General features: G+C 35.4%; 3 protein-coding genes and 1 long non-coding RNA gene across 4 annotated transcripts; 2 read left to right on the forward strand and 2 right to left on the reverse strand.

Annotated features, from left to right (window-relative positions):
* Window positions 1-6784: 6784 nt before the first annotated feature.
* LOC137396942 (uncharacterized) lies at window positions 6785-10275 on the reverse strand. The gene is made up of 4 exons (XR_010978670.1): window positions 10216-10275; window positions 8627-8743; window positions 7821-7913; window positions 6785-6960 (listed from the first exon to the last, which is right to left on the reverse strand). It is a non-coding gene; the product is annotated as an uncharacterized lncRNA (long non-coding RNA).
* A 158-nt stretch (window positions 10276-10433) lies between these two features.
* LOC137397620 (xylosyl- and glucuronyltransferase LARGE2s-like) lies at window positions 10434-84840 on the forward strand. The gene is made up of 16 exons (XM_068083913.1): window positions 10434-10567; window positions 29922-30070; window positions 38642-38741; window positions 48576-48639; window positions 51454-51625; window positions 52665-52795; window positions 56244-56399; window positions 57281-57412; window positions 66985-67107; window positions 74058-74417; window positions 77978-78133; window positions 78272-78427; window positions 80709-80815; window positions 81899-82099; window positions 82858-82956; window positions 83796-84840. Exons 2-16 carry the CDS (start codon window positions 29986-29988, stop codon window positions 83881-83883), a joined length of 2130 nt encoding a protein of 709 aa, XP_067940014.1. The 5' UTR covers window positions 10434-10567; window positions 29922-29985; the 3' UTR covers window positions 83884-84840.
* A 486-nt stretch (window positions 84841-85326) lies between these two features.
* Window positions 85327-86432, forward strand: LOC137397279 (RNA-binding protein 12B-like). The gene is made up of 2 exons (XM_068083568.1): window positions 85327-85336; window positions 85762-86432. Exons 1-2 carry the CDS (start codon window positions 85327-85329, stop codon window positions 86430-86432), a joined length of 681 nt encoding a protein of 226 aa, XP_067939669.1.
* Window positions 86433-89954: 3522 nt separating this feature from the next.
* On the reverse strand, window positions 89955-90866 carry LOC137397280 (uncharacterized). Its single transcript, XM_068083569.1, has one exon. The coding sequence runs from the start codon at window positions 90864-90866 to the stop codon at window positions 89955-89957; it is 912 nt and encodes a 303-aa protein (XP_067939670.1).
* Window positions 90867-132571: the final 41705 nt, after the last annotated feature.

A 132571-nucleotide genomic window follows, 5' to 3' on the forward strand; every position in this document is an offset into this window, starting at 1 on the left:
TGAGCCAGGCAATAACCCTTGAGCATACATTTGAGTGTGTAAGCCAGGCAATAACCCTTGAGCAAACATTTGAGTGTGTGAGCCAGGCAATAACCCTAGAGCAAACATTTGAGTGTGTAAGCCAGGCAATAACCCTAATGCAAACATTTGAGTGTGTAAGCCAGGCAATAACCCTAAAGCAAACATTTGTGTGTGTAAGCCAGGCAATAACCCTAGAGCAAACATTTGAGTGCGTAAGCCAGGCAATAACCCTAGAGCAAACATTTGAGTGCGTAAGCCAGGCAATAACCCTAGAGCAAACATTTGAGTGCGTAAGCCAGGCAATAACCCTAGAGCAAACATTTGAGTGCGTAAGCCAGGCAATAACCCTAGAGCAAACATTTACATTGATCTATTTAAAGTTTTTAAATCCAGCTTAACTAGAAGACAACAAATAAGCCCTTATAATTTTAATTTTTTTTCTACAATTGTAATACGTTTTTACTAGATGGCGTACACCAAATATAGGAAATAGGTTGTGTTTGACACTTCAATAAAAATAAGCAGAAGAAATTGGCTCTTGAGCATAAACGTAGAAGATGGAGCAGCAACTAAAATAGAGCACATGGTCTGAGTCTACTGAGGGATTTGTAGCTTGTAAGACCTTGTGAAAGCAATCAAAATTAAAAAAATTTGTCAAAAATTGCTCATTTAGGATTTTGCTCTGCCTCTACCCTTAATCAGTGTAGCAATGCAATCCTAATTGTCTGTATAATTGAGAATACAACTCTCAAAATGTCCTATCATAAGTCCATCTAGTAGACTAGCTTAAAGATGACAAGGCATGCATGCTATTCTATTTGCTAGAAAGAACTGTCTGACCAACCACAAAGTGGCGTTGAAATCTGTGTGAAAATACAGTAAGGAATTGTTCTGCAACACTGTGTTAGAAAGAATGTGTGTAACCCCGGAATACAAAAAGAGTTTTGATTGTGTTTATTTGTAAATAAAAGATACTATAATAGGTTTGCTAACCTTTTTAATTTATGTCCACCAGTAAGATTTGTTGTTACAATATTTGATGACTAATAAATGAATTCTACATTTGAATAGAAAATTATTAGTCATGAAACCTGTCTGAGTTGGCATGTGACATACAAAACTTTAAAGTTTGCCATACGAACATTCTTTATTGTTGTGAAAACGAACTCAGACTGCCAAGTATGTATGCCCTGTGCTCAAGTGCAGAGAAGAATGATGCTTTCAACAATTTAGTTAATTTTTCGTCAAATGATATGGGTGTACTGAGTGCACTACTTGCCATTTCATTAGATTTGCTGGGTAGTTATTTTAACAGACATAAATGTACATTTATAATATACTGCACGGCACAAATTTTGTTTAAGTAGTTGCAACTTTCATCTTAAGTGACAGGAGAACTGAAAGTATTCAGGAAGCTCTCGAAATAATTAAAAAGTGGAAAAGCTCATGAACACCACGGGCATGGATATTTGATTATGTAGATCAAAAATTTTCTGTTATAGACAAGTCTTCCGTACTGCCGTGTTTACTGCCTGATCAACCACAAATAACATTGTAACATTACTCAATTCACAGAACATATGAATCACTTGTGGCATGATTTTAATTTGATGCCTCTATTCAACAAGCCCACTCAGGCTGGTGAATTGGTTAAATTGTATTTTTTTTGCTGCTCCAACATGAAATATTTTCAAATGTATGAATCAATTGAATGAATACTATCTGCATTCTTACCAACTCTTCCACTAACTTAACGTCGTGTATATGTTAGTGATGTGTTAGTAATGTAATTAATTCAGATTGTGGCAGAGACAAATAAAGCCCTTAGTTAAGATTTAGATTAGATTTTATGAAAGACAACTGGAGAAGAAAAGGAATAATGATTTTGAAAGATCTTAATAGAATCTTAATAATTTTTAGAAAGTCTGTAATACTTTTTTACTGTAAGAGGCTAGATTTCTGTTAATTTGCTGTATTTCACAGATGTTATGCCTGGTTTGTACTACATGTGAGTTTTACTGAGTTTTCTGCTGGCCATACATCAAGCAGCAGCTTGAGAATGGTAGCGCATGTATCATATGGTTTAGTGCAGTACTTGCGAGAAGTGGTACCACCAGAGATGTATAACTCTCAGAACAACAAATATCAACCCCTTCCCTAGCATATTCATTGATTATTTCTGTAACTTCAGCACGTATTGGCAAAGACTGGGGCTTGCAGTAGATGTTTTTATTTCAGTTGACAGATTTATTGTTCCTTTTTCTAATCTATACTCCGATGCTAATCCTCTGGTCGCAACAAGCTACACATGCTCTGTTTTATATACCCAGTGTCAATAAGTATGTTGTATAGAAATATTAGCAAAGGCAGATAGCATAATGGAGAATGACTAAACACCGGAGATATATGCAATATTACAATGAATATGACACCTAATACATTAGAGGACCAGCAATAAAGACAGTCATCATATACTCATCTACAAGCAGCTTAGAAACCTTTTGTGGAAGTAGCCAATGAAGAATGGGACATCAATTGAAACCCAGAAACCCATTAAAGGATATCAGACCTGTACCAGACAAGACCAGACCAAGACAATTGGAGTTAGTCAACATTTCCAACCATTATAATCTCATGACGTACTTGAGACAAGTTCCCTCAATCGCTAACCCTCTGCAACATAAGGAACAGAACCTGACCGCCAAATCACCTTCTCACACGCTAACGAAGACATCTATAAAAGAGAACAACTCCAATGACTCAGCATCTGTCTATCTCTCTCTTTCTCAAGGACCTGCTGAGAACCATTCCTTCGCCTCTGGAGCCTCCCTCTCTCTTCCCTCTGGAGCCCCATTCACCATCATCAGCTGATTCTCTTCTACTCCACTATTTCAAGGACTCCCCTATATATCCAAGTACTGCCGTGATTATCGTTTGTCTGTCAAAACTCGCAGCCGGGACTGAACAAGCAAAAACGGCCGACCGTTCAAGTAAGGGTGTAACTTTTGTCTATATTAACCTTTTGTTAATGATATTATTGTTTAGAATTCTGCTAGTTGTGTATTTTAATTGTTAGGCTTATAAAGTAAAGAATACCTTTTACTGACAAACATCAGTATTGCTTACAATAGCTTAACACCTCACTAGTACCTGAACCAGTAATAATCAAATTAGTTCCTACAAGCTAAGCAAAAGTACCCAAACTGAACATAGCCAAAACAGAATAAAATGACAAAGCAAATTCAACACCGATGTGTATGGATTCGGATTAGTTATGCATAGCATAATTTCTCTATGTCCACCCATGACAAGTATATGTACTTGGTGTTTTATGTCTACTGTATATAGTTATCACATAATCTGTGTTGTACACCTACTGGTGTACAACACAGATTGATGTCCCACACTAACTACTGTAATAAAATGTTAACCTTTATTCGTTAACCGTTAAACCCTTGGTTGTAAAGCCCAGAACGCTATACGTGTATTTGGTTTAATTTCCAATCCATTTAAAGTTCAAAGTCATTGTAGCTCGATAGTCGGCTCAAAGTCGGCTATAAAAAGTACTCAACAGCATTAGATTATATGAATGATGTGTAAAGGAATTTGCTGGGCTTCACTTTGGCATGATCTAGACTAAATAGTCATAGATACTGTCACCGTACTCATTCTTTCTTGTTTATGTAATATTACATAAACAAAAAAGAATGAGTACGGTTTCGTTCGCTTTTATTAAAGAAGAAAGTTCCATTAGCCGAGGAGCGTACGGCTATTGCTCTGCTCAACTGAGTGAGCACGCTCCTTTATATACATTCATGCCACCTGTTCCGGATAATGTAACCGAGTAAAAACCGTATAACAATAAATATAAATGGAGTCGCTTGACATGGTTATAATACACTAACAATTACTAGCGATACAATATGGTGAACGAAGCTAAACAGAATAGCGATACAACTTGGTGACGATACGATATAATTTAAGAGCAAACAACATGCAAGATACATGTATAAATCGTATTGATAATAATAAGAAAGTCACGGCCCAGGGGCGAATTTTTTTCCCAAACATGTTTACCTATGGCAGTAAATTATTCGCTCCTAATTGGTTTAGTAATTGAGTTTTAGTAACCAAAACCTACATCATTAGATCAAAAATTAAGTTATAATTAGAAAGGAACACAAAATTCCAAAATTTTATTAAAAATGGTTTAAATCAATGCGTTTTAAGTGAGCACCCTTTTAAGTTTTAACAGCACTTTTAGAATGATAACATAAGTTTTACTAGGTCATTCGGATATTTGTGATCCTTTCTAATAACAACTATTAATTTTTAATGTAACGAGGTGGGTTCTGGTTACTGAAACTCAATTACTAAAACCAATCAGGAGCCAAGATTTTACTACCATATGTAAACCTATTTCGGAAAAAGAATTTTGCGGCTCGGAGGCGAATTTTTTTTCGCAAACATGAAAAAATTTCAAATAGTTTTTATAAATATTTTTTATTTAATATATTAATTTTATTGCAGTACGCCGACTAAAAGTTTCCTAATAAATATATTATACGGTTATTTATTAGGATGCTGATAACATCGATAAATTAGAGTCCACAAGGAGAGAAAGTGCCATTCCACAGAACCTAGCTATGAATATCTCATAAGTTGAGCGTCGAATTTCCATGTATCATTTGGAGGAATTGGGCTACTTTTGTACAAACTACAGTTCATACGCTAAGTACACATCCTTGTAGGTTTTTTCACTTGTTGAAGTCTTCCTATTTCATCAATTGAATCAATACATATATTACAAGTTTAGGATTTATTCTGAAAAAAATACAAACATTCTATTTTCTCATTCATCACATATAAGCACCACCATGTCAGTGATACATCTTGAAATGGTAGTATTTGTACTGGTATTTGTTCAATAACGTATGTATCATCATATCACTCTCATCTGACTGTTATCATTCTTTCCCCATCGACTGCTCTCTCAATGTTCTACAAAGTAGGGTAAAAGGACATAAAAAAGTAATATGTTTTTTAGAATATTGGAAAGTATGATTATGCAATTTACTTTCTCTAGCTCGATACATCAGGAACCCAACACTGAGCCCGGGATAATAGGATTTGCACAGAGTAATGAGGAGAAAAATGGCAGCAATTATAAACAAGTATTGTAAGTGTTTTGGCTCACCATAAATGAATAAATTAACTGTATATGTGATATAAACAATCTGTAAAATTGGTTTCTTTGGTAAATATAAATTTGGTAAAATTCACTCAACAGAACCTTAACCGTAGAGTACTAAGTACTAGAGTACGGGTTGTTCATCTAACTGGTTGTCTACAGATTGGTTGTGTAATATGTTTAAAGTGAAAGCACTCCAAAAACAAAAAGATTGGCAGAGAGATTTACTGCTTGTTTGATAGTGAGAGTGATAATACTTAATAATGATAATCATGAAATCATAGGCTAGATCATGGGGTGGGTAACTCCCAAGTCAACAAACCATCTACTGACTATCTAAACCTGCATGTATGTATGACTTGTAATTTATATGATCTTAAAATGAATATACATACATGTATGTACACGTATTTCCAGTGAAGCAATATACATCAGCAGTGCAAAACAATTAGTCAATAATCCTACCTACTTTTTGATTGATTATTCAAATACAGAGATTTATGGAATATAAATATTTCACAAATATTACATTTATAGAGGAGTTAGTAGTTGGATCACCAAAACTTTTTCTATAATTGGAAATGTCAAGTTATTTAAATGATGTTACATGTACCATCAAACATATTTTTTTATGACAGGAAGTTAGACAACCCAGTGACAGGGGTAAACACCTAGCATAAGCTGCATCAGAGTATATACCAAGTAAGCTAGATACACCAATAGATAGATAAGTAATTTGGAATACTAAAGATTAGATTTTTCAGACTGGCAGTGTGACTGTTTGTGAGTTAATTCTTTTGTAATTGTATAAAAAAAATGAAGCATAAACTGATAATAACATATACATAATAACTCAAATAAAAATCTGTTGTATTTTGTTGAAATTTGGTATTGACAATTCATCTACAGAAATCTACGAGAAATCATGCGATGAAGTTTATTATTTGCAACCGCAATCTAAGGATGTGTTGATGACGCAGTTTAGATGAAGATGACATGCAATGAAGATTGATGAGTAAACACAAGCAGATGACTTCTGTTGATTTCGCATAACAGAGAAAGGCAGGCCCACAGTTGTCACTATTTTTCTGCAAGTTGTGTAATGCTCTAATAATATTAATAGCTATAGACCGATGCTAAAGGAATAAAATTACCAGGCACTCATACACCAGCACTGTCATGGGTGATGCTTGATTAGAGTAGCCATTTTATGTTGTTGAGAATACATGGTTTAGATCATTAAAAATGTTTGAGTTTATAAACTTTTTATTTGAGTATAAATAAATTTTATTTATGTTTAATATTTACCAATGCAAAATGAAATATAGTTATACTTAACAAATATAAATATATTTATAATTTTTAAATATAAAATATTATATAAAACAAAATATTATGTCAAATAAATATAAAATGCTATTTATATATTTATAATAAATATAAATACACAAATATATTTATATTTGTTACAGATTCAAAAATTTATAACAAATTTAAATATTTGTTATAAATCGTTGAATTTATAACAAATATTTATGGCGCTGTAATTATAACGCCAAGCTTTTTGTTTCGTATGCCAATCACCCGCATTAACAATATAATTTTATACTGCAGAATGAAAGATTGTATACTCATACGTCTAGCAGAGTCACCTGTCATTGGAATGATTGCCACAGCTGCACCTCTCATTGACAACGTACTGTCACCGGTGGAGCAAAATAGAGCACATAGCAGCCATCACGATATCTCTGAGAGGTATAAAACAGAACGTAGCAGTTTAATCGGTAGATTTCAGATCAAATTTCTATAGTAGAATTATATAGAAAGTTTCACTAGCACCAGACTTGACAAAATAACTGCAAGTATCTACAAACTAGAAGTGTACTGATTTAGGTAATCAATGAGTTTTGACGATGAGAAAAAATCTGTCATAATGTACATAACATAGAATTAATGGTTATTTGCACATAATCTTTAGGTAAAACCAATGAAGAGAAAGAAATAATTTGCATCAGCAATAAATTGCAGATGCAAATTGTCAATTTACTAACACAACAAAATAGATGTAGTCATGGTCAATATAAAACATTTGATGTGGCTCAACTGCATACCATGGCTTCGACTCAATCAATTTCAAATGTATCAATTTTGTTTTATTAATCTCTATGGTACAACCACTTTTGGTTGGAGGCATTATTTCCTGGAACATTTAAGCAGTAATATCTATATGTACATGTACTTGACTAGTTTTCTATATGCCTGTACTTGGACTTGATACAGCAACTTTTAAAAGCATCGAGTAGCTGCAAGCTTGAATTTGCGCCCACACGGGTGAAACGACTCCAAATTACAAAGAATACCATATTTATGTCAAAATGATTAACCAATGATAATGCAGGGCGCATGTGGGAAAATCAGATGGCCTAGAAAGTTTAATAGACAGTTTTCTGGCAGAAAGAAGCTTCCAAAGACCACGTATTCATATTGAGAGGGTAGTGAGTGTCATCTTTTAGAATTTCACATATGCGTTCTTATACCTCACTTTTTGTTCAAAACAGCAGTTAATCAATTTAATGGAAATGCTTAATGTTTGCAGATCATTACTTACTGGGGCTACAACCACACCTGTGCCAGAAAATCAGGTCTACCTGGATCATATCAACTACAAGGCCACCCAGTTCATGGTCCCAGTTCATGAGGCCTACAAGAACGAACAATGATGTGAAAGGTTGGTACTGACAGTTTAATCACAGAGCATTCAGAAATGGTGCCCCAAATTTTTAGAGAATAATCGCCGAACTGTATAAAAAATAGAATATGACAGCGATTAATGTAAAGCTTATTTCTCCTAAAAAATTAAAAAAAGAGTGAGAAAATCGTCTGCAATGGTTCAGGGAAAGCATATGAAACTGTGGAGAGATTACGATGAAAGTGACTTAAGGACCTCGAGCCGAAAGTGTGTAGTCAGCTTGTTGGTAACAACTACATGTATTTTGTTTGATTTTTGTTTAAAAACTGTCTCCATAAAAACTGCAAGACTCTCATTAGGCTGGAAATGTGCCAAGGTTGTACCAGTATATAAAAAGGGTTCTAAGCATGATCTAGTTAACTATAGACCTGTGTCCTAGAGTAGCATTTGTTATAAGCTGTTGGAGCACATTGTTCATTCTGTTTATTCTTACATAAGCACACATCTTGGTAAATATAGCCTAATCACAGATATTCAACATAATTTTTGTGTTTTTATTTTTTATTAACTACTTTGTGGACACCATTAATTTTCATTTTTGTAGACATTTTACTGATGATGGTCTAGTTACACAAGACAAAGCCACCATGCTGCAACAAGATTTATGCTCTCTTGAATCTTGAGCCAAAATTTGGCACATGAAATTTAATCCACAAAAGTATTACCATCACTCTGGCAAGTCCTCTTTGCCGATGGATACAAATAATCTTTTCATCTTATGTGATCACCATCTTCAAAGTGTGACTTCTAATCCTTATTTTGTGGTAGAGTTGCAGAATGATCTGAAATTTAATCAAAATATTTTTAAAATTGAATCCAAGGAAGAGCAATTAATCGGCATGCTTGAAAAGCAATAGAAAGAAAGATAGCTGCTACTTCACTAGTTAGACCTGGGCCTGAGTATGGCTGCATGGTTTGGGACCCTTACCTTACAAAGGATATTAGTTTACTAAAGTGAACTCGAAACGCTGCACTGAGATTTTGTATAGACAAAAAGGCAGAGCTAGTTTTCTTCAACTATGAGAAATTAATTATTTTGAAACCTTGAAAGACAGATGAGTTAAACTTTGTCATAATGTTTTTAGTAAAATTCTGGGTGGTGATATTGACTTATTGATCAGAACAAAATATCAATATACCAATACTGACATTGGTCCCATTCGCTACCTGGGACTTGTAATTTAGATGTTGCGTACAATGCTACATACATGTAGGCCTACATTGTAAAATGGTAGCGTACAGCCTGCTACATGGTGTTGGCTTTTCATACTTTGCAGTTTTAGACTAATTGTCCTGCTCAAAAGAAAAAATTTTTAATGTAATGTTACCTATTTTTATTATGAATAGTCACCCCAAGCACAACAAAGTTTTAATTCATGACTCAACCTTTTGATCAATCAACCTTGCCTGCAACACAAAATAATAAAATTACTAAATAATATATATATATACCAAAGCTATGTATCTTTGATATACTATTAATACTACTATGTATATATTAGCAATGCATAAGACAGTAAAAACATTAAAAGTGACCAGAAGAATGAAATAATTTAGCTATAAAACAACAATGTATTTTTTTGTTATTTATTCGCAGATAATTATATTGTTTAGGTTCATTCATTTACCTACACTCGTTTTACTATTAAGTTACTATAGGCAAACACACCAAAGTAAAAATATCGATTTATTAATACTAGTTCACCGTGAGTTGCAGACTATTAATAATTATAAACTATCAATAAATAATAATTTTTAGTAGGCCTACCACAAATGGTACTCTCACCCTAAGGTAGTGATAATCTTATCAGACTCGAAGCATCTACCAAAGCTTTGAGATTTTAAGCACACATGTTAGCGTTTTGGTGGTTCCGAGTGTGGTATGTTTATCAAATATTCAGTAAGCAACAGATCACTTTTATTCAAATCCAAAACGCAACTGAATAGTTCATGTACATAGTCTAACACAAATTCATTGCATCAAGTATGACGTAATGTAAGCATTGCAATAAGCTGTTCACAAAAAAGAAACAAACAGCCAATCTCAAATCAATGTCATAGTTTACATATATCAAATACATTCTACACCGAAGAGCCACCAGTAGTAATAGTAGCAGTGGTAGGGATCGGAGATAATAAATTGTTTTTATAATTCCACGATTTTCGTTTTGATTGATAGATGACTTTTGTCGGTAGTATATTTAGTAATCAATGTTAAATGAAATGTTAAATGAACTTTTGCATTATTTTTTACCATTTTTTCCCGTTTTCTCCTCCACGATCAATAGTAGGCGCCAGCTCCATAACTGTAGACGTATTCTCCAGGAAGTGTAGACGTAACTTACCAGCCATGCAGACGAAACCTCTCGGTGCCGAACTTTCTTATAGGCGAAACATTTTGTAGCCAAATCCTCTTTTAGGCGTAATCTCTGGAACCCATATTATTTGCTAGTTGAACTAACATGTTGGTATTGACTACTTTTGAAGGATATTAATTATCTAGTCGCCAATACCATTTGGTCAGTGTCTTGTACTGAAATAGAAAGGCTGTCTTATCGACCAACCTTGTGTATTGAAGCCTCGCAAGCAAATATTTTCTGTTTCTGGTAAGTAAAGTATGGGCGGAATATTAACAATGCGTTAATTAATGCAACTTTTGGATTATTTTGGTTGTACCATGCTCAATTATAATCCAAATGTGAGCTCAATAGTTTTAAATATTTCTATCCTTTCCTTTAGAAATATGTTGTAAGTGATGACGTCTAGTGTGAACATGTTCAGTAATTTAATGAGTTTTTCACTTGATGAGGTATTGAGTTAACACCAAACCATTTGTATTTTGCAACTTCTACTTGTGGGTGAACATGTAATATAAAATACTAAAATGATCGTAACAGTAATTTTTAGAGATTTCGCTAAACATTTTACATTGTTTTCTCTGAATAGAAGCACTATAAAAAAGTTAACATATAATTAAGTTTTAAGTAGAACCTTCGAGGCAACCTTTAGAATAAGTCATAGGCCTACATATTGTGGCTTTTCAAGTAGTTCCTTTATACACTTGTTAAAACTTGAACTTTTAAACTATGCTTTTAAGTGCATGACAATAACAAACAAATTGTCTCTAAATAGACTAGTATGTGACAAATTCTGTTATTATCCGTTTAAACTTTTGTATGATTGTAAAACGTCTTCTTATACCTTTTTCATCTATTCTTGAATAGGACATTCAACCATTCTGGAACATTCTCTAGATTGGTTTAAACGGTGTTTGGTAGTTTAAGACTTATTACTGCCTTCTGGCCTATTGGTAATGCTTTATACAAGAATATACAGTATAAATTTTCTGCTAAGAAATCTTAGCCAATGAGTATTATTCTTACGGGAAACAGTTCCAACATTGACAAGTCTGAACCTAGACAAGTCCCAATCTCGACAGAGGTTGGTCCGAATCTAGACAAAGGTTAGTCTGAATATCGACAATTTATGCTGCACTGTACACCATCAATATCACGATGATAGAAAAAACTTTACTCCCACAAACTAGAAATAGCCTCCAGTGGTTATCTGATGAAGTATATAGGCCTAAGCTAAACGAGTTTTAAATTGATAGCATGCCTTTGCATAATCATCATCATAATGGTGATACCAAAATTGTAAATAAACTGCTCAAGAGAGGAAATAGAGAAAATAAATGAACACAAAGTAATAATAAGACTATAGACTGTAAGGCTATAAACATTCATAAATAATATAATAATGCAAAAATATAATAATTATAATATTAATAAAAGATTGGACCAACCGTTGTCGATATACAAACTCGTCGAGCTTCAAACCCGTTGAGGTTCGGACTATAATCTATTCGTATCAATATACTGGTGGAATAGTTATTATTTTGAAACGAAATACTACGAAACGATCTTTAATACTTTACTACATATAACTACAATAACAAATGGAAAATTGATGTCTTTTCAATTTTTTGTATTCGCAATTAAATCTATTGTTTCCGATTTCTCACCTAGCGTGATTTGAACTAAATTAAGCACCATGATTTGTGTCTTCTCAGGCGTTTATAGAACTCATAGATTCTGTAAGATTATAACCTTAGAACAGGATATTTTGAGGAAAGGTAATTGAATACGACTAAATAAGCTCAGGAGAGTAATCGTGGTCTGTGTTTGTGCAGTTGGCTATAATAGACTACAGAGAGCAACTGCTGTTTGATTACTCAGAGGCCTGCCATAGCAGCAGCTGCATTCTCAATCTTATTTCTTTAGCTACCATTAATACGCATTCCCATTATAATTATTAATAAAACATATTAGGTTTATGGCTGACATCAGCGAGTGGCTAATTCCCTTCATCCAAGCTGTAACTGTGAATTGCGTCATTTATAATAGATGCATTAGTCATGAGTTCTTACCTTACACACGTAGAATAGATGTATAACAAGTTGTCTCAAACCCTAAGGATTTACGTTACAACCAATAGAGAGGAAAAAGTGGGATTTGTACACACATTCATGTCAGTCTGGCCGGCATTAATAGAACTGCAACCTTATATTTCTGTCTGAAAATAATCAGACATACAGATCATATACAGTATATGTATTTATTTCATGAGATGACTTTTTTGATAGTCACGCGTTTTTCAATCTCCCGATCCAGTGTGGTGGTTTCTAAAGGAGTTCATGCTATGTGGCTTGTTGTTGCTCCTCACCTTTGTTATGAGATGATATCTCATCTCCTTGGTGCCTCTTATTGTCTCGTTCTGGGCCATTTATGGTAATCCTGTGACTCTTTAATGTTATTCTTGTCAAACAAAAGAAAGTCTCATCAGCATGCAATACTGTAAATGCGCGGACATATTTGCCTTTTCTCCGCTCAGTATTTGTAATATCATCAGCTAGTGTAACAATAGCACCTGGTCCTTCAAAGCTGGTTTAATTGCTAGTGTTTTCTGTGTACAGCAACACAACTACCCTAGGACACTTGTGTATTCGCCTCATCTAACTTTCACCTTTTCATCCTCTCGCGAAAACTTCATGAGCGAAACTAAACTACCATAACGAACGAGCGAAAACGCGAAATTAGATAGCTTTGTTCATTGATAGTCCAAGAAACAAATGACAGCAAGCGATCAAATTGCATCGTCGATATCGCCCACACAATTCTACCTGCGGTTCACAATTACAAACTGGTCCCAAATTGAAATTTTTTTTCTTACCAGTGAACTGGACCTGAGGAATCTAATTATGTTCGTTCCACTGCATTTATTTTCACATCACTATATTTTCGCACTTATCAGAGCTGCGAAATTAAGTTGCAGCGAAATTTTACTCTCTATGCTACTCACGAAACTAAATACTAGCGAAATATAAGTGTCCTAGGGTATGATAGTTCCTAATCTAAACAAATCCCATATTCCAACTATCTCTATAAACTAACTTCTGCTCAGTTTTTGTGCAGCTCGATTCGCTTGTAGCGATAACATCATGCAATGATTGTTGTGTTGCTCTGAAAGTATTTTACTAGAAACGAGCGTCCATCAGAACATACGACTGTCCAAAAAGCAAACAGCGGATGAAGTATCACATCCGCTGTTTGCTTTTTTATTGTTGCATGCCTTAATTGTACACATGAGACATACACTCATTTTATTATTGCCATCAGTGACTAACAACTAATCTCTTTTCAGGTCATCAGCACATTGTCTAGTACTAGATTCATTTTATTATTTCACCTGTACTGTATATATGTACACTGTGTATGCATACTGTATACATATACACTACTGTGTATGTATACTGTCTATGTATACTTTATACTGTGAATGTATTCTGTGTGTATGTATACTGCATACTGTGTATGCATACTGTATACATATACACTACTGTGTATGTATTCTGTGTATGTATACTGCATACTGTGTATGCATACAGTATGCATGTATGTAAACTGCATACTGTGTATGTATACTGCATACTGTGTATGTATACTGTGTATGTATACTGCATACTGTGTATGTATACTGCATACTGTGTATGTATACTGCATACTGTGTATGTATACTGCATACTGTGTATGTATATTGCATACTGTGTATGTATATTGCATACTGTGTATGTATATTGCATACTGTGTATGTATACTGCATACTGTGTATGTATACTGCATACTGTGTATGTAAACTGCATACTGTGTATGTATATTGCATACTGTGTATGTATATTGCATACTGTGTATGTATATTGCATATGTATACTGCATACTGAGTATGTATACTGTGTATTTATAAGTCTGTTATGAACTGTTTCTACGTGTGATGATTACGACTGTTTAATTCAAACAAAATTTTTCTTGATTTTCAAGATCAAAATCTATGTAAATTTCATCGTAAATCTAATTTTTCGTGAACAGAAATAGGAGGTGCAACAGGAAAGGGGGGAATATAATTCATATACACTAATGAATCAGGTACCTAATTGCTCTCCAAGCTAGACCAGAAATAATACCCACATAATCAGCTATATGGTTGCTCTTCGCCCTTCTCATTCATTTACTACAAATGAATAGGGCCTCTCTTTTAGCCCTATGCATGCATAATTTTCAAGGTCTTGCTGTCATGAATAATGTAGTAGTGAAATTTATGTATTCTTTTGTTTTCACATACCTAGCCTTAGAACCTTGGCATAGTCTTCTATTGAAACTATGGTTCTTTTTTATGCCCTACTTACTGTACTGTACCTAATTTCAATAGTTGGCTTCATTGTGGTTGCTCGGTACAAAGAGGAGGGGGTGGTGTAAGCCCCCCCCAACAGGGTTCTCTCATGTAGGGCCTCAGCCGGGCTTCTCATATGAAGTTTTAAAATTTTTTATTGGAAAGTATCAATATTTTTCTATTTTTTGAGATTTGTTTTGTTTTAGGTGATGTGACTGCAGGGACGTTTTTAGATTAAAATAGGCAAACCTTGACTGCAGTTAAAACGCTAAGAAAAAGACATCATTTTCTATTGAGCGTTTTAACCAGGATCAATTTTGCCGATTTTATTTTAAGTTCATCCGGAGATTTCCACGCTTTCGATGGGCCATGGCCAAGCGGATGTTTGGTAAAACTTGACATTTTGCAAACCTTTATAAAAGTTGTTAATAAGAATATTTTGTCGCTGATGATAATAATGACGCCTAAGAACTACTAGAAGTTGATGTTTGTCTCTATTGCTTGGAATAAAGTGATATTCTACAGTCATAAAAACTGTCTCCATAACCGTTGGGCAAATAACTGTTCGAGTAAATGATGTTGAGGTCGAGTTATCTGAAGCAATTTATCATTGCGTGGGAATGGACCAAACAAATCCGTTCGATTTAACCTCGTGTTCGAGATGAAATGTTACATTTTATCCGAGGGCGAGTTATCCGAGTTTGACTGTACTTAGCTGCGGAAAATTCCTAAATAGTTGGGGCGGCTCAGCCAGCCAGCCGCCCCAGAGAATAGGGCCTGCAAAGAGCATTGCATGCGGTAGTCTTTGTGTATATATGCAATGCATGCACAGTGCCTAAAATTGGTTTTCAAGTCAAGAGTCAATCCATTCTTTGGCAAAAGCTGACTTGATTCTTTTAAAAAGATTTGTTATGTTGAAAAGCGCCTCATTCGAATCCTTTGTACCTGTTCATGTTCCTAACTCAGAGTCAGTTATCGAGATGGTGCCAAACAATGGAGTTTATAGCCCCTGCTTTTTGTGATGAGAGATTCCTTCCTTTGTTTGTTTGTACTTGGATGCAGTTAACTTGTCACCATTGTACTTCACACAGAATTGTTAATTGCCAGCTTGCCTACTATCCATTGTTATTTCAGCTTTGCCTTCCAATCTCGACAAGCCGGCGTTTGTTTGCAAGAAATCTGTGCGTTTTCATACAATGTTTTGAATATCGTAGGTGGCGCATATCATAAGGCGTGTAGAGGTTACAGCCGTAATAACAGCTAAGGCAAGTACTTCTAGGTTATTCATTTTACGCTGCATTGAAATGTTTTTTGCCAAATGAATATCCAAAAACACAAGTTGTCATTTCTATATGTACTGACTTTGTCTGTTCTTTCGTATGCTTTTCTAAAAATAGCTCTATCAAGATTTTAAATCTTAGTCGCGATGCTTGTACAGTGGAGTCAGTACTTATTTGTTTCTTTGTTGAACCCAAGCAATAACTGCAATATACCGTAAAACCTCTGATTGAACGCCGCCTCTATTTGAACGCAGCCTCCAATTGACCGCCACCCTGAGAGAAGGGTTAAAAAATAGACCGCCACTCTCCAATTGAACACCACCTCCATTTGACCACCACTCTGACATTATTTGATCTTTATGAACCCGTAATATCAACTGATCTGTAGAAAAGTGTCCACAAAATAATATTAATAACAAATCATTTATAATTTATATCAATAACAATTAATTCTCTCGTTATTCAATTCTAAAGCTTTTAGTTGTTTTTTCATTAAAACTTGGAAAGCGACTCCATAGAAATAATCAATAATGATCTCAGGCTAGTATTAGTTCTCTGTTTAATGTTTAATGCAGTCTTTCTACTTCTAAGAAGGCTACATATAAAAACGGCTTAAATAATACGATGATAGATTAACCTTCAAAGCAACGCTATAGAAATAATTACTGTCTCAAGCTAATAGTGGTTCCTTGTTTAACGCGGTCGTGCTTCTTCGAAGTACGTGTACATATAACAAAAACGGTTTAAGTTTACGATGGTAGATGAACTTTGAAAGCAACGCCATAGAAATAACTACTGTCTCCTACTAATAGTTTCTTGTTTAACGCGGTCCTAATACTTTGAAGGACTTGCGGACAAAATCCGGTTCGCAAGTTTTGGACGAAAGGTTACGTTTACTTAGCAAACTTTTACGCTTTGCGTTCTTGCTAAATGCAGTGCGTGAAAGCTATTCTAAAAATATTTGGATGCTAATAGCGACTAGTTCAGCAGTGCAAAAGAAGAGTTGAAGTCAGAAGGTATTCTGGAAGGTATTGGAAAACTAGAAGATGTTTGTTCCATCGAAAGCAACAATCAGAAGGCAGCTATCCGAGCAAACGATGGAAATATTTTGGTGTTATAACCTTAATTTTTGTTTCTGCATGTAACATTTCTTGATTCGTTCATGTCACTTGTTCATATATATATAAATATTTGTATCATCTATCATTATTTATCATTATTATATCATAATCTCACGACCGAACGCGAGCGAAGCGATTGTTTGGGAGCTTTATGACAAATGCATATGTGCACACAGCTCACGAAAATTATTCATCAACACCGTCGTAAACCCTTGTACCGAAATCTCATCAACAAATTTAACCATTTTTCAATGGAGTCGTTTAAGTATAGTAATGATACAAAACACATATAAACCTATTTACATATGTTACCAAGTTTTTGCAATTTGTAGACAAAATCCTGAACCTTACCCATCTGATCGGATAATACATAACTAGACAGATTAATTTGGCCTAAAATTGCTATTAAAACCTGATAAGCCTATTTTATTCAAAATTAAGACCGGCCAACAAAACGCCGATAAAGCCGTGCGACCGAGAGTAGAACCATCAAGTCGCGCGCATTTCACGAGAAAAACGTGCACATTTCACCAGTCTATGGCATTGTCCAATTGCTGAAGGTTACTAATATCTTTCCGTTTTTAATATCTTCCAAAAGTATTTAATTATAAGAATAATTATTTGATTTTATAAAATTATTATAAGATTTAATTATAAGAATAATCATTCAAATTTATTTATCCGCAGGTTTCTGTAATAAACGTAGACTGTTTGAGGCGTAAACCGATTTACAGGTATGAAATTGTGGTAAACAGTTTATCAGCCTACGTTTTTTTGTCCAATTACCGAAGCTTTCATTAAATTATTTAGAACGTTAGCCAAAATTCTTTACATCTTATGTACAAGCTAAGGCTGAACTACAATGCCCCTTCATGACGAGAACATTTTTTTATTTTGCTCCAGTTTGCAGAAAAACTTCCAGACGCGTGAATGCTGATGCTCGCTTTCTGTTGCAGATCACTATCAAAACCATTCTACATTCAACACAACCAACTTTCAAACTGTTTATATTACACAGCAGCTTGCCATTTTATTTGTAATATTGTGTTTCTCCTATTGCAAGGAAGAGATATAAACATATAATCTTTTCCTTTCATAATTGCTGTTTGTTGTACATAATAACACCCAGTACATTACAGCTACCATTGCATCTACCATTGCAGTTATCCTATTGCACTGCAGTGCCATTTGACTGCTAATATTGCATTTCTCAACCAGCAGTACCGTTTCTTTTTTCCAATATCACTTTGGTCGTTTGCTGTATAACAGGGAAATTTCTAGTTTATTAATATACAGATTTGTAGCGTGTTATTTAATTAATAGCGTCCTTGCAGCTATACTAAATCGGCTTACGATGGATCGATGCTCATAACTCCACTTCTATTGCACATAGAAAGCTAGTTGTGGCTGCAAATTGTAGAAAACATATCAAAGCGTGCAATGAGCTTTTATTCAACAATGTCAAATACAGATATAAAATAAAAATATGTCTTCAATTTTAGGAGGAAATAAAAATTGAAAACTCAAATAAATTGCAAAGAAGAACACAGGCAATAATATCATCGCAAGTCAATTAAAAGCAATAGCTATCAACTATTAGAGATATTTCTCAGTTTATCGATGCACATAAATTTATTAAGATATCTTTGACAAGTAAAAGGCAAGTTAGCAGATTTATTGCATCCAAAAGGTTTAATATCGCTCCACCAAAAAAGAGCAAAATCTAGGCGACATTCGTTTCGCCCGTAGTAGTGCTAAATTTGCCTTCCGAAAATTCTGACGATCCATTTGAAAAACACACCGCCAGTCTCTATTTGAACGCCGCCTCCAATTGACCGTCACCATAAAAGAAAGGTTGAAAAATAAAGCGCCATGGCGTTCAATTTGAGGTTTTACGGTAACTGTATTTGCAATATAGGTATCTCTGGTAAAGGATAATAACATAAGAATACTGGTCTGGTCGACTATCAACCGGTCTGGTCGACAATCAACCGGTCTGGTCGACTTTCAACCGGTCTGGTTGACTATCAACCGGTCTGGTTGACTATCAACCGGTCTGGTCAACTATCAACCGGTCTGGTCGACTATCAACCAGTCTGGTCGACTGTCAACCAGTCTGGTCTACTGTCAACCGGTCTGGTCGACTATCAACCGGTCTGGTCGACTATCAACCGGTCTGGTCGACTATCAACCGGTCTGGTCGACTATCAACCGGTCTGGTCTACTATCAACCGGTCTAGTTGACTATCAACCGGACTGGTCAACTATCAACCGGTCTAGTCGACTATCAACCGGTCTGGTCGACTAGCAACCGGTCTGGTTGACTATCAACCGGTCTGGTCAACTATCAACCGGTCTGGTCGACTAGCAACCGGTCTGGTCGACTAGCAACCGGTCTGGTTGACTATCAACCGGTCTGGTCGACTATCAACCGGTCTGGTCAACTATCAACCGGTCTGGTCGACTATCAACCAGTCTGGTCGACTGTCAACCGGTCTGGTCGACTATCAACCGGTCTGGTCGACTATCAACCGGTCTGGTCGACTATCAACCGGTCTGGTCGACTATCAACCGGTCTGGTCGACTAGCAACCGGTCTGGTCGACTAGCAACCGATCTGGTCGACTATCAACCGGTCGGGTCGATTAGCAACTGGTCTGGTCAACTAGCAACCGGTCTGGTCGACTAGACATTTCTGGCTGAAACGAACCATTTCGGTCTTGCTCGAAATTTCGTGGCCAAACCCCTGCTCTTATTGGCTGGTTAAAATTCTAGCGAGCACACGTCACATTTTTCCTTACGTGTGTGAGCAAAGTTAAAAAAGAAATGGGACGATCTTTTTATTGCGTTAATTAAACAACATGAAGAAATTTACGACAAGGCTCACCCGGGCTACATAAAAAATATGGCGTCATTTACAATATTTGGTCCTTCATTTGGAATGAAATGAGAGCACAAAACTATATGGAATTCGTTGGTAAATATGATGATATATTGTAAAAGGATTTCGTCGGGCTTTACTCAGGCACAATGTAGCTTGTGATTGTGTTGCATAAATGTAAGATGTTGCATTTAGGTTTTACATAAATGTAAGAGAATGGGTGTGGTTTTCTTTTCGTGTAGAATAGAGGTAATGTGTCATACTCATCCCGATGAAGAATCGTTGACTGATTTATTTATGCATAAGCCACAGTACTATGATAAATACTGTTTTTGTTTATTATGTACTCAGCATAGAAAAACATTCATATGTTAACAAAAAATTTAGTTTTGTTGATGGGAAAGGTTGGAAAAATGTTTGTATCAAGTGATTTGTTTTGAGCAGCTGAATGATGTTCTGATGAAATTGCTACGTAATTATAATTAATAGTTGTTCCTCACAATTTTTTGTTTACAATAGAAACATTTAGCTCAAATACATAAAAACTACCAATGAAACGGTGTCCTGTCTCCATGCATATGGTATCTAGGAAGTGAAGTGACTTCGGATGCCGTGTGACATGTGGCTTAGCCGAACCGAAACAACCTCCGAACCAAACCCAAGTCGGTTTGGCCATCGTGTGACCACGGCTTTGGAGTGACAGGACTGCATAGCTATTTACAGAGTCATTAATTAGGCTAATACTTTACCTATTGGATCAAGGCTGGCTTTAAATCACTGTTTCCATGATGCCCAGTACTTCGGAGTTGCGCACTCTCCGAATCATGGAAACGGCGTCTTCGCACTGAAATCACTGCGCACTGATCCGTGCGAAGCCAGCGCAAATTCACAGCAAGGAAACAGCAATTGGGCAGTCGCTGCGCATAGCTCTCATGCCATGGAGACAGATTCTTCGAGCGTCATAAACTAGTACAAAAGTTATCCTGCTAATCTCGTTTTCTATTCTTCAGATCTTCTTTCACTTATATTTAATTATGGTCTGCTCCTACGAGGATGATGAAGTGATTACTATCCTGGACTTTGCTATCGATACCAACAATTTTCGAAAAATAGGTGGCAAGTCCTAAAGTAACATTTAAATAATTTATTACTTAAATAAATATTTATTAAAATATATTATTGCTAAAAACTGTGTTAAGGTTTGTAAAAAAATTGTGAATGTGTCTTGTAAATAAAAGTATAATGACGACAAAAGCATAAAAAGACCGTTTCTGACGTTCGAAATCCATGATCGATTCCATGTATCCATCCAGAGATTTGATTTATACAATTTCTCTTCTCTGGCTAATCTGCTGAAAACCACTGCGCAGCATGTAAACGTTCAATCCCCTCGACTTCGGAGGGGGCTGCATTGAAGCACTGCGCATCATGGAAACATAGTGAATGAGTAGTGTACAGGTGTTCATTGAAACGCTAGATTGCAAAGTAATGCACAACCCCACATGGGTATCAAAGTAATGCACAACACCACATGGGTATCAAATAAGTTATAGAAACACAGTGTAAATAAAAGGCTTCGAATGAGTTGGGTTTCCAGTTTATTTTCAACTAGTAATGTGAAGGACATGAGCTATTCTGATAATAAACATTAGGCTTTGCTGGTCGATGCTCTTTAGCTCATTTTCTATGGCAATAACCTTGTTTTGAGTTTTCCTTTCGACTATCAACGATTTGATAGTTTGTTTTTATTACAAATAAAAATTTCACTCGACCATCGAGCAGTGTCATGCAACACTATCCTTAGTTCAGGCCCGACTGAAGCTCTGGATTTAATTGCATAGCAGCTAACTGGCAGGGTTGGCAAAAATATCGATGTTTAAAAAAAATCATATCGCTGATATATATATATATCATTATATTTTTGATATTTATGATATTTTTTAAACAAATGACCATTTTGAAAAGAGTTTGAAGCTAGGTTGAACTTGTATGGTGTTTACATTGTGATCGATGTATTTTATAGGTTCAATTAAGTTGTATGGGGCTAGTCAGCAATGTTTAATACCAGACTTGATTTATTGTAGGCCTAGTATAATAATAATATTTGTAAATATAAAAATATTCATCAAACATTGAATTGGAAATCATGACAAGAATGTAATGTGCAAACAAAATAGTGCAAATAGTAAATACACACGATGATAGTCAAGCATGTTCTAATGTCCTACTCTTGTCTAGTTTAGGTATTTGTAAACGAACACCAGCTTGCCAGCTTTCATCACACCGAGATGATTTCTCAACTTGCTGCGAACCAGTCCACATGATGAAAACACACACTTTACACTAGCAGTCAAAGTTATGTCATCCCATTTATAGATTTTATACTGAGCCAGAATTCTTTGAAGCTATTGATTGAAACATTTTTACAGAAAATTATGAGATGAGTTATCTGTCATCTACTTTACTTACTCTGTCATCTCAGTGAGTCAGTGTAATGTGACACTTCTGTCTCAGGGTGTCAGATTGTTCAATTCAAAATCATGGATTATGAAGTTCAAAGGGTGTTCAGCAGGCTGGTCTTCCAATAAGGCAATAAAATATAACAGCTTAACATGAGATGAGATAATCAAGTTAGGGAGATAAGCATCACATTTCCGATGCTTCATCGATGCCATCCATTCACGGTTCACATACCCTAGGACACTTATGTATTCGCGGCATCTAACTTTCGCGTTTTCGTGGTGTCATCCTCTCGCGAAAGTTTCATGTGCGAAACTAAACTATCATAACAAACGAGCGAAAAAGCGAAACTAAATAGCTTTGTTCATTGATACTGTATAATTGAATTTTATAACGACATTTATTTTAACGTTTTAACGACCACTATAGCATCGTTAAAGTATAAACCGACAAAATAATTTGACTGTCGAAATTTATTACGTTATTATTTTGCAATTATTTAGGATTATTTTCCCATTAGGAATGGTTTATAATGATAGGAATTTGATGTCAATGCACATGCATTAGTTAGCGTTATCGTTTGCTGGGGACATCAATCAATGCAGTGAGCACCGTGTGTTGAAAGAAAATAAGACACATGCACTGACACTCGCAGTACTACACAAGCAGCATGGCTCTGAAAAGGTTTGGATTCACCACTGACACCTCTTCAATAACTTGTAATTTTTTTAGATTTGTTTTGTTTTAAGTGATGTGACTGACGAGACGTTTTTAAATTAAAATAGGCATAACATGACTGCAGTTAATACGCTCAGAAAAAAAAACATCTTTTCCTTTTGAGCGTTTTAACAAAGATCAATTTTGCGGATTTTATTTTAACTTCATTCGGAGGCTTTTACGCTTTCGATGGGACACGGCCAAGCAGGTGATTGATAAAACTGAATCTTTTGCAAACCTTTATAAAAGTCGTTAACAAAAATATTTTGCCTCTGATGATGATAATAATGATGCCTAAGAACTACTAGAAGTTGATGTTTGTCTCTATGGCTTGGAATGAAGTGACATTCTACAGCGATAAAAACCGCGTCCATGGCCGTTGGGCAAATAACTTTTCAAATGAAGGATGTTGAGGTCGAGTTATCTGAAGGAATTTATCATTGCGTTGGAACTGACCAAACAAATCCGTTTGAGTTGACCTTGTGTTTGAGATGAAATGTTACATTTTATCTGAGGGCGAGTTATCCGAGTTGGACTGTACTTACCGTAAAAAAATTCCCAAAAAGTTGGGGCGGCTCAGCCGGCCAGCTGCCCCAGTGAAAACTGGCCTGTTGATAGTCCAAGAAACAAATGGCAGCAAGCGATCAAATTGCATTATCGACCTTGCCCACACCATTCTACCTGCGGTTCACAATTACAAACTAGTCGCAAATTGAATTTTTTATCGGTGAACCGGACCTGAGGAATATAATTATGTTTGTTCCACTGCATTTATTTTCACATCACTATATTTTCGCACTCATCAGAGCTGCGAAATTAAGTTGCTTCGAAATTTTACTCTGTGAGCTACTCACGAAACTAAATACTAGCGAAATATAAGTGTCCTAGGGTAATCGATGTTGCATGCATAAAGGTATAAACACACTAGGCGATATTTAGAGCGATATCGCGCTGCGTAGCGCTAATCTGCGCTAGAATTCACCCAGCGTGCTCATCCAGAGCGATAACGTTAGACTTTCTCTGCACAACTTTATCGCTAGCGAGATGCATTTCGATTGGTTGGATTTTACCAGAATGCAATTTTATGGCGGGTAATTATTTCTTATCGATGTTCACCAACGTACATCAGCGACAATTTGCTATTTTGTTAATATTGAAACATCTTCAGAACGAGCACTGAATTGTTCATAAATTTAATAATAGCACTCCTAGTCATGTGCACCATAACAAACAAAAATTGCAAAAAATCCAAGTTGAAAACCAACCTTTGGAGTCAATCGTTGCGCAGGTTGACCATCTTGAGAACAGTAAATATTTAATACATTAGGCCTAAACATAAAAAACCACTACAAAATAAAATCTGCATAAAAATAGTGAAAAATATTACAGTTAAAAATGCAATAATTGTTTTTCTTATGTCTCCTTGTAGTGTAGGCAGTGTACAATCCGTGAAAGTGAGATAGGTTCAATAACAAATGCGTAAGTTGTTTATGTTGTCGCCTAGACGGCGCCATATTGACTGACCTAAATTTATTAACAACTCCGAAGAAACTAATGATACGAAATTTTATTGGCAGTTTGTGGGCGTGCCCATTATATCGCTTGCTAGTGAATCGCTCAAGTGTGTTTATGCACACGCTAGCGATATCTCCGCCCTCCTCATGACGCTCGCGATAAAATCGCCTAGTGTGTTTACACCTTAAGGGAAACGCTGACAAGCGGCGATATAGTATGAACTGGCCTTGAGTCTATTTTAATGAATTTTTTGTTTTTGTAGTTGTCGATAATAACTGAACGTTTTAAGCATGTCTCTCCCACACTCTGCGTAAAGTTTTTGTCGTAAATACTTGGACCATATGTTTACGATGATTTAAAGTAGATATAGCGAAACCTGACTTGGACCAATCAACTCATTTCATGTCTTGCAGCAGATGAATTCTTTTAGTAATTATATTTGCTGTTTAAAAACAATCAGATTCTTCAGACAATCAAAATTTTCACCCCAAGTGTGAGGCTATACTGATGACAGTGTCAGCTAGTGCTGACAACAGTCTATATGTATATGGTAGATAAGCAGCTATCGCTGAGCTATTCACTAGACACCTGTTATCATTAACAACGACTGACTAGGATGGCTGTGACAACTTGAAAACATGACAAAAACTCAGCAATAGACGTGAGTATATCGAAAGATTCAAATGGATGATTGTGGTCACTTTAGCTCACCTGCTACTGTTGGGAGACTGTAACTACATGTTATAAGGCTTATCAAGTATTTGATGTCTTCAGTGAATCTATTTTACGCCGTTTTAAACTCACATTCTGTCCCAGCTTCAATACAGTAAACAGTGTGTTTTCCTTCCCTATAGAATCGGAAAGGTTTTTTGCAGTCAGAATTACTTCAATGTCTATTGATGTGTCAGGGAAGCATCGTTTGAGATGTCGCCACTTGCGATGTCGTAGCAGATCTCAACTGGATTGAAAATTTAATATTGCCATGAGCCCAAGCTCTCTTCTGCACACCTATCTAATCATTTTACAGCATTCACTTAATGTTTACACTATTGAAAACAAACAATAATCATGTGATCACTCATTTCTGATAAGTCAAGGACACCTGGTACGACGGCTTGATGACAAACTGATGTCTTCAGACTAGATAGGTTGCCCTTGGCTTGTTCTCTTCTTTGCTCACGTATCTGCATTGGTTAAAGGTTGACTTGGAACAAAATTCACATTACAGTTATTTGGTATCATAAGATTCACCACGTCTTGCTCTGTTGTGTTGTAGGTGCAAAATATGTGGAAATGTGATTACAAGCTCTTAAAAACTCAAAAACGAACAGTTCATCGCAGCCACACGAGACTGCCGCAGTTTGGATTCTTTCCAATACGGCTCAAATGTGACGCAGCTGTGTTAGATGGTTTCTGTTTACACTTTCATGCAACTTTATTCGTCGAAATATTTCACAAATATACTTCACGCATTCAATAAAACCATGTCTATTGTTCTTACGCGTCTATTTTATCGTCATTTTAATGCTGTCACTTTTAGCTGTGATATCTTATAACTTACCGTAAAAATTCGCTCAATTTTTTAGCCTAAGCTTGAAGGAGTACATATCATTTTCTGATAATCATGATGAGCCTGTTGGTCATTTGTGATAATCGAAAAGTGCTGCAGAAATTATTTGCGAAGTATTGGGTCACATTATCAGATTACGACTTGCCGATTAGACCAAACCGAAACAAAACTGTAAAGTAGCGAGCATCTATATTTGATACGGGGTCTTCGGTAAAACCCGAAGTGTTTGTCATAAACTAGTGCTATGATAAGTTTTATATTGAGCTTTTTATTGCCCTTTTAATTCACGGGAGAACATCACGTGACAAGACGATAACCAAATTTCATGACTACGTCAGAGAAATAAAGAGATTCCAATTTACGGCGGCTTTTCGTTTTTGAGCTTCTAAGAGCTTGTAATCACATTCCCACATATTTTGCATCTACAATACAAGAGAGTAAGACATGGTGAATCTTTTGGTACCAAATAACTGTAATGTGTATTTTATTGCTAGTCAACCTTTAACAGCCGGTATGAATTTTATCATTCTCAAGTTTATAGAGTTCTGATTGGGGTGTGTTTAGGGACAGCCTCATGGGAAGTGTGAGTTTAGTCTAGTTAAGAAATTACCTTGACAAAAGGCCCTTACGGATATCTTCAATGGATAGATAAAAAAGCTTCCTTTGTCTGTTCAAGAGAAAGATGGTTATTTTGCTCGTGTCAAGGGATTCTGTGAGGAAGGAATTTGTTCAATTGTGTTCGCCATTGTCATAGCCCTAATCCTTCCTCACCGTTTAGATATAAGGCTATATGAGTTAATAGTTACCCCTCCCATTACCCGGTTGACCTGTTCTGGAAACCATTTTATTGATACGGTCAAACCCCTAAATTGACTCGTTTTGAGATCAGCTTCGCACATCATCACGGTTGGATATTATAGGGAATAATCTCATAGAGATACAATGATTTGTTAACTCCTTGATATATATATATATATTAACTAAAAGCAAATGCAAAAGCATATAAAAAGAGAACTCTACACTAAAAACCTAAAAGATTATTAGTGGAGTATGAAATATTTGAAAAATTATTGCGAAAAAAGTAAACTTTTAGTATTTGCGTTACAAATTTGTTTCGTGCGGAGCACTCATCAGACGCGATTGTACTAAAATTGTACTTTTAGTACAATCGCATCTGATGAGTGCTCCGCACGAAACAAATTTGTAACGCAAATACTAAAAGTTTACTTTTTTCGCAATAATTTTTCAAATATATATATGTATATGTATGTAATTACAACTATGCGTACATATATATGTATATATATATATATATATACATGTATATATGCATAGTTGTAATTATATTTAATATACAATGTATATGGCATTTGTGTCTCTTGCCTGCTTTGAGCTGCACTGATGAGGCTTCATTGGCCGAAACAGTACTGTCTGTAGCATGAGTACCATAAAACCTCTAATTGAACGCCACCTCCAATTGACTGCCACCTTGAAAGGGTTTGAAAAATAGACCGCCACTATCCAATTGAACATCACTTCCATTTGACCGCCACTTTGACATTATTTGATCTTTACGAGTCCATATTATCACCTGATCAGTAAAAAATGTATACAAAATCATATTAATAATGAATTATTTATATCAATAACAGTTAATTATCTCTTTGTTCAATTCCAAAGCTTTTCGTTTTTTTCATTAAAACTTTGAAAGCAAAACCGTAGCAATACTCAATAACGGTCTCAGGCTAGTAGTAGGTCTCTGTTTAATGTGGTCTTTCTACTTCTAAGTAGCCTACGTATATAAAAACGGCTTAAATTTACGATGGTAGATGAACTTTCAAAGCAACGCTATAGAAATCATCACTGTCTCATGCTAATAGTGGTTCCTTGTTTATCGCTGTCCTGATGCTTCGAAGTACACGTGCATATGTAAAAATACGGTTTAAATTTATGATGGTAGATGGAACTTGGAAAGCAACACCATAGAAATAACTACTATCTCAGGCTGATAGTCATTCCTTGTTAATACTTCGAAGGACATGCATATGAAAACCGGTTCGCAACCGGTTTAGCAAGCAAACTTTTAGCACTGCGTCAGTGCTAAATGCAGCGCGTGAAAGTTTTGCTCTGCCGCAAAATTTTTTGGATGTTAATATCGACTGGTTCAGCAGTACAGAAGAAGAATTGAAGCCAGAAGATAATTATTGTGGAAGGTATTGGACAACTAGAAGATGCTTTCATTCTATCGAAAGCAACAATCAGAAGGCAGTTATCCAAGCAAACGATGGAAATATGTTTTTTGTTTCAAATATGTTAATTTTTGTTTCTGCATGTAATATAAGTTTGGTTCGTTTATGTCACTTGTTCATGAATATATATTTGTATAATTTGATAGATTATTGTTGTATAACTTATGGATATGCAGATTTATAGCATGTTGTTTAATAGCATTTTACGGCTATCTTAACACTGCTTACAATGGATTGATGCTCATAACTCGACATCGATTGCTCATAAAAGCTAGTTTTGGCTGCAAACCGTAGCAAACATATCAGTGAGTGCAATGAGCTTTTATGCAAGGTTGTTAAATATAGATATAAAATAAAAATATGTCTTCAACTTTAGAATGTAATAGAAATTGAAAATGCTAACAAATTGCAAAGAAGGACTCGGGCTATAATATCATCGCAGGTCAAATGCAAGCAATAGATATCAACTGGTAGAGATATTTCTTGGTTTCTTGATGCGTATTTATTAAGATCTTTTTGACAAGTTAGAGGTAAGTTAGCATATTTACTGCATTCAAAATGTTTAATATCGGTCCACCGAAAAGAACAAGGGAAAATATAGGCAACATTCGCTTCGCCCGTAATACAGTTAGATTTACCTTCCGAAAATTCTGACGAGTTATTTGAAAAATAGACCACCAGCCTCTATTTGAACTCTGCCTCTGATTGACCGCCATCACAGAGGAAGGGTTGGAAAATAGAGTGCCATGGCGTTCAATTAGAGGTTTCACGGTATATTTATATATAGCTGCTAATTACACTTTTCATTATATATTAAACTGTGCATAATACTAATTGTAAAAAAGTAAATAATGGGTAAAAAGCGAAATTAATAATTATTATTGATTCCCTACATTAGGGACAGGCAAAGGTAAGTGTAGGCCTGAGGATGCATAGGTTTAGAGCTCGGATGTTAATAGAGATACAAGACACAACTTAGTTCAACTTAGACTAGGTGAAGTTTAAACGGATTAATTGTATATCCTTCATTATTTAATATTTTTGTTTTCACCAGCTTCTCCACATTCACTTATGAAACTACCATATTTCCGAAAGCCTCAAACATCTTCTGTTGGAAACAACTTCGGGTGTCAAGACAAATGCTAGCTGGAAGTTTAAATTTAATATTGCAAAATTTGAGTGTTATCGGTTTTTTAGTACAGGTTGAGGCGCGCTACATACTGTTTTGCGATTTTCTGGCACTAGTTCTCTCCAGTTATCTTTTTTGTTCATGGGAAGCAACTTCTTTACGCTTGAGACTCAGCGCTGATTGGATCGAATTCTTCCTTTAACTGCTAGTAAATATTGTATCTCTCGATTAAGTTGCTTTGAACAATAGAGAAGCTCCAATATGCTTTTGTTCTTTTAATTTTCATAACCTTAGATTTGCTTTTTTCTTGAAGGACTCATCAAAGCTGAACCAGGGATGACTTGTTAGATCAGAGCTGAGGCTATGATACCAGAGCAATGAGGCTGGTCAGCAGTAGGTTCTTCCTCATCTGCTTATTAACAGCCACTGCGCCAGTCCTACTACTATACTATATTGCTGCTAGTGAGTATCTTTGTACCTGTCCTACTACTATACTATATTGCTGTGAGTATCTTTGTACCAGTCCTACTACTATACTATATTGCTGTGAGTATCTTTGTTCCTGTCCTACTACTATACTATATTGTTGTGAATATCTTTGTACCTGTCCTACTACTATACTATATTGCTGTGAGTATCTTTGTACCTGTCCTACTACTATACTATATTGCTGTGAGTATCTTTGTTCCTGTCCTACTACTATACTATATTGTTGTGAGTATCTTTGTACCAGTCCTACTACTATACTATATTGTTGTGAATATCTTTGTACCTGTCCTACTGCTATACTATATTGTTGTGAATATCTTTGTACCTGTCCTACTGCTATACTATATTGTTGTGAGTATCTTTGTACCTGTCCTACTGCTATACTATATTGTTGTGAGTATCTTTGTACCCGTCCTACTACTATACTATATTGTTGTGAATATCTTTGTACCCGTCCTACTACTATACTACGTATATTGTTGTGAGTATCTTTGTACCTGTCCTACTACTATACTATATTGTTGTGAGTATCTTTGTACCTGTCCCACTACTATACTATATTGTTGTGAGTGTCTTTGTACCTGTCCTACTACTATACTATATTGCTGTGAGTATCTTTGTACCTGTCTTACTAATATACTATATTGTTGTGAGTATCTTTGTACCTGTCCCACTACTATACTATATTGTTGTGAGTGTCTTTGTACCTGTCCTACTACTATACTATATTGCTGTGAGTATCTTTGTACCTGTCCTACTACTATACTATATTGCTGTGAGTATCTTTGTTCCTGTCCTACTACTATACTATATTGTTGTGAGTATCTTTGTACCAGTCCTACTACTATACTATATTGTTGTGAATATCTTTGTACCTGTCCTACTGCTATACTATATTGTTGTGAATATCTTTGTACCTGTCCTACTACTATACTATATTGTTGTGAGTATCTTTGTACCTGTCCTACTGCTATACTATATTGTTGTGAGTATCTTTGTACCTGTCCTACTGCTATACTATATTGTTGTGAGTATCTTTGTACCCGTCCTACTACTATACTATATTGTTGTGAATATCTTTGTACCAGTCCTACTACTATACTATATTGTTGTGAGTATCTTTGTACCTGTCCCACTACTATACTATATTGTTGTGAATATCTTTGTACCTGTCCTACTACTATACTACGTATATTGTTGTGAGTATCTTTGTACCTGTCTTACTGCTATACTATATTGTTGTGAGTATCTTTGTACCTGTCCCACTACTATACTATATTGTTGTGAGTATCTTTGTACCTGTCCTACTACTATACTATATTGTTGTGAGTATCTTTGTACCTGTCCTACTACTATACTATATTGCTGTGAGTATCTTTGTACCTGTCCTACTACTATACTATATTGCTGTGAGTATCTTTGTACCTGTCCTACTACTATACTATATTGCTATGAGTATCTTTGTACCTGTCCTACTACTATACTATATTGCTGCGAGTATCTTTGTACCTGTCCTACTACTATACTACGTATATTGTTGTGAGTATCTTTGTACCTGTCTTACTGCTATACTATATTGTTGTGAGTATCTTTGTACCTGTCCCACTACTATACTATATTGTTGTGAATATCTTTGTACCTGTCCCACTACTATACTATATTGTTGTGAGTATCTTTGTACCTGTCCTACTACTATACTATATTGTTGTGAGTATCTTTGTACCTGTCCTACTACTATACTATATTGTTGTGAGTATCTTTGTACCCGTCCTACTACTATACTATATTGTTGTGAGTATCTTTGTACCTGTCCTACTACTATACTATATTGTTGTGAGTATCTTTGTACCTGTCCTACTACTATACTATATTGTTGTGAGTATCTTTGTACCTGTCCTACTACTATACTATATTGTTGTGAGTATCTTTGTACCCGTCCTACTACTATACTATATTGCTATGAGTATCTTTGTACCCGTCCTACTACTATACTATATTGCTGTGAATATCTTTGTACCCGTCCTACTACTATACTATATTGTTGTGAGTATCTTTGTACCTGTCCTACTACTATACTATATTGCTGTGAATATCTTTGTACCCGTCCTACTACTATACTATATTGTTGTGAGTATCTTTGTACCTGTCCCACTACTATACTATATTGTTGTGAGTATCTTTGTACCTGTCCTACTACTATACTATATTGTTGTGAGTATCTTTGTACCTGTCCTACTACTATACTATATTGTTGTGAATATCTTTGTACCTGTCCCACTACTATACTATATTGTTGTGAGTATCTTTGTACCTGTCCTACTACTATACTATATTGTTGTGAATATCTTTGTACCTGTCCCACTACTATACTATATTGTTGTGAGTATCTTTGTACCTGTCCTACTACTATACTATATTGCTATGAGTATCTTTGTACCTGTCCTACTACTATACTATATTGCTGTGAGTATCTTTGTACCTGTCCTACTACTATACTATATTGCTATGAGTATCTTTGTACCTGTCCTACTACTATACTATATTGTTGTGAGTATCTTTGTACCCGTCCTACTACTATACTATATTGCTATGAGTATCTTTGTACCTGTCCCACTACTATACTATATTGTTGTGAATATCTTTGTACCTGTCCCACTACTATACTATATTGTTGTGAGTATCTTTGTACCTGTCCTACTACTATACTATATTGTTGTGAGTATCTTTGTACCTGTCCTACTACTATACTATATTGTTGTGAATATCTTTGTACCTGTCCCACTACTATACTATATTGTTGTGAGTATCTTTGTACCTGTCCTACTACTATACTATATTGTTGTGAATATCTTTGTACCTGTCCTACTACTATACTATATTGTTGTGAGTATCTTTGTACCTGTCCTACTACTATACTATATTGTTGTGAGTGTCTTTGTACCTGTCCTACTACTATACTATATTGTTGTGAGTATCTTTGTACCTGTCTTACTAATATACTATATTGTTGTGAGTATCTTTGTACCCGTCCTACTACTATACTATATTGTTGTGAGTGTCTTTGTACCTGTCCTACTACTATACTATATTGCTGTGAGTATCTTTGTACCTGTCCCACTACTATACTATATTGTTGTGAGTATCTTTGTACCTGTCCTACTACTATACTATATTGCTATGAGTATCTTTGTACCAGTCCTACTACTATACTATATTGCTGTGAGTGTCTTTGTACCTGTCCTACTACTATACTATATTGCTGTGAATATCTTTGTACCCGTCCTACTACTATACTATATTGTTGTGAGTATCTTTGTACCTGTCCTACTACTATACTATATTGCTGTGAATATCTTTGTACCCGTCCTACTACTATACTATATTGTTGTGAGTATCTTTGTACCCGTCCTACTACTATACTATATTGTTGTGAGTATCTTTGTACCAGTCCTACTACTATACTATATTGCTGCGAGTATCTTTGTACCTGTCCTACTACCATACTATTTTGTTGCTAGTATCTTTGTACCTGTCCTCCTACTATGTTGTATACTACTGACCTATATACAGTCAACCATGGATAACTCGCCCACGGATAGCTCGAACACATGGTTAACTCGAATGGTTTCTTTGGTCCGTTCCCACGTAATGATAAATTGCTATAGATAACTCGACCTACACTTTGTTAACTCGAACAGTTTTCTGCCCAACGGCTACCGAGACGGTTGTTATTGCTTTAGAAAATCACTTTATTCCAAATCATAGAGGTAAACCTCAACTTTTCGTAAATCATAGGCGTCGTTATTACTACTGTTGGCAAAATATTTTTGTCAACGACTTTTTTAAAGGTTTGGTGAATTTTGATTTTTACCAAGCATCTGCTTAGCGATCGCCTTTCGGAAGCATGGAAAAGTGAGGTGACCTTCGCATAAACTTCAAGAAAAATCGGCAAAATTGATCTAGGTTAAAACGCTCAAAAGAAAAAGATGTCTTTTCTTCTGAGCATTTCAACAACGATCAAGTTTTGTCAATTTTAATCTAAAAAAACGTCCTGGCAATAACATCACCTCAAACAACAAAACAATCTCAAGTGATAGAAAAATCTCCTATACTTTTTGATAAAAAAGTTTTAAACTTTACATTAGAAGCATTTAATTTGAAACAAGCCATTTATGTTTTTGATTTCTATTGTAGTTTGTATATGTGCATGCATCTACTAATAAATAAGTAAATACATGGACTTGTAACAGTGCTTTGATAACTTGAACGCTCTGATAACTTTAACACTTTCGCTCGGTCCCGTGAAGTTCGAGTTATCCATGTTTGACTGTATATATATATATCACCTGTGATATATATATATATATATATTTATATAGTAGTGAAAGTTTTGGTGTAGCACAGGTATTAAAAGTCAGCTTACAAACGGTGATAGCAATGCCACACTAATAAGATCAACTCATAAACAATACCACCTGCCGTTAGCCTGGCACATTGCCAATGGCTAATTTTCATAAGCTAGTTATCTACAGTTTTTACTCTCATAATGACATATATCGCCCAATGAAATTATCACCCGCGCGTAGTCAAATTGGAAAGGCATTTGCTTGGTGAATGGGAGGTTCCGAGATCAAACCCTCTGCGATACGGATATCTTTAACCAAAATTTTATAGCTATTAATAACTGGACATTCCGAACTACACAATTACACACACACAGACAAACTTTGAGATATATACTGTAGGTATATCTATATACTGACAGAGTATATATATATACACTCTGTCGTCTCTTCATTTCTCATGACTGCTGGCCAATTCTATCGAGCTATCGGTAAACAGAAATTTTACAGAAATGTTCTAGATCATTGTGCTCGTGTTTTTTGCTGTACATGATGATTGAATTAAAAGCCAGGTATTTATTTAGCAGCCAATCGGCACAAAGTGTGAGTACAAGAAACTCAACAGCTTTGTATATCTGTATTAGCTGTAGTACCCGGTGTTGCTCGGGTAATAACAAAGTCTGGACAGAATATTTATTTGTATTTAACATATAAAACAACATTTGTCATTCTAACTTTCAAACTACGTATCATGAGAAAAGTGTTTTGTGTAGGCCTATAGTTGAAATAATTTAGGAGAAAATAAAAACAACTTAAGATTTTAAAACTTTGTCAAACAACTGTACCTTTCAAGCTTCACATCATGAGGAAAATATTTTGTGCAGATCAATAAATTAAAAAAAATGAAACAATTAAAGGTAAAATAGCAAGTAATAGCTAAATCATGTCTGTTTTGCTACGATTACAATAAAAGATAATTCGGTAATGATACAATTATTACGAACTGAGAAAGCAAAATAAATATTCTGAATATATGTTGGATTGATAATAACAATTCTTGCATAGAAGTGTGTGTATAAAAAAGATTGCTGTTCCACCAGAAGCTAAACTTATAGTACGATGATACTGGTACCTTTTGATATTGGTACAAATGTAAAAATGAGATATCGTACTGTCTTTGTCTGACCGAATGGAGAGAGAATGTCGAGGCTCTTCCCACGGAGATAATATAATTGTCTGCGTGAGAAGAATTGGCCTTGACCTCAGATATAGTAATTGAACCTTACAAAACCTGAAAAAAATCATCAAGTTTCCTAATAACTAGGCGAAGAATATTTCATAACTTTTTGGATTTTAAACATGCGGTTGCAATCTCTATGAGTTCAAATCCATCTAATTGCGGAATTTTAATTCCAAAATTTTAATAGTTTCAGATAGCCACATAGTTTCATACACAACGACAGATACACACACGACCAACATTGAGAAATATATATATACATGTATATATAGATAGATCGATCATATACAGCCCTCCAAGAGTAGCCGACGGCTATCATGTGGGCGGGGCTTAATGATCGAGCTCTGTTGGGATGAACCCGAATCCGGCACCCGAACAAACCCATATGCTAAATAAAGCCCCTTGTAAATTTAAAAGTATTATGAACTATAGTGGTTATTTTACTGATCTGTTGAATTCATTTTGTTGTCAAATAAATATAGTTGCCCAATATTGTCATCGTTACGATCAGTCAGTTGCCATTCACAAGCATTCGTGATATTAATAGTCGCAATCGTAAAATAGCCCAAATTCAGTTTTATATTTAGATTTAGAGTATGAAAACTACACTGCACAGCTTTGCCTGCTGTCCCATCTTATTGGCCAGGTAAAACAATGTGACAATGATGAAAGACTGTCATTTTATATTAGGGGTGGCAAAATATTAATCAAACACTAGGGAAAAAAGGCCGTTGTTTGGGTAATTTTGGGTAAATTATATTCAACTTTAAGCATATACTACGAACTTTACCAATTTAAAAATTAGTAAAAGTAGGTAATTTGAAATGTTTTGTTTTGCATGGATCCATTATTTTGGTTAGGTATTACCCCTACATTGTAGAAATTCAAGGTTTGCTATATTGTGAATTGCGGGGCCTACTGACTGAATGAGCTAATGACACGATAACAGCGAGTCGTGTTTTCTGAAACCTAACAAGGCAACGCGACCACCCGGCGAGAATTGTGTTAGCTTCGAAACCCAGGCTAGCACAATCCTAACTGAGCTCGATCATTAAACCCGCCCATATGATAGCCGTTGCCTATCCTTGGGGGGCTGTATATTATTGGATAGATTGACTTCTCACTGGCCTAAAGGTGTGTTTAGACTAAAGCAATACACGGACCTCGGTTTAACAATCAAGTGTTCTACAAAATTGTTATACAAGCAGATTTTTGATTCACTGATTTACTTGTGCGATTTACTTGTGGGATTTGTGGTGCGATGTACTTGTGCGATTTACTTGTGCGATTTGTGATGCGATTTACTTGTGCGATTTGTTTACGTTTGAATTACCAACAGCATTCACTATGAAACAGTCAATGTAGACAGTTGGTGCAACGTTACTGCATATTTTGAAATGAATTAGTAAGGCCAACATGGTTGACTTGATGTTGATATTATGATAGGATGTTTCATACCAAAGACATCGGTATGAAATATCCGACTATGTTGCTAGGATACAAGACTGTTGGCCGACTAGTAAGAGTCGAGGGAGGCAAGTTGTAATTTTCATTGAATGCCTAGTTTATGTGAGGACTAAGCATTAGTTTCTTCATGGCAGTCACATCTCGCTCAAATGTATCTGATCCTTTGACCCCCAATTCAGCCAATGATAACGCCAGCTATTATCTACACAAACCTGAACATCCTTGTGTAAAGGAACTGACGGAGTTCCTTTACTCCCTCCCTTAGAATAGGACCACTCGAGTACAAGGCAATAAGAGTATGTACTTTGCAGCAAATATATACATGTGTATATTTTGCAGCAAGTATATACATGTATATAAAGGTACAGTCAAGTATATACATGTATATAAATGTACAGTCAAATATATACATGTATGTAAAGGTACAGTCAAATATATACATGTATATAAAGGTACAATCAAATATATACATGTATATAAAGGTACAGTCAAATATATACATGTATATAGGCCTATAGGTACAGTCAAAATATACATGTATATAAAAGTACAGTCAAATATGCAATAAACATAAGTAATTGCACAGTGTGAGACTTGCAGGTGCTCTGCTCTTGGTCCCTTCTGCGGCATCTTATATAGCTCCTGGCTTTGACTTGGCTCTGCCCTCAATTGTAGAGCCGACTTGGCTCCGCCCTCAGTTGTAGAGCCGATTTCGCCGCCGACCGTAAACATTACCAGGAACCTTGTCGTCTACCGAGTTGGGTCTTGGCGTCGGCCGCATCGCCAGTCTTCTCGCTTTCCGTCCTGGTTCAGGCGATCGGTCACACGCTTGCATCCCCGCGAACAGTTGAACGATAACATGTATCTAACTTCATCCAATAGGGAGTCGACAAAAAGCTGTAACTACCCAATCATTTCAATCTTCTCCTCAAACAATTTAATGACACCTAACATCATTTGGCTAGCACGAGACCTTGACGACTCTATCGGCTTGTTCCAAATAGTTTTTATTACCAAGTTTTGCTGAAGAGTAGACTTGGTGCGAACTAGGCTAAGACCCGATTGTCTCTCATTTCCTCATGATTTGACTAAGCAATGCTAAGTACATCGCTGAGCTTGGTACTTTTACTTTGAGTATGTTCCGATATATTTGTTATGATCTATTACTCCTTCAGTTTGTTCACAGCATGTACATGTCAGCTCCGTTCAAATTTGTGGCGAATATAAACAAATGTCTTTGTTAGGTGGTAAATAATAATAAATGATAATAACTATCAGTTTAAAGATTTATAAATTAACTCTTTGTGCTTTATAACACGTATTATTGGAATTATAATAGCTGGCTTCTCAAGCTTGTAAAATTTAGTAATTGCTGCTTGTAGTCATTCATATCATTATCGATAATATTGCTATTGTAGTCATAATCCTTGGTAGTTGTCCTCTCTCTCTAAGTTTCACTGTTACAATAAGTTTTCCATTTTACGTGCTTGACAGATACTGTTCAATTGGCACCAGTTGGCCCTGTACCATCATCTGCTGGTATTGACGTGTCTTCAGTGGAAGAGGACAACATCAGGCTCCGGCAGCAACTCCAGTGAGTGATTTTTCTCTTTTGTGTGGCATATTACAGTCCATAATGCTTTTGCCTGCTTGAGGTTGGGTAGACAGGGCAGGTAAGGCGGTCCAGATGATGCCAGAGTCTCGTGTCAAAGTTCTAATAGTGGAGGCTTAGAGGGCTGTTCAGGTGTGGCTCACCAAAACTTATTAAATCACTAGCTGTACCACCCGGCATTGCCTGGGTAATAAAACAGTCTTTGGACAGAAAATTAATTTGTATTCAACATATAACAACATTTACCATTCTAAATTTCAAACTACATATCATGAGAGAAGTGTTTTCTGTAGTTGAAATAAATTAGGAGAGAAAATAAAAACAACTGTAAAAGTTTTCAAACTTTGTCAAACAACTGTAACTTTCAAACTTTATATCATGAGGGAATGATTTTGTGCAGAACAGGTTATTTTCTTTAGAGGTATTAGACAATGTGTAACTTCTGCGAATACATGTGTTTAACAGATTAATAAAAAAGATATGACAGAGTATGGTAGTATTTTGTGGTTGAAATTTTCCCACGAACAAACGAGCGAAAGCGAAGTATGAGAGTGGTTATGATAAATGCATGTGCACACAACTTACGAAAATTATTCATCAACAATGATACGAATCCGTGTCTTGAAATTTCATCAACAAATTTAACCATCGTGTTGTAGATTAGTTAAAGTATAATAACGATACAAAACACATATAAACCTATTTAAATATGTTACCAAGTCTTTGTAAATTATCGAAATTCTCTTAAAACTTACCCATCTGATCGACTTATACACAAATAGACAGATTAATTTGGCCGAAAATCGTCACAAAACGCTTGAAAAGCTTGGTTTAATAAAAGTTAAGACCGGAAATTGAAACGCCGAGCAACAGAGAATAGAACTATTAAGCCGTGCGCATTTCGCGAAAAAATAACGTGCACATTTCACCGGTCCATAGCATTGTCGAATTGCCGAAGGTTTCTGTCACTAACGTTGGAGTACTGAAATCGTTTCATCTTTGCCGATTTCAAAGTATCTGACTTTGTAGAAACATTCGAGTACTTTGGTATTCTAACTGATGTCCAACGCAGTGTAAGTAAAGGAAATGACGATGATATTTTTTCTAACGATTCTTATGAGATTACGATATTTAATTATAAGTTTGGATATTATTCTTTATACTTTTTGATATTGTTAGCTATGACGTTTTTAAATGTAAACAAAATTGTTCATTGATTTTCTATTATTACTGTATTACTATATTAATAATATTGGTTATTCTAATAATATCATTGCATTTTACTTCTAATATTGCATTTCTCCTATTGCAGCGGGAGAGATATAAACATATTATCTTTTCCTTTCATTATTGCTGTTTGTCATGACCTAACACTTTTTCAAATAGATTTTTTTAAAATCTATATAAATATCACTTCTTGATATTGTTAGCTATGACGTTTTGAAATGTAAACAAAATTGTGCATTGGTTTTATACTATTACTATATTAATAATATTGGTTATTCTAATAATATCAGTGTATTTTACTTCTAATATTGCATTTCTCCTATTGATGGGGGAGCGATATAAACATATAATCTTTTCCTTTCATTATTGCTGTTTGTTGTATATAATAACTCCCACACCCAGTACATTACAGCGACTATTGCAGTTATCCTATAGCACTGCAGTGCCATTTGACTGCTAATATTGCATTTCTCAACCATCAGTACCCTTTCCTTTTTCCAATATCACTTTGGTCGTGGGCTGTATGACAGTGGAATTTCTAGTATTAGAACAATGTCTGCCAAAAATGGTTGAATGAAAAATTAATATTAATAAGAAAGGTTGGAAACTAAGTAATAATAGGTAACAGTGATAAGACAACGAATAATGGTTAAACTTCAAACAGATATTAAACTCAAATTATGTTTAAAAAATGCAAGTTGCAATAAAAACGATAACGTAACAAACTGTAAAAACTTGTATTATAAACTACAAAAGTTATACAAAGTTTATAAATTATTTAATAAGAGAATGTAAACCTACCTATATATATATATATATTTCTCAAAGTATGTAAATGTATGTAAATATAAGAGAGTGAGAAATAACTGATACTAACGATAAATGTTACAGATAATCTTACATTAATCATACAAATGGTTGTTGTAAAATGTGAAAATAATTACGAATTACTAATTGGTTAGGTTTAGAAGGAAAGCTAGATACATGTGTAAGCTAATACACAAAGCGAGTACTGATAGAAAAATTTTTGAACCACGCATTTAACTAACGAAACATTCGGCTGTTGGGGAAAGGAAATGGCGCTTGTTACTATACTATATCGCTATTAAAATAAACGATAATTAACAAAATGAATAACATTTAGCAAAATGAAAACAACTGTAAAGGTTTTCAAAATTTTTCAAACGACTGTAACTTGCAAACTTCATATCATGAGGAAAAAGTTTTTAAACCACTGTATATTTAAAAGTTCATAACTTTCAGCAATGTGTAGGTTTTAATAACGTACAGTTCAACCTATTCTAACGGAATTGTTCTAGCGTTGCTAACCGAGTTTTTCGAGATCCGAAACAATTTTTCCCATTAAAATAAAATTATGTAGATTTTAATCCGTTTCAAGATGCGCAAAAACTTGGGTAAATTCGGAGATATACTTCGGTAAAGTATTTTTTGCAACATTTTACACCATAAGATGTACTGTATACTGCGTACTATAAATAGACACTGGTATATATAAATCGTGTTTAATTTTAATAAAATTTTTTATATTTATGATGATGGAAAAAGAAAGCAAAAGTAAACATTTTGTACGTTTGGCTTTTAAAACATCCAAAGCATTAAAGGTTAAAATACAATACTAAAAACTATGCAACAGATAGTTACATAAAAAATCGTAGGAAAAAGAAAATATAAACAGCAATGGCCTGTTTACTTTACATCTTTAAAGGTGACTCATCCTCCAAAACAATTTAGGGTAACTCGACTGGAAGGGTCAACTCCCTAGCAAATTTCTTTGGTAGAGGAGGCGCCGTCCCACATGGTTTCTCCCTTTTTGTAAAGAATTTACGATGCTTAAAATGCTTATACATTTCCAAGCGTTTCCGGAGCTTTGCTAAATGCAATGCGCATGCTCTAGTGTAGTCGGAAAACCGAATTTAGGTATGTTCAAGCTCCAAGACAAACAAATCTCAAAATCTTCGGTGAAAAACCTAAGGCTAAAATCATTAGCACGCGCAGGCTGTTTATTTTATAGGAAAACGTCTCTGAACTCTATGGCGTTATAGCTCAGTGGTAGAGCATCCAGGTGAAACCCTGTCGATGAAAAAGCCGTTGTGAGTTCAAATCCTTAAGATTGCGCAATACCAAGATTTTAAGTTCTATTGATAGAAAACCGACATATATACGACACACGACATACTTTGAGAAATATATATATATAGATAACTCTTACAACAGTTTTAATAGCTGAAATATATTTCAATTAAGAGAGAGAGTCAAGCAAGAGAACTCGGCTACATATTCGAGGCAGTGTCTCAGTGCATTTATCTTTTTGTGAGTTGGGCTCTTGACATACTTCATTCTAGCAATACAAAGATAGAACCACAAGTGGCAAGCAGCAGAGCTTCTCTCAGCATAGCTTCAATGTCATTGAGTACCCTCGCCGAGAGACCAGATTGCAACATTTGTTGACCTTATTTGCGATCTTTCCATGACACGCATGATGCGCCAATTTAAGCCAATCACGAGATCTGTATCATGGAAACGGTAGAAATGCGCAAGTTAAACATGTGGTTGCGTCAAAAAGGTCGATTTAATGAAATTAACATCAATAAAAGGCTAAAACAACTACAATTTGATGTCATTTTTGTCTTTGTATACTAACCCTGTTCAGAGATGTATGCGTTTTAATAAAGCCATCTTTTAAAAAGCTCACATTCCAGCGGGTGCTTCATTCATGACGTAACTAGTTATACATCTGAAAAGAGGCCACGAGCGATAAATATAAGATCGCTTCATTAGCCAATCATCAGCACAAAATTTTTATATATGTCGTAATAAATGTTATCACTCGTAAAACGCGTTGTCTGCGATTTCAAATTTAGGGATTTTACTCTATTATTAAATCGCATGGACATCAATATTTACTAAATTAATTAACATCATTACTTTAATGAATTACTCGATCGACCTCATCATCCTCGTGGGTGCAAAAAAGATCGGAAGAATAAAAAAACACAAAATAAGCCGGATAACGTTTGTACTAGTTTATGGCTCTCTATGAATCTGCCTCCACAGTAAGAGAGCTATGCGCAGCCACTTCGCAATTGCCGTTTCCTTGCTGCGAGTTTGCAATGGCTTTGCACTGATCAGTGCGCAGTGATTTCAGTGCGAAGACGCCATTTTCATGATTTGGAGAGAGCACAACTCCAAAGTACTGCGCGTAGTGAAAACATAGTGAATATGTGATGGCCAATCATGCTACAGCAATGGTTGAACTAAGTCATCTATTCCTTGAACACTTGCATCTAAATTATCATCTATTTTATAGCTAAACTTGAGGTGATGTCGTAGAGCAGTAATTCTTTTTATCATAGCCCTCTTCAGTAGCCTGTGATTTTTGCTCCGCGAGAAATGATCGTGATTAGTCATGTATATAAAAGTTAGCCTACATTTGCTGGTTCATAAGTTTCATAAATCTGGTTGGTAGATGGACAGATAAAGTTCTTGTTTTTAGGTAATTCAGATTTTTGTCATGGTTAAAAGGGTTTCTAATGCTGGAAGGAAAACTCCCGATATTGTATTATTGATAAGCTATCAATGATGATCAGCACATTGTCTGGCTCACTTTTTGGAAAACCTTTATGTGAACGCCACGGCGCTCTATTTTTTAACCCTTTCCTTAGAGTGGCGCTTTATTAGAGGTGACGTTTAAATAAAGGGTGATGATGTAATTTTCAAACACTTCATCAGAATGCTGAGAAGATAAATTTAACCCTTTTACAGACGAATCGAATGTCGCCTATATTTTATGCTCTCCTTCGGGCAATTTGATTGTTGCTTCTGTTTGAAGCCATTTTGTGTTCTCTGACTGTTTAATACTTTCCACAATGCCTTCCGACCTCAAACCATCCTCTGCACGGCGGAGCTAGTTAATATTAGCGTCCAAACAATTTTTAGCAGAGCAAAACTTTCACGCGATTCCATTTAGAATCGAAACTTTTAGCGCAAATAAAGAGAAACCGTGTGTAATTAAAATAACCTCCAAATATTAGCCTCAAAATACGTAGTAGCATGTTTTGCATCATAAATGCGAAAACTTTCCCACATACATCGAAGTATGAAGACCACATTAAAAAAGGAACTACTATTAGCCTGACTCAGTTAATTATTTTTGTTGCAAAGTTTTTAACGAAAACAACTAAAGAGATGGAGTTGGAAAACGGACTTTGATACAAATGGAAACAACAAACGATTTTATTGTGATCGAAGTAATTGAGTCATTATTGTACGGTTTTGTGGACACTTTTCTACTGATCACTTGCGATTTATGGGTTCGTAAAGATTAAAAATGTCAAATAGTATCGGTCAAATAGACGCAGCATTCAAATAGAGGTTTTACGGTAATTATACAAACATGCCACCTGTTGGCACTTATCAAGGCCTGTCAACTCCTCATGTCCTGGCTCCACGAATCCTCATTAATTAGCATTGAAAGAATGCTTATTAAGGAAAAGAGCCAACATTGCATCATATTACAGTATGCATGGATTAATACAATGAGCTTGATGTGCCAAGCACCAATGCTTCTTCTCTGTCTGGCCTAAAGCTGAGAGCTTGTAACATGAGATTCATTGTCGAAAACAATTTTATAACTATTAAGGACTACCTCAAGTTTCCAATGTTTCGAATGTGTTGCTTTTCAGAGAGGTTCTCATGTGGAACTATAACCGTTATTAGCTTATTTATCCATTGTTGGGGTCCTCCCATGTTTTGCGACGATTCTGACGACCCGACGACAGAGATATTTGAAAAGTGACAGACGAGACGACCATTTATCGATATAGGTGACGATGATTGTGTAAGTAGGATTACTAAAGGTACGGCCACACGTAACAAACTTTTTGTTGGTTCTGAGTTCTGGCCGAAATCACGAAAAACACAGAATTATTCGGTCAAAATTATTTGAGCTGTGCATGCCCACCGAATTCGTCGACGAAACGACTAAACAAATTATTAACAAGCACGATTCTAGCAGCTACAGCAATTAGTATAGTCCAAGACACGTATTGCGACACACAATAAAAGTACGAAGGCAAATCAACATAGTACACACGATGTAACTGTTAAGTTGCGCTATTGTTGGTTAGCGAGCACAAACCTTGCAAATTTTGAAATTTATGTAGTCCGAGAACAAAATGCGACACGCAAGAAAAATATCACGGCAATTCACCATAGTAAATACGATGCAGCCGACTTGATTGCCCTAAAGATGACAACATTTTCTACCACAAAACTTCTGCTGCTAAAAAGGAAATTTTTATTATTAAAAAATAAACTATTTGTAGCCATAATGTCCAAACAATAAAGACATACAATAGCGCAATCTAAGCAGTTGCATTGTGTGTACTATTTTGAATTGTGCTTATACTTTTATTGTGTGTCATTATACGTGTCTTGGACTGTACTAATTGCAAAAGCTGCTAGAGTCGTGCTCGCTAGCACGATTCTAGCAGCGCAGAATAATTCTGTCTGTTTCGTTCATTTCGTGATTTCGGTCAGAACCATCAAAAAATTTGTTACGTGTGGCCGTACCTTTACTAACTTATTTGTCCATAAATCAACACGATCAAACAAAACTTCACTAGTTTTAGTTTGAAGCATCTGGCCCAGCATTTATAGACTGCCAGGTAATTAAAGTAAACAGCAGTGAAATGCCGCGACACTGACAGCAAATCCGTTTCCAAGTCTGTGACTGACATTGATTATTAAAGACAATCTCGGTCTATTTTCAGTACAAGAAATGTAACCCTAAAAACCTAAGACGGCTGTCACTCTTCGCGGAGTAATCAGCAACGCTCCCAAACATCACTAGTAAGTTTGTGAAAGTCGCTGGTTGAGCCATGCTTTTGATTAACAGAAGTTCAAGCTGAGCAAGTTTCAGGTTTTTAACGCAACCCAGTGCCACCAGAATGGATATTTGTATTAAAATGACGAATGTGAAGAAAGAGGTTGTTTTGGTTACCGACTTAAAAAAGATGACGACAGTGATTTTGAAAGTGATGACGGTGATTTTAAAAGTGACTATTCTGACGACAACTTTGTGTGGTAAGACCCCCATTGTTCATTCTTCCATAGGGTCTTGAGGTTGCTCTCTCCCACCCTTTAGGGAATCATGTATTGTCTTAGCCTGAGGATTCCTCATCCTATTGCGGGAATTTCGAAAGCATGTAGCAGAGTTTATTGGCTACTATAAAGAGATTGTGGGGATATTTAGTAAACATTCAGCGCTTCTAAGAAATGTGACCTGAGCGAGGGGACAATTGTCCTAAAAAAATTTGGGCATTGCCTTAGTCAGTGCAGTGCGATACCTCAGTCAGTGCAGTGCGATACTTCAGTCAGTGCAGTATGATACTTCAGTCAGTACAGTATGATACCTCAGTCAGTACAGTGCGATACCTCAGTCAGTGCAGTGCGATACCTCAGTCAGTGCAGTATGATACCTCAGTCAGCACAGTGCAATACCTCAGTCAGTACAGTGCAATACCTCAGTCAGTACCGTGCGATTCCTCAGTCAGTGCAGTGCGATACCTCAGTCAGTGCAGTGCGATACCTCAGTCAGTACAGTGCGATACCTCAGTCAGTACAGTGCGATACCTCAGTCAGTACAGTGCGATACCTCAGTCAGTACAGTGCGATACCTCAGTCAGTACAGTGCGATACCTCAGTCAGTACAGTGCGATACCTCAGTCACTACAGTGCGATACCTCAGTTAGTACAGTGCGATACCTCAGTCAGTACAGTGCGATACCTCAGTCAGTGCAGTGCGATACCTCAGTACAGTGCGATACCTCAGTCAGTACAGTGCGATACCTCAGTCAGTACAGTGCGATACCTGAGTCAGTGCAGTGCGATACCTCAGTCACTACAGTGGGATACCTCAGTTAGTACAGTGCGATACCTCAGTCAGTACAGTGCGATACCTCAGTCAGTGCAGTGCGATACCTCAGTACAGTGCGATACCTCAGTCAGTACAGTGCGATACCTCAGTCATTGCAGTGCGATACCTCAGTCAGTACAGTGCGATACCTCAGTCAGTACAGTGCGATACCTCAGTCAGTACAGTGCGATACCTGAGTCAGTGCAGTGCGATACCTCAGTCAGTACAGTGCGATACATCAGTCAGTACAGTGCGATACCTCAGTCAGTACCACTGTTGGGTAATTGGCCAATTTGGCGGACCAATTAGAATACCAAATACTGAAAAATATAACCTGATACCAAATAAAATACCAGAGACTTGGAAATCTCAGAGCCAAATACCAAATAAAATATCAAATCATCACCATTTTGTAAATCAAATACCAAATCAAATAGTACCACTGGGAAATTTGATAACCAAATACCAAGTGAAATACCAAATACTGGCAATTTTTCAAACCAAATATCAAATCAAATAGTAATACGTGAAAATCCCAAGACAAAATACCAAATACTGGCAATTCTTGAAACCAAATTCCAAATCAAATAGTAATACTTGGAAATTTCAAAACAAAATACCAAATAAAATATCAAATACTTGGAAATATCAGTATCAAATAGGGATAAAGGGAAATTTTATATTAAAATACCAAATAAATTACCAAACACTGCAATTTTTGGATATCAAATCAAATAGTTATATTGTGAAATTTCCGAATCAAATGTCTTTTCCTCCAAATTTTCGCCAATTAATATACTGCGCACAGGGTGACAATGATTCAACTTAGCCAGCCAGGCTGCAAAACCATTAGATAAGTATTAGTGGATTCTTTGATGTTTTTTTTGCTATCATTGTTCATAAGTACTTACTGCTTTTCACTCGGGAGTCCGGGATTATAAATCATGAGTAACATGCGATTTGGGTGGGTGTTGTTTTACAACACCCACCCATGCGACTTGGGTGGGTTTCTGTACTGGGTTGCCGTTAAATGTGAGCTGTAAAGGAGAAGCTTTCTAAACATCTATCGAATATCCATATTATTTCTAGCTAGCGGTTATAAACTTACACCAACTGAAATCAAAATTGATGATCAGAATGCAAAATATTAACGAATATCAAGCACCAAATACTAGAAAATATTCATACCAAATAATTAACCAAAATACCAGAAAAAATATTGGCCAATTATAAACCAAGTCAGTACAGTGCGATACCTCAGTTACTACAGTGCGATACCTCAGTTAGTACAGTGCGATACCTCAGTCAGTACAGTGCGATACCTCAGTCAGTGCAGTGCGATACCTCAGTCAGTACTCTGGCTTGCTGAAGGTAGGTACACTTGGAGCACTTCTTGCGATGCTCCATTACTTAAAAAAATATGCAGTGCACGAGTTGCTCGCAATGCTTTGTAATTGTGTTCTCGATTTGCTGAGCTGACAACTCCATAATTGTTTTTTCAATTTGTTGTGCTTAATAGCCATTTCAGAGTAGCTCTATCGGGACATGCATGTTTCCGATAATTTCTTTATGCATTTTTCTAATTTCCTTTTTTTTGTCAGCGTTACGGTATTTTAAATTCCTTTACAAATTGTCTTTTGTTATTATTGTAGAAATTATCATTCCAAGCTAAATGATGAGAACTGTACAGGCCATAGCAGAGTCCCACAGTGTGAGGTAGGGACGTTACATCAGTCTTCTTGTTCTCTTCATTTCAAGCCTTCAATATTATAGGCATGTCCAAAAAGGGAGCAAAGTGTCATTTATTACTGTTTGTAACACCTCTGTCGTTAATCATCTGCTCCTATAGAATTCGAGTTTGTTAGTTCCTGTCTAAGCTCGTGTCTTTTGTAAGGTTTTTTATCAATTTTTTACGCAAAACAAAAAGGTTTTCACACTGTACACAAAATAATTTTTTTTGCAGGAGCTAATTATAGTTCAGGCATTGTCAGTGACCATAACTTGCAATGCACTCTCACAGTACTTTCAGCAAACCCTATCATTACGAGTAAACTTGTTAACCTCCCATAGTTTGTAGTCTTATTTCGGTAGCTATAAGAATAGCAGAACTATATTGATTACGTGTACCACTTGTAATCTAAGAATAGCGTGAATTCCGGCGTACAGGTTGACCCGGTGTACAGGTTGACCCGGCGTACAGGTTGACCCGGCGTACAGGTTGACCCGGCGTACAGGTTGACCCGGCGTACAGGTTGACCCGGCGTACAGATTGACCCGGCGTACAGGTTGACCCGGCGTACAGGTTGACCCGGCGTACAGGTTGACCCGGCGTACAGGTTGACCCGGCGTACAGGTTGACCCGGCGTACAGGTTTACCCGGCGTACAGGTTGACCCGCCGTACAGGTTGACCCGCCGTACAGGTTTACCCGCCGTACAGGTTGACCCGGTGTATAGGTCGAGGTCTATAGTTATGTCATGTACCTGCCGTATTAGTAGATGTCCTCAAATCGTTTGATCGCTCACTAATAGTTAAGTTGGCATCAGAGGTGTGCCATGCGTATCTCAGAAAAAGGCATTTAAAAACGCCATCAGGGAAAATGCCTGTTTTTTGTGCTGTCGGCAACGTGTACATTATACTCGTTAAGCAAGAGATTGCAGATGATGACTCTATACATGTCATAAGGTCACACTATACATGTCGTAAGGTCACACTATACATGTCGTAAGATCACACTATACATGTCGTAAGGTCACATTATACATGCCGTAAGGTCACACTATGCATGTTGTAAGGTCACACTATGCATGTCGTAAGGTCACATTATACATGTCGTAAGGTCACACCGTACATGTCGTAAGGTCACACCGTACACGTCGTAAGGTCACACTATACATGCCGAAAGGTCACACTATGCATGTTGTTAGGCCACACTATGCATGTCGTAAGATCACACAATGCATGTTGTAAGGTCACACTGCATGTCGTAAGATCACACCGTACACGTCGTAAGGTCACACCGTACACGTCGTAAGGTTATACACAAAGTTATACAGCCAAAACGCAAACCGTTGCTAAATTCTTAAACATAAATGTCCACACATGTAAAGAATTTCTTATATTTAACCATAATAGTGATAAACATCCACCTAATAATAAGTTAGCAATAGGTTGAAGGTTGACTTGCAACAAACAGTTACATTACAGTTATTTGGTATCAAAAGATTCACCATGTCTTACTCTGTGGCGTTGTAGGTGCCAAATATGTGGAAATGTGATTACAAGCTCTTAAAAGCTCAAAAGGGAAAAGCCGCTGTAGATTGGAATCTCTTTATTTCTCTGACGTATTCATGAAATTTATTTATTGTCTTGTCACGTGATGTTCTCACGTGAATTGAAAGGCCAATAGAAAGCTCAATATAAAACTTATCGTAGCACTAGTTTATGGCAAACACTTCGGGTTTTACCGAAGACCCCGTATCAAATATAGATGCTCCCTACTTTATAGTTTGGTTTCGGTTTGGTCTAATCGGCAAGTCGTAATCTGATCATGTGACCCATACTTTGCGAATAATTTCTGCAGCACTTTTCGATTATCACAAATGACCAACAGGCTCGTCATGATTATCAGACAATGATATGTACTCCTTCAAGCTAAGGCTAAAAAGTTAAACGAATTTTCACTGCAGATTATAAGATATCAGTGCTGAAAGTGACAGCATTACAATGATGATCAAATAGACGCGTAAGAACAATAGCATGGTTTTATTGAATGTGTGAAGTATATTTAAGAACATATTTCGACGAATGAGGTTGCATGAAAGTGTAAACGGAAGCCATCTTGTACAACTACGTCCCATTTGAGCCGTTTTGGAAAGAGATTCTAATCTACCGCGGTTTTGTGATGGCTGCCATTAATTGTTCGTTTTTGAGCTTTTAAGAGCTTGTAATCACATTTTCACATATTTGGCACCTACAACAGAACAGAGTAAGACATGGTGAATCTTTTAATACCTAATAACTGTAATGTGAATTTTGTTGCAAGTCAACCTTTAACAATAAGTTAACAATAAGTTAGCAATAGGCTAATAATAAGTTAATAAGTTAATAATAAGTTAGCATTATACAATCTTGTAAAATGTGCTCGGCAGTTTGTTAGGTCTAAAATTTCCTTTTCATTTTGGCGTGAAAATCGACCATAACTTTTTAAGCTGGTTTTCTTGCTGGAAAAACCAACTGCAACCATATTTTTAAGGTATGACAACCCCTATCTAGGATGGCTTTTTAGCATAAAAGCCCTATGAGTATCAGTGCGCAAAAGCTTGATGGTCTATTTGCCTGAGACTGTTCACAAGTAGGGGAAGGTGGGGCATGCCTGGCCAAACCTAACTGGAGTAAGGTGTCGATTTCATATTTTTGTATTCCATACACACCTTGCCTGTACATATAAAACATAAAATTTAGCTAGCGCATAAACAACCTTTGCAAGAGATGTTTTGTGGCTCATCTTAGCCAAGCGTGTTACTTGCAGGTTATTCATGTGTGCATCGTGTGCGCTGGTTACAACGCAGCCAGAGATGTCTCTACAGTCATAAAGTCTCTCCTTTTCTACAGAAGTAATATTCTACATTTGCACCTACTCGTCGACTCCGTTTCTCTTCCTATTCTCAATACGCTTCTCGGCACTTGGGATATTCCCTCAGGTCTGTTATACTTGTATCTCATTAATACATCGTAGCATACGTCTGCGAGATAAAGGATCAAGTCTCTTTCTTTTAGGATTGAGAAATCAATGTTGCACTTATACGGATAGTTGTAGCAGGTCTCTTGCGGGTGATAATAGTTTACTCTAAAAATCATGTATCGCTTTTATGTTTTTCGAGAGAAAAAATATCTGGAAATCTGGATAGATCAATGACTTTAGTGCTGTCGGCCAACTTGTGCGCAGCCATAACTTTGAGTGACTCACTCTATTTGAGAAAGTTTATTTATTGATTTAGGTCAGAAGGTAGTGTTGTTCAGTGCTTGTTTCTTAATTTTGTTAGAAAAACTTGATTGAAAAATGTAATTTTTTGTTTCTAAAATGTATTAAAATAAGTTAAATTAAGTTACTTTATTTCTATAGAAAACCAGCTCATTGGCCTGCTATATCCATCTTATCCAGTGGTAAGAACAGCTCCAGTGATATTCATGCATCATCTAAGATTTCTCAACTAATTGCTAGTGACTAGGGGGTCAAAGATCCGCATGTTGCTGCACCCTTGAGAGTTGTATTGAACAGTTATACATAATAGCCTTACTCTGGACATTGATGAATGTAAAGAACTTTGCAACAGTGTTTATACTGTAGTCCCTTATAGCATGGCATCCTATAAATATAGCCATTAGATTTCCCTGCCTACTATAGTGCGAGTGCGAGCTATCTAGCTTATTTATGTATGTGAGTTTTGAAAAGGGTGAGTTTCTGTAGCAGGTAAAGTAGCTGCGAGCTAGGTCAGCTGGTCTAGGAACATTACCGGATATTAGCCAAGTTTCACATTGAATTGAATACAATTGTTTAGCATTGGTTTGAGTTGCTGTAGTGATGCCATTATGTAAACATGGTATGACAAGAAGCTAAAACTCATCTGATATAACAACCTTCTTTACAAAGATATTCAGCTATTACTAAGAATACCGTTAGAAACTCGTACAATAGCGGCCATAAGTCCACTTTCAACTTTTGCATTAATCTCATTGTAGTTGTCTACTCTTTCTACTCAACAACTCTCATACAGAAAGATGTCTCATGGATTCCAAATGCTCACTATTCCGGTGTCTACGGACTTATGAAACTCCAGCTGCCTTATGTGCTACCAGCAAACATTGATAAGGTAGAGTTGTTCAAATTTTTGTTTGTTTACATTCCTCTGTGTAAGGTTTAGTTGAGAGGGCTGAATACCTGGTGTTGCACTGGGAATAAAAAAGGTTTTTGCGCAGAAAATTCATTTTTATTTAGCTTATTACAACATCTACCATTCTAACTTTTAAATGAAGTTGTTTGTTTATTTCTGTCTGTGTCCAGACAATGCTTAATTCAAATACAGTGGAACCTCAGTTCTCGAACACAATCCGTTCCAGAAGGTTGTTCGAAAACCGAGTTATTCGAGATCCGAAACAATTTTTCCATTAGAATAAATCTATGTAAATTTAATCCGTTCCAAGCCAAGATAACAGCTTTGGTAAATTATTTTTTTAACATTTTACACCATAAGCTCTACTGTATATCACATACTATAATTATATAAAAGCGGGTAGATATAGATCATTTATTTTTAATAAAATATTTTCTATCTATGATGATGGAAAAAGAAAACCAAAAGTAAAATTTCCTATTTTTTGCTCTTAAAACATCAAAAACATTCTAGGTTAAGATACAATAGCAAAAATTGCAGAAATTGATAATGAAATGGCAAAAAATGCGACAAATCAGTTAACTTTAACTCTTATCTTAGCAGCTAAATTTAATCAATTTTTATAAGATTCAACCTTTCCTACTTGGCTTTCTATGAAGGCTTGTGCACACTATTGCTCAGATAGACGTATAGCTTGAACTTTCACATGGAATAATGCAACTGTTAGCCTCTTGATTGGCTGTTTGTTAGTAGCATTGGATCCAATCTCTAAGTGGCTTTACCAGCCTTATTATGTGGAACGCGATGTTTTTTTGTACTCTCGTCATGGCATTGCTTTCACCATACAACAAAATTGTCTCTCTAAATTCAAATTTGGTGGTCGGTGTGCTGCATTTGTAGGAGTGCTGAATACGATGAAGGCTGTTCTGTAATGATTACCATGAAAAATGGTTTGATACTGATACAGTTAACATAAACTGAAAAAAAACAAGATAAAAATCATATGTTGAATTAATAATAGTGATGAGTACATAGAAGTGTGTGTATAAAAAGGTTACTGTTGCAGCAGAAGCTATCCATCAAAATTTTGAATACAGCAAAACTGGTACCAACTTTAAAATGACATCGGAATTAAATACATCACTTAAGTGCACCAGGGTAAACAATGTTCTTCGTCTAACCTAATGGAGAGAGAATGTATAGGCCACTTCTACTGCCTGCCATTTTGACTGCCTACTCGAGATAACCCAACATACAACTGTCCATTCGAAAAGCAAGGTGTTAGTAGGTGATTACCGACAGTTTTGAGTGATTGACTTTGGGATTTGTTGATGGTGAAATGGAATTGGCCCGGGGCAAACAACTCACACTTGAGTAACTGGGTCTTTTACTTAGTGATTAGATTAGATTGCCTTGCAAGTCTACTCTACAGATTCAATAGCAGTAACAAAGACGATATTCAACGACAAAGAAAGATCGCATCACAAAAATTTGGAAATTTTGAACCAAACAGAGATATATTACAGCATAATAATTACACGATATCGGTCCTAGCTTTTGGAAACTTTTCTTTAGAAAGCTAACCCTAGTGCAAAAGCAAACTACCGCAAAAACAGGGTAACCAACCCAGTGGTTTTGGGCTCACGGCTAGCTTGCCATAAAACTGAATCTCATTGACCTGCTACATCTGAAATCCATATCTATAGTCAACACTTGTAAGTGAAAGCATTTAGTAGTATATTTGAAAATGAAAAGTTGGAAAAAATAGATATTGAATGCAAGGCTCTTAAAAAAACTTTCAAAAGAAAAACAAACTCAAAAGGTAATTTTAATCAATAATGAAAAGTACACACTTAGCTTGTAACCTGCAATCGCGGTTACAATAATAATAGAATAAAGTTTCAAAAAGGAAATCATTTTTGCGTTACAAAAAGTGGTAAAACAACTCTAATATGCCGAACTAATGCAATGCAGAAAACAATGCTGAACCAATATTTTAATAATCAATAGTTTTTGTAGTTAACATATTATAACCAATCACTATTAACTGGGCATACACATGACAAAAAACAGACACTTCATTTTATACATACAGATGTGATTTTCATGCAAATAAGGATGATCAGTCTGACACGCCTAGTTTGCTGCTGCATGTAACCTCTCATGTTATCGAGACCCTTGTCTCTCTTCAACGCCCCTGTCTTACATACATGTAACCCCTCATGTTATCAAGACCCTTGTCTCTCTTCAACACCCCTGTCTTACATACATGTAACCTCTCGTGTTATCGAGACCCTTGTCTCTCTTCAACACCCCTATCTTACATACATGTAACCTCTCATGTTATCGAGAGCCTTGTCTCTCTTCAACGCCCCTGTCTTAAGCCTGGTTCCCATATACGTAGCAAAGCACCGGCGATAATATCGCGCAGCAAAACACTTGCGGTGCTCGGCGCAGTTTAATGTTCACATAAAAGCCACATCGTTAATAATATCGTAAACATAATTGCGTAATCAAATAAAATGTTCGCTCGCCATGTCGTTTCTATAATGGTGACCTTTACCGGTGCAGTGCATTTCGGGAAGGTTTTGCCTGCGGCCGTTTGCGAAATTTGAACATGCGCAAACTCTTGCGTTGACCGCCGGCATCCACCGGCGGTGCACTGCGATCCGCGGCGTGTAGGTTCCCATTTTACCGCAATAGCCTGCGGTGCTGTCGCCGGTGCTTTGCGGCGTATATGGGAACCAGGTTTTACGTACATGTCACCTCTCATGTTATCGAGACCCTTGTCTCTCTTCAACGCCCCTGTCTTACGAACATGTAACCTCTTGTGTTATCGAGACCCTTGTCTCTCTTCAACACCCTTGTCTCACGTACTTGTAACATCTCGTGTTATCGAGACTCTTTTCTCTCTTCAACACCCCTGTCTTACATACATGTAACCTCTCATGTTATCGAGAGCCTTGTCTTTCTTCAATGCCCCTGTCTTACATACATGTACATGTAACCTCTCATGCTATCAAGACCCTTGTCTTTCTTCAACACCCCTGTCTTACATACATGTCACCTCTCATGTTATCAAGGCCGTTGTCTCTCTTCAACACCCCTGTCTTACGTACATGTAACCTCTCACGTTATCAAGGCCCTTGTCTCTCTTCAACACCCCTGTCTTACGTACATGTAACCTCTCACGTTATCAAGGTCCTTGTCTCTTTTCAACACCCCTGTCTTGCATAGATGTAACCTCTCATGTTATGGAGGCCCTTGTCTCTCTTCAACGCCCCTGTCTTACATACATGTAACCTTTCATGTTATCAAGGCCCTTGTCTCTCTTTTTACTAATTATGTTTATGAGAAATCTTTCTAATCAATTTATTTGATTCAGTGCCTCACTTCATCACTTTTGCATTCTCACTGCTAATTACAGGTAATCCTTCTTGACACAGATATAGTCTTCTCGTCTGACATCGCGGAACTCTGGAAGATGTTCCAGCTTTTTAGCAGTCAGCAGTTTATCGGCTTGGTTGAAAACCTGAGCGACTGGTATCTGCCTAGCTCAGGCCTTGGTAACTGGCCTGCACTCGTGAGTGAATTTCTCCTCAAATCAAGGCTATGTGTTTATTACTAACAGGACTTTAATCTCTTCTTTCTATCAGTAATTGTAAAAAGTCATGAACAGTAAACAACATGGAAATGACGCTTGCTTTGCTTTCAAATGTCTGTTCTATGTCTTTTATGTAGATATTCGGAGTAGCTTGTCTTCTTTGAAGTGAAGAATGCTCTAAAATGATTTTAACATGTAAAACGATCTTGCTTGCCAATTTCCTTGCAGCCAGATGAAGGAATCAAGGGTATTTTGGACACCAAAGAAAGCTTGTGTAGGAAGCTGATGGTGCATATATCTGTTATACAGTCTAAACTTGTATATTGTTTATTAGTACTGCATAAGCAATGGGCCTTTTACAGTAATACCAAACATGCCAAGTATTGACTGATCATGTTTTGCGTTGGAAGCTCTTTTATGTTGTTTTTAAAGGAATTATTATAACTGTGGGTTTATGTTCATGTTAAAATTGAGAGTAAGTGTACTCAGCAATAAAGTACTTGGCTTTAGCCAATGAAAAAGCTGACAAAGCTCTCCGAACACCAAAATACTGACCTAATGTGGGGCCAGCAGTGTTGCACTAATGCTAAACACCAAGCTGTATATACAGTTTAACAACTAACATACCTGAAAGTAGCTGTAAATTAGCACTTCATACGCTATGAGATATCTCGCTATGAGATCTCTCGCTATGAGATCTCTCGGACAGCAGTAGCTAGCTTAGACTCCTGCTAATCACTGTCATCACCTATTGCATGGTGTCAAGATTAGCAGAGATGTTTGTTTCACAGTGGTGAGTTGGTGCTTTGTATGGCATATTGGAGTTGAATGGATGGGTCTATTACAAATTCACCTTTCAGGGACGGGGGTTTAACACAGGAGTGATGTTAATGAATCTTAGGCTAATGAAAGAAAGAAATTGGGCTAAACTCTGGAGACAAGTTGCCAACAAGTACTTGCCTGAGGCTGGCCCAACACGCCTGGCAGACCAAGTGAGTTCCTAGAATCAGAATTATTTTTGCTTTCTTTGACTACCCTATATCTTTTTGTATAAGCCGCCACTGTGTATAGGCTGCACCCCAAACTTTGAAGGTGGTTTTTCGAGTTACAGATAACCGCGTGCGAAGCCGCTTTGCTGTTTTTTTTCCATTCGTTTAACTCTTTCACTACTGCTCTAGATTGGCTTTTCTGACCAAATAAATTCAAACTGATTTTCGAAAATTCAATATACCACTAGTACTTACGCAATATCTCAAGAATCAATGCAGATATCGTTTTACTGTAAAATGCATCTTATTCAGAACCAAATTCGCTACAAGATAAGTACACAGTTCTTTTTAGTGAATCCCACTCTCACAAAATTTGTTGCGCTTTCTTTGCATTGAACGAATGCAGAGAATCTTTTTTGCTATGATAGTAGCGATCTTGTTTTCCCATTTTGAAAAGTAAGTAAAAATGGAATGGAATTGCATAGCAAAAAGACTTTCAATTGGTTGCACGTGATTGGCAACAAGGTTGTTTCGTTGGAGACAAAATTTGAATGGTCTAGCTAATGCGTAGGCTTCGTAATAAAAAGAATAGTGAAACCCTATCGATTATGCAATTCATCGGCTGATGGTCTATACTTCTATTACCGCATTTACTCTTTCGCTACCATTCGTTGATAGGTCGGCGCACTGTAGCGAAAGAGTTAACACATGTAATTTAATGTTCAGTCATTCGCCAAGTCTACCGGCTCTGTCTGTTGTCACACACTGCCTGACGATGTGACATTCGATCAATGAATGTTTACGCCTTTGCGGATAAAGTGTTCTGTCTTCAACAAACCACAGGAAGCAAGTACCAAATTGGTGAGCACCCTGTAACCCATGTCATCAAGAAGGCCCCCGTGTCATCAAGAAGGCCCCGTGTCATCAAGAAGGCCCCTTGTCATCAAGAAGGCCCCCGTGTCATCAAGAAGGCCCCCGTGTCATCAAGAAGGCCCCCGTGTCATCAAGAAGGCCCCCGTGTCATCAAGAAGGCCCCCGTGTCATCAAGAACGCCCCCGTGTCATCAAGAAGGACAATATACGATGAAGCTGTGTTTTAATTGAAAATTGTGGATGTAGCTTTGGAAACTACCAACCGAAATGCTGCTGTCTTTGGCATCCATGAAAAGCAACCCAACAAATGGAATCAAGTGCTGGTGATGTAACGTGCCAATGAGCACGATTATGACCTCATATTAGTACAAGTGCTGGATACTTCCTAGCGTCTTATTGTTGAATACACTATTTTTAGTATTTGCACATTTCCACAGTTAATGCAAATTGTAATAATAGTTATTCAAAAAAATCTTGTTTGAATTTATTAATACTTGATATAATTCTTTTATATAAAAATATTTATTCTATCGTTATATGTAACGTTAAGCTTCTTACGTGACATTACCTTAACCTTAAACGTAATGAAAAGTTACAGGTACACTGCACCTGTGGGTTACGACGTTCCTGTCTTATGGTTTTTTCGCCTTACTATGTGGAACGGGATGTTTTTTCGTCCCCTCGTCACGGCATTGCTATCACCATACGACAACACCAAAATATCTCTCAAAGTTCTCGAAGTTTAAATTTGGTGGTCGGTGTGCTGCATACATAGGAATCATGAAGATACTGATATGCTGTTTGCTGAACTCCTTCCCATAACGCCTGAAAGATATACGAAGCTCTCTCTCTCTCTCATTTCGCATTCAGTGTTTCGTAAAGGCTTGATATTGCGTGAGTGAAATGAAAGTTAGTGGAAAGTAAACCAAACTGAAAGTTTATTGTGCGTTTTAGTGTTTAATATAATATCTGCTGTAAATTTAGTTCATCACAGGTATATAGCTATATAACTACATATATAACTTTAATTTCCTAGCCATTGGTCCTAAGATTGATAGCGACGTTAAAGGAAGAAAAGTAAGCAAGTGATTTTATTGCAATAGAAATTTTATTGCAGACCATAACTGCTGAATACACAAAAATTACTGTAACAACTATAATTACTGTAAGTAACTACAGTTACTTACAGTAATTACTTACAGTAACTATAGTTACTTACAGTAACTATAGTTATTATAAGTAACTATAGTTACTTACAGTAACTATAGTTTCTGTAAGAAACTATAGTTACTTATAGTAACTATAGTTTCTGTAAGTAACTATAGTTACTTATAGTAACTATAGTTTCTGTAAGTAATTACTGTAAGTAACTATAGTTACTTATAGTAACTATAGTTACTGTAAGTAATTACTGTAAGAAACTATAGTAACTTACAGTAATTACTGTAAGAAACTATAGTTACTTATAGTAACTATAGTTACTGTAAGTAATTACTGTAAGAAACTATAGTTACTTATAGTAACTATAGTTACTGTAAGTAATTACTGTAAGTAACTATAGTTACTTATAGTAACTATAGTTACTGTAAGTAATTACTTATAGTAACTATAGTTACTTACAGTAATTACTTACAGTAACCATAGTTACTTACAGTAATTACTGTAAGAAACTATAGTTACTGAGGTTAAAATGCTATTTTGTTACTAGTTTCTAGTATGCACAGTATGTATATAAAATCTTGATGTTTTCACCAGGGCGTGTTTGCTTTAGATAATTACCACGGGTTTCTATTATACCCCTCTATACGATATTTTTGCCTAAAGATGCAGACACCAGAATGCATGAATAAATTAGCATATAACAGCAAATAATTTAAATAAATTTTAGGGAGCAAATCTGTGTTTCATATTTGCCTTTTTATTTTAATTTCAGCTATCTTAAGCATGTGTTTTGGTTTGTTTGAAACATGCATATCACAAAATTGCATTGACATAATTGAAATTTAATAATCACCAGACTTCACTTTTTAACACTAATTTTTTGTAACAGTTGAACAGAAGTAATTGTACTCTTGGGTACAAATTACATTTGAGACGTGAAACAATATCTCACTATAGCAGTTTAACTCATTCAGGACTGTTCCTGGTTACTACGGGAAGAGTTATGCTCTCCAGGGCCCGTTCCCGAAGTCTCCGGGTTAATCTTTGATTTGCTCTATTGCTTAGCTGTTTAGATACATCGGTTTCATTCATTCACCAAACGAAGTTTAAGAGTCTGGGCATCATTTTGATACCAAATATGTGATTGGACAAGAGAGTTTTAACTAACAAATTACGTGATAGATATCAACTGTTTTGAAAATTTGTTGATCGCCATTTTGGAAAAGGTTTATCCGAACGATGGCAGAATTTTTAGGTGAATTAGATGTGGTAATCAGCTCAGGAGAAGAAAATAGCAACGAAAGTAATGTTCAAGAAGAAAGTGAGAATTTTCTGATGGAAGAAGGTAAGTTTTATGTGGCTATTTACAGAATTTTACCGAAAAAAAAACGATAAAAAGCCGAAAGTTTTCTTGTGAATTTCTAACAAACTTTATTCTAACAGTGTAAGATATGGATTTTTCATGATACACATGATTATAACATTTTCAATCCAATGAAATTTAGATCTTTTGGCAGCATGAACTCATCACTCTATTACCCCATAATAAATAATAGTTTTATGATTTCCTTGTAGAACTACAAGATAATAAAAATTTCTTATTTCATTTATATCCAATTGTTCAACCCACAGTTAGTCAAGCATATAGTTCTCAACCTCAACATCTACTATAAACTAGCCCCAACCACTAGGCTCTAATATTGGTTGATAGGGGACATTTACCACAGTAATCATCTTCATGACTTTCCGTGTTTATATCTACAGTATCAAAAATATTTGCAATTTGTATTACCAATTGTTAGCTGCAGTAGACTACTTATTTTCAATTTTTTATCAGGTATTTACCCTGAAAAGCTACTAAAGCACAATTTTTTTCTAGGCTGTACGAGAAGTTTGAAAGCAAATAGGTTGCTTACTACCGATCATATTTGCTACATGTAGGTAAAGACAGTCAAGGGCTTGTGAGTGATGATGCTATTGATGATGAGCTGAGGGCTTCAACACCAATATCTGATGAATACTGCATCAACTAACTTATAATGGGAGCAAATATGCATATGTAGTTGGCATCAAATAACTCTCACTGTGTCATCATTTTTTTGTGAACACACCCATATTATACATGTATATATTGTTTCGTTTTCATGCATATTCATTTTTACTGTATTTTTTACAATATATTTTACTGTATTTTTACACCAATTTTCTTTGCTGGTGATTGATTGTCTGTTAGCTGGTAACTTGGTTATCTTTTTTTATGCATAATATATTCATAATAACCTCTGCAATGCATTTCAATATAAATTAACAAATTGTTTGATTATATAATTGATAAAACTGTCAGTGACGTAGTGTTGGTTAGAAGCTAGTAACACCTGTTCTATTGCTTGGAATTGAGAAATCTTTTTTTATTTGCTGCTGATAAAGTTTGCTATCAATCTAACATGCGTAGGTCCAACAATGTCAGTACCAGAAAACTGCTTGTGAGCTGCTATGAAACATAAAAAATAATTTTGATCAAAAAAAAGTTCACGAAAGTATTAAAAATTGTAGTTAGTAGAATTTGTAAAGGTGCACAAAAATTTATATCAAATTGTAGCCTGGAATGTCTTTGTTAAGCTGCAAAAAACAAATCAAGATTATTTTGAAAAGAACTCTAGTTATACTCAATTTTGTGTAGCTCTATTTTAATTATAAGGCTACTAAAAAATTAATTAGGCTGGGGGAGCAGTCAACCAATAACTAATTAGTCCTGAATGGTTTAATATTTATAGAATTTTTAAACACGATTAAGAAAAATGAACAATAGGCATATCAACAAGTGCAGGGCTCATTTAAAATATGACAGTAACTATAAATGTTGATTGGATTTTTAAATGTTTTACACGCAGGTAACAGCGCTTCTGCCCAATTTATTATCCCTTTGAACCTTGGTCGGTCTTTGTCAGTGGTGTCAGTAACCCTAAGCAATCTGTCCAACGATCTTAAGTTTTTAAACTTTTATTAAATATAACTAAAAATACTCATAATACAATGATATTTGGTAAAACATTAGTAAAAAGGTCGAGCAACCCACAGCAACTGTCATCAAACAGAAAAAACAGTGCGTCATCATTATTCCGACAAAACTATAAAAGTTTGTACGATTTTAAAAAACTCGTAAAAACATTTACAGTAGCATCGTATCCATTGAGCACACGTTTATCATCATTTCATGACTCAAAATATAGTGGAGAATTATATTTAGTATCATAAAATTTTTTATTTGCATCACAATCATATATGACCTACCAACAAGCGAGTCGTATCAATTTTTTCGCGATAAAATAATAGTTCTCATAAAGTCTGTTATTAAATCAAAGGAAGTGAAGATATTTAAAAACTGTTACAAATGGTTGAGACATTTCTGATCAAACATTCTGTTCAAGAAATAATCTGATTGGTTTACGCTGTTACTTAAAAGCTGCTTTTGTAAACAAAGCCATGTGAATGCCAGAATTTCAGCTGATAGGCATTTTGACACACCATACGCAATGCTGAAAAATCGGCTGTTAGTGTTCAAAGGGTAATTCTACAGGTGGGCCAGATATTATTGATTTGATGACAGAGGCTGCGGGCTGGATGAAAATTGACTTTGGGCCACATTTGGCCCGCAGGCCGGACTTTGGACATGTCTGCCTTAGACGTTGCCTTGATTTCAAGTTGGTAATCGTTTGCTTGGATTTTCCCATGCTTAGTGGGTGGCCGTCCGCTTTATATGACCAGTAGAATTAATCCTAATTAGGCCAGATTCAAGTTTTGATAAGTTGTCTGCTCATGGACGAGCAGGAATAATTGACAAAATATTGTAGTTTCAGTTGTAACCAGAGAATCTAGTTTATTACAAGCAATCAACTCTAAGGCTTTACCAGCAAACATGCTTAAAGGTTGACTTGCAACAAAATTCACATTACAGTTATTTGATATCAAAAGATTCACCATGTTTTACTCTGCTGTGTTGCAGGTGCAAAATATGTGGGAATGTGATTACAAGCTCTTAAAAGCTCAAAAACGAACAGTTCATCGCAGCCATCACAAAACCGCGGTAGATTAGAATCTCTTTCCAAAACGGCTCAAATGGGATGTAGTTGTACAATGTGGCTTCTGTTTACACTTTCATGCAACCTCATTCGTTGAAATATTTTTGCAAATACACTTCATGCACTCAATAAAACCATGTCTATTGTTTTTACGCGTCTGTTTTATTGTCATTGTAATGCTGTCACTTTTAGCACTGATATCTTATAACTTACCGTAAAAAATCGTTAAACTTTTTAACCTTAGCTCAAAGGAGTACATATCATTGTCAGATAAACATGACGAGCCTGTTGGTCACCTGTGATAATCGAAAAATGCTGCAGAAATTATTTGCGAAGTATGGGTCACATGATCAGATTACGACTAGACGATTAGACCAAGCCGAAATGAAACTGTAAAGTAGCGAGCATCCATATTTGATATGTGGTCTTCGGTAAAACCCAAAGTGTTTGCCATAAACTAGTGCTACGAGAAGTTTTATATTGAGCCTTTTTTATTGGCCTTTTAATTCAAGTGAGAACATCATGTGACAAAACAATAACCAGATGTAATGACTACGTCAGAGAAATAAACTAATTCCGATCTACGAGGGTTTTGTGATGGCTGCGATCAACTGTTCATTTTTGAGCTTTTAAGAGCTTGTAATCACATCTCCACATATTCTGCACCTACAACAAAACAGAGTAAGACATGATGAACCTTTTAATACCAAATAACTGTAAAATGAATTTTGTCGCAAGTCAACTTTTAAGTTTATCCCTGAAGCTGTTTGAAATTAGTGTTGTCTTACATGATTCACGGGTTACCATACAATATACAGTTAGCGTTCGATGCGCGATTAGCACACATTTGCGACTAAACTATGATGAGAATTATCTCTGTTTGGATTCATGTGAAGATTCATGACTATTGTGTCCCGTAGTTTCAAGCTTTTTTCTACAATTGTTCTTTGTTGCACATACAGTCAAACCTCGGCATATGAGTTTAATGCGTTCCATGGCAGAGCTTGTATGCCAATTCTCTCATTAGAATAACTAAATACAAATTTATCTATTTCCATACTATGAAAAAACCAACTAAAAACTGAATATTATAATGAAAAAACGTGAATTTAATTGTTGTAATTCACTACCTACACTCACAAAGTAGCAAATACCTATTTAGTGGTTATGATCTGCAACAAGATATAACATTATTATGTATATTGCTGTATACAGCTCTTACTTTCAAGACAGATGAAGCAGTTAACAGCAATGTGAAAGAAACTTGATAGCAACATATTTGGTATGCCACACTTTTATGACACTACGTGATGTAACATAAACTATTAACATAAATTTAACTTAAGTGAACTTGGCTTGTTATACACACACTTAAAATTAAGTTTTAAATTTTATAACTTTATTTTAATTTTGTTTTCGTTTTGGGTTTTTTACTTCTACACGTACATACTATATATTGTGCATATACATGTACAATATATAGTATGTACATATACACGTACATACTATATATTGTACATATACATGTACATATATTCATGCATATTTCTTCTTTGGCTCTTTTTGACTCGCTTTCTCCTTCACTTTTAGCCAGCATTTTGAAAACTTTTTCAAGATGAACCTATGATCAAAAGACTGAGCGATGCTGTTCTCATAAGCGGCCTCTCGCATACTCGGCCATCTTGCGGCTGCATCGAGAACTGTTTTGTATGCTCATATCTCAAATTTGTTGCATGCTCAAGACAAAAGTTTGGTCGGAAGTTTCCTTATCCCAATTTTTTTGTATGTTGGGCCACTTTTAAGTCAAGGTACGACTGCATACATGTAGGTGCAAGTAAATCATTTACATATAAATGAGTCAAAACATGTTACAAAATCATTTGTGCTTTCTTAATCCTCCAAACACTCACTGGGTTTCCAGGCTTCGAATCGATTTGCAGTTGACCTCTGCCGATTAATTCGCACCTGACCTTTTCAACGATTCGGAGTTACACTTGATAGATTTTTCCGAGATTAGTGGTGCACTTCCCAAAACAAAAATTGTTGAAATAGACTCGCTATGGGTCACGGTTGCTTTTCAATTCACATTTCGTCCACTTGTTGCGCTGACTCAGCGATGATGCCTGATGAGTATTTTTCTTGCGTTCTCTTTATTCCTGCCCTCTATATTACATATAGCAACAAAATTTACTACTTCCTATACAGTTATTACTTCAGAGGTCACATGAATTAGTCTGTTTTATGATGATGATGAATATAGGCTTTTTTCCTATATTGAGTTGAATTGAAAAAAGCCTCTTTTTGCCGACAAGATGGAAGTGTCGTATTAACAACAAAAAATGTGATCAAAACAAAAAATGATATTACAGGTGTAACCAAAATAATGTTAATAAAAAGGTAATTATCTCATCATTGTCATGTGAGCGTCCTATCGTTGGCAATAGTAGCTACGATATACCCGGTGGTAGTGCGATGAAATGTGCTGAATTATTACCTCTATTAGGTAGAGCTAATTGGGTATCAATTCGGACTCATTCGCAGTGAGAGTTTCTGTGACAGCAAGTAGTAGTCATACTCGGAATACCTTCGCACAAATTTTGCGAAGCGAAATGGCATCGATTCCGTTCGGACTTTGCTGTTTCTATGATTCGGAGTGGAAGAGACTCCAAATCTATTCCAAGCGTGGAAACCCAGTCATTGTTTGAGCTTTCAAAGTTATCAATGGTATCCCATAACTTTCACTAGTGGAATAATCAACCAGTTCACCGATAGCTATATATTGGAACCTTGACTTAGGAAATTAATTCGTAGTAGAGAGCATTTTATCATATAAATGCCTTAATTCATTCCAGCCCCTGTAAAACTCCGACATAATATTTTTTATAAATTATAAATACACAGCGTTTAAAACTTATTTGCATAATATGTTAGTAATGAATAGAAAAATTACACATGGAAAGAAGAACAGAGACATAATGATTTAAAAAATAAAATTACTGTTTACTTTTGATGTTGGCTGTATAGGCGTTGCTAAGCAAAAACGTGGGTAGTGGGAGGACAATGGTCAAAGGTGGGTATTGTATTGTTGTGTTGGTTTTGTTTTGCTCAGAATAAATGTTTCAAAAGGGTAAGTCAAAGAATTAATGACATTGCGACAAACTGAAAAAAACTGCGCCATTACACTCTGAATCCGTTTGAAGCATGGAACCCCCATAATTGTGTGATGCTAAGTTTTGGTTCTGACTCATCGTTCTGATTTATCCATTTAGATTGGCTCTAATTTTTTATTCAATTTTGCATTTTGATATTCTTTGTAGTTTCTGCCAGTATCTCTGAAGAGTTATTTTCTCGCTTCACCCTCACTAGCTGATTCCATGTGCTTTTACCCTCACGCACGTTACAGACTGTGATATAGTCACCAATGTATATTCAGTATGGTAAAAGCTGCCATATTTATATGCAGGATATAATCAACGCCATAATCAAAGAGGACTATAGGATTGTGCACACCCTTCCGTGTCTATGGAATGTACAGGTTACGTTACGGGCCACATTTGAACCATCTTGTTACTCTCCAAATGCTAAGGTATGTAAAGGTCATTCTTTGAGTCAAGTGGCATAGAACTCTTTGGGTTATGGACTCTTTGGTTCTACGGACTCTTTGGGTCTATGGACTGATGTGTTTTGGATAGTATACAACTCTTTGTGTCAAGTGGCATTGGACTCTTTAAGTCTATGAACGGATGTGTTGTGGATAGTCGACAATTCTTTGTGTATCATGGTGTCAATAGTGTAAAGGGATTGACCGTGTTCTTTTATTTGCTCCACAAGAATCAAATCACCTGAGTACAAGGCAATGAGTATACATGTTTTTCAATATATATAGGTTTAAGATACAATAAACAAACAATGAGCTGCACGATGTGAGACGTCCAGATGCTCTGCTTTTCTTGGCTCATCCAGGCTACCTATATAGTCTTTTTGCGTTGTTAAGCCACCCCCTCCCCCGAGTCGTAAAGACAACTCGGTGGCTGACCCTCGACTGACCAGAAGCTCTATCGAGGGCCATTTCTTTGGCCGAGCTTGAGCTTGGCTCAATCTTGATGTCGCTCTCTTTTCTTATTATCCACCACCCCCCCTCGCGCGATCAGCCACCACAATAGCAAACAGTTCTTTGTGTGTTTTGACTGGTATTTAATGTAATACATACGCCCTGTGTGTCTGTGGACTTCTGGCTTGTTAATAATGTTGCACTTCTGGTTTCTTTATAGTAAATTTTTTTAACTAGATTTTGATTTAATCGAGATGAAATCTAAGAGAAAGTTTCAACAATCTTTAATTTATAATCTAAGTATAACATATGATAAGTACAATCTCTGTTAAGAAAGAAATAAATAGGTCAATAATAAATATTTAGCTAGTCTTACGTATATGAAATAAACTAGCTATGCTATCCGGCGTTGCCCAGGTAATAAAACAGTCTGGACAGAAAATTGATTTGTATTTAACATATAGGTAACAACATTTGCCATTCTAACTTTCAAATTACATATCATGAGAAAAGTGTTTTGTGTGGTTGAAATAAATTAAGAATGAAAATGAAAGCAACTGTAAAGGTTTTCAAACTTGGTCAAACAACTTTTAAACTTCATATCTTGAGGAAAATGTTTCGTGCAGATCAAATAATTAAAAAAAAATAAAACAACCATAAAAAGGTTCAGATGAAATTGTGAAATAATTAGCAAGTAATAGTTAAATTAAGTCGGTTTTGCTACGATTACAATAAAAGATGATTTGGTAATGATACAATTATTTTGAACTGAGAAAATAAAATAAAAACTCTGAATATGTAGAATTAATAATAATAATTCTTGCATAGAAGTGTGTGGGTATAAAAAAAGGTTACTGTTCCGCTAGAAGCTATCCATCAAAACTTTGAATACGGCGATACTGGTACCTCTCGATACCAGTACAAATGTAAAAAAGAGATATCGTAATGTTTTTTTCTGACCGAATAGAGAAATAATGTCGATGCTCTTCCACGGAGACGATATAATTGTCCGCGTAAGAAGAATTGGCCTTGACCCCAGATATAGTAATTGAACCTTTCAAAAAATATTTCTTAACAGGGGCATCGTAACGCGTGGCTGCATTGGTAAAATAATCAGTGTGCGCTATAGCCGGAATGACAGACATACATGTACTTTGAGAAATATATATGTAGAAGAAGATATGTGTATGTATATACGTAGGTGTATATATATATATATATACAGTCAAACATGGATAACTCGAACTTCATGGGACCGAGTGAAAGTGCTCGAATTATCAGAGCGTTCAAGTTATCAAAGCACTGTCACAAGTCCATGTATTTATTTATTTATTAGTAGATACATGTACATATACAAACTATAATATATATCAAAAGCATAAATGGGTTGTTTCAAATTAAATGCTTCTAATGTAAAGTTTAAAACTTTGTTATTAAAATGTATAGAGATTTTTCTATCACTTGAGATTGGTTTGTTGTTTGAGGTGATGTTATTGCCAAGACGTTTTTTTCGAATAAAATTGGCAAAACTTGATCGCTGTTGAAATGCTCAAAAGAAAAGACATCTTTTTCTTTTGAGCGTTTTAACCAAGATCAATTTTGTTGATTTTTCTTGAAGTTTATGCGAAGATTACCTCACTTTTCCTCGCTTCCGAAGGGCCATCGCTAAGCGAATGTTTGTTAAAAATCAAATTTCACCAAACCTTTAGAAAAGTCGTTGACAAAAAATATTTTGCCGATAGTGGTAATAACAACGCCTATGAATTATGAAAAGTTGAGGTTTACCTCTATGCCTTGGAATAAAGTGATTTTCTAAAGCGATAACCGTTTTGCTAGCCGTTGGGCAAAAAACTGTTCGAGTTAACCAAGTTGAGGTCGACTTATCTAAAGCAATTTATCATTATGTGGGAACGGACCAAAGAAACCGTTCGAGTTAACCATGTGTTCGAGCTATCCGAGGGCGAGTTATCCATGTTTGACTGTATATATATATATATGTATATATATATACATATATAGATATACATAGATGTATATGTATATATATATATATCTATGTACATCTATATATTTACATCTATATATTTACATTTGTATATATATATGTGTGTATACTAGCTGTGGTACCCGGGTTGCCCAGGTAATAGAAAAGTCTGGACAGAAAATTGATTTTATTTAACATATAAGAACATTTGCCATTCTAACTTTCAAACTACATATCATAGAGAAGTGTTTTGTGTAGTTGAAATAAATTAAGAGAAAAATGAAAACAACTGTAAAGGTTTTTAAACTTTGTCAAATAACTTTAACTTTTAAACTTCATATCATGAGGAAAATGTTTTGTGCTGTTGAAATGGATTAAGATAAAAATGGCTATATAAAGTTTTAGATGTAAATGTGAAATAATTAGCAAGTAGAAACTAAATTAAAGCAGTTTTGATACGATTACAATAAAAGAAGACACAATGACACGGTAATGACACAAAAATACAAACTGAGAAAACAAAATAAAATCCTGAATATGTTGCATTATTAATAACATTTCATTGCATAGCTGTGTGTGTATAAAAAAGATTACTGTTCCAGCAAAACCTCTCCATCAAAACTGAATACGACGATACTGGTACCACTCGATACTGATACAAATGTAAAAATGAGACATCGAAATGTCTTTGTCTGACTGAACGGAGGAATAATGTCGAGGCTATTCCTTCTCGAGATAATATAATTGTCCGCGTGAGAAGAATTGGCCTTGACCCCAGATATAGTAATTGAACCTTCTGAAAAATATTTTTTAACAGAGGCGTCATAACGCTTGGTCGCATTGGTAAAATAATCAGCGTGCGCTATAGCCGGAATGACAGACAGACATACTTTGAGGAATATATATATAGGTAATAGATATATACATATGTGTATATATATAACTAACTAGCGTGTTAGAATAGGGTAAGGTTACCTATCTTAAAATTTAGGTTGTTCTTTCTCCTTGTGGTCACACCAGGTCTGTTTCGTGCTTCTGCACTCGTAAGGTGACTTTCGTTAAATGTATATATATATATACATTATATATATATATACATATATTTATGTGTATTCCACCAGCAAATATATGTCTAGATATCTATTTCTCAAAGTCTGTCGTCTGTTTTCTGTCGTCTATTTTCGGTATGTCCAGCTATAGCTATGAAAATTTGGAATTCCACATTTGGCTGGACTTGAGTTCACGAAGATTGCAGTTAGATAATCCAGCGCTTTAACCACGAGACCATGGAAAGCTCTTCCAATTGCTCGCTCTTACTACCTAACGTATACATTATTTTCCGTTTTCACACCCAAAATGAAGTATTAATTTTAACTCTATGAACTCTTTTAAGTCTATGAAACTCGATGCTTTTTCGTCCTCACCGTAGTAGGGCTAATTTGTTTTTCAGCAACACTATATCAACAATAGATTCTCTCAAAATTAAAAATTGGCAATTTTATTGATTAAAAAGAAAATAACGATTTTTATTGGGTTTTCTCAGTTTGTATCATTACAAAATCATCTGTTTCGTAGTTTACATACCGTACTTTGCGGACTATTAACCGCAGCCCTATATAAGCCGCATCTGCTTTATTTTCAAAAAAGCGATAATAAAACAATACATTGGCCAAACCTTTTGTATAGGCCGCAGAACTCATTGCGGTGCTTTTTAACACGGCAACAACTTTGTGGGTTAAAACGGAATAGTGTCGTTAGGAATTGTTCAGTATTAACCGATGCTTTTTAAACCAGTGCCTAATGGAACAGTACCGTTAAGCATCGTTTCGTTTTTTCTTTCACCGCTAGAAGCGCACTAACAGTAGACTCTGGTTAATGCGCCGTGAAGGGAAAAATCACAGAACAGCCGCAGCCTCTAAATAAGCCGCATGGCTCAAAACATCGGGAAAAAGTAGCGGTTAGTAGCCCGAAAAGTACGGTACTTGCTATTTATTTCATATCAACATTTATTTGCTCACCTAATTTATTTCCGCTGCTCCGAAGACTCCCCAGACTTTCCCAGCCACAATACGTTTTCTTAATTATGATAATAATAATATTTCTAGCGCATTAATTTATTGGTACTTCCACGCTAAATGCTTAATTGAAGTTCTATGAAGTCTATTAACTCTATGAAACACGATGCTTTTTCTGTCTTCGTAATACTAGAGCTAATTGGTTTTTTATTAACTCTATGAAACACGATGCTTTTTCTGTCTTCGCAATACTAGAGCTAATTGGTTTTTTATTAACTCTATGAAACACGATGCTTTTTCTGTCTTCGCAATACTAGAGCTAATTGGTTTTTTATTAACTCTATGAAACACGATGCTTTTTCTGTCTTCGCAATACTAGAGCTAATTTGTTTTTTATTAACTCTATGAAACACGATGCTTTTTCTGTCTTCGCAATACTAGAGCTAATTGGTTTTTTATTAACTCTATGAAACACGATGCTTTTTCTGTCTTCGCAATACTAGAGCTAATTGGTTTTTTATTAACTCTATGAAACACGATGCTTTTTCTGTCTTCGCAATACTAGAGCTAATTGGTTTTTTATTAACTCTATGAAACACGATGCTTTTTCTGTCTTCGTAATACTAGAGCTAATTTGTTTTTTATTAACTCTATGAAACACGATGCTTTTTCTGTCTTCGCAATACTAGAGCTAATTTGTTTTTTATTAACTCTATGAAACACGATGCTTTTTCTGTCTTCGCAATACTAGAGCTAATTTGTTTTTCGCAAAACGGTATCAAGATTAATTGTTCTCGAAATTAAGATTTATTGTTGTATCTCCGTTGTATCAGTCTCATCCGTTGTTGTAAACAGTCTCATCCGTTGTTGTAAACAGTCTCATCCGTTGTTGTAAACAGTCTCATCCGTTGTTGTAAACAGTCTCATCCGTTGTTGTAAACAGTCTCATCCGTTGTTGTAAACAGTCTCATCCGTTGTTGTAAACAGTCTCATCCGTTGTTGTAAACAGTCTCATCCGTTGTTGTAAACAGTCTCATCCGTTGTTGTAAACAGTCTCATCCGTTGTTGTAAACAGTCTCATCCGTTGTTGTAAACAGTCTCATCCGTTGTAAAATCAGTTGTACGCAAACAGATGGTAAACATAGATTAAATCTTAGTTAAAAGTTTACTAAATGCATGTGAAAACTTTCAAGTATGTTTTTAGTAAACTAAATACATATAAGTTGGATTCAGCGTTTATGTTACACGTCTGTATTGAAGGTAAGAACTCTGCATATAGAACATTGCAATATTGCATTTTTACAGATCAGACCCACAAAATGCACTAAAGTTATTGTAGATAATTATGGTTACTAAGGTTAACATATTGTTTCGTTACTATTTTTAATGATGATGATTTTTAACAGGCAGTGATTGCATTAGATTACTATTAGGGTTTCTATACCACTCTACGATATGTTCACCTTATGATGCTAACACTGAGGCAAACTAAAATCATATAATCATATACGAAATAATTTTTCATTATGATCATAGCTAAACAGATTATATTTAGCTATTATTTGCTAAGGATTTCACATTTACAGTTTTATTTTTTTTCTTAATTTATTTCAACAAAACACTTCTTTTGTGATATGAAATTTAAAAGTGGTAGTTGTTTGAAAGCCTTTACAGTTGTTTTCTTTTTTTCTTAATTCATTTGAACTGCTTAAAAATATTTTCTCATGATATGAAGATTAAAAGTTAGAATGGTAAATGGTGCATACGATATGTTAAATATCGTAGTACCCGGTAATACAGCTAGTATATACATGTATATATATACATATATATACTAGCTGTATTATCAGGCGTTGCCCGGGTAATAAAAAAGTCTTTGGACAGAAGATCTATTTTTATTTAACATATCTTATGCAATATATATATATACATATATATGTATATATACATATATATGTATGTGTTAATATATGTATGTGTTTATATATGTATGTGTATATATATATATGTATATGTATATATATGTGTGTATGTATGTTTATGTATATATAGGTATGTGTATATATATATATATGTATATATATACATATATATGTTTCTGTATATATATATGTGTGTACATGTGTATATATATGTGTGTGTATGTATGTATATATATGAATGTATGTGTGTGTATATATATATATATATATATATATATATATATATATATATATATATATATATATATATATATATATATATATATATATATATATGAATGTATGTGTATATGTATGAATGTATGTGTATATATATGAATGTATGTGTGTATATATATATGAATGTATGTGTATATATGTATATATATATATATAGATATATATATATATATATATATATATATATGAATGTATGTGTATATACGCATATAATCAGCATGTTGAAGCAAGTCAAATACACTTCTCACTGATATCATCTATAGTGTTAGGCTTCATTGATTACAGGCAATTCACTTCAACTCTCCTGAAAAATATCAGGTCTACTTTGGTTCAAGGAAAAAGGATGCCACATCAGACCATTTTAAGAATACCTATTTCATGTTCCTCCAATACGACGGTAACCTGCTCAAACATAAATCTCTGTCAGCTAACTGTCCCCAGTTCAAGTCTAACAGCTCCACTACGCACTCTGTCATTAGCGAGCTCCTCGATAGAAGTCCAGAGGTTTCTTTGGCCTGCTATCAGGTCGAGGGCCTGAGACAGAGCAGCAGAGGTCGTCTCCACCTTTACTACCTCAAGTATAACTACACTGTTCAACCCGGTGATGTGACTCTCGTTGCTCAGCTTAGCATTGATAGGTTGGGGGTGAGTCAACATCACTCAGTCTAGCATTGACAGGTTGGGGTGAGTCAGCATCACTCAGTCTAGAATTGATAGGTTGGAGGTGAGTCAACATCACTCAGTCTAGCATTGATATGTTGGGGGTGAGTCAACATCACTAAGTCAAGCATTGTTAGGTTGGGGATGAGTCGATGTCACTAAGTCTAGCATTGATAGTTTGGGGGTGAGTCAACATCGTTCTAGCTCCAACTACTTGTAGATAGCTCACTGTTTCCCTCACCCTATGCATAGTGGCTCGTAGCGCTAGTTCCAACTTATTTGCCCTCAATTTTATACTTAGAGACTTACTCCTTGTTTAAGGCACTAACCTTAGCTTTTCATCTTACAAGACAGTTTTGTCGATTTTTATAATCTACTAACTGCATTACCCGCCTACTGGAACAGATTCACGCGCAGCATAAGGTTTATTGAGAGTTGTCTTTCATACTGCATAACAACTCCAAATATGCAGTCTACTGAAATTGTTGCCCCAATGTATTATTATGTAAATTGTTTACTGAAATTGTTGCCCTGAATATGCACACACATATTACATGTCAATAATGTTGGGGAGAATAATGGAAATCTGCAATGTGTTTCACAGCTAGATGCGTGTAAAATCTAGTAAATATTCTAGCTTCATGTGTCTAGATTCATGCGTCCGTCCTCCATACCCGTCTATATTTGCAGTTGACGATCGCGTACTTCTGTCGCCGAGCCCCCGCCTTGGCTGACCAGTCTTTACCCGCCGAGCAGTTGACAATCGTGCTCTTGCACTCGCCTCGCAATCAATCGCTTCGCACTCGCAATTAGTCGCCTCGCAATCAAGTGCCTCGCACTCACCTTGCAATCGATCGCCTCGCAATAAATCACCTTGCAATCAATCGCCTAGCACTCAATCGCTTTGCAATCAATCGCCTCGCACTCGCCAACTCATTCATCCGGAAAGCTGCGCCTGGATACGCTTGCTGCACTCGGGGCAAAAAAGGTCTCCCGCGCCTCCCCGAGTGACGCCACGGCCCCAAACTGCTAGCTGCATTACCCATCCATGGGAACAGATTCATGTACAGCAAGAGGTTTATCGAAAGTTGTCTTTCATACTGTAAAACAACTCCAAATATACAGTCTACTGAAATTTTTTGACCCGATCACAAAATGCATACACATATGCAGTCATATATGTCAATAATGTTGGGAGAACATTGGAAATCTGCAATACGTTTTACAGCTAGTCTACAATGCATCAGTCTCAAACCACTCAAAGCGGCGTTGCCCTATTTGTGTACAGAGAACTGATAATGAAATTGACATTGCGAGGCAAACTGAAGTTCTTCAATCTGGCAGTATTGAAAAGTTTTGCATCTTCTAAAAAATTATACACAATATTTTGCTATCGCCAGCATTTATTGAATGGAGACTACATGCTTAAAACACTAATCATAGCTCACCAGTTTTTCGTCTGTAGCCTGTGTTTTGACATGGTATATACAAACAGTAATGAGGTTGTGTTGATAAAATTTATATGTATAACAGCACAGACAGTATGATGTCAAGGCAGATACAGCATTAGCACCTTACAATAATAAAACATGACGCTAACATGATAGCCTTTTTATGAGATACAATAAGGATAACGAATGCATGAAAATATATATATATACTGAAAAATATGTTAGAAAATGCTGCATGTGGTATAGCAGAACATGAAGAGCATAGCATGACATAACAATAACACAATGTTAGTTCAACGCAACACTTGCGGATAACAACATCTTTTGTTTTTCTGTCGGGTGTATGAACAAACAGTTTTCGGTTTGTGCCTACTTTTTAGCAGGCGACGTACAGCTGGTCATGGCTAAAGCAGGGTGACAGTAAGTCGATACTGGCTGCTCTCTTTCTTTTCACCATCACCTATCGCAACCCCCGGAGTACTCGTGCAAGTTTTGTAGTAGTAAGTTACAGTAGGCCTACTCGTAGCTGGAAAAAAAATTAGTAACTCAGTTGCTGAAGGAAATGAACTTGTCCAACTATCACAAACAGTGTTAAGTAAGTATTACTAGTAGTAAGTACCCGTGCAAGTTCTGTAGTTCTGTAGTACTCGTAGCTGGAAAAAAGCAAAAGTAACTAGGAAGGAAATGAACATGTTTACTATCACAAACAGTGGCAAATCCAACATTTTCAACCCTTTCACCGAAGTAAACTCATTTATGCGTTTTCTATGGTCGACCGCCGTAGACACATTTTTGCGACATTCCCAGCAATTTCTAGCAACTGAGTTTTATTATTCGTTGATAACATGACCAACGATCTTTAGGACTTTTATGGTAGTGACAGTGTTGTCCTAAGATTTCTCTATAAAATTAGCCTAAAGTTTAATATTTAAATCTTTATTTGGGGATTTCCAACTTGAAAACGAACATTTTTGTGTAAGTTCATCAAAGGCGTCCGAATTGGAAAACAAATAACTACTTATGTTGATGACATTATAGCCGATTCTTTTGTGATTACACAGATAATTAAAAAGCAATATCAACACTGACTCTGATGGCGATGAAAGTAATGGTTTTGTAAGAATAAGGAACATTGTAGAGGATCGTTTTGCTTTGTAGCTTCACATCGCTTTATCAATGCACAAAGGATAGATACAACGAATTTTTTGTATAGCACTGCTTGTTAACATGTTGGCAAAATGAATTATATAACCAAAACAAACTTTCTAGATGGAGTTTGAAATTGAAAAAATATTGTATACATATTAAGCAATATCGGCAAAATGGCTGGCAGTAGGCCGATGGCTAAATTTGTACATGGACGCAAGTGAAAGGGTTATGTAGTGGAGATGTGGTAATTCATAGACAATACAACATTGAATAAAAAGTACTTACCTTTTTTTATGTAGAAATTTAGTAGGTGAGAACTGCGTTTTTTCCAGTCGCATTAAACCAACGTTCGCGTGACCTTCTCGGTACATGTTGGCAGTAAATATTAATCACATGTAAATTACTATTCATTAATTTATTTTATTTAATGATTAGTACATTTGTATAGCTGTATAGGCACCTTTGTATAGGCCGCAGAACTCAGGACGGTGCTTTTTAACATGGCAGCAACTTTGCTGTTTCAAATGCACCAGTGTCGTTGGGCACCATAAAGAGGCGCCCGCTAACCAGAGATGACGTGATTTTTGTGTAAAAACGATGAATAGGTTATGCATAGAGGCATGTATTAACCGGAGATTCCCGTTAACCCGCCCTAGATACCTAGTAGCGGGTAATAGTCAGAAAAGTACGGTACTCTATAAGGCGGACACTCAATCAAACACGCAGACAGACAATGATTGCCGTTTATATAGTAGATTTCTATTTTTAAGCGTAATTTAAACTGTGGAGTTCTTGTCATCAAAAACAGCAGTAACATTAGTACATTAGCACCTTTTTACCCCCTAGAACTACTCTTATTACTGCTACTTATCCTGTCTTACTGGTCAGTGCTACCTCAGATTCTCAGCGCTGTCCTGTTCAGATGTACTCTTTGATTGGATGCAGGTTCTCGAGCTGCTTTGTGAGCATTGGACAGGGCCGATGAGTCTAGCCCTCTACCTCAGTGATAATGAGGCACAGCAGTTCTATGACTTTGTCAGCAACTCTGCCATCATCAGTGCAAGAGAGAACATAGGCTATCATGTCATATTCAAGACTGGGGTAGGTTGTTAATGGTGTGTAATTTGTTCATTCTAGTCTCTCACCCTCCTTCATGTTTATCTATGTGCATGATCAGATTAGTCCAGGACACACTGCATGTTACCACTGCAAGTAACTTAAGTTATCTTCTCCTTTCAGACTCACTATCCTGTAAACCAGTTGAGAAATGTTGCCTTAGACAACGCCCTCACTCAGTATGTCTTTCTTACCGACATCGACTTTTTACCCATGGCAAACATGTGTGAGTACGTCAAGGAGTCGGCTGCCCTCCATGATATTCAAAACAGAAAATTGGTGAGTCCATTTAATATTTGATTAAGGTTTGGATGTCTGTCTTCAGATGAATTTATTTAGGATTGGAACAGGTCTTATTTTACTCCAAGCGATTCTTGCATTTACATAATGTTTGCATCTAGGCTGGCTTTTTCTGATCAACCACACTGGAGTTGTCTTCTTATGGTTTATTCGGGTTCCGCAGTTGATTCAACTCCTATGGAAGTGGGAGAGTTTCAGCATTATAATCTGGAGCGGAAACACAGAGGGTGTGAGACTTGCACGATACTGTTTATGATAAATGGTTTGAGGTAAAGATCACTTTGGCTATCGTTGACGAGCACAGTGTCAGCAGTAATGGCAGCTACATGAGCTGCTCGTGGATACTTGTCGAACGTCCAAAGTCACCTGAGTCAACATTGAACTTAAGGAGTGTATAAAAGTCTTGTCACAACTGGCATGTCTACGGTTCATGTGCTGCAGTTCTATATTTTCCTTAAAACCCCCAATCTTTTCATTTCCAACAAACTTAATTTACCTTCTAACAAATTTTTCTAGGATTAGGATGAAATTACCGTCTCAAGTAAAATTCTCTGGCCTCTGTTATGCAAGGGTTGCATGGATTGTTCCGTATTAAACCTTTTTTCCAAGCAGCTGATAGCAAGGAACAGTTGTGAAGTCAAGGTTATTGATTGTACAGGGTTTAATAGCTAGAGCTAGTTTGCCTGGGCAAATTACTTCAAGCTGGTTTACCCTTTTAACTGTCCAATAGAGGTGATTTATTGCTTGAAATTGGAGCCGTAGAGACAACATAATTCTAGGAATGGAGTTATTGTTCATTGCTACGTTATAGTTCATAACGTCAAAAGATTGCATAGACCTGTTGGCCTCGTCTCCGTTAACATCATAACCTACAGTTGGTATGATTTTTAATATCATACAGTTGGTATGATTGGGTCTACGTTTAGCATTGTATGCTTATGTAATGTACTATTTGTCACTGTTTGGCTGTGGTGAAGCGTGATTCACACCAAGTGCACTACTGACGTTGAACCAACAAACCTTACGTGGAATTATAGATGGAATTATGGGTGGAATTTTAGGTGGAATTATGGGTGGAATTATAGGTGGAGTTATGGGTGGAATTATAGGTGGAATTATGGGTGGAATTTTAGGTGGAATTATTGGCACTATAGATGTGTCCCTGTTGTAGGATGTTAAGCACCTTCACCTTGTTTAACCAATGTTGCATCTTGAGCAGAATTGTCTTATGTCTTCTAAAACTCCCCCAGATATGCAAATAGTTGGAAGATAGAGAATGCTCTATGCAACTAGTTTGGCTACTATCACATAAATATTCCAGTATACTCTCTGCGCAATTAACACATCTAGCTGGGTGTATTAAATAACATATATATATGTATATATGTTATTGCAACTGCAATAACATGTATATATATATATGCAACTGCAGACAAAAGAACAACTGCCCTTTGGAAGGAAAATGCAGAGCCAAAAATGTGATATATCAAGCAACAGTAAGCAACAACACAAACAACCACGTAGCAACCTACATAGGACTTTGCTCAACCGAATTTAAAACTAGATACAGTAACCATAAAGCCTCGTTTAACCACAAAAACAAACAACACCACACAGAATTGAGCAAGCACATTTGGAAGTTGAAAGAAAGCAACTCAACATACAACATAACATGGAAAATACTAACTCAAGCACAACCATATACAAACAAAACAAAACGATGCAAATTATGTTTACTTGAAAAATACTTCATAATATGCAAACCACACTTAGGCACATTAAATAAAAGAAATGAATTGACTTCTAATTGCAGACATGCTAGGAGTTATCTTCTCGGTTACACTTAGCACTGAATTACATGATTACCACAGCGAGCCCATTTCTGATATTTTGGCACATTCGGTAAAGCTTTTCATTTTAGTACAATCGCGTCTGATGAGTGCTCCGCACGAAACAAATTTGTAACGCAAATACTAAAAGTTTACTTTTTCGCAATAATTTTTCAAATATATATATATATACCACAATATTAAATAATCTGTGAATATGTTGAGTATATGTCTGGCTAACTCAGTTGGCATGTGTGAATATGTATAGTATGTATCTGACTGACTCAGTTGACATGTGTGATTATGTATAGTATATATCTGACTGTATCAGTCGACATTAGCAAGTATATATAGTATATATCTGACTGGCTCAGTTGACATGAATATCTAGGGTATATATTGTATCCAATTTGTTGTTAATGTTTGTTTAGGCACTGGTAGTACCAGCATTTCAAACGCAGCAGTATCGACCTCAACTGCCTTTTACCAAAGAACAACTGAAAAAATATGTGGATACTGGCCAGGTGCAGATATTCAGGTAAGTGCGTCGATGCAAGACAAATACAGATATCTAGGTAAGTATGTCTATGGAATACAGGTGTAGATGTTCAGGTAAGTACGTCTATGCAATACAGGTGTAGATATTCAGGTAAATGCGTCTATGCAAGACAGGTGTAGATATTCAGGTAAATACGTCTATGCAAGACAGGTGTAGATATTCAGGCTAAGGCAAGCAGGACTGATAGATTTTTTAACAAGCACCTAGCAACATGGAAAGGTACTAAACAAATAGAGTAGCCGAAGGTGTTCACAATCTATAGATAGATAAAGGCATAGACCTATTAACTATGCTTAATATATAGTTAATATAGTATAGTCAATAGGTCTATAGATAAAGGTAACATGAATGTAAGTTTGTAGAGATAGATCCAAGCTAGCCACTGTTATTTATGTTGAAGCCTAGGTGTATGGTACAACCATTCCAAATAGTTCCATCAGGACACCACGATATTATTAGAATTGGCTTGCGCTGTGGGCAATATCAGGTTCAGACCCGTAGCTATTTGCGGTTTTCAACGAATCAAGTTGGAAGAAGGTGGATAGTATAACTGACAAGACACAGTTTTTCTCTCTGGGCATTTTTGGCTGTACCGAGGCATTTATACTCTCTGTACTCTCTATAGTGGTTGTCTGACTCATACTTGTTTATTTATTGATTTAAAAGGAGAGCTAGAACTTTAGAAGGTAACCACTAACTGCCTACAGCCGAACTGCTTCCACCATGTTTAGTTTGGCTAGGTTCAACTCGTTGTGGTTGAATGCGTCACACACCTTATTTCTCTATGAACGACTCATTCAATTCTCATACATGATACACTAATAGGAGTAGCTAGAGCATAACACAGGAAACCGCTAGAGTGCAGCAGCGTCAGCAAACTCTGACCGCTGTTCTTGAGATTCCTGCACCCCTGTTGTGTTTGCTGTATGGTGACTTGTTTATGTTGCCCTTTGTTTTTCAAGTCTTATCTGAGGAATATTATGTGTGAGATATTATTCTTGTTCTAATGTTGCTTGTCTAAGGCTGATTTGGTGCGTTTAATATTGTTATGTTACGATGCAGGCATGATGTGTGGCCAGAGGGACACGCTCCAACCAACTATAGTCGTTGGTTTAATTCTAGTCAACCATACCCTGTCAGCTGGCAGCCCAATTATGAACCATACATCGTGGTCAGCAGAGAGCGTGTGCCTAAGTATGATGAGAGGTTCTTCGGCTTTGGCTGGAACAAGGTTTCTCACATAATGGAAGTGGATGCACAGGGGTCAGTATCATGCTGTCCCCTATCATGCTGTCCCTTTCCTGTTCATGTATTTGCATGCTTCACCGCTATGGCATGATATTCGAAGTAGGCTTTTTCTGGTTAACACGTCGCGTAGATCTGTTTAAACAGAGTCTTGGCTTTCAAATGAGCCTATATTCAATACACAAAGAATAATAGAACTATGAAAAACAGGGTGTCAAAAGTATGTCCTGCAAAAAATACACTTGGTTCAGGTTCTCAAAATGTGATATCACAGTTGTTATTTAGCCTTAGGTAGTCGATCTCTTTCGCTGCCATTGAGGCTGCGCTTTTTTGTGACAATAGGTGCTGTTAAAACCAGAGAGCGCTAATAATAAACTAGGATTCTAGATAATCAACAATGCCCGGGATCGTGCTAACGCCCGACCAACACAAACACATGTTCAAACACAAACTCAAAATAGGCGGTAAGAGCACACAACACCGCATAAGAAAATTGTGACGTCACAATTTCTGAGCCTATGCCAGTAAACATTTCTGCGGTAGAGCTCTGGGGAAATCCTATAAACACCAACCAATGTCTGTCTCACCATGGCAAACAATAGCTCATTCGAAAGCCAAGACTCTGATGTATTGAAATATATAATAAAAAAATTATGTAATTTATGTGCTTTATAACTTCTTGGATATTCATTTTTTTAAATCAAATATTAAAGAACGTGAGGCTAGTTTATACTAATTATATATCGATTCATTGAAAGGCTTGAGTTCTGTTTTAGGTTCAAGATGGTAGTGTTACCACATGCCTTCATCATACACACCCCACACGCTCCTAGTCTAGACATCTCTCAGTACAGATCTAGTCCTGTATACAGAAAGTGAGTTAATCAACAATCTATTTAGTTTATCACCTCAGCAACCTTGTCTTTTGTTATTTATAGTTTTGGTATTGTCTGTATGCTCTACTATAAATGTTTACACACCTTCTTTCTGTTATTTATGCCCTTTTTCTAGTTTTCTTTTTATGTTCTTTCAATTATAATATTGCTTTTAGTTTGTCAGTTCTGTCTTTCTTGACATTCATAGCTTTTTCACCTCCAATCTGGTGAACTTCCCAACATCAGAAGCAATTCCTTTTTTCAAATATGACTAACGCTGTGTTAACTAAGTGTTAAATATAACTAAGGATGTTAACGCTGTGTTAAATATAACTAAGGGCGTTAACGCTGTGAGGCTTGTTCTTATACATACATTAATAATTGTCTCTCGACTGTGACAACACTTAGAATAGCACAATTCCTTTTGATTTGAAAAAGAAATCAAATAGAATAAATAGTATTTTTCACGCTTTCTCAACAAAGAGATGTTTTAAGTGAAGAAACAATGATTGTGGTAGACCGCGTATGTGTATATTTGTTATTAATGTGTAGAACTAGCAAGTGTGCCTGTTACACACCAAACTACCAGTACTAGCGAATGTGCCTGTTACACACCAAACTGCCGGTACTAGCGAGTGTGCCTGTTACACACCAAACTGCCGGTACTAGCGAGTGTGCCTGCTACACACCAAACTGCCAGTACTAGCAAGTGTGCCTGTCACACACCAAACTGCCGGTACTAGCGACTGTGCCTGTCACACACCAAACTGCCGGATGCCAAAAGTTCTACATGTAGATTATAGCCACAGTCCTTTAGCATCTCCACTTCTTATCTGCAGGTGCCTAAAGACTCTGAAGAAAGAGTTCCAGAAAGATCTCTCAAGGAGTTATGGCATTCGAGCCCTCAAGTATCTCTCCAACGATTAAGAAAGAAACGAAGATGTAATGGCCTTCTTTCCATTTCGTCACTCTATAAGACAACTAGGCTATAACCAATAACCTGTATTAACGAACTGTGTTGCATCAAGCCAAGCCTATTTGTGTATATGTATATTTATGCTCTCCGCAGTGCCTTCTCTCACATAATTAAACTTTCCAGCCAGATGGCTGCAATCAATGAATATTTTTCTACGCGGAACCACTTAAACAGATTTGAAGCATTTTTGGTTGGGCTGTTTGAAGTTCATAAAATGTGAAATTTTATAGTAAACTATAATATTGGTTGAATTTTTGTTTCTGTTCTCATGTTTAAGTATCAGTTTTTTTAAAACCACGTTTTGCTTCGGCAAATTTTGATTTTGTTCTGCCTGTTTAAGCTCACTCAACTTGTAAGAGTTGTGGTTCAAGACACGGCCAAGGAGCTTATTTTTTTCAATCATAACTCATATTGTTCATAAGCAATTGTAAGGAAGAGTCTGAAAGATTATTGTAAATATTGAATTTTTTTTAAGTAATTCTACCTAATACAGTGACAGCATTCAATGATTTTCATGTTTACACATTTCTCTGATCCAATTTTGGCCTTATAAGAAACTATAAGAGTTTTGCTGCTTTTTTAAATATCACATGTTTTGTAGTCATTTCTTTGTAATTATATGTCTAGATGCATATCACATTCTGTGATCACGCTTAGTTCATTTGGCAGCACCTAATCTCTGATTCTTAGTCATGATGTTATATGATTTCACTGGTGCTGTATTTTACACTTCCATGTCAATTCTCACAGCTCGATGTCTCGGCTGTTATCTACCTTATTGCTAAGTTTTGTCTGCTCTTAACTTTTACTCCTTTGTAGAATGCAAGCATGAAGCCATTCACACTGCCAGTATTCATGTACTCAAATGGAATGATAAGGAGTTAATTTTATAATAAAGCTATTTCCACCACGAATCAATAGACCTATTTTCTCTACCAATCATTAGAACTATTTTCACTACCAATCAAGAGAGTTATTTCCTCTACAAATCAATTTTACATATTTGCCTCGCTGTTGGACATCTGTGCCATTGATTTGTAGTTTAGCCTCACTGTGGATCCTTTGAGGCAGCATACCACAAACAAATGTGTCAAATAGAATGAGCAGTTGTCCTATCAGCAAGAGCATAAACAAATGGGTCCAATAGGATGAGCAGTTGTCTTATCAGCAAGGGCACAAACAGTGATCAGCCATGAAGTGATCAGAACTAGATTACTGAGCGATAGGCTATTCATAAAGTAATGAATTCATAGTGATGAGCAAGAGTGGTGACCAACCACTAGATCAATGTTTCTCATAATGCTGTAGACAAAAATACGGTTATTGATAAAACCAAGAACAATAGAGAGAGCAGTTAGACAGAAATGTGTGATAGAGTAATCAACACTACAGTGATGAGCAAGAGTTAGTAGCAATAGAGTGATAAACACTGGAGACATGAGCAGTACAGTCCTAAACAGTCAGCTAAAAAAGCTAGCGCAGTGATGAGCAATAGAGCCGCAGAGCAATAAAAGGTGGTAAATACACAGTAACGCTATCAGCTCCTTTCGTAACAAGCGAGGACAAAATATGCTCATACGCAATACTCATAGGCTTAATTCGAAAACCTCAAAACCATCAGACATCAAGACCACCATTCCTCAAGAGCACCAGACCTCAAGACCACCAGACCTCAAGACTACCCGACCTCAACATCACCAGACCTCAAGATAACTAGACCCCAAGACCACCAAACCTAAAGGCCGCCAGAACTCAAGACCACTAGACCTCAATACCACCAGACCTCAAGACCACCAGACCTCAAGACCACCAAACCTCAAAATAACCAGACCTCAAGACCACCGAATTTCAAGATCACCAGACCTCAACATCACCAGACCCCAAGACCACCAGACCTCAAGACCACCAGACCTCAAGAGCACTAGACCTCAAGACCACCCGACCACAAGATAACCAGATCTCAACATCACCAGACCTCAAGATAACCAGACCTCAAGACCACCAGACCTCAAAACCACCATACCGCAAGACCACCAGACCTCAAGACCACCAGACCTCAACATCACCAGACCTCAAGATAACCAGACCTCAAGACCATCGGACCTCAAAACCACCAGACCACAAGATTGCCAGTCCTCAAGATCACCAGACCTCAAGACCCATCAGACCTCAAAACCACCTGACCTCAAGACCACCAGACCTCAAGACCACCAGACCTCAAGATAACCAGACCTCAAGACCACCAGACCTCAAAACCACCAGACCTCAAGACCACCAGACCTCAGGACCACCAGACCTCAAGATCACCATACCTCAAGACCATCAGACCTCAAAACCACCAGACCTCAAGACCACTAGACCTCAAGACCACCAGACCTCAAGACCACCAGACTTCAAGACCACCAAACCTCAGAACCACCAGACCTCAAGATCACTAGACCTCAACATCACCAGACATAAAGATAACCAGACCACCAGACCTCAACATCACCAGACCTGAAGATAACCAGACCACCAGACCTCAAAACCACCATACCTCAAGACCACCAGACCTCAAGACCACCAGACCTCAACATCACCAGACCTCAAGATAACCAGACCTCAACATCTTCAGACCTCGAGACAACCAAACCTCAAAATCACCAGACCTTAAGACCAACAGCCAAAATAACTTCAGGTACGACAATAACCTGACAGTTTTGAAATGTCAACAATTTTTACCACGAGTTGAAATAGAATATATCCTGGTAGACAATGGTAAGCTGAGTGATCAGTTGAAATAGAATATATCCTGGTAGACAATGGTAAGCTGAGTGATCAGTTGAAATAGAATATATCCTGGTAGACAATGGTAAGCTGAGTGATCAGTTGAAAAAGTGAAGAAGTTCTTATAGAAACTTCCATTCAGCAAAATAGAATGGAAATCATGACAGAGTTGGTAGAGTTTCAAAAGTTGTAGGATATTTTAACTTTTGCTTTAAGAAATGCCGAAGAAAGTCTATATCGGTAGTCCTTCTGCCAATAGTCTCTGTCAAACCGGAAATACAAACTCTCTGCCTGTAAACTGTCAGACGATATTCTCTTTTTTCGTCTCACATAGTTAACTTTTATAATTTCTTAGTTCTAGTATAGAAATCTTGCCAGGTAATTCAGGCAGGAAAGAACAGTCTATGAACCATTAAAGAGCCAGTGCATTAACAACTGGAGGAAATGGTATGTAGGTAGGCAAGCTGTTTCTGTGCTCCCAGAGAGGGTGATGACTCTGCTATATACTGTTCTCATCGCGTGGCAGCATGCCTCATATATACGACTCATACAATAATTGTAGGTATGTTGCTAAATGTATGCAAGGTATATAGAGGTTGATATACGTATGTACAGTATGTAGGAGTTGATATATTTATGTATGGTATGTAGGAGTTGATATACATATAGCCATGTATATAGGCTATAATGTATATAATGTATATATACATGATAGCCTTATTTCTCCTAATGTTTTGCCAATTTGGAATTGTCTCCCACATTATCCAATATGACACTATGAACTGTCATTACAAATGTCACCAATCACCAATCAAAGTTCAGGGATAAAGGATGAAGCAACTTTCTCAAGTCGCAAATAAATATGATTAGGTTGGATTGATGAGCCCCTTACGACGTTGTTCTTCTTTCCAACTCCTGGATCAAGTGTACTATTTTGTTATCAGCCTATAAATAAGAAAAATCTAAAACTATTATATTACTATTACATGTAAACCAGAAAATATTTTTATAAGTTATCCATTGTCACCTTATTCAAGTTATTCTTTCTTACTACTGTTTGGTTTTTTAAACTATGCCTTTGTTTCTTGCTCATTTTTGTAGCTACATAAATGTCAAAACGGATTTTACAAGGAAGTTTAGTTATGCAGCCAAAAATTCAGAACAGATAAAAAGTTAATTTTAAAGACTACTAATAACTTATTATTTGTTTTTATTTAGTTATATAAAAAATTTGGTAAGTTAATCACTTCTTGGTGTCTTACGATGCTGAAAATAAATGGTATGCTGCAAGAACTATAGCAGAACTCATTTAATTGATAAAGTGTTTACCAAAATATCTACAAAGATGCTGTGTCATTATTGTATATAGATGTTAGTTTCTGACTTATACAGTTAAATCATATATATCATTCTGCGTCATTGTTTTTATGAGATTTCACCAGTTGAAACAGGTTGAATTCTTCACCTGATAGTACACCGCATCGCGCACAGACTTCAAACTTATAATACTATTTCAATGAACAATCGTAAGTTTTAGGATAGTTTATAGGATAAGGTTGTTTCCTCCGGTAAGAGACTGTCATAAAAAAAAATTGAGTTCAACTAAGTTTTATATTTTTTAGTTACAAAACATTGAGAGCCTGGCAAGGAGAATAGCTTTGCAATCAATTTATGCTCCTAACCAGCTAAGGCAGTAAATACCACAGACTGATACCTGCTGACACGCGTTAATGACTCTTTGGTAGCGTGTCAACCTTTGTAATATAGAGCTGGCTCATAAAAAGTGTTCTTCCTTTAGAATACACAACACCAGCCTCATTGATCTGCTGTTCTAAACATTGAAACATAAACATAATCTCTCTCTAGCTTGAGTATAATGGCTCAGGATTGGACTGGATTTGACATTTGAACTTACGCACTCTTCCGGATCATGATAGAGTCGATCATAATTTCATCCAACATAATTATAATCCTCAGCTGAACCCTCGGGATAATTAATATTTGTAATGGTTGCAATTTAGCTTTTTATAACGACAATGGATATTTACTTACCGCAAGGTGATCTAGCACAGCTCCAATAGATTGCGTAATAATCGTTGATTGAAATCATAACCGTGAAAGACTACTGGCGTCTTTAGACCGCTACTCTGCATACCATTTTGAGTTTTTAACGATTAGGATTAGCGAGAGATCCTGCTTGAAGAAAAGTTGAGCGTTTGCCAAGTTTATCTGGCCAAGAAAGATTACGGTATCAATTAATCAAGTGAGATGAGGAAGAAATACACACTATGGTATCATATAACCCATCGCCTTCGTATTTATGTCTACACAAACTCAGCTGAATTCTCTGAGTTTGTTTTAAGCTAAGACAGAAGTTTGAGATGAGCAGCTGTTAGCGGCGAGTCAATTCATTTCCATTCATCCCTTGTCTGGCATATCAAGGATTCGCTTTGAAGTCCCAAATCTTTTATAACATATGCGTTCTTTTGCATTAAATTGTCTGCTGCAGTTGCGTTTCTTACTGATGAAAACCTAGAGTTTAAAATTTATTCCAATTTATGCTAGTATGTAATCTATAAAATCTATTTAAGATATTTTACCATTACATTAGCCAATCAGACTAGGCTAAACTACAAACTTTTGCAATAGGAGGTAAAACTGGCTGATAGTTTGTGATAAACAAGTTTTTACCATTTCTTATCTCAGAATTCGTGTAACGTTTGAGACTGAAAACAGCTCAACATGACAACCAAAACAGGTACAGTTTTTGCCAGTCATTTAAGCACCTGCCAGATCACTCACTCTTAAATAGACGTATGTATCAACAACATTTTGGATTTCTTTTGAATAGATGATTGATCTCATTCACCAAAAATGTAATTTGAGTTCAGACCTTTAAATCAGCAGATTGGAAGGTCTGGTCTCAAATTATTTGAGTTCAGATCTAAAGATTTGAAAGTGATTTGATCAAATCTCCCTCTTCAAACAGATTTGATTTCAGATTTGATAAGAATCTTAGAACTTATAAGATCTAATCCTTCAAATTCTTTAAAAGTCAGATTTTCAAATCTGCTCTTTCCAAACAGATTTGAAGATCTGACTTTTAAACAATTGGAAGAATTAGATCTTAAATGATTTTAAAGATTCTTATAGGGCTTGAAACTATTCTTGTAAAAAAATTTTTAATAACCACCCCACAAGTTCTGAATTCAGGTTGTTCAAATAGTTATTTAAAAATTCCGACAAACTGCTTTAGTTAGTACAGGCAGCATTGACTCCAAAAGGCATAGAGGAGGTGTAGAGGAGGCAGAGAAGAGGTGTAGAGGGGGCAGAGAGGAGGTGTAGAGGGGGCAGGGAGGAGAGGCAGGGGGGCAAACAAGAGGTGTAGAGAGGGCAGGGAGGAGGGGCAGGGCGGCAGAGAGGAGGTGTAGAAGAGGCAGAGGAGGTGTTGAAGAGGCAGAAAGGAGGTGTAGAGGAGGCAGAAAAGAGGTATAGAGAAGGCAGAAAGGAGGTGTAGAGGAGGCAAAAAGGAGGTGTAGAGGAGGCAGAAAGGAGGTGTAGAGGAGGCAGAAAAAAGGTATAGAGGAGGCAGAAAGGAGGTATAGAGGAGGCAGAAAGGAGGTGTAGAGAAGGCAGAAAGGAGGTGCAGAGGAGGCAGAAAAAAGGTATAGAGGAGGCAGAAAGGAGGTATAGAGGAGGCAGAAAGGAGGTATAGAGAAGGCAGAAAGGAGGTGTAGAGGAGGCAGAAAGGAGGTGTAGAGGAGGCAGAAAAAAGGTATAGAGGAGGCAGAAAGGAGGTATAGAGGAGGCAGAAAGGAGGTGTAGAGAAGGCAGAGAGGGGAGAGAGAGGAGGTGTAGAGAAGGCAGAAAGGAGGTGTAGAGGGGAAAAAAGGAGGTATAGAGGAGGCAGAGAGGGGGTGTAGAGGAGGCAGAAACGACATGTAGAGGAGGCAGAAACAACGTGTAGAGGAGGCAGAGAGAGGGTGTAGAGGAGGCAGAAAGGAGGTGTAGAGGAGGCAGAAAGGAGGTAGAGAGGAGGTATAGAGCAAGCAGGGAGGAGGTGTAGAACAGGCAGGGAGGAGGTGTAGAAGAGGAAGGGAGGAGGTGTAGAGGAGGCAGAAAAGAGGTATAGAGGAGGCAGAAAGGAGGTGTAGAAGAGGTCTTTCATAAGAATAGATTTGTTCAGATGAAGCTGCTAGGTAGAATCTAATTTAATTCTAATTTGTTTATTCCTTAGCTTACAATATACCAGTATATATATACATTTATGTATAATATATATACATGTATATATATAATATATATATATATATATATTAACTAAAAGCAAGTGCAAAAGCATATAAATATACAAATATATATATATATATAAATAAATATATATATATATATATAAATATATATATATATATATAATAGTATATATATACATACATATATACCACACGTATATATATACCGGTATATTATATTATAGATATATATAGATATATATATATATATATATATCTATATATATATCTATAATATATATCAATGATTTTGTGAGAAAATGTAGAAGCCATTCCTACTCAAGATACTACAATTGTCCGTGTGAAAAGTATTGACCTTGACCGCGGATTTAGCAATTGAACCTTACGAAAAGCCGGAAATAGAAGTTCACAAAAATGGAAAAAGGCATCGTGTTTTATAGAGTTGATAGAATTCATAGTATCAAATAATACGTCATTTAGCGTGTGCGCACGCTATACCATATATGATAATGTTTTTGATCAATATGCCTTGCGTAGCTCAGTGGTAGAGCTCGTGATTAAAAAACTTGCGGACGCAGTCTCCGTGAGTTCAAAGTCTTCAAATCATGAAATTTTAAGTCTAAGACTTTAATAGCTATAGCTGGAACACCGAAGGACAGATGACAGAAAACAGATAATAAACATCAAGAAATATATAATTAGATATATGTTCAACTGGACAAACTATAGACATCTGTCTTTAAATATTGCATTATGAGATTGATATGTTCAACATTATGATAGAATACCTTGCAAATGCCAATCAGTAATAATTATTGTATTTGGTATTTGTTCATAATTAATGCAGCTATAAATATACTTTTATTCATTAGTCCATATTAATTATCATAAAAAAATGTTTTTTTGCCACTAAACTTACATGAACATGTAGCCAAAAAAAGTATTAACGTTTGGTGTAATAAAAGTATTAACGTTTGGTGTAATAAAAGTATTAACGTTTGGTGTAATAAAAGTATTAACGTTTGGTGTAATAAAAGTATTAACGTTTGGTGTAATAAAAGTATTAACGTTTGTTGTAATAAAAGTATTAACGTTTGGTGTAATAAAAGTATTAACGTTTGGTGTAATAAAAGTATTAACGTTTGGTGTAATAAAAGTATTAACGTTTGGTATAATAAAAGTATTAACGTTTGGTGTAATAAAAGTATTAACGTTTGGTGTAATAAAAGTATTAACGTTTGGTGTAATAAAAGTATTAACGTTTGGTATAATAAAAGTATTAACGTTTGGTGTAATAAAAGTATTAACGTTTGGTGTAATAAAAGTATTAACGTTTGGTGTAATAAAAGTATTAACGTTTGGTATAATAAAAGTATTAACGTTTGGTGTAATAAAAGTATTAACGTTGGGTGTAATAAAAGTATTAACGTTTGTTGTAATAAAAGTATTAACGTTTGGTGTAATAAAAGTATTAACGTTTGGTGTAATAAAACAAAATAAAACGAAACTACTAAGTTGAGGTATAAATATTATCTCTTTTGATAAAAGATTAAAAGAATCAGCAATATAATTGTTGAGTACATCTTTTGGTGAGTACAAAATGTAATCATCATACCGTGGATATCTGGTACTTGAGAATAGAGACATATCAGTGATATCTTAAAGAGTAAACCTTTCAGTATTTTGAATCCAACAGTATTAGTAAAATAAATTAATATATCAGAATAATAATAATAATTAACAGTCTTAATATCTGTTTAGAACAGTGGGAGAACATCCACTGTTTTAAACAAAGCCATAAATGGTACAAAACAAGGTGGTATCATTTGTAAATTACACACAAGTCATTATGCTGTCTTCTGTTGCTATTAAGTACATGTATCGTTTTAACTTTTATTCATTAGCTACATCAACGTCTCAGATGAAGTAAGTGCCTCAAGTCAAGTTAGATTTTATCTATTGAAGATTATTCACTTTCTATATTTATTGTCTTAAATCAATCATACTTCTAAAGGCATCTTCTTTTAATAGTTGTAATAAAACCAAAGTGTAGCAGTTTAATCTGTAATTATTTTATCAGCTCAACCGACTTAGCATTAATATCATGAGAAGTAAGTGATTGATTTTTATGACTTTTTATAGTCTGTAATATTTACTTCTACTTGATATCGCTGGCATCTAGCCGACTTAGAACATTAATATCTGTAAAATGAACAAAAGCTAGGAGATTTGAAATATGTGTTCTGTTATATGTTCTATATTTACTCAATAAAATAATCTTTCCTAACATCCCTGAGTATCATTAGGGATGCTATCATTTATTTTAGGAAATTGACTGACAGCCGAATGATCTCATTTCTCATTGGCCTTCATTTCTTACTAAGTTATTGTTACGACCTCTTCGAGAACTCTATCATAAGCTTCTAAATGTTTTAATAAAACTGTAATCATTACCAGCTCATCTAAGATAAGCGATGTGGCCTCAAAGCAGACACACGCACACACATACACATATACTGTGTGTTATTGAAATATAACTCGAGATTTTTAGCTATGAAGCTGAAAGGTGTGAGTTCAAATTCTGTACGATGCAGTCTTTTTTTTAACATCCAACTGTGAATTTAGACAGACGGTCAGACACGACTCTTATCATAGTAAAAACTAGATGAATGCTTGGTGTTGCTCGGGTAATAAACAAGTCTTCGCGCAGAAAACATAATTTATTTTTGTTTAGCATCACTTTTAAACTCCATGTCATGAGACAAGTGTTTTTCTGCAGTTCAAATAAATTAAGAGGAAAGGTACACAATGAGTACATAGAAGGGGGTATAAAAAAAGTTTACTGTTGCAGTAGAAGCTTTTGCAGTCAAAGTTTTGATGATACTGAAACATCTCGATACTGGTACAAACCTAAAAATGAGATAACGGACTTTATTTGTCTAATAATTGGTCTGACCAAACGGAAATTTGTCTGATCGAATGGAGAGTTGTCTGGTCGAACAGAGAGGCAATTTCTAATCTGAATAAAACAATTATTCACATAAAAAGCGTTAAGTTTTTACTGATTTGATTTACCGAAACCAGAAATATGAGTCAGTAAGGAGACATTTGAAGAAACATAAGTCTTCATAGACTTTGTAGAAACTCTCAAAGTCTATGAGTAGAGTTTAATTTCAGCCGACAGTTGCAACAATTCACAGAGCTTTTTGCTCCAATAAATATGATGGTTTTTGAGATTAAAAGCTAAATTTGTTAGTTAGTGCATTTTGGATTACATAGCGCATTGTGAAAAACTATACCCAATAACACGGCTAGCCCTCATCTAATACTTTAATACAACGCTTCAATAGGTTAGTTCAGAGGCCATTTTCAGAAAAGTTTTTTACGTTAAATGCCATACAATGAAGGACAACTGCACCTACATATTATGTCTTTTCTAGGTTCAAAGTCTTTCATAATTACTTAGAACATAAGAGAGAGCCTCACTATACATCTCTCTAGCCAAGTCTGTTCACAAACTGTGTGAACAGAGGCTAACACTGGGTGGCAACTACATTCAAGGTGGCTAACACTGGGTAGCAACTACATTCATATTGACTAATGGAGAACAGAGGCTAACATTGGGTGGCAACTACATTCACGGTGGCTAACGGAGAATGACCACTGATAATAATCATTATGGCTTTGAATGGAAGACAGAGAGTCTGCTCTTTAGGGCTGTCACTTTGGTTTTTTTGCCAAAACAAGTTTTATCAGCACTTCGATGTTGATGTCTTGCCATTCCGAGGTAGGATGGCGGATGCTTGCGCAACCTCATTGTACCCATTGTACGCGAGACGGAAGCATCTTGATAGGCATCTATGCAAGTTCAAACTTACTTGTACATGTATGTGGCCAGTTTACAACCATTGCTTTATAACCTAAACAATTATAAGGTTTACACGGTCTCTCTATGAAATAGAGATACGTGGAATATATTTTTACTGAGATTGAAAGTATTTGCCGCATGGTACAAGGTGCTTGGTACCTATTGCCTATTCCATAGTGCATAGTACACGGTACATAGTATGTGACACATGGTACATGGTACATAGTATATACGAAATTCTACATCTTGCCTAATGTATGCATACTATATAGAATATAGTACGCAGTACATAGGAAATACTGTGTGGTCCATATTCGACAATAATTAGTGCATTTAGCAATAGATTCAAATAAAAATCATCTAATATGAACTACATCATCTACACAACTGATAATAACTGTTAAAGATTAATAACGATTGACCAAAGAGCCAAAACAAACTAGAAGGGTAGGAGGTCATTGTAAAATCATGGTGTCTTTTTACTGTAAATCAATTTAGATGAAATTTTAAAACAAAGATGTGATCTTACTGAGAACTGCTTTCAACGAACGCTGCAGCCATCATTGCAAAACCATAGCAAAACACAATGTGATCTACAAACACAATGTGATCAATTTTATATAAAATTAACACCCATAACCTTAGACCTTAAGGCACCGAGTAAAGAGATCAAGCATATAAAATTGTTATTGTGTTATTGGCATGTTTGACTAAATTAAAACCTTCCTCCACAACGGACGAAAAAGTCATGCCAAGTTTGAGCCTGACAGTGACCTTGAATGATCAGCAGTATTTTTTGCTACAGGCTTTTATTAGTTACAGCATAAATCAGCGAACTTCTGCGGAAACGCTTTTACCAATAGATGATCTTTTTTTTGGCAAGCATTGAAAGTGTAAGTTTAATGAAACTCATTAGAGGAAGATCTGTCTGACCACCAGTAATGGACAATAAGATTTGAGGACCTGTAAATAAGCATTTGGAATGGAAGAGAATCAAAGCATCCTATTGAAGGCTAATAATATCTCTGCAGATTTAAACTATAAGCCTATAGTCATTAGGTGCTAGTAATATCTGTCGATCTAAACTATAAACCTATAGTCATTAGGTGCTAGTAATATCTCTGTCGATCTAAACTATATACCTAGAGTCATTAGGTGCTAGTAATATCTCTGTCGATCTAAACTATAAACCTGTAGTCATTAGGTGCTAGTAATATCTCTGCTGATCTAAACTATAAACCTATAGTCATTAGGTGCTAGTAATATCTCTGTCGATCTAAACTTTAAACCTATAGTCATTAGGTGCTAGTAATATATCTGTCGATCTACACTATAAACCTATGGTCATTAGGTGCTAGTAATATCTCTGTCGATCTAAACTATAAACCTATAGTCATTAGGTGCTAGTAATATCTCTGTCGATCTAAACTATAAACCTGTAGTCATTAGGTGCTAGTAATATCTCTGTTGATCTAAACTATAAACCTCTAGTCATTAGGTGCTAGTAATATCTCTGTTGATATAAACTATAAACCTATAGTCATTAGGTGCTAGTAATATCTCTGTCGATTTAAACTATAAACGTATAGTCATTAGGTGCTAGTAATATCTCTGCCAATTTAAACTATAAACCTGTAGTCATTATGTGCTAGTAATATCTCTGCTTATCTAAACTATAAACCTATAGTTATTAGGTGCTAGTAATATATCTGTCGATCTAAACTATAAACCTGTAGTCATTAGGTGCTAGTAATATCTCTGCTTATCTAAACTATAAACCTATAGTCATTAGGTGCTAGTAATATCTCTGTCGATCTAAACTATAAACCTCTAGTCATTAGGTGCTAGTAATATCTCTGTCGATCTAAACTATAAACCTGTAGTCATTAGGTGCTATTAATATCTCTGTCGATCTAAACTATAAACCTCTAGTCATTAGGTGCTAGTAATATCTCTGTCGATCTAAACTATAAACCTGTAGTCATTAGGTGCTATTAATATCTCTGTCGATCTAAACTATAAACCTGTAGTCATTAGGTGCTAGTAATATCTCTGTCGATCTAAACTATAAACCTGTAGTGATTAGGTGCTAGTAATATCTCTGCTGATCTAAACTATAAACCTCTAGTCATTAGGTGCTAGTAATATCTCTGTTGATATAAACTATAAACCTATAGTCATTAGGTGCTAGTAATATCTCTGTCGATCTAAACTATAAACCTATAATCATTAGGTGCTAGTAATATCTCTGTCGATTTAAACTATAAACCTGTAGTCATTAGGTGCTAGTAATATCTCTGCTGATCTAAACTATAAACTTATAGTCAATAGGTGCTAGTAATATATCTGTCGATCTAAACTTTAAAACTTTATTCTTTAGGTGCAAGTAACAAAGAAGGAAGAACGAAAAATAGATTTTTACAATAGATGGCGCTTGCGTTCAGCATATCTCACTCAGTTATAATAGCACTTGTGTTTAACATATCTCACTCAGTTATAATAGCACTTGTGTTTAGCATGACTCACTCAGTTATAATAGCGCTTGTGTTTAGCATGTCTCACTCAGTTATAATAGCACTTGTGTTTAGCATATCCTACTCAGTTATAATATCTCAAGTGTTTAGCATGTCTCGCTCAGTTATAACCGCACTTGTGTTTAGTATATCTCACTCAGTTATAACAGCACTTGTGTTTAGCATATCTCACTCAGTTATAACAGCACTTGTGTTTAGCATATCTCACTCAGTTATAACAGCACTTGTGTTTAGCATGTCTCACTCAGTTATAATAGCACTTGTGTTTAGCATATCCTACTCAGTTATAATATCTCAAGTGTTTAGCATGTCTCACTCAGTTATAACCGCACTTGTGTTTAGTATACCTCACTCAGTTATAACAGCACTTGTGTTTAGCATATCTCAATCAGTTATAATAGCACTTGTGTTTAGCATGTCTCCCTCAGTTATAATAGCACTTGTGTTTAGCATGACTCACTCAGTTATAATAGCGCTTGTGTTTAGCATGTCTCACTCAGTTATAATAGCACCTTTGTTTAGCATGTCTCACTCAGTTATAACAGCACTAGTGTTTAGCATATCTCACTCAGTTATAATAGCACTTGTGTTTAGCATATCTCACTCAGCTATAATAGCACTTGTGTTTAGCATATCTCACTCAGTTATAACAGCACTTGTGTTTAGCATATCTCAATCAGTTATAATAGCACTTGTGTTTAGCATGTCTCCCTCAGTTATAATAGCACTTGTGTTTAGCATATCCTACTCAGTTATAATAGCGCTTGTGTTTAGCATATCCACTCAGTTATAATAGCACTAGTGTTTAGCATATCTCCCTCAGTTATAATAGCACTTGTGTTTAGCATGTCTCACTCAGTTATAATAGCACTTGTGTTTAGCATATCTCACTCAGTTATAATAGCACTAGTGTTTAGCATGTCTCACTTAGTTATAACAGCACTTGTGTTTAGCATATCTCACTCAGTTATAACAGCACTTGTATTTAGCATATCTCACTCAGTTATAATAGCACTAGTGTTTAGCGTATCTCACTCAGTTATAACAGTACTTGTGTTTAGCATGTCTCACTCAGTTATAATAGCACTTGTGTTCAGCATATTTCACTCAGTTATAATAGCGCTTGTGTTTAGCATATCCACTCAGTTATAATAGCACTAGTGTTTAGCATATCCTACTAAGTTATAATAGCACTTGTGTTTAGCATATCTCACTCAGCTATAATAGCACTTGTGTTTAGCATATCTCACTCAGTTATAACAGCACTAGTGTTTAGCATGTCTCACTCAGTTATAATAGCACTTGTGTTCAGCATATTTCACTCAGTTATAATAGCGCTTGTGTTTAGCATATCCACTCAGTTATAATAGCACTAGTGTTTAGCATATCCTACTAAGTTATAATAGCACTTGTGTTTAGCATATCTCACTCAGCTATAATAGCACTTGTGTTTAGCATATCTCACTCAGTTTTAACAGCGCTTGTGTTTAGCATGTCTCACTCAATTATAATAGCACTTGTGTTTAGCATATCTCACTCAGTTATAATAGCACTTGTGTTTAGCATGTCTCACTCAGTTATAACAGCACTAGTGTTTAGCATATCTCACTCAGTTATAATAGCACTAGTGTTTAGCATATCTCACTCAGTTATAATAGCACTAGTGTTTAGCATGTCTCACTTAGTTATAACAGCACTTGTGTTTAGCATATCTCACTCAGTTATAACAGCACTTGTATTTAGCATATCTCACTCAGTTATAATAGCACTAGTGTTTAGCGTATCTCACTCAGTTATAACAGTACTTGTGTTTAGCATGTCTCACTCAGTTATAATAGCACTTGTGTTCAGCATATTTCACTCAGTTATAATAGCGCTTGTGTTTAGCATATCCACTCAGTTATAATAGCACTAGTGTTTAGCATATCCTACTAAGTTATAATAGCACTTGTGTTTAGCATATCTCACTCAGCTATAATAGCACTTGTGTTTAGCATATCTCACTCAGTTATAACAGCACTAGTGTTTAGCATGTCTCACTCAGTTATAATAGCACTTGTGTTCAGCATATTTCACTCAGTTATAATAGCGCTTGTGTTTAGCATATCCACTCAGTTATAATAGCACTAGTGTTTAGCATATCCTACTAAGTTATAATAGCACTTGTGTTTAGCATATCTCACTCAGCTATAATAGCACTTGTGTTTAGCATATCTCACTCAGTTATAACAGCACTAGTGTTTAGCATATCTCACTCAGTTATAATAGCACTTGTGTTTAGCATATCTCACTCAGTTATAATAGCACTTGTGTTTAGCATATCTCACTCAGTTATAATAACACATGTGTTTAGCATATCTCACTCAGTTATAACAGCACTTGTGTTTAGCATATCTCACTCAGTTATAATAGGGCTTGTGTTTAGCATATCTCACTCAGTTATAATAGGACTTGTGTTTAGCATATCTCACTCAGGTATAATAGCACTTGTGTTTAGCATATCCACTCAGTTATAATAGCACTAGTGTTTAGCATATCCTACTAAGTTATAATAGCACTTGTGTTTAGCATATCTCACTCAGCTATAATAGCACTTGTGTTTAGCATATCTCACTCAGTTATAACAGCACTAGTGTTTAGCATATCTCACTCAGTTATAATAGCACTTGTGTTTAGCATATCTCACTCAGTTATAATAGCACTTGTGTTTAGCATATCTCACTCAGTTATAATAACACATGTGTTTAGCATATCTCACTCAGTTATAACAGCACTTGTGTTTAGCATATCTCACTCAGTTATAATAGGGCTTGTGTTTAGCATATCTCACTCAGTTATAATAGGACTTGTGTTTAGCATATCTCACTCAGGTATAATAGCACTTGTGTTTAGCATATCTCACTCAGTTATAACAGTACTTGTGTTTAGTATACCTCACTCAGTTATAACAGCACTTGTGTTTAGCATGTCTCCCTCAGTTATAAGAGCACTTGTGTTTAGCATATCTCACTCAGTTATAATAACACTAGTGTTTAGCATATCTCACTCAGTTATAACAGCACTTGTGTTTTGCGTATCTCACTCAGTTATAACAGTACTTGTGTTCAGCATATCTCACTCAGTTATAATAGCGCTTGTGTTTAGCATATCCACTCAGTTATAATAGCACTAGTGTTTAGCATATCCTACTAAGTTATATTAGCACTTGTGTTTAGCATATCTCACTCAGTTATAATAGCACTAGTGTTTAGCATATCTCACTCAGTTATAATAGCACTTGTGTTTAGCATATCTCACTCAGTTATAATAGCACTTGTGTTTAGCATATCTCACTCAGTTATCATAGCACTTGTGTTTAGCATATCTCACTCAGTTATAATAGCACTTGTGTTTAGCATGTCTCACTCAGTTATAATAGCACTTGTGTTTAGCATATCTCACTCAGCTATAATAGCACTTGTGTTTAGCATATCTCACTCAGTTATAATAGCGCTTGTGTTTAGCATATCTTACTCAGTTATAATAGCAATTGTGTTTAGCATATCTCACTCAGTTATAATAGCACTTGTGTTTAGCATGTCTCACTCAGTTATAATAGCACTTGTGTTTAGCATATCTCACTCAGTTATAATAGCACTTGTGTTTAACATGTCTCACTCAGTTATAATAGCACTTGTGTTTAACATATCTCACTCAGTTATATTAGCACTTGTGTTTAGCATGTCTCACTCAGTTATAATAGCATTTGTGTTTAGCATGTCTCCCTCAGTTTTAACAGCGCTTGTCTTTAGCATGTCTCACTCAGTTTTAATAGCACTTGTGTTTAGCATATCTCACTCAGTTATAATAGCACTTGTGTTTAGCATATCTCACTCAGTTTTAATAGCACTTGTGTTTAGCATGTCTCACTCAGTTTTAACAGCACTTGTGTTTAGCATGTCTCCCTCAGTTTTAACAGCACTTGTGTTTAGCATATCTCACTCAGTTTTAATAGCACTTGTGTTTAGCATGTCTCACTCAGTTTTAACAGCACTTGTGTTTAGCATGTCTCCCTCAGTTTTAACAGCACTTGTGTTTAGCATGTCTCCTTCAGTTTTAACAGTGCTTGTGTTTAGCATGTCTCACTCAGTTATAATAGCACTAGTGTTTAGCAAATCTCACTCAGTTATAATAGCGCTTGTGTTCAGCATATCTCACTCAGTTATAATAGCACTTGTGTTTAGCATGTTTTCCTCAGTTTTAAGAGCACTTGTGTTTAGCATGTCTCACTCAGTTATAACAGTACTTGTGTTCAGCAAATCTTACTCAGTTATAATAGCACTTGTGTTTAGCATATCTCACTCAGTTATAACAGCACTAGTGTTTAGCATATCTCACTCAGTTATAATAGCACTTGTGTTTAGCATATCTCACTCAGTTATAATAGCACTTGTGTTTAGCATATCTCACTCAGTTATAATAGCACTTGTGTTTAGCATATCTCACTCAGTTATAATAACACATGTGTTTAGCATATCTCACTCAGTTATAACAGCACTTGTGTTTAGCATATCTCACTCAGTTATAATAGGGCTTGTGTTTAGCATATCTCACTCAGTTATAATAGGACTTGTGTTTAGCATATCTCACTCAGGTATAATAGCACTTGTGTTTAGCATATCTCACTCAGTTATAACAGTACTTGTGTTTAGTATACCTCACTCAGTTATAACAGCACTTGTGTTTAGCATGTCTCCCTCAGTTATAAGAGCACTTGTGTTTAGCATATCTCACTCAGTTATAATAACACTAGTGTTTAGCATATCTCACTCAGTTATAATAGCACTTGTGTTTAGCATATCTCACTCAGTTATAACAGCACTTGTGTTTTGCGTATCTCACTCAGTTATAACAGTACTTGTGTTCAGCATATCTCACTCAGTTATAATAGCACTTGTGTTTAGCATATCTCACTCAGTTATAATAGCACTTGTGTTTAGCATATCTCACTCAGTTATCATAGCACTTGTGTTTAGCATATCTCACTCAGTTATAATAGCACTTGTGTTTAGCATGTCTCACTCAGTTATAATAGCACTTGTGTTTAGCATATCTCACTCAGCTATAATAGCACTTGTGTTTAGCATATCTCACTCAGTTATAATAGCGCTTGTGTTTAGCATATCTTACTCAGTTATAATAGCACTTGTGTTTAGCATATCTCACTCAGTTATAATAGCACTTGTGTTTAGCATGTCTCACTCAGTTATAATAGCACTTGTGTTTAGCATATCTCACTCAGTTATAATAGCACTTGTGTTTAACATGTCTCACTCAGTTATAATAGCACTTGTGTTTAACATATCTCACTCAGTTATATTAGCACTTGTGTTTAGCATGTCTCACTCAGTTATAATAGCATTTGTGTTTAGCATGTCTCCCTCAGTTTTAACAGCGCTTGTCTTTAGCATGTCTCACTCAGTTTTAATAGCATTTGTGTTTAGCATATCTCACTCAGTTATAATAGCACTTGTGTTTAGCATATCTCACTCAGTTTTAATAGCACTTGTGTTTAGCATGTCTCACTCAGTTTTAACAGCACTTGTGTTTAGCATGTCTCCCTCAGTTTTAACAGCACTTGTGTTTAGCATATCTCACTCAGTTTTAATAGCACTTGTGTTTAGCATGTCTCACTCAGTTTTAACAGCACTTGTGTTTAGCATGTCTCCCTCAGTTTTAACAGCACTTGTGTTTAGCATGTCTCTTTCAGTTTTAACAGTGCTTGTGTTTAGCATGTCTCACTCAGTTATAATAGCACTAGTGTTTAGCAAATCTCACTCAGTTATAATAGCGCTTGTGTTCAGCATATCTCACTCAGTTATAATAGCACTTGTGTTTAGCATGTTTTCCTCAGTTTTAAGAGCACTTGTGTTTAGCATGTCTCACTCAGTTATAACAGTACTTGTGTTCAGCAAATCTTACTCAGTTATAATAGCACTTGTGTTTAGCATATCTCACTTAGTTATAACAAACTGCGCTTGTGTTTAACATATCTCACTCAGTTATATTAGCACTTGTGTTTAGCATGTCTCACTCAGTTATAATAGCACTTGTGTTTAGCATATCTCACTCAGTGATAACAAACAGTACTTGCGTATTTCTCCACTACTATCCAGTAGTAATTATCTTGCAGTGTCTCTACACTCCGTAGTACCCTATATATTTCACAAAGAATGGTCAGAGGTTTACCGATTTACTGGAGAAATAGAAGTTTTTAGAATGCTGTTGGTGAATGCCAATCACTCTGAGAGAGCCAAAGCAAGTTTTTTGCTGTTTAGGTTCAAGGATAGATTTGTTCATGTATGCATGGAATTTTCCTTTGAACTACAAATGTTCTACAAAGATTTTACTAATTGACAAAATAAAATTTCTTTGTTATTTCAAAAGAAAACAAGGTATCTCCTTCATCCCGCTTTTGTTAAAGATTAAACTAAGACTCACCCCATTTAGGATTTTTTTAGACAGAAGCACAGGAATCAGCTAGTTAGTACTAGTACTAACTAGTACTAGTTAGTACTAGTACTAATTATTACTCTCTTAAGCTCTCTATTTTTGGAGCACTCTAATTTTAAAGCTTTCAAGTAAGCATTTAAAAACTTGAAAATATGATAGTTGAAGTATTTTCACAATTTATGAAGTTTCAATTTTGACAAAGAGTTTATCATTACTAAAAATAATGTATCGTTTTATAACTAAAACTATTTAGTATGACCTTTAATAGTAAGATACAAATTCGTGTCCCTCACAAAACAGGTAGCGCATACATAGACCTATAAACAGTTTCATGAAAAGGACTTAGGGCTTCTCAGCTATTATGTCTCAGCCAGAGTGTTTGTCTAACTGGGCAATTTAGCTGTTTTTTATATTTGCTAATTTACATAAAATTTTTAATGTTTCAGTAAACCTTCTGACCTCCATCTTTTGTAATTGCTACCTTTTTCATAGATTTCCCTAATAAATGAAAATGCAGAAATTTCAATACGTTTTAAGCTAAACCTTGTCTGCGTAAAGTATATTGAGTTGAATGTGTGTGATTTACTCTGCTTACCTTAACCTTCTCTCATCGTACATTAACTATATAGAATATATTCGTCGATGATTGTGTTCCATTTTGTAATCTATAACATTTCCATAAAAACTTTGTTCTAACTAACTTTTGATTTTAGTTAAAGATGTTTTACTTATTTTAAAAAAATTGTTTCCCTACCCCGGATACCCCGTATGGGTGGTAAATTCTGCCCTAACTCGGGTCTCCTACCAGAGACCTGGGAGTTTGAGCACTCGCCTCAAGATCTTAGCTGTTCCCAATCGCGCACTTTTCTGCAACTCACCTGAGTTGATTGTTGTTGGTATTTGGGCAAGCCACATTTTATGCGCCGGTGTTATTGCGCCCAGTGCCCCAATGACCACTGGGATTACAGTTGTTCTTAAATTCCAGCATTTTTCAATCTCTTCTCCAAGAGGGAGATATTTCTCTACCTTTTCTTTTTTTTTTCTGGCTATATTGTAGTCATTGGGTACTGCTATATCTATTATAGTAGCCCTCTTGTTCTCCTTGTCCACCACCACTATATTTGGTTGGTTTGCTAGGACATGCTTGTCAGTTCGGAAGTAGAAGTCCCAGAGGATCTTAGCGCGGTCATTTTCATTGACCTTACCAGGAGCTTCCCACCAGTGTTGTGGTTTATTAAGGCCATACTCATCACATAGACTTAGATACACAACACCTGCGACATGATTATGCCGCTCAGTGTATGCGTTTCCTGCTAGCTGCTTGCATCCACTGATGATGTGTTGGATGGTCTCAGGTGCATCTTTGCACAGTCTGCATCTAGGATCGTCTCTAGTGTGATAGATTTTCATTTGGAGTTGCCTTGTTGGGAGCACTTGCTCCTGGGCTGCCATGATTAGCGACTCTGTATTGGCCGTTAGGTTTCCTTTGTTTAGCCACATATATGTCTGGTGAAGATCGCCAACCTTAGATATTTGTTGGTGGTAAGCACCATGAAGAGGTTTCGTGTGCCAGTCAATTTCCTCATCATCAGGGCGTAGGTCCGTTGTAAGAGCAGCCGATTGAAATTCAGCTAGCAACTTATCTGAAATGGCCATGGAGGCTGCATAGGCTTTGATGCTTTGCTCCTCTTCTTTTACTGTCTGCTGTACACTTTTGAGTCTTCTACCGCCATCTTTCCTATCAAGATAAATCTAGTACTATCAGATTTTGGGTGGAGTGCTCCATGCATGGTCAGCAGTTTACGAGTTGCTATATCTGTTTCTTTGATGGCTTCCTCAGTCCACTTTATTATGCCTGATGGATATCTTATTACTGGCAGTGCGTAGGTATTTATTGCCATGACTTGGTTCTTGGCATTGAGCTGGCTCCGTAAGACCTGCCGAAGGCGTTTCTTGTATTCGGTAATGGCTTTGTGACGTACCTCGGCTTCGTTGTTGATGTTGCTTTGCATAATCCCCAAGTACTTGTACCCTTCTTTTATATCTTTGATGGTACCATTTGGCATTCTTAGGCCATCTGTGAGCATAGAATGGCCTTTCTTAAGAATTAGCCTTCCACATTTCTCAATACCGAAGGTCATTCCGATGTCCTTGCTGTATACCTGAGTGAGGTGTATTAGCGAATCAATGTCCCTTTCTTTGTTAGCGTACAGCTTGATGTCATCTATGTAGAAGAGGTGATTTATCTTGGTGCCACTCTTAAACTGGTACCCATATTGAGTCTCCTCCAGCATATTGCTTAGAGGGTTTAGGCATATGCAGAAGAGCAGCGGTGATAAGGAGTCACCTTGATAGATGCCTCGCTTAATTTTTACACTCGCCAGCTTTTTGCCATTAGCCTCCAGTTCCGTCTTCCATTTGGTCATTGACATCTTGATGAATGCCACAAGAGCAGGGTGAACATTGTACATACTGAGGCACTCAAGTATCCAACTATGGGGAATTGAGTCATAGGCCTTTTTGTAGTCAATCCAAGCCATGGCAAGATTGGTTTGCCTTCTCCTGCTGTCTTGACAGACCGTCCGATCCACCAGTAACTAATGTTTTGCTACTCGGGTGTTACGCCCAATTTCTTTCTGAGCACTGATCATATAGTGACTCATGTGCTCTTCCAGTTTGTCTGCAACTATTCCTGAGAGCAGTTTCCAGGTGGTGGGCAAGCAAGTTATTGGTTGATAGTTTTTGGGAATCGGCCCCTGCTTTGGATCTTTTATCAGAAGTACAGTTCGTCCTTTGGTCAGCCATTCTGGATGGTCACCTTGTTCTATTAGGCATTCCATCTGCTTAGCCATTCTAGTGTGAAGGGATGTCAATTTCTTTAACCAGAAGGCTTGAATCATGTCATGGCCAGGTGCTGCCCAGTTCTTCATACGCTGCACTCTGCACTTGATGTCCTCTTTGCTGATGGTGAGTCCTTGCTGAGCCACACTGTGTTGATGGCTCTCTTTAAGCCTCTTCAGCCAATTCGCAGTGGTGTTATGAGTAGTCTCTTTCTCCCAGATGTCCTTCCAGAACTTTGAAGTGCTAGATCAGAGAGGCTCCGACATTGGCCTCTGCAGTTCACCTTTCAACTGGGAATACACTCTAGATGGATTATTGATGAACAGTTTGTTCATTCTCTTGTTATCCCGCTCTTTGGTGTACCGCTTCAGTCGTGCCGAGAGTGCTACTAGCTGCTGTTTGGCAGATTCTAGAGCTTTTATTGTGGCTTCCCTTTTTGGACGCTCCAAACTGTGGTTAGATCTCTCACTGAGCCTACTAACTTTCTTGCGCAAGTCCTTGATCTTATTTTGTAGCCTCAGCTGCCAGGGTGGAATGGCTTGAAGCCTTGTTGGCAGTGGCTTAATATCCATCTCCTTCAAGATGACGGTTGCTATATTAAGGCATTAGTCTCACTGATTGATCCAGTTGAGATCAACTCCAGTGCCAAGTTAATGTCTTCTAACAGCCTCTTAGGTATGGCCTTGCTAACTCTTCGTAGTGGTACCCTGCTTCCATAATCATTAGCAGCTGACATCTTGTTGATGATATTTTCCGCAAGCGCTCTCACCCTTGGGTCAAGGTCCAAGTGCATGTCTTCTTCAACCCGTGAGTCAACACATGATCGTGTATGCGTGACAGTGTGTGTTGATATGCACTCCTCGTTGGTTGAGGTTACTTGAGTGAACTGTTCCTTAATTTCATCTACCTCAAATTCCGATATGAGGTGCCGCTTGATTATGTTACTCCTCTGAGCTACAAGTTGCTTAGCGGTTAGTGGCAATTCAGGGCGCATGTTTATCCACAGTTGACGCATCCTTCCCGTGTAGCCCCACTTTTGAGGTTCACTCATAAAGTAGCACTGCATGAGGTCCGTGTTATCAGTCCGAGTCCATTTCATCCGTTTTGAACCAGTAGCCCATTTTTTACTGTCTTTTCCTGGTTCAGCTACAGGCAGCGCGGACCTTGTTTGACCGGGCGATGTCCGAGCCAGCATGGCTTTGGTTATTGCACTCATCATAGAGGTTGTAGACATTATACAAGCAACGGTCTTGTCTAAGGACCACCAGAAAAGTGCAGTTGTGGGGGTTTGAACCGAGGACCTAATGATCACGGTCCTGACACCTTACCAACTGCGCTATTTGTCCCATATCACCCATTATATGAATATATGTATATTTATATAAACAAATATATATACATGTATATATAAAAATTATATATAAATATATATATATTAGCGTTTATATATACATAATACCTTTATATATATATACGCACATATATTTATGTATTATGCACATATATACATAAATATACATTTTGCTGTATATACTGCATATATACATAAATATACATATTGCTGAATATATATATATGTGCCTGTGTCTATACATGTATGTGTGGTGTATATATACATACATATATATAGCTAGCTAGTATAGCTGGCTAGTATATATATATAGATGTATATATACATATATGTATATATATACATATATATATATATGCATATATATATATACATGTATATATATATATGCATATATATATGTATATATATATACATATATATATATACATGTATATATATACATTATATCTATGAAGGCTTCTGTTCAAATGTTAAACTCCTCGTCAATTGAACTTGTGTGACATTTTGTGGCTGAAAACATTTCAATAGAGTACGCGCTTCAGGATTGAATTTCTAAGTTAAGAGTCTACAAACGCTACTTGTAGACTTGCTAATAACTGACAGTTCAGTAACTTGTGGAAGTCAACTTATGATTTAAAGATGTTTTCTGTCTAGTCAATGTCCTTCTTTTCTTCTTTCTTTGCAAACTAAACATTGCGCTGTAGAACGAAGATAGTTTATATATATATATATATATATATATATATATATATATATATATATATATATATATATACATCAGTCAGTCCTGGTTGTCAGTCCTGGTTGGTTTGCCAGGACTGACAAGCATGTCCTGGCAAACCAACCAGATATAGTGGTGGTGGACAAGGAGAACAAGAGAGCTACTATAATAGATATAGCAGTACCCAATGACTACAATATAGCCAGCAAAGAAAAAGAGAAGGTAGAGAACTATCTCCCTCTTGGAGAAGAGATTGAAAAATGCTAGGATATAAGAACAACTATAATCTCAGTAGTCATTGAGGCACTGGGCGCAATAACACCGGCGCATAAAATGTGGCTTGCCCAGATACCAACAGCAATCAACTCAGGTGAGTTGCAGAAAAGTGCGCTATTGGGAACAGCTAAGATCTTGAGGCGAGTGCTCAAACTCCCAGGTCTCTGGTAGGAGACCCGAGTTAGAGCAGAAATTACCATCCATACGGGTTAACCAGTTTGAGGAAACAATTTTTTTTTACTATACGTATATATGTGGAAGAAATGTGGAAGGCTAATGCTTAAGAAAGACCATTCTATGCTCACAGATGGCCTAAAAATGCCAAATAGTACCATCAAAGATATAAAAGAAGGGTACAAGTACTTAAGGAATATGCAAAGCAACATCAACCACAAAGCCGAAGTACGTCACAAAGCCATTACCGAATCCAAAAAACGCCTTCGGCAGGTCCTACGGAGCCAGCTTAATGCCAGGAATCAAGTCATGGCAATAAATATCTACGCCCTGCCAGTAATAAGATTTCCAGCAGGCATAGTTAAGTGGACTGAGGAAGCCATCAAGGAAACAGATATAGCAACTCGTAAACTGCTGACCATGCATGGAGCACTCCACCCAAAATCTGACACTACTAGATTGTATCTCAATAGGAAAGATGGCGGTAGGGGACTCAAAAGTGTACAGCAGACAGTGAAAGAGGAAGAACAAAGCATCAAAGCCTATGCAGCCTCCATGGCCAGTTCTGATAAGTTGCTAGCTGAATTTCAATCGACTGCTCTGATAATGGAACTTCGCTCTGATGATGTGGAAATTGACTGGCACATGAAACCTCTTCATGGTGCTTACCACCGACAAATATCTAAGGTTGGCGATCTTCACCAGACATATATGTGGCTAAACAAAGGAAATCTAACGGCCAATACAGAGTCACTACTCATGGCAGCCCAGGAGCAAGTGCTCCCAACAAGGCAACTCCAAACAAAAGTCTATCACACTAGAGACGGTCCTAGATGCAGACTGTGCAAAGATGCTCCTGAGACCATCCAACACATCATCAGTGGATGCAAGCAGCTAGCAGGAAACGCATACACTTAGCGGCATAATCATGTTGCAGGTGTTGTGTATAGAAGTCTATGTGATGAATATGGCCTTAATAAACCACAACAATGGCGGGAAGCTCCTGGTAAGGTCAATGAAAGGGACCGCGCTAAGATTCTCTGGAACTTCTACATCCGGACTGACAAGCATGCCCTAGCAAACCAACCAGAAATAGTGGTGGTAGACAAGGAGAACAAGAGAGCTACTATAATAGATATAGCAGTACCCAATGACTACAATATAGCCAGCAAAGAAAAAGAGAAGGTAGAGAACTATCTTCCTCTTGGAGAAGAGATTGAAAAATGCTGGGATGTAAGAACAACTGTAATTCCAGTAGTCATTGAGGCACTGGGTGCAATCACACCGGCGCATAAAATGTGGCTTGCCCAGATACCAACAGCAATCAACTCAGGTGAGTTACAGAAAAGTGCGCTGTTGGGAACAGCTAAGATCTTGAGGCGAGTGCTCAAACTCCCAGGTCTCTGGTAGGAGACCCGAGTTAGAGCAGAAAGTACCACCCACACGGGATAACCGGGGTGAGGAAACAATTTATATATATATATATATATATATATATATATATATATATATATATATATATATATATATATATATATATATATATATATATATATATATATATAGTATGTGCATATGCTTTTGACTAGAGTAGTTTGAGCAACTCATTGAATATTTAATTTTTTTCTATGCAACTTTGAACGACCTTGAACCAATATCGATAGTGTGCTTTATTATCTCTTTTACACAAAGAGGTTTAGCCTTATTAACAAACATTCAGTTCACTGTAATTCAATAGACTTTTGGTTAGAATACAATAAACATGGCAAGTTGTCAAGTGATAAAAACAAACCACAATCGGTTTTTGATGTGAATGTGTTTTGACCAATTACTCTCAATGACAAGGTGCCAAAAGCTATCAGAAGAAGCAGGCCGCAAAACTCTGTTATTTTCAAGTTGAATGCATTTTATTTCGAAAAAAGTATCCTTACGTAACACTGATGAAACCGTTGCGCACAAGCTACTAAATTGTTGCATGCTATGGGAGCTATGCCAAAACTTAAGTTCAGCGCAGCACTGGAGGTTTGGAGCATTGATTCCAGCAAATACATGAAAACCAAGCCTACTACTTATAATGGCACGCATACTCTCCAACCTTTAAAGTTATACAGTGAATCACAGACTCGCTGTCCTCATTTAAAAACAAGCTGATTGTAAACTTAGCAACAGCATTTGCTAGCGGCAGCACAAGGTCTATAGCACAAGGTATACACCTTGTGCTATAGACCTTGTTGCTCTATACCTTATAAAGGACAAAAACTTCCATTGGTTTCTGGTGTTAGAAGATTTAGGCTTATTGTTTGTCTGTTCAATACGATCACAAGAATGGGAAATGACAGAACTAACACTGCGACATATTATATGAACTGATTCAGAGTTTTCTGCTCTTCATTAAAAACTTGGAAAAAAATTTAATAAAGTTATAATCAAATTTATTTCTTGTCTCATTTTTAGCAGCAAGGAAAATATTTTAAAGCGCAAATTTTTTTACTTTCAGACGGTTACTGTGTGTAGAACCTGACTTCACTCACTCCCATTTAGTTGTGTCCAATTTGATTACTGAGTTGCACCAGTGATAGTACTAATAATACTAATAGAGAAAACAACTACAATTATACTTATTTGTTGAATAACAAGACTGTTGTCTGTTGAAGCAGAAAAATAAAGAATTTATTACGCAAAATATTTCATTGTTTCAAATAAAATTACAATTACAATGAAAATACCAAAAGGCAATATCACAGTATTTTGCCTCATGAGACCTTTACGACATGATTCAAACGGTGTATAAGAAACTAACAAAAATATAATATATCTATCATAAAACAGGAAATCATATTTGGTTGAGTTCATTCATTACGATATTACAGGTTTCTTGCATACGTAGATGTTTGCACATTAAAAGCATACAAGATTTGGCACTTTTCGACATCCGTTTCCATCATCTGCACTTGCTGCGCTGGAACAAAGAGCCCTCTTTTTTCTGTCATCATCACAAGTGAGAACCCAAACAATGTGGCAGTTTACACTGTCGCTTGTGGCACTGGATGAGGCCAAGCGCTCTACGCAGAGGTTTTGCCTGCGCTTCTGTAAAATAAAGTACGGAATATTACTATTATTACTATTATTACTATCATTACTAATATTACTATCATTACTATTATTACTATCATTACTATTATTACTATCATCACTATTATTACTATTATTGCTATCATTACTGTTATTACTATTATTACTATTATTACTATTATTACTATTATTACTATTATTACTGTTATTACTATCATTACTATTATTACTGTTATTACTATTATTATTATTATAACTATCATCAGTATTATTACTATCATCACTATTATTACTATTATTGCTATCATCACTATTATTACTATTATTACTATCATTATTATTATTACTATCATTACTTTTATTACTATCATTACTGTTATTACTATTATTACTGTTATTACTATTATTACTATCATTACTATCATTAGTATTATTACTATCATCACTATTATTACTATCATCACTATTATTGCTATCATTACTGTTATTACTATTATTACAATTATTGCTATGATTACTATTATTACTGCTATTACTATTATTAATATTATTACTATTATTACTATCATTACTATTATTACTGTTATTACTATTATTACTATTATTACTATTAGTAAACTCAACCAGATTAAACTCAACTAGAGTAAACTCAACCAGAGTAAACTCAACCAGAGTAAACTCAACTAGAGTAAACTCAACCAGAGTAAACTGAACCAGAGTAAACTAAACCAGAGTAAACTCAATCAGAGTAAACTCAACCAGAGTAAACTCAACTAGAGTAAACTCAACCAGAGTAAACTCAACCAGAGTAAACTCAACCAGAGTAAACTAAACCAGAGTAAACTCAACTAGAGTAAACACAACCAGAGTAAACTAAACCAGAGTAAACTCAACCAGAGTAAACTAAACCAGAGTAAACTCAACCAGAGTAAACTCAACTAGAGTAAACTCAACCAGAGTAAACACAACCAGAGTAAACTCAACTAGAGTAAACACAACTAGAGTAAACACAACCAGAGTAAACTAAACCAGAGTAAACTCAACCAGAGTAAACTCAACTAGAGTAAACACAACTAGAGTAAACACAACCAGAGTAAACTAAACCAGAGTAAACTCAACCAGAGTAAACTCAACTAGAGTAAACACAACTAGAGTAAACACAACCAGAGTAAACTAAACCAGAGTAAACTCAACCAGAGTAAACTAAACCAGAGTAAACTCAACCAGAGTAAACTCAACTAGAGTAAACACAACCAGAGTAAACTCAACCAGAGTAAACTCAACTAGAGTAAACTCAACTAGAGTAAACTAAACCAGAGTAAACTCAACTAGAGTAAACACAACTAGAGTAAACACAACCAGAGTAAACTAAACCAGAGTAAACTCAACCAGAGTAAACTCAACTAGAGTAAACACAACTAGAGTAAACACAACCAGAGTAAACTAAACCAGAGTAAACTCAACCAGAGTAAACTAAACCAGAGTAAACTCAACCAGAGTAAACTCAACTAGAGTAAACACAACCAGAGTAAACTCAACCAGAGTAAACTCAACTAGAGTAAACTCAACTAGAGTAAACACAACCAGAGTAAACTCAACCAGAGTAAACTCAACTAGAGTAAACACAACTAGAGTAAACACAACCAGAGTAAACTAAACCAGAGTAAACTCAACCAGAGTAAACTCAACTAGAGTAAACACAACTAGAGTAAACACAACCAGAGTAAACTAAACCAGAGTAAACTCAACCAGAGTAAACTAAACCAGAGTAAACTCAACCAGAGTAAACTCAACTAGAGTAAACTCAACCAGAGTAAACTCAACCAGAGTAAACTCAACTAGAGTAAACTCAACTACTCAAAGCAGTCTCACCGCAGCTCTCCTTTTCCTCTCTTGCTCTAAGTATTCACCAGATGGCGCCATTGGCAGAGCATCTATTGAGAAGGTGCTATCTGTTGGCGCAGTCGGGGAAACTATGTGTTCAGTCAGAAGGAAAGAAAGAGAAGCAAGCACACCTTTAGAACTTGCATTTATGTCTATATCTGTCTGTAAAACAACAATAATATTCATTTATAAACTGACGGTTAGAGGTTGAGCTGCAGTAAAAAGGTGCTTTAATAAATTTTCTTGACTAAAATCTGTCGAGTTATTCAACTTTAGCAGTTAGCAGGGAGTTTAAAATGTTAGACGATAGATCATTGCACCATTCAAAAATCAAACCAGCAAAACTCTTTTGTATTTTCACTAGCAAAAGATTTCATTTTGCAAATACTAGTCCATCAAATTTTGAATGATTGTCGTAGAATGTGTTCTGTTCAGAATTTGAATCAGAAATTTTGCTCTGTATAATTTACCATTTTTTACATGTTGATTGTCAAAGTAATGAGTAACAAGCAATTAGGAATTAGCAATTAACTGCAAGTCATCAACATTATCTGTACAGTATGCAAATGTCTCACTGTTCTGGTTGATGTACAATGAAAGTTTGCATAAAACATATTTTCTACCCAAAGCTTAATAACATCAATATAGACAAATGTGTTTTAACTCTGATAAGAGTTATATATTCCAACTGAGATAAAAATTATATATTCTAACTGTGATAAGAATGATATATTCTAACTGTGAAAAGAATTATATATTCCAACTGTGATAAGAATTATATATTCTAACTGTGATATCTTGCCTGGCTCACTTGTCATAGAATTACTAATGCACCCTATAAATTTAGAGATTTAAAACACAAGGGAGCTGATTGGAATATAAACATAAACTTTTCTAGTTCTCCCTCAACAGACAAACTTTAAATTTGTTATCAAGTTTAAAGTTTGTCTGTTGTTTTAGTAATTTAGCTTAGATTTAAATGTAATATTTGAAAACTCTAGTAATTACCTTGTTTTTACAGTTATGCACACAAGTTATGCTTAAAAAGTCATAATCGCAATGCAATACATTCTTCCTTGGCCTTAACCATGCCAACTTATGCCATTTTTCTCATGAGATAAAACAGCATAGACATAGACATAGCATAGACATGACTCTGGAACATTTAGAGTTGAATGCGTAACTGCAATAACGATTCAAGCAATTTAAAACCTCAATTGAACTTTTTTCAATGTTACAGCTGAATATATCTGAGCATAACCATTGACACAGTTGAGTGTTTTAATAAGTGGAAAATGCAGGGAAAATATTTTGTCAGAAAATGCTGAAGGAAATAAAAAACTTCTCTACTTGAAACTCATAGTTTTATGATGACAGGCCACATTTACATGGGTTTCAATAGTATTACTGTGCTAGCATGGAGCCATTCATCATTAGACAGGACTATGCTTTCGATGAAGCTAGATAACGAGAAGAGAATAGAAAATTCTTTGCCAAATGATGAACAGGATGATATAGGAATGATGATAGGATCCTAGGGCAGGCATTTTTTTTTAAGTTTCAGCGATAATATTATAATCCCTTGGCTATAAAACAAGAAAAGTCCATCATAGATGTATTTAGATACACGCCTCATTAGACAATGTAGGTTGTACAAAGCCTTCCATTATCATTGATATCCAGCGTCACCTGATCTTTGGTCGAAATCTGCTGCATGACTCATGCATCATTCTACTAGCCTGATCCTGTCCAGCATATTACTTGAATTGTACTTGAATTTTACTCGAAGCAAAGTGATATCTTTCTTTTGTTTATTTCAAGCACTGATTATTTTGAGCTCTCCTACATGTATGGTCATTATTTTAATATTCAGATATCAACGCAGATAGTGACTGCTGTATCCACTAGTCTTGAGGAACCCCTTCCCCCGTACTCTTCTGATCAACCATACCAAATGTACAAATTTACTCTGAAACCAAATATATGAAACAATCGTGATAGGAATAAGGATATTTACATCTGTGAAGTGCTCAACTGTCCTCTGTGATTGGTCTTTTGCCATGGAGTATAGAAGCCCACCAGCTGTCAACAGCAGCAACATGGACATCATCACAAACCCAATATAGTATTTTCTCTGGTCCTTAGAAGATTCCTGTTTCATGTCTGCTGATTCTAGTTCTGGATACTTCATGCTGTTTGCTGTTTCTTTTCTGTTGAAATATAAATATCTAATAAGAAGTCACCTTATATACTAACGGGCACTCAGTTCAAAAGGTTAATGAAGCGGCTCGAAGCACTCTGCTACTCGCTGCAAATCAATAGACCTTTGATAACTGAACAGTTGCTGATTTACACCAATAGAATCATCTGTAATATTAGGCTCTATGATACAATATAATAATAAAATAAATTTTGAAAGAAACTAAAAAAAATCAATAATTCACTCTAAATGGCATGATAATAGTGATACATCTTACCGCACATGCATTGCGCAAGATAATTGCCACGCTAGTGCTTGGAGCCATGAATCGAGGGGTGCAAATGTTCATTATTGTCGACAGTTGCCATAGTGTTTCTGCTCATGTGATGTTGAGCTAGCAGTAGTCGTCATATCATAGTTTGTGTCTTCACATCAAATATGTCAGACATATCATATTTATTTAAGAATTCTCGGCAAGGTCTGCAGAAAATGAAGTTAACCAAATGATTTATTTTGTACAAAAACAACAACAAAAGGAATCAATAACCGTGTAAATGATATATATATATATATATATATATACATAGTGAAGTAAGAGTTGACTAAAAAAGCTTCATTACTATTAGTTTCATATACATAGTAAAATGTACAATCCTCAGATAAAACTCATTTACTAGTGACAATCAGGTAAGATGTACCTTGAACAACCCCACTATAGGATTAAAACATAATTATATGACAGCCATGTTGTTAAGTATATGGCTAGGTTATATTACTGGATAATAAGAATTTTCTACCAAATTATCCAGTAATATAACCTAGTCATATACTTGACAACATGGCTTTCATATAATTATGTTTTAATCCTATAGTGGGGTTGTTCAAGGTACATCTTACCTGATTGTCACTAGTAAATAAGTTTTATCTGAGGATTGTACATTTTACTATGTATATGAAACTAATAGTAATAAAGCTTTTTTAGTCAACTCTTACTTCGCTATATTTCAGTATTTCAGCTCTTGCCTTTAGTAATTGAGCACTATGTTAGAAAAGTTTTGAGCTGACATTCTATTCTATATATATATATATATATATATATATATATATATATATATATATATATATATATGCGATGTTGTTGATGCGTGAGGAATGTCTACTTAGCTGCTTGCCAAAGCACTTTAACACCAGTGACTCAACATTCATTAATGTTGTCATTTAAACTTTTTAAAAATTACTGCTAGATGCGTAAGAGTGGTGAGTGAGTCGTGGTAACCTACAATGATTAGTCAAAAATTAAACATTGCTTACAAGAACTTGTCAATAAATTCAGCGAGTGGTAGCACCTTTTTGTACAACCAGTAAGTACATGTATACAGATGTATACATGTCCATCAAGGGAAAAAATCTGTGAATTTTTTACAGCATCTTTTGGCAGATTCAATATAAATCAATAATGTTTTTATCAAAAGTTTTATTCATACTTATCAGAAATGTTGACATGAGAATTGTTGATACTCATTACACCACAGGATCAGCTAAAAAGCCACCGTGATACTCATGACACCACAGGATCAGCTAGACAGCCACCCTGAAATTCATGACACCACACGATTAGCTAGACAGTCACCCTGATACTCATGACACCACAGGATCAGCTAGACTGCCACGCTGATACTCATGACACCACGGGATCAGCTAGACAGCCACCCTGATACTCATGACACCACGGGATCAGCTAGACAGCCACCCTGATACTCATGACACCACGGGATCAGCTAGACAGCCACCCTGATACTCATGACACCACGGGATCATCTAGACAGCCACCCTGATACTCATGACACCACAGGATTAGCTAGACAGCCACCCTGATACTCATGACACCATGGGATCAGCTAGACAGCCACCCTGATACTTAGCCAACCCACATTATATATACATGTGTATTGCTGCCATAATATGTACAATAAAATTCTTGCTATATATTATTGTTAGTGCAAATGTTAAAAAAGTTTCAAAGGTTTGAACAGCTTTTATATTAATTAGTGTTTTAATCAGCAATAAAAGAAGCCTGTAAAAGTTCTATAACATATACTACATATATATGACATATATATGACGTATATATGTTTTATGTATAATATATATATGACATGTAATGCGTAGCTTCTCCGAACCTTTTCAGCCAGTCTAAATTGTGTGAAAGCTCCTTCTTGTATAACAACTTATCTATGTATATATTATAAGTCGAGTTATCTCTATTTTAATGCTATAGAGATATGAGTTATACTCATATCTCCATAACATTATATAGAGATATGAATATATATATATATAAAATTGGTAAGAAATATATTAAAACCTGAGTAAGCATATAACGTACTTAAAATTTTATATTACTCAAAAGGTTTGTAACACTCATCATATAAAATGCTTAGTGAGGACTACACTGAGCATTTTATATGATGACTGTTAGAAACCTTTTGTGTAATACGAAACTTTAAGTACTTTATATGCTTACTCAAGTTTTAATATATTACTTACCAACTTTTTAGTAAGCTTTACCTTAGTATCGAGCACTTCATGCCGACTTTTAACATATACCTTAATGTATATATATATATATATATATATATATATATATATATATATATATATATATATATATATGAAGCTGTTATATACTTTGATTACATTTTACTGAGTCTAGTAAATCATAGGAACACAAAATAATATTGAAATTGATAAAATACGACGAAATTTTTAAGAGTTGTCATTTAGCTCTTTCAGTCAAAAGCTTAGAAATAATTGAACTTTTACAAATGCAAAGATTGCAGTATTGCTTCATTGCTGTAGATTTTTTCTTGTTGCACAAGAGAATTAGATAGATTAAATATTCATAGTAGCCCTATTATAATTAATATTTTATTGCTAAACATCTACATTTAACACATCCTAGAAATAGAATTAAAAATGTAACATATTCTTGGGATTACCACTTGAATTGCAATCTACCCTGGAAATAGATATATCAGTTTAACATATCCTTAAAATAGATATATCAGTATAACATAACCTTAGGATAGATATATCAGTATAACCTATTCTTAGGATAGATATATCAGCATAACATAACCTTAGGATAGATATATCAGTATAACCTATTCTTCGGATAGATATATTAGTATAACATAACCTTAGGATAGATATATCAGTATAACCTATTCTTAGGATAGATATATCAGTATAACATAACCTTAGGATAGATATATCAGTACAACATTTCCTTAGAATAGATGTATCATTATAACATATTCTTAGGATAGATAAATCAGTATAACATATCCTTAGGATAGATGTATCAGTATAACATATCCTTAGGATAGATGTATCAGTATAACATATTCTTAGGATAGATATATCAGTATAACATAACCTTAGGATAGATGTATCAGTATAACATATTCTTAGGATAGATGTATCAGTATAACATAACCTTAGGATAGATGTATCAGTATAACATATTCTTAGGATAGATGTATCAGTATAACATATTCTTAGGATAGATATATCAGTATAACATAACCTTAGGATAGATGTATCAGTATAACATATTCTTAGGATAAATATATCAGTATAACATAACCTTAGAATAGATGTATCAGTATAACATATTCTTAGGATAGATGTATCAGTATAACATATTCTTAGGATAGATATATCAGTATAACATAACCTTAGGATAGATGTATCAGTATAACATATTCTTAGGATAGATGTACCATTATAACATATTCTTAGGATAGATATATCAGTATAACATAACCTTAGGATAGATGTATCAGTATAACATATTCTTAGGATAGATATATCAGTATAACATATTCTTAGGATAGATATATCAGTAAAACATATTCTTAGGATAGATATATCAGTAAAACATATTCTTAGGATAGATGTATCAGTAAAACATATTCTTAGGATAGATATATCATTGTAACATATCCTTAAGATATCCTACGTGAGCTAGTAGCGAAATAACATGAAACATGATCTACTTCTCACAAAATGATCAATGTTTGCTAAAAATATATTATTCCCTATTTTGCATACCTATTTAGAGAATATTGCATGCTTTCAATAACCTCTTGCCAATAATAAAAAATACAAAAAGTTCATTCATTTTGTGTATTCTGTTAGAAAAGCCAGACAAATATTGTTTAGCATTTTTACAGTTCAAATATTCATTATTATGGTTCTGCATGCCAACATGAAGATAAAATAAAAGTTTCAGCCACTTTACAAACTGTTGAAATGCTTTATAAACCATCATTTTGTGTGTTGATACCTTCAAATTGCATATGTACATATGTACATACATACATGTACATATGTACATGTGTACATGTACATATGCACATATGTACATATGTACATGTACATATGTACATGTACATATGTGTACATATGTACATATGTACATATGTACATATGTACATATGTACATATGTACATGTACACATGTACATATGCTCGCCTTCACTTTACTGTTTCCATGTAAAATGAAGGCGCACCGAGTTATTCTTATTGCCAGAACAAAACAATGGAACATTAAGATATAAGATAGATGGTAAATGTTTGCTGAATGTTAAATTAATAGCAAACAGTCTAGTTTAACGCTTATCAATATTATGTTATTGATTGGAACCTACTTAAGTACACCTGTACATAAGTACTGCCATCACCTGTCATCACCCGCTATCACCTGTTATCTCATGCTATCACCTGTTACCATCTGCTACCACCGGCTAACTCATTCTTTGTTTTGTGACGACAGTTGGCACCGAGCCTTGCTAGGCTGCATGTTCTTTTTATAATAGCAATAACATATTCTATAACTTTGGAACCAGGCCGAGATAAATATCAGCTTTTAGCAAATCTTTTTTATCTGAGCAGTCAGTCTGCAAATGATGATGATGATTATTATTATTACCAGTACATCGACACTAGTACTAGCCCTGAGCACTGTGAGAGATTGTCATGAGCCACCGGTACATCGACACTAGTACTAGTCCTGAGCACTGTGAGAGATTGTCATGAGCCACCAGTACATCGACACCAGTACTTGTCCTGAGCACTGTGAGAGATTATCATGAGCCACCAGTACATCGACACTAGTACTAGTCCTGAGCACTGTGAGAGATTGTCATGAGCCATCAGTATGTGCATAATAAACTATTTCGCTACCAAAATTAATTCCTTTACTGGAACATAGTTACGTATTTGGTAAGACCTAATATTTGATAAAGGCGCTTATAAATGATCATAACTTTTGAACTCACTGTCTATGAAAAAATATTTTGATACCAAATTAATCATCATAAATTTTAATTAGCTAATGCCACAAAATATACCTCAAATGTGTTGCAGAATAAGGACTAACACTTTTTCGGCCATTTTCGAAAAGACGGTGAGTTCAAATTGGCCGGTTTATTAATATTATTACAGTTTACGGCATTATTACTAATAAAATAGGAATAATAATTTCTAGTAGTACTATTGTTCAATAACAATCACCCAAAGTCAATAGATCTAAAATTAGTAAAAATTAATAGCTGTAATCCATTTAGCACAACCGGTCATTGCCGACAATAAACTGCGATAAAAAAAGGTTTTGCAAATTGAAAGTACGCTCAGAATGGGTTGTTAACATATTTTCATTGGCTCAGCGCATGCAGATAATTGTCTCCTTTTGTTTAAATTTAGATAAGATATGGTAATTTAGTGGTTTTTTAGCGTTATGGTTTGTAGCGGTAGCGTTGTAGCGTTTGTAGCGCTACCGTAATATTACTGTAACTTTACGGTAGCGTTATGGTAGCATTACGGTAACGGTAAGCATTATTGCCTATGAATCTGACGAATGGTGTTAATTTCCCGTGTGAAAGAAGTTTTTTTAAACTTCTGACAGCTGAACGAACAATGCTCTTATTATAGTACTAGCTAAATGCCCGGTATTGTTGAAGTAATAAAAAAGTTTTTGCACAGAAAATTTGTTTTTATTTGACTTATAACAACAGTTACCATAATAGCCTTCAAACTTCATATTATGAAAAAAGTGTTTTGTTCAGTTCAAATAAATTAAGAGAAAAAATAAAACAACTGCAAAGGTGTTTAAATGCAAATGTGAAGTAATTAGCAAGTGATGGCTAAATATAGTCTGTTTTGCTACGCCTACAATGAAAAACTATTTGGTATACAGTTATATAATGTTAATTTGCTTCAGTGTTGGCATCATAAAGTGAAAACATTGTATACATTGGTATAACAACCCATAGTAATTATCTAATGCAAACAAGCCTGCTAAAAATCATCAAAACTTTATATACATACTGTACATAGTAAAATATATTCCATATAGTTAGAAAAAAATAATCTTAGCAGAGGCATCGTAACCCCAGGGCACACCGTATTAGGTAATAATAAAAAGAAGATACTTAGTGTGTGCCACAAAAAGGATAGACAGCATATGGTAGAGCAATAGAAGTGATAAGAATGGTTTAGCGTTGTGGTTACACACTTGGTAGAAGAATTGAATGTTATGACTCCTAATTCCTACTAATGTGATTTTTTGTCGCCAAAACTTTATCACTATAGCTGGACATATGAACAACAACAGAGAGCAGACAAACTTTGAGGTTTATATATAGATAGATTGTTGAAAAGGATTTACTAGACTAAAATTAACGTTGTTTAACTGTACTAACTGACTGTATACTAACTGACTGTATGCTAACTGACTGTATACTAACTGACTGTTTACTAACTGACTGTATGCTAACTGACTGTTTATTAACTGCACAGCTGGACATGATATCAAAACTTTACGGAAACAGAAAAACAGGTGTTGGCTGATTATGATACTTTTCTCCAATGATTTACCAGAAGGTTCTAACCAATCAAATCCATAACAACAGACATAAACAAAGTCACGCGTCAAAACAACACATTTTTCAGGCTACTCAAATACAAAGACAAAACACACAACACCATGCGGGACTTCACAAATACTATAAGTATAATAAGTATAATAAGTATAATAAGTATAATAAGTATAATAAGTATAATAAGTATAATAAGTAATAATAAGTATAATAAGTATAATAAGTATAATAAGTATAATAAGTATAATAAGTAATAATAAGTATAATAAGTATAATAAGTATAATAAGTAATAATAAGTATAATAAGTATAATAAGTATAATAAGTAATAATAAGTATAATAAGTATAATAAGTATAATAAGTATAATAAGTATAATAAGTAATAATAAGTATAATAAGTATAATAAGTATAATAAGTATAATAAGTAATAATAAGTATAATAAGTATAATAAGTATAATAAGTATAATAAGTATAATAAGTATAATAAGTATAATAAGTATAATAAGTATAATAAGTAATAATAAGTATAATAAGTATAATAAGTATAATAAGTATAATAAGTAATAATAAGTATAATAAGTATAATAAGTATAATAAGTATAATAAGTATAATAAGTATAATAAGTATAATAAGTATAATAAGTAATAATAAGTATAATAAGTATAATAAGTAATAATAAGTATAATAAGTATAATAAGTATAATAAGTATAATAAGTATAATAAGTAATAATAAGTATAATAAGTATAATAAGTATAATAAGTAATAATAAGTATAATAAGTATAATAAGTATAATAAGTAATAATAAGTATAATAAGTATAATAAGTATAATAAGTATAATAAGTATAATAAGTAATAATAAGTATAATAAGTATAATAAGTATAATAAGTATAATAAGTAATAATAAGTATAATAAGTATAATAAGTATAATAAGTATAATAAGTATAATAAGTATAATAAGTATAATAAGTATAATAAGTATAATAAGTATAATAAGTATAATAAGTATAATAAGTAATAATAAGTATAATAAGTATAATAAGTATAATAAGTATAATAAGTAATAATAAGTATAATAAGTATAATAAGTAATAATAAGTATAATAAGTATAATAAGTAATAATAAGTATAATAAGTATAATAAGTATAATAAGTAATAATAAGTATAATAAGTATAATAAGTATAATAAGTAATAATAAGTATAATAAGTATAATAAGTATAATAAGTATAATAAGTAATAATAAGTATAATAAGTATAATAAGTATTATAAGTATAATAAGTAATAATAAGTATAATAAGTATAATAAGTATAATAAGTATAATAAGTATAATAAGTATAATAAGTATAATAAGTATAATAAGTATAATAAGTATAATAAGTAATAATAAGTATAATAAGTATAATAAGTATAATAAGTATAATAAGTAATAATAAGTATAATAAGTATAATAAGTATAATAAGTATAATAAGTAATAATAAGTATAATAAGTATAATAAGTATAATAAGTATAATAAGTATAATAAGTATAATAAGTATAATAAGTATAATAAGTATAATAAGTATAATAAGTATAATAAGTATAATAAGTATAATAAGTATAATAAGTAATAATAAGTATAATAAGTATAATAAGTATAATAAGTATAATAAGTATAATAAGTATAATAAGTATAATAAGTATAATAAGTATAATAAGTATAATAAGTATAATAAGTATAATAAGTATAATAAGTATAATAAGTATAATAAGTATAATAAGTATAATAAGTATAATAAGTATAATAAGTATAATAAGTATAATAAGTATAATAAGTATAATAAGTATAATAAGTATAATAAGTATAATAAGTATAATAAGTATAATAAGTATAATAAGTATAATAAGTATAATAAGTATAATAAGTATAATAAGTATAATAAGTATAATAAGTATAATAAGTAATAATAAGTATAATAAGTATAATAAGTATAATAAGTATAATAAGTATAATAAGTATAATAAGTATAATAAGTATAATAAGTATAATAAGTATAATAAGTATAATAAGTATAATAAGTATAATAAGTATAATAAGTATAATAAGTATAATAAGTATAATAAGTCCTATAACAAAACAAAGACAAAACATAATGTGAATTCTAGTCGGTAACCACTTTGTTTAAGAAAACAAACACAGAAACATTATACATAGTAGGCGACATTCAGTAGGTAATACAGTTATTCAAATAGTGGCAACCTTGCCGTTTATTGATGACCTCCATGTGGCTGCTAGCACCTTGCTCACTTGTTGTCGATCTTGACTCACCATAGCAAGACTAGCAACGGTACTAGCTCCTGCTATCTCAGGTTGTGGTGTCCTTGCTGGTACCCTGCCTCCATCCTCAGCTTGCATCTCATCTCTCTCTCTCTCTCAAACTCACCCCCTCTCCCCATCTCCCCCTCTCCCCACCTTTTTCCCCATCCCTCTCCCCACCCCTTTCCCCACCCCTCTCCCCATCCCTGTCCCCACCCCTGTCCCCACCCCTCTCCCCACCCATCTCCCTACCCCTCTCCCCACCCCTCTCCCCACCCCTCTCCCCACCCCTCTCCCCACCCCTCTCCCCACCCTCTACCCCTCTTCAAGTTCCAGTTGCTGGTAAGTGTTTGGCAGGTCTAGTTTAGTAAAATTCTGACCACTGTTGAGCTCCACTAGTAGTTCCTCAATATTTGGCATCTAATAGGAGGAAAAGGTGACAGTGCCTTTCAGTTGACAATCAACCTTTCAGGTTGACAGGAATCGAGTAGTCACCGCAAATGTGTAGTTTACCAGACGGCTTCTGCACTAGTACAATTGACGCTGCCTAATCACTGTACATGTACTCCACTTTTTTTAGTATACCATCAGCAACCAGTCGCTCGATCTCTTTTTCAATTCTTTCACGCATGGCCAGTGGTGTTGATTGAGATTTACAAAACTTTGACTGGGTTTTTTCTTTCAACTCTAGTTTGGCTTTCGCATCAGAAACGCTTCGAAGTTTTCCATGAAAACAATTTGTGTTCATCCAATATGCTTTTTAGTTGAGACATCTTATCACAAAGAGACCTGAGGTACTGCCAATCTAGCTTCACTCCAATTAGCCAGTATCTTCCAAGTAGAACAGAACCTCTTGGCTCGGCAACATAAAATTACAAACTGTCATAACTTGTGTCCCTGTAGGTGCTAGACAATAGGCATTTTCCCAAAACTTGAAGTCTTCTCTTGTTATTGTGTTTAGTTCGACATTACTGGAGAAAAGGCATCTAAGTTTAGTTTCTAGTATTTCTTACATGAGCTCACTGATACTTAATCTTTTCCTAACTACCTATGCCTACATCAACCATAAATTGAGGGACTTTAGTGATTTGTTCTACTTTATCAATTCTAACAACAGCCAGATTTACTTCATCACCAGAGTCAGGACCGGAAAGACCAGAGAACTCAGCATCAGCGTGATTAATTTTATTTGCATTGATTTTATGATATTTGTGTTTACCTCTGGTTTAGGTCTCTGGTCTGCCCCTACTCGATCTGGACACCGAGTTTTAAAATGGCCAACCTTGACACAGCTAAAACATGCCTTCTAGTTCTTACTCATAACATTAGATGACAATTGTGAATTTTGCTTACTTGTCATTCTCCTTCTGTTGACCTTACCCACAATGTCATCCACATGTTTTTTGGTCCTCACCACCCCTTCAGCTGTGTTGAAAGCTTCTGCAGTGCCCGGTCCTGTTCTGCTAACAGCTTTTTTTGAACATCTCAGTGTTGCAACCCAAGTACCAACATATCTTGCAATGCTTTGTCATAGAAATGTTTGTTGAATGAGATGTTTGGTAAATTTTACATAGGTAATCTGCTAAATCCCTGTACATGTATCTACATGCACATATCTATGGTTTTTAACAATGTGACATCTAGTAGAAATGTAGAAAATTTCAGTATGGAAGGAATGCCTAAAGTCTTAGTCTTTGCCAATCACTCAAGGTATTTATTCTAACAAGGTAAGTAGTATTGTAAAATGTAATAACAACATATTATAGAATGTATAAAACGAACACTATTCATAAAGAAAACTTGATGGGGCTACCTATATTATATAGGTATACTATTACTATTACATGGACTATCTCTCTGGCAGCCTTGTATGCTGTGAAATCAACTATAAGGTAGCACCAAAATGACTATCTGTACAATTATTCTGAATTGTCAGGAAGTATACAATTAGCCAAGGCATAACAGCATTGAACTACTAAGCCCAATTTTGTAGGTGCGAATCCAATGCGGTGCTATATTTTTTTGACGACAAATTGTGGCTTCAGGCAGACAAACAAAGACGGCTCAAACATAGACCTAACATAGACATATAACATAGACCTTCCCAACATACTGTAGCATTTCTATTTTGTAGCACTTGTTCTATTCATTTTATGATCAGACATATGGTTATCCATAGGCTACCTTTGAAAGTGTTATATTTATAGTCAGGCAGAGTTGATTGCCTGTTATGGCTACATTTAACAATGTTAACAATCATAGAGCTATGTTAACCAATAATAGAGTTATGTCATAGAGCAAGTCTAAAAAAATCAATATATATGGTATATTTAAATTTCATGAATTTGTCTGAGTTTTAGATAAATGGCTTCTTTGTTAGTAGATTATTTAGGTCAAGATATTTGGCAGTGTTTCATTGGCTAAATAAATCAGGATACATAAGTGGTTTTTATTGGCTAAATATATGAAAGCAGAGTACTTTCACTGCATTGTCAGTTTTGGTTGGTTTTATTGGATCAGTTGTTAGTCTTCCTATAGAACCAAGCGCATTACTGAAACACTTAGACTTACAAATGTAAACCTACAACTGTGTTTTTGTTGCTGCCATATTTCAAATATCAATACTCTCATAACTTTTCTGTAACTTCTCTGTAACTTCTCTGTAAAGCTTGTCTGGAAGACTGACACTGACCAAAAATGATGAGCTCAGCAGGTAATCTGATTCAATCTTAGAAAAGCAACCAGAACAAGGATCAGACTGATTAAATAAGTAAGCTAGGAGTTTTCTTGGTCTGATCTCAAGTTCTGGAAGGTTTCTCCTGTTTGGAATGTCTTATAGTCATAGTTGAAATGCAACTGAGCAAAATGCAAAATCTAGAAATTTAAGAATTTGAGTCTAAGTTTAAGGAATTTATACCTGGCAAATAGAGGAGAGTGAAAGCTTTGGTTCAATCAGTTAGAGCTACTCATTCACCTTATGGTTCTGTGTGGTACTGTGGATCTTTGGTACTCTTTAACTGGGGTTCACCTTATGGTTCTGTGCGGTACTGTGGATCTTTGGTACTCTTTAACTGGGATCATCTTATGGTTTTGTGCAGTACTGTGGATCTTTGGTATTCTTTAACTGGGGATCACCATATGGTTCTGTGCGGTACTGTGGATCTTTGGTACTCTTTAACTGTGGTTCACCTTACAGTAAATATGTCAAGTAACAAGGTATGTAATTAGTACACAAATATGTTACACTGGCCATAGTTCTTCTCAAAATAATTTTGAGTAGTCTTCCTAAACAACAGCAAATGTATATTTTTCTGAAAGATTTATGCATTTCTTTTTGATTGTTTGATAATCTGTTGAAACAATTTAAATACACTAATGAAGACATTACTGAGGCTTATATTGTGTTGCTCCTGTTCTTATCACAATCTAACCTCTTCAGAATTATGTATTTTTTATATCATACCTTAAAAACAACAGGTAAAAACTTCATAGGATTGCGAGAAATATAAACGCGAAAAACATCATTGAGATAATGTTGACTACTCAAGAACTGTGAACCAAGCATAAATAATATATTCCATTGGACAGATCAGTGATATAAAGCCGCTTATATACTTGAACACTTTTAGATAAATATACACTAGGCAGCTGTTTATATACTCTGTGAGAGTTGTGCACTCTTACTTTATTTATGACAATGTCAGGCATATAGTCGGAGTAGTCATGCATTATGGCAGAGATGGCAGGTGACAAGCTGAGCAGACGGATGATGGCTCTACCGGAGACACAGACGCCACTTCATCAGAAAAAAAGAAGAGAGGGAACAGATATCTATTGTCAAACAGGCAAGATCTTACTCATCGAAAATAAAATGTAACTGAAACGTGGAAAAATTGGCTACCTTAATAGAGAAGCACAAATTATCGAATGCTCTGGTGCATGAATTGCATTAGTTTTTGTTGGGGTAAATGATTACTATGGAAGTAATGTTGAGAAAATTATAAACTATTTTTGTGTAGGGATATTTTTGGTGCAACATCTGTTGTGTTGAAAGATTGTCCCTAGGTGACACTTATAGTTATACTACTATATAGTGACACTAGGTGACATTTATAGTTATACTACTATATAGTGACACTTATAGTTATACTACTATATAGTGACACTTATAGTTATACTACTATATAGTGACACTTATAGTTATACTACTATATAGTGACACTTATAGTTATACTACTATATAGTGACACTTATAGTTATGCTACTATATAGTGACACTAGGTGACATTTATAGTTTTACTAGTATATAGTGACACTAGGTGACACTTATAGTTATACTACTATATAGTGACACTTATAGTTATACTACTATATAGTGATACTTATAGTTATACTACTATATAGTGACACTTATAGTTATACTACTATATAGTGACACTTATAGTTATACTACTATATAGTGATACTTATAGTTATACTACTATATAGTGACACTTATAGTTATACTACTATATAGTGACACTTATAGTTATACTACTATATAGTGACACTTATAGTTATGCTACTATATAGTGACACTTATAGTTATACTACTATATAGTGACACTAATAGTTATACTACTATATAGTGACACTTATAGTTATACTACTATATAGTGACACTAATAGTTATACTACTATATAGTGATACTTATAGTTATACTACTATATAGTGATACTTATAGTTATACTACTATATAGTAACACTTATAGTTATACTACTATATAGTGACACTTATAGTTATACTACTATATGGTGACACTTATAGTTATACTACTATATAGTGACACTTATAGTTATACTACTATATAGTGATACTTATAGTTATACTACTATATAGTGACACTAGGTGACACTTATAGTTATACTACTATATAGTGACACTTATAGTTATACTACTATATAGTGACACTAGGTGACACATCTAAAGTGTAGATGTCAGTGCTATCAGAACACGCTAAACTCTTTTATTAATATTTACTATTAAAGAAAAAACAACCTTTGAAGGTTGATTTATATTTTATTAAGTTTGGAGCAATAATTACAAAATACATTCGGCTTGGCATTGGGGTGCTGCTTATCAGCTAAATAGATTCGAGTTAATAATAATAATGTTGAAATCAAGGTTTAGTACAGCATTTCAGTTACCAATTTCAATTCTAGCATTTATGCTCATATCTTAAAACTTTAAAAGTGATATTTTGAAGTGACAAGGGACACTTGTTGACAACTGTTGGTTGGTCATAGATAGCGTCTGACTCGTGAATAATAGTCTGGTGCTTGATTTCTGAAGAGGCTAGAGTTGGTGACAGCAAGGTATCTGACCTTAAATTCATCTCTCAGGCAATTCATCATGATATGTTAGTCTGTTCGGACCTTAAATAGATCCGTTGAAAGATAAAAAGATGAATATATTTTCTTCTTTTATAAATATGATTTGCATACAAAATGCAAAAGCTTCGTTAAAAAAAGTATAAACCAGCATATAATATTGGTGTGCGCATGTCATGCGCACAACAATTGGAGGCTCAATTTACAAAAATACGACAGACTGCTGCAATAAGGACATTAAACCTTTAAAAAGACAAGCTCTCTATGTTGCGTGTTTGCTCACCACACCAGAAGTTTGTAGATGGCTCAGTAAGCAAAACAAACCAATGATCGTTCAATCGTTTTACAGGTAGCTCCCACACACAGCCATGATGGTATTTTTTACATTGACTCCATTGTTTTCTACTGATTACCTCTAACTCTGTCTTCACAAAAGCTTCAAGTAATAATAATAAAAATAATGATGATAATCTAGTCTTGGCAACAGATCAGCAGTTTAGCGTCATTACGAGAAACTATCTAATGAATTTTTTTTACCGTTGCGTAAAATATTTCGAGTCTATTGCCACATGCCAACTATTTTATCATGAAATATTTTTAATCTCTGAAAGCAAAAAAGTTTTGGTCAAGAAGTCGATCCATAACTTCATGACAGACCAATATTATATTACTTCAGTTCAATAATGTTACATAACATGCTCTAAACCCTCAATACAACCGGATATGCAAATGAATGAAGTTGCGTAACCAACTGAGCCGTAGAGTTGAAGGAGGCTGTGTTGAAGGCTCAGTCGGGTGTAAACTCAAGGCGTCAAATTAAAACTGCGAATAGTAAATGACTGATGAGTAATAAGCATATCTACTTGGATGTTAGTTGGTGCCTACCAGCATAACACTTACTATAAATGACCATATCTCGAGTTGTCAAACCTTCATGTTATTGAAAATCTCCATCTGCCTCCAGATATTAGTATTATTCTACTAAAGTTGATCAGTATTGAGCAAAATGGTTAAATGGTTTTTTCACCACAAGATCAGTTCTTGAGAAAAAGAAATAAAATCTAAAAATTATAGAAGTTCTATTTTATATGGTAAAAGCGAATTAAAAACTTTACACAAATAATCGTCCAAATGCTGAGTAAAAGTTTGCAATTACATATAATTGTTTTTAAGTTTGTTAAAAATTCGATTAATACAATTCTGAAATTGAAACATGTTAGAGAAATCTTCATTTATGCTAGAGTGCTTAGTCATAGCATTTATACATTTTTGTTACCATAGAAATATATGCTGTTAATGTAAAAAGAACTTGGTTGAACTTACATCGGTTTCTAATTTTTGTGATTGAAAAATTCAAAATTTTTATTGTATTTTCTACGATTCCATTTCTCTCTGCAAAGATGGAGGTCAAGTTAGTCTATGATTCCATTTTTCTCTGCAAAGATGGAGGTCAAGTTAGTCTATGATTCCAATTCTCTCTGCAAAGATGGAGGTCAAGTTAGTCTATGATTCCATTTCTCTCTGCAAAGATGGAAGTCAAGTTAGTCTATGATTCCATTTTTCGCTGCAAAGATGGAGGTCAA

This window comes from Watersipora subatra, chromosome 5, assembly GCF_963576615.1.
Source record: "Watersipora subatra chromosome 5, tzWatSuba1.1, whole genome shotgun sequence".
Classification (NCBI taxonomy): Eukaryota; Metazoa; Bryozoa; class Gymnolaemata; order Cheilostomatida; family Watersiporidae; genus Watersipora; species Watersipora subatra.

Coding starts and splice junctions, on each gene's coding strand:
- LOC137397620 (XM_068083913.1), top strand. CDS start 29,986: ATGAGGCTGGTCAGCAGTAGGTTCTTCCTCATCTGCTTATTAACAGCC. Junction 67,108..74,057: donor GTTACTCTCCAAATGCTAAG/GTATGTAAAGGT, acceptor CATTGATTACAG/GCAATTCACTTCAACTCTCC. Junction 74,418..77,977: donor TTAGCATTGATAGGTTGGGG/GTGAGTCAACAT, acceptor GATTGGATGCAG/GTTCTCGAGCTGCTTTGTGA.
- LOC137397280 (XM_068083569.1), bottom strand. CDS start 90,866: ATGAAAGACCTCTTCTACACCTCCTTTCTGCCTCCTCTATACCTCTTT.